At 34.1% G+C, this 144179-nt stretch overlaps 7 protein-coding genes, 1 long non-coding RNA gene and 1 pseudogene across 10 annotated transcripts; 2 read left to right on the top strand and 7 right to left on the bottom strand.

Annotated features, from left to right (window-relative positions):
* Positions 1–13515: 13515 nt before the first annotated feature.
* LOC120114916 lies at positions 13516–14323 on the top strand. Its single transcript, XR_005515440.1, has 3 exons — positions 13516–13631; positions 14128–14185; positions 14307–14323. It is a non-coding gene; the product is annotated as an uncharacterized LOC120114916 (long non-coding RNA).
* Positions 14324–58864: 44541 nt separating this feature from the next.
* LOC120114905 (nudix hydrolase 4-like) lies at positions 58865–59724 on the bottom strand. The gene is made up of 4 exons (XM_039135683.1): positions 59555–59724; positions 59291–59483; positions 59074–59202; positions 58865–59003 (listed from the first exon to the last, which is right to left on the bottom strand). Exons 1-4 carry the CDS (start codon positions 59695–59697, stop codon positions 58875–58877), a joined length of 594 nt encoding a protein of 197 aa, XP_038991614.1. The 5' UTR covers positions 59698–59724; the 3' UTR covers positions 58865–58874.
* Positions 59725–62747: 3023 nt separating this feature from the next.
* Positions 62748–65594, bottom strand: LOC120114912 (potassium transporter 10-like). The gene is made up of 9 exons (XM_039135686.1): positions 65576–65594; positions 65247–65489; positions 65100–65147; positions 64963–65013; positions 64608–64868; positions 64452–64504; positions 64228–64366; positions 63893–64147; positions 62748–63798 (listed from the first exon to the last, which is right to left on the bottom strand). Exons 1-9 carry the CDS (start codon positions 65592–65594, stop codon positions 62753–62755), a joined length of 2115 nt encoding a protein of 704 aa, XP_038991617.1. The 3' UTR covers positions 62748–62752.
* A 14936-nt stretch (positions 65595–80530) lies between these two features.
* On the bottom strand, positions 80531–81493 carry LOC120114880 (mitogen-activated protein kinase kinase 9-like). Its single transcript, XM_039135656.1, has one exon. It carries the CDS (start codon positions 81491–81493, stop codon positions 80531–80533), a length of 963 nt encoding a protein of 320 aa, XP_038991587.1.
* An 8890-nt stretch (positions 81494–90383) lies between these two features.
* Positions 90384–91797, bottom strand: LOC120114898 (annotated as a pseudogene).
* A 2234-nt stretch (positions 91798–94031) lies between these two features.
* LOC120114897 (extra-large guanine nucleotide-binding protein 3-like) lies at positions 94032–98871 on the bottom strand. Of its 3 annotated transcripts, XM_039135675.1 has the most exons (9): positions 97706–98869; positions 97496–97633; positions 96714–96818; positions 96431–96616; positions 95722–95899; positions 95338–95582; positions 95051–95220; positions 94314–94904; positions 94032–94266 (listed from the first exon to the last, which is right to left on the bottom strand). In XM_039135675.1, exons 1-8 carry the CDS (start codon positions 98693–98695, stop codon positions 94322–94324), a joined length of 2595 nt encoding a protein of 864 aa, XP_038991606.1. In that variant the 5' UTR covers positions 98696–98869; the 3' UTR covers positions 94032–94266; positions 94314–94321. The 3 variants fall into 3 exon arrangements, with proteins under 3 accessions (XP_038991606.1, XP_038991607.1, XP_038991605.1); XM_039135676.1 differs by having other exon boundaries at positions 94032–94904; positions 95338–95573; positions 97706–98871; XM_039135674.1 differs by having other exon boundaries at positions 94032–94904.
* Positions 98872–99482: 611 nt separating this feature from the next.
* Positions 99483–116178, top strand: LOC120114896 (UV-B-induced protein At3g17800, chloroplastic-like). Its single transcript, XM_039135673.1, has 7 exons — positions 99483–99728; positions 99969–100273; positions 100345–101172; positions 109616–109625; positions 112113–112124; positions 114571–114579; positions 116167–116178. The coding sequence occupies exons 1-3, from the start codon at positions 99615–99617 to the stop codon at positions 101168–101170; spliced, it is 1245 nt and encodes a 414-aa protein (XP_038991604.1). The 5' UTR covers positions 99483–99614; the 3' UTR covers positions 101171–101172; positions 109616–109625; positions 112113–112124; positions 114571–114579; positions 116167–116178.
* On the bottom strand, positions 103338–107928 carry LOC120114895 (T-complex protein 1 subunit zeta 1-like). Its single transcript, XM_039135672.1, has 14 exons — positions 107631–107928; positions 107258–107393; positions 106830–106981; positions 106688–106735; positions 106516–106608; positions 106152–106258; positions 105385–105499; positions 105198–105284; positions 104711–104915; positions 104499–104593; positions 104212–104280; positions 104023–104130; positions 103803–103921; positions 103338–103602 (listed from the first exon to the last, which is right to left on the bottom strand). Exons 1-14 carry the CDS (start codon positions 107826–107828, stop codon positions 103527–103529), a joined length of 1608 nt encoding a protein of 535 aa, XP_038991603.1. The 5' UTR covers positions 107829–107928; the 3' UTR covers positions 103338–103526.
* Positions 116179–120161: 3983 nt separating the features above from the next.
* Positions 120162–122974, bottom strand: LOC120114894 (organic cation/carnitine transporter 1-like). The gene is made up of 2 exons (XM_039135671.1): positions 122404–122974; positions 120162–121543 (listed from the first exon to the last, which is right to left on the bottom strand). Exons 1-2 carry the CDS (start codon positions 122852–122854, stop codon positions 120339–120341), a joined length of 1656 nt encoding a protein of 551 aa, XP_038991602.1. The 5' UTR covers positions 122855–122974; the 3' UTR covers positions 120162–120338.
* Positions 122975–144179: the final 21205 nt, after the last annotated feature.

Raw genomic sequence — 144179 nt, 5'->3', positions numbered from 1 at the left:
CACTTACCCATGCACACAATTAATTGACGTTCATCATTCTTCTTGTACATTCCATGATAGTTCGCAACAATGTGTCGGAGACAATACCTATGTTGAACAAAGGGTGGTTGCCACATTGGACCCAAAGACTCCATTGCTGCTTTGATCCCAGCTCCGCGATATGAAATGACACAGAGTTTTTCCCTCGTGATAACATGTGCACGTAAATTTCGGAGGAAAAAAGCCCAAGAATCTGTATCTTGTTGAAAACATTTTGATATTTCGATATAACAAATTAAGTTAAATGAATTTTAAGATTTTCCAAATGATTTTCTAAGTATATTCGATAGAATTATTCGAATATCAGAACATTACTCCAAATCTTTCAAAGATCATTTTTAATCCTTACTCAAAGTGTAAAATTAAGTTTTAATCTTAAAACAATTTCAAAATAATTTTACAAAGTTTTTCGAACCATTTCAAAGCAAAAAATTCTAGATTGCTCAGAGGGAACCGATTCCCCCTTAAGGGGGTACCGATTCCCCCTGAATGGTTTGGCTCCGAGAATTCCAGTATGCTCGTAGGGAACCGATTCCCTCCCAGGGGGTACCGATTCCCCCTTGTATAACGGTCGAAATATTTGAATTTTACACTTAGGGAACTGATTCCCCATAGGGGGTACCGATTCCCCCCATGCTCCAAGTTGTTTTATTAATTGTTTTCACACTAAAACGGCTATATGATCTTCACTAATCATCCCCAACGTTCAGAAGTGATTCAAGGTGTATTTAAACAAGTTCTGAAGCCCTTGATCAATAAGAAATTATAGAGAAACAAGAGAGAAAGCATCAAACACCAAGTTTGTGCAAATCAAGCCAATTTTCCTTTCAATATTCATTTTTCTTTCAAGAACATCATTTGTGCTCATTTGTAATTATCTTTGAGTGTTCTTTTCTTGTTCTAGAATTGTGCAAACATCTTACCTTGTGAGGTTTTCCTTGTAAGTTTTCAAATTTGTAATCTTCTCTTTGGGAAAGAGTGTTCTCAAGAATTGGGGTATATTCTTGAGGGTGTTGTAAGGTTATCTCTTTGGCCTCAAAAGAAAGAACAAATTAGTGAATTTGTTGGAAAATCCTTAGTGTGGATAGCTAAGGTAGTGGACGTAGACTTTGATTAAGAAAGTCGAACCACTCTAAATCGCTGTGCAATTACTTTCAATTTTCTGCAAAAGCTTCCACCAAATTTTTAATTGCCAATTCACCCCCTCTTGGCCAATTCCATCAATCGATTAACTCAACAATTGGCATCAGAGCCTAACTCATTTGAAGGTTTAATCGCCTCTTGAGTCGATTCGGGAAGAGTTATATCGATAATCAAAGTCATCAATGGCCTCCTCTTCAAACTTCGACTCCAGTCTCGACTCGATGCCCGTCAACAAGCCTCCTTTTTTCAATAGAGCTAACTATGCCTATTGGAAGAATAGAATGATGTACTTCATTCAAGCAAGTGACATGGGAGCATGGAATGTTGTAGAAGAAGGATACATCAAACCTCTCACTCATCCAAGGTTGTGGAGTGAAGGAGAGACAAGAATGTTCCAGCTCAACTCCAAAGCCATCCATATCATTTTTTGTGCTCTTGGACCAGATGAATACGGAAGAGTTTCATCGTGTACAACCGCCAAAGAAATATGGGACAAATTTCAAGTCACTCATGAAGGTACCGATGAGGTAAAGAAATCTAAAATTAGTATTCTAACACATAGCTATGAAAATTTCAGGATGAAACTAAATGAAGATATCAAAGCTATGACGGATAGATTTTCAACGATTGTCAATAGTCTCAAATCATATGGAGAGATCATTTCAAATGAAAAGCTTGTGAGGAAGTTAGTCTACTCCCTCCCAAAAGCGTGGCAATCAAAGAAGACGACAATCATCGAGTCTAAGGACTTAACGTCCTTAACTCTTGAAGAGCTGATTGGGTCACTCCTCACTCATGAAATGATACTCGAAGATGAGGTGGACCTCGACAAGATTGACGAGATGCCAAAGGATAAGGAGAAGAAGAAAAACATTGGAGTTGCTCTCAAATCCACAAAAGATGAGAGTGATTCGAATAACGATGACGATGACGAGGAAATGACATTGTTTGCCAAACGGTTCAGAAAAATGATGAGACCTTATCGAGGAAGAAAATTCAAATGAAATGAAGGCCTAAAAAATGAACCGAAAAAAAAAGGACCCAATCATTTGCTACGAATGCAAAAAACAGGGCATGTCAAATATGATTGCCCACAATTGAAGAAAAAGGGTCAATCAAAGAATAAGCACAAGGCTCATGTGGCTACATGGAGCGATGAAGAAAGTTCCGATGAAGAGGAACAAGAAGTAGCTAACTTGTGCTTGATGGCATTTGGGGAAGATTCTAAGGGAAATGAGCATTGCTACAAGGCACGGGAAACAAATTCAAATTCATGGTACCTTGATAGTGGATGCTCAAGACACATGACCGGAGACAAAAGCCGGTTCATTGAGCTTAACTCCAAAAATGGAGGAGAAGTGACTTTTGGAGACAATTCAAAAGGTCACATTGAAGGTATTGGTACAATAGGTAATACCTCTTCCATACAAATTTTATATGTGAATGGATTAAAGTATAATCTATTGAGTATTAGTCAACTATACGATAAAGAATTCAATGTCTTATTTGAAATTAATGGTTGTAAAGTCATTGACATTGCATCTAATCGGATTATGCTTGTTGTTCATAGAATAGGAAACATATACATGGTGCATTTAGATTCTTTTGATATGACTAATTTATGCCTAGTTGCTAAGGATGAACATGATAGTTGGTTATGGCATAAGAGACTAGGACATGCTAGTATGAGTGTTTTACAACGGTTAATTTAAGGAGACCTAGTAAGAGGGTTGCCTAAGCTTAAATTTGATAATGATAAAATCTGTGATGCTTGTGCTAAAGGAAAACAAAAGCGAGTTTCTTTTAAATCCATTAATGATGTATCAACTAGTAGAGTTTTATAATTGATCCATTTAGATCTTTTTGGGCCAACTAGAACTACTAGCTTGGGTGGAAAACAATATGCATTTATCTTGGTAGATGACTATTCTAGATATACTTGGGTTCTATTTTTAAATACTAAAGATGAAGCATTAGAACAATTCATCACGTTTTCAAAAGTAATCCAAAATGAAAAAGGTTACTCTATAACTAGTGTTAGGAGTGATCATGGAACTGAATTTGAAAATCTTGGATTTACTGAATTTTGTAACTCTAACGGTATTAGCCAGAATTTTTCAGCACCTAGAACCCCTTAACAAAATGGAGTTGTTGAGAGGAAAAATCAAACTTTAGAAGAAATGCTAGAACCATGCTTTGTGAAAATAATTTGCCAAAATATTTTGGGCGGAAGCCACAAATACCGCTTGTTATGTTGTAAATCGAGTAATGATTAGGCCAATTTTAAAGAAAACTTCATATGAAATTTTCAAAATTAAAAAGCCTAACATTAGTTATTTTCATCCTTTTGGATGTAAATATTTTGTTTTAAACAATGGTAAAGAAAACCTTGGCAAATTTGATGCTAAAAGTGATGAAGGAATTTTTCTGGGTTATTCCTTAAATTCTAAAGCCTATCGTGTATTTAATAAAAGAACTTTAGTTGTAGAAGAGTCTATACATGTTGTTTTCGATGATAATCCCCTTCCGAGGAAGGATTCTTGTGTGAATGATGATGTAGGTGTTATAAATACAAATGATGTTAGACATGACGTTGGAGAACCATCATCAAAAGAAGAAACGAAAAATGAGGAAACTCATGATCCTCTTGAGAATCCAACCATTGAAGAAAGGGAAGTATCTTATCCAAGAGAGTACAACTATGTCAAGGATGGTGAAATTATATGTGATCCATCAAAAGGGGTAATAACTCGATCTTCTCTTAGAAATATTTGTAATTATGTTGCATTTATCTCATGCATAGAGCCTAAGAATATTAAAGAAACATTAAGTGATGAACATTGGATTATGGCTATGCAAGAAGAGTTAAATCAATTTGAGAAAAGTAAAATATGGACATTAGTTGAAAGGCCTAGTAATAAATCTACTGTAGGTACTAGATGGGTATTTAGGAATAAGCTTGATGAGAGTGGTAATATAGTGAGAAACAAGGCTAGACTTGTTGCTCAAGGGTATACTCAAGAAGAGGGCATTGACTATGATGAAACATACGCTCCAATAGCTAGGATGGAAGCAATTAGAATGTTATTAGCATTTTCATGTTTCAATGAATTTAAATTATATCAAATAAATGTTAAAAGTGCATTTTTAAATGGTTTTATAAAAGAAGAAGTGTATGTGGAACAACCTCTAGGTTTTGAAGATTCAAATTTTCCGGATCATGTTTTAAAATTGACAAAAGCTCTTTATGGTTTAAAGCAAGCTCCTAGAGCTTGGTATGAAAGATTGTCAAATTTTTTAATTGAAAAAGGTTTTTCAAAAGGGAAGGTTGACACTACATTATTTTTGAAGCATAAAGGTAAAGATTTTTTAGTAGTTCAAATTTATGTTGATGATATAATATTTGGTTCTACTAATGATGTTCTTTGCCAAGAATTTTCTAAGCTAATGCAAAGTGAGTTTGAGATGAGCATGATGGGGGAGCTCTCATTTTTCTTGGGACTCCAAATCAAGCAAAGAAAAGATGGCATCTTCATCAATCATGCTAAATACGTCAAAGATATGCTCAAGAAGTTTGGACTGGAAAATGGGAAACCTCATGACACTCCAATGAGCTCTTCAACAAAGCTTGACTTAGATGAAGGAGGTAAATGTGTAGATGTTAAATTATATAGGTCAATGATTGGATCTCTACTTTATCTAACTGCAAGTAGACCAGACATTATGTTTAGTGTTTGCTTATGTGCTAGATTTCAATCATGCCCTAAGGAATCACATTTACTAGCTGTTAAGAGAATCTTTATATACCTTAAGGACACTCCTAGTTTAGGACTTTGGTATCCTAGAGACTCTAGCTTTAGCTTGCATGCTTTTTCTGATGCGGATTATGGAGGATGCAAATTAGATAGGAAAAGCACCTCCGGTACTTGTCAATTCCTTGGAAATATGCTAATTTCTTGGTTTTCAAAGAAACAAAATTGTGTTGCATTATCTACCACTGAAGCCGAATACATTTCAGCTGGTAGTTGATGTGCACAAGTTTTATGGATGAAAAAACAACTTTTTGATTATGGAATTGAAGTAGGTACCATTCCTATCAAGTGTGACAACACTAGTGCTATTTGTCTCACTAAAAATCCCATCCAACACTCTAGAACTAAGCACATTGAAATAAGACATCACTTCATTAGAGACCATGTCACTAAGGAAGATGTAGTTCTAGAATTTGTTGATACTTTGCACCAATTAGCGGATATCTCTACAAAACCTTTAGACAAGGAACGATTTTGGACACTTAGGAGAGAATTAGGGTTTGACCAATCTATCTTCACTGAGTGTTTAAAATAATGTTAGCACTTTTAATAATAAATGAAAAATGCTTATAATAGTAATTTTTGATTGCATTCATTGCTATTAGTTAGGAGGAGTTTATGATTCTTGACGAAAAATTAATTTTATGTTCAAATATCGTTTAAAGATTAATTGAATTGTTTGAACATGATTAATTTTCAATATATGAGTTGCCAATACCATTAGAGGAAATTAATTTAGCATTTTGGATGTTTAAAATCGGATTTTAGCATTTTGGTGCAGAGGAAATCGATCCCCCTTGAGGGAACCGATTCCCCCTATAGGGGAATCGATACCCCCCTAGGGTTCTGGTTTTAACACGGGCAGAACCCAATATTTGCTCAAACCTCTCTTATTTTCTTCCTTCCGCCGTTTCTCACCCTCTAAGCATTCAAATCTCCATTTTTTCCTCAAATCAACGTTTTTAATCAGAATTCACTTCAAATATCATCCTCTAAACCTGTTAGAATCATCAAAAACTTGCAAACTTCATCTAATCTCACTCAAATCCGAAATCATTCAAGGTATTTTTCCAAAACTTCTTTTTATCAATTTATGAACATAGAACTAGTTTTAATTAGTTCTAGGTTGAATTTTTGATTGGTCATTGATTATTTAGTGATTAGAAACTAGATATTACAACTAATTTCATCAAAAACACAAGATGTTTTCAAAATTTTCTAAATTTTCGAAATAAAAAAAATTAATTTTCAAATTATAGTGTTTTGATTAAATTATGTTGTTATGAAAACTATACATATATTGTTTCTCAAAACCATATTTTTCAAAAGTTTTTCAAAAACTTTGCCCATTAGGATTGATTTAGAGAACCTTGAAATATTGAGGACTCAATTGAGTTTTGGGATTGATTGAATTGCATACATGTGTTTTCTAAATTGTAGGTTATCAATTCTATTATGATTTCCTAAACCATGTCCAATCCTAAACGTGCTAGGTCTTCATCTAGTCGTTCACACCGTCAACCAAATCCACCTCCAAATCCTCCATCTATTCCAATTTCTAATCCTAATCCTATTGATCCTAATTTGACTATCCAAAATTCATGTTTCAATCATCCTGGTCCTAGAAATCATCGTTTTTAGTATTATCAATATTTCGACTCTTACAAAATCCGGGAAGAACGTATTCCTTCTCGTCAAGCTATGTTAGCTATCAATTTTAAATATCTTCCTCTTTTTACAATAGTGAAAATTTGATAAACTCTTTGACCTTGAACCCATCGTTTACCATCAACTTGTTCGTATTTTCTATTCTAATGCCGTTTGTGTTAAAAACCAAACTGAAACCGAAACCATAGGAATTCATTCCTACCTTCTAGGACAATTCTTATATATTGACTCGGCTTACATAACCAATACATTTGGATTAGATAATGATGGTATTTCAAATGAAAAACAGGTTTTAGGATCTCGTTATAAAAGAAGGGATAGTGCAAGTGTCCTAGACCTTCATGAACGTTTTCTTCATCTAATGATTTCTTGGTGGTTTCGACCATCCGGAGGTCGTTATTCTACTCTTAGAGCCTTAGATCTTTGGTGGTTACATTGTTTCAAAAACAATATTAAAATCAACCTACCTCAGATTATTTTTTCTGAAATTGTTGAAACCGTAAATCTTGTTCCTAACAAAAAACTCTGTTCATCTCTTGTTTACGGTTGCATTTTGAGTAATCTGTTTTCCAAAGCTGGGCTTAGAGTCGGTCTAGATGCCGTTTTTCCCCTTAAGAAACAAATTAACCTTCTTTCCTTAACGAGAGCAGGATGGATTAAGGATAAGGAAGCCTGTGAATGGGTTCGATCTTCTACAAATACTCCGGGAGCTAGTTCTTCACAAGCTCCATCCGAAGCTGACGAAGATCTCGAGCTTGAGCAATTAATGCGAGACATCGATGAAGCCGAAGATGAACCTGAGCAGCCAGAGGAGCAGCCCGAAGAGCAAGCACAACAAACGCATCCAATGCCTCCATATTTCCAATCCTTTATGGAGACATTCGATTTTCGATACGCTACTATGGATTCGCGCTTTACTTCTATAGAGTCCCATTTATCCACAATGGGAGCTCAACAATTAGAAATTCTTCGGGAAATGCGTGCAAATAATGAAGCAACCAACGCACGTATTAATGACCTTACTAACGAAATGACCGCTATGCGAGCTCGTTTTCCTCCTCCTGATCCGGATATGTGATTCAATGTTTTGCTTTGAACTCCAAACTTGTTGTTTTAACATTTTGAATATTTTGGAATGTTTGAATTTGTGGATTGATTGACTTTGAATTTGTTTGGATTCATGAATGGTTAGAAATTATCTATTTGGTGTGATTAAATTTATTCATTATTGCATCATTTACTTCATGATTAGATATATGACCAATTTTGCCATTTCACATTAATTATGAATATTGATTATGAAACTAATGGCTAACGTTTCTCTTGCTTGTGATCTTAGCAGCTTATATTATATATAATCAATTGGCTAAATGATTTCAAAACCTTGTTTAAATTCTTTAAATTGTCTTTTTGATTTAACAAAAAGGGGGAGAAGATAAATGGAAGAAGTGTTAAAGTAAGGGGGAGTAATTTCAAAACTTGATTTCAAAATCTTAAAATTACTAAAATGTTTTGTTATATCAAAAAGGGGGAGATTGTTGAAAACATTTTGATATTTCGATATAACAAATTAAGTTAAATGAATTTTAAGATTTTCCAAATGATTTTCTAAGTATATTCGATAGAATTATTCGAATATCAGAACATTACTCCAAATCTTTCAAAGATCATTTTTAATCCTTACTCAAAGTGTAAAATTAAGTTTTAATCTTAAAACAATTTCAAAATAATTTTACAAAGTTTTTCGAACCATTTCAAAGCCAAAAATTCCAGATTGTTCAGAGGGAACTGATTCCCCCCTAAGGGATACCGATTCCCCCCTGAATGGTTTGGCTCCGAGAATTCCAGTATGCTCGGAGAGAACCGATTCCCCCCCAGGGGGTACCGATTCCCCCTTGTATAACGATCGAAATATTTGAATTTTACACTTAGGGAACCGATTCCCCATAGGGGGTACCGATTCTCCCCATGCTCCAAGCTGTTTTATTAATTGTTTTCACACTAAAACGGCTATATGATCTTCACTAATCATCCCCAACGTTCAGAAGTGATTCAAGGTGTATTTAAACAAGTTCTGAAGCCCTTGATCAATAAGAAATTATAGAGAAACAAGAGCGAAAGCATCAAACACCAAGTTTGTGCAAATCAAGCCAATTTTTCTTTCAATATTCATTTTGCTTTCAAGAACACCATTTGTGCTCATTTGTAATTATCTTTGAGTGTTCTTTTCTTATTCTAGAATTGTGCAAACATCTTATCTTGTGAGGTTTTCCTTGTAAGTTTGTAAATTTGTAATCTTCTTTTGGGAAAGAGTGTTCTCAAGAATTAGGGTATATTCTTGAGGGTGTTGTAAGGTTATCTCTTTGGCCTCAAAAGAAAGAACAAATTAGTGAATTTGTTGGAAAATCCTTAGTGTGTATAGCTAAGGTAGTGGACGTAGACTTTGATTGAGAAAGTCGAACCACTTTAAATTGCTGTGCAATTACTTTCAATTTTCTGAAAAAGCTTCCACCAAATTTTTAATTACCAATTCACCCCCCTCTTGGCCAATTCCGTCAATCGATTAACTCAACATATCTTCTCATTCGACAAGAGCAAAAGTAACTGGAAGAATGTTGCGATTGCCATCTTGGACAACTGCCAATAATAAAACTTGCTTGTATTTTCCATACAAGAAAGTCCCGTCGATCTGGACCACAGGCTTGCGGTATTTGGCAGCATTAATGCACTGTGGGTAACTCTAAAAAACCCGGTAGAATTGGCATCGATCGCGAAGAACTCGATCATTATAGTATGCATAAGAGGTTTCAAAGTCCACAATTATCCCATGATTCAACGTCCGCACCAGCCTAAACCAACCTGGAAGTTTATTGTAAGATGCATCCCATTCGCCATGAAGTTTGACAATGGCATTTTGTTTTGCCAACCAAGCTTTTTTATAGGAGACAGTGTACCCATACTGCGATTGTATAGATGAAATCAACACTGCAACAACTATATGAGAGCTTGCTTTTACCATGGGCATGATGGCTTGACATATCACTTCAGAGTCCAAGTTGGGATGATCTTGGTTGACCCCTCCAGTACAACATGCGTGAGGACCGTTGTATACTATTAGTTCCCATATGTTGTTTTTCCTCTTCATTTTCTATACGCGAACCATCCAATTGCATCCGTTTTTGCGTCGGGCACAATAGCATACATATTTTTCGGTCGTCGATCGGTTGACTCTGGACTGAACAGAATTACGGATATTGTAATTTTTGATAGCCATCATCGCTTCTTCTTTGCTTGAAAACTCCATGCCTAAAGATAACTCACCATTATTTATTGATGAGTAATATCCATAGTCACCGAGATGAGGCATATCTACAAATTCTGGCCCGTACATTACACCATAATCAGCTTCATACATGTGTGCAGGAGGGTCAATTTATGCCACATTTCATGGAACTTCATCATCATCGAAGTTGAATTGCGGTGATTTGGGTGAATGAATAGTCCAGTCTCAGCACCATCCGCACCAGGCTCACGAAGCGGTTCTTCTGGTGGAGATGATGGTTCCTCCATGCTCTCCACATTTAGGTCGAAGAACCTGCTACTACTTGCACGCCTTCCCCTTGAACTGGAAGGCATATCGACATTGAGATCGAAAAAGCTCGCAGTCGAATGCCTCCCCCTGGAGCTTGAAGCCATCGTGTCAAATGGAAACTGCACTGATGGTTGCATCGATGGCATCTCCATATGGTCAAAGAAATTTGCAGATGAATGCCTTCCCCTTGAACTGGACACGGTGTTGTCATGCGAATTGTTCGTGGACGCACCTCGGTACATATCGTAACGAGTTGCGGATGAATGTCTCCCCATTATGGCATTAAAATCATTACACATTACTGTAGTCCGACTGTCAACTTGATCAACTTGTTCAGCCAGCCCATAGTGTGAGCTTAAAGATTGACCCCGAACAGCACGCACTTGAACAAAATGTGCATACATCTCAATAGCGGCGTCTGAATAATTACTTTGAGCTTCAACCATCATTTGAACATCATCATTGTTCGAAAGTTCAAACGATGTATAAGTTAATGGCAACAATGATGTTGGAAATCTGTACTGCAATGACGACATTTTTCTGTTACTTCCAACATGAATCTTCCTTGAAATCTTCGTTATCAGCTCCTCAAGAGTTATGTTTCTTTTTAATGATATTTTAACATGCTCATTTGATACGAAAATAACTCCGGTTTCATCTTCTCGAATTTCACCATTATAATAAACAATAGCTGAAAGTTGCGCCATTCTTTGAGTTTAAAAGTGCGGCAATATTATATCTGCAAAAAAATAACTTAAACAAACTTGATTAAGTAAATTATATATGAACGAAAATACAACACAATTTTTTTACACATCAACGTAAATAATTTAAATAATATAATTTTATATTATTACCTGCACTGCAAAACTATTTCGACGTATGCTCCCGCTTTTCAATTTTACAAACATAAAAATTAATTAAAAATAATTAGTATAATATTTTTTCAAATAATGATAATAAATAATAAGTATAATTTAAAAATTATAACAAAATTACCTTATAATGAAAAATCGCAAGAACTTATAAATCAAATATAAGAAGATTGCCAGAATTATTACTCGTTGACGGAATTGTTGTATTAATTTATAAGAGAGGAGAGATGCGAGGAGATGTGAGGAGAGATACGAGAACCGATTTATAAACATATATGGCGCGGTACCTGCACCGCGTTATATGTAATTATTATATAGCGCGGATCAGGGACCGCGTTAAATATAATTTTGGTACGGCGTATAGCGCGGCCCCTGATTCGCTCTATACCCCTACGTGGTGTATAGCGCGGAGCAGGGGGCGCGCTATACCCCACGTGTAACCCAGTCAGTGTATAGCGCGGTACAGGGGGCACGCTATACTCCACGTGGCGCCAAATCAGTATATAGCGCGGTTCAGGGGGCGCGCTTTACTGCTACGGGTGTTAGATCGGTAAATATAATTTGACCGGTGTTAGATCGGTATATATACCGATCACCGGTGATTTTTGGGGAAAATCGTCATATATATATATAATATAAACTATATAGTTTATATATAAAGTATATGTATTATATATATAAACTATATAGTTTATTTATATATTATGTATAAAGTATAAACTATATATACCATGTATAAACTATAATACTATATAGTTTATATATAAACTATTGAACTATATAGAAACTACATAGTTTATATATAAATTATATATGAATTATATATAAACTATACAATTTATATTTATATATTATGTATAATTATAAATAATATATATTGTATAAATTATATAATTTATTAATATAAACTATATAGTTTATATATATATTATATGGTTTAGGGTTTATGTTTTAGGGTTAGGGTTAGGGTTTATATTTATATTTATATAAACTACATACTATAATTTATATTTTATACCATATTTTATACTATTTATATAAACTATAGTTTATATTTATATACTATATATGTGAACTATAGTTTACATATGAACTATATATATAAATATGTATATACTAAGGTTGATATTTTTCAATATGAACTATAGTTTACATATAAACTATATAGTTTATATACTAACTATAGTTTACATATAAACTATATAGTTTATATACAAACTATAGTTAATATTTACATATGAACTATAGTTTACATATGAACTATATATATAAACTATAGTTCATATGTAAATATTAACTATAGTTTGTATATAAACTATATAGTTTATATACTAACTATAGTTTACATATAAACTATATAGTTTATATACAAACTATAGTTAATATTTACATATGAACTATAGTTTACATATGAACTATATATATAAACTATATAGTTTACATATGAACTATATATATAAACTATATAGTTTACATATGACCTATATATATATATACTATAGTTGATATTTATATACTATATAGTTTGCATATGACCTATATATATATACTATAGTTTTATTCATATACTATATATTATATATATAAACTATATATTATATATATAAATTATATATACTATATAGTATAATTTACATATGAAATATATATAAAAATCCTAAACCCTAAACCCTAAACTATACATTATATAGTTTATTAGTATATATAAACTATATAACATATATAGACTATATCGTATATATAAACTATACATTTATATAGTTCATTATATATAAACTATATATTATAGTTCATTAGTATATATAAACTATATATTATATAGTTCATTAGTATATATAACCTATATAGTATATGATATATACAAACTATATATTATATAGTTCATTAGTGTATATAAACTATATAGTATAAATAAACTATATATTAATTTATTAATATAAACATATATATTAATTGAAAGAATTGGAAAATATATAAGGATCAAATTGAACAAATTTTAAATATGAAGCTTAAATTAATAAAAAGTAACATTAAATTTGATAGACTATATTTTATATTAATTATAAATTATAAACTAGATTATATTAATATAAGTTAATATTAATATTAATTATATTAATATTAATTATAATATATAATTATTTTAATATTAATTATAATATATAATTATTTTAATATTAATTATAAATAGTTTATTAATATAAATTTTATAGGAATGAAATTGAAAACATGCCCCAAAATTAACATTTTCTCCCGCCTCTTCCCGGCCAAACCCTCCCTCCTTATTTTTTGTCTCTCTTCTTCCCGTTCAACATCTAAAATCTCCCTCTTTTCTCTCGTTTTCCCTCTTTCATTGTTGTTTCCTGTTTTCCCTGCCTAAGGTTTAGTTTTCAGAAAATCTGGAGACGAAAGGTTTGCTAGCATTTCTTCTTCAAGTAATCAACAAACTTCTTCGGTTGGAGTCAACCCTTATCCAACTATGCCACCGCTTTCCTCTCAAATGTAATTCAATTCATCGTTTTCCTTGTATTATCTTTGGTTTCTAATTTCTGCTTTTGAAAATGGGATAAAATGAGCTAACTTTTCAGGGGAAAAAACATTGCTTCAGCTCAGGATTAGAAAGTAGTAGTCTATATTAGAATTAATGTTGCATTTTAGTCATTTATCCATTTTTAATCCTTTTTCTTAGTAACTTTGTAATGAGCAAAAACCGATTATCAAACAGAGACATAATTTTCACGTATAATGGAATACTGTATTATTTTTCTTGTATATGAAATAGTTGTATGTGAATTGATATCAAACTTTAATAATCTACACATTTTTAGTGAAATAATTATAGTTTTTAATTGTTTAATTTTAGTTTTTAGCAGTTTTGGGTTAGTGAAGAGAAAATATTGATTAGACGGACATTAAAAATATATATAGTTTCTGGTGTGCGTATATTTTATTAACATTTATTTCTTTGCTTAGTTGTTTATGTGTTTATATTTTGCAGAGGGTTGCCACTTTTCTGGATTAGAGTAGGTGTTGGGCTCTCAGCACGTTTTACATGGGTGAGCACAAAGCTTCTATTTTTCTTTTTGGTCTTTTTTGAGTGATATTTAGTGTTATTCTATTAATTGGAATTTGTTTATTTTTTGGTATATATCTTGATGAAGTTGATTGAAATGACAGGTAGCTTCAAGCTTAAATGTGAGGGTTCTTTCCTATGAGGTATGGTTATATTGTTTTGCCTGTAAGTTGTATGATTGAATGTTATGTTATAGTTTTGGAAGTAGAATTGGGTACTTCAGCGAAGCAATGAAAATTGGTAATGGATAGAAATCTATTTAGTTTGCATGGTTTGGTTGCTTTCTACAAATTAAAAGTGTTCATTACGCTTCTTATGGCATCTGAAGACAGAAATTGGCATTTGAGTGGGGAAACTTTAGATCAAATCGGCTATTGTACTGACTGTTATTTCACCAAATTATTATAAGTGGAAGTTTATTTCTTTCCATTACTTTTTAAAGTTTCTCTGTCAAGGAGCCTTCTTTTATTTGTTAAAGTTTCTTTTTGGAGGGATACGCAGCAGTACTAATTTGAACAAATTATTTGGTTATGTAATTGATTCTATTCACTATACATTCTTTGAATCCAATAATCAAGGCTATAATAGATTGTGATAGCTCAAAAATAGATGGGAGAATACAGGTTTTGCTTACAGGGCCTTAAATTATACTGCAAAATTGTATTTTGATATTTGTAAAACCCACTTCATCCATCCCAAGTGCTTTAGTTTTCCAATTGCGTTCTTCACACCTAGTATAAACTGGTTTGGATGTTGACAGAGGTTGCCAGCATCTCCTGTGTGTACAATGTTGTTTTACATTTTGTATGTTCGGTATTTCAAAATTGATTCTCTAGCATAAAGCCTTTGGACCAGTTAGCTTATTTTGCTAAATTGCGGTATATTAAGGATTTATAGTAGCAACGGAACTGAAAGATGTGTTGTTCATAGAGATATCAAGCCCTCTAATATTCTTCTTTCTTCCAAGAAAACACCCAAGGTAAGGATCTTGGTCCTTAATTCTTGAGTTGAAAACGGATAGAAGTCATTGTTTTGCAATTTGATTATGTGATATCTGCAATTGTAATGGTTGTAGTTGTGTGATTTTGGATTAGCAACTTGGACATCCACACCTTCAATTCCATTCCTTTGCAAAACCGTTAAAGGAGCACTTGGGTATGCTGTCAACAACATTGTCCTATAGAAAGATAAATGATACTTTTTCGTTTTATTTTGCTTCATGAAATACTCGGTAAAGATTTGTCTTTTTTTCTCTCATATTTTAGGTATGTAGCTACTTGGCACCCGAGTATTTCCAACATGGAAAAGTGTATGATAAAACTGATGTTTATGCTTTTGGGGTTATCTTGTTGGAGCTGATAACCAGACTGAAACCAATCGAGGCAAGACAGCCTCCAGGAGAAAAGAAATTGGACTTATGGGTAGGTTATTGTTTAATTTCTACTTAGCACCAAGTTTGTGAAAGTTGAAAGAATGGTTCACCGTAACAGCTTCCCCGGAGGCAAAAGAGGGGTCCGATCTTTACATTCGAACTTAGAGTGGTGAAAATACTTTACTTGTTATGGATGATGACCATTTGATAATGAAATTTCTTCTGAAAGTGGTCCATAGAACCTAAATGACTAGTTGCTCTATAACCATTACATCTTAAGTTTAAACAAGTACTACCTAAATGACTAGTTGCTCTATAACCATTACATCTTAAGTTTAAACAAGTACTCTTGGTGAGACAGCTCCATCAAGGAACTTGTTCTTGTCCACTTTGGAATTTGTGGAAATTTTGTGCTTCAATGATTCAATGCTTTGGAACTAATCATGATACTCTGCGAGCTCCTTCGTAATTAGCTGACATGATTCGGTAACTGCAACACAACTTAACACAAATTAGATTTATGAATATTTTAACTCAATTTATATAATTTAATAAAATCATGTTCAATAAGATAAGATTTAAATTTAATTTAGTGATTATAAATAAAATTTATAATATAAGAATTATAAATAATATAAAGAATTGGAATTAATATAAAAATCAAATTTATAATATACAAATTATAATTAATATAAAAACTAAATTTCAAAAAAGTAACCATATTAATTTAATTATCATAAGTTTATTATAAATTTAAAATAATATAATTATATTAATTATAACATATTACTTATAAGTCAGGACAATATCTTATCACTTTAACATGTTAGATCATTTACAGGTTGAGTCAATTACAGGTCAGGTTCATAACAAGTCAGGTTGAAAACAGGTCGGGTAATACTAGTTATTTACCAGGTCAATCTCGGGTTCGGGTTCATATCAGTCGGATGCAATTCGGGTTCAGGTATCATATTTTCGGTTCAATTCGGGTTCAGGTCGTTCTCAGGTCGGGTGCAGGTCGGGTTCAGATCCACAATTTCCAGGTCCAACTCGGGTTCTGGTCAACACCAGTTCCGACTCGAGTCGGTTTCAGATCGCCACATCGTATGTCAAAAACAGTTTTAACTCAAGTCGGTTTCAGTCAGTTTTACAGGTCGGGTCAGCTTTTTACACCCTTAGTAAGCATAAATAATCTTAACATTCAGAAAGATCAATATAAAACATATACGATGACTCTACCATGCTCGACCAGTTCCATTGAGTACCATTAATGATGAGCATCACTAATTTAATTTATGAAAAATTAAAATTCTAAATCACTTAACGTATAATTATAAATTAGTTAAAAATATAAAGGCAAACTATTTAAAATAAAATATTTATTTATTTATTTTCCATAAATTTTTTTATTTTCCATAATTTTTGGGATAAATTATACCACTGACCATCTAATTATTACCCCTTTTCATTTTGACCACCATTTTTAAAATTTTGTCAATCAATTCATCTAACTATTTAAATGCATTCAATCAAGCCACTTGTCGTTAACATTTAACGAAAGTGCTGACGTGATAGTTAATAAAATTGGTATAATTACATATTTGATCCTCAATATTTATAAACTCTATCAATTTGGTCATAATTTTAATTTAATTTAATAAATTTAATCTCCAATTAGGTGGTGACACATGCCACTACCAGATTGATAATATTTTATTATTTTATTTTATTTTATTTTGTACCAATCAGGTGGTGACATGTCACCACCTGATTTAATAAGCAAAATGCATGTAATATAATCTACTTCTAAGGGGATCAAACCAAGGGTAAGAACTCACCCAAACATCTTATGAGACTCAAGTTCAGTTCTCTCGAGTCACTTATTTTCCTTTCAATTTGTTTTCTTTATATCAAATGGTCTTCAGTTGGAAACCAAATATATAAAATGTTGTAAATATTACTAAGGGAGGGGCGTAGCCCAGTGCTTCAAGTGTGCCTTGTGATGCTCTTAAACATTGGTTTGATTCTCCATAAGTGTAGATTATATTTTACTTTGTGTGAGTCACCACCTGATTGGATACAAAATAAAATAAAATAACTAATTAAAATTAATAAAATATCCTCTAATCTGGTAGTGACACGTGTTACCACCTAATTGGAGATTAAATTTATTAAATTGAATTAAAATTATGACCAAATTGATAGAATTTATAAATATTAAGGATCAAATATATAATTATACTAATTTTATTAACTGTCACGTCAGCATTTTCGTTAAATTTTAATGACAAGTGTCTTTATTAAATGTATTTAAATAGTTGGATGACGCATTAACCAATCAACCTCGGTGGTAAAGAAATTATTGTTATTCCTTGAGGTCTCGGGTTCAAGCACTAGGAATGCCAGAGGTGTGAGCGTTCAATGTCAAATGGTTGAGAGTTATCTTTGAACAAATACTATCTTGTACTTACACCAGATTAATAAAAACCAGTTGAATGACATGATTGACAAAATTTCAAAAATAATGGCTAAAATCAATGGTATAATTTACCTAAAAAGATTATGAAAAATAATGTAATTAATATTTTATTTTAAATAATTTACCTTTAGATTTTTAACTAATTTATAAATATGTAAATATATTTATCAGACTAAGGTTGGAGCGAGCTGAGAAAACCAAGCTTAGATTTGCCGCTCTATTCGCAAAGGAGAATGAAACGACTGGCCTATCTATGTTCAACAAGATCAAGGCAGAGATAAAGGAGCTATTACAATCCGAATGATATACAACAATACAATGATGATGATGAGCTATCTCGGATGTTCGTCGTTGAGGGACCCGCGGTGTTATTCGTCATACACTACAGCATCGAACGTGAGTTTGACAAACTAAAAACCGAAGCAGTTCGTCTGGTATTTGCACAAGTTGATCTGTTCATGCTGGAAAAACAGCTTCCTTGCGGAGTCTTCCAGATTTTGATCGACTCATCCAAGGAAACCAAAAATGGAAGGACTCGATCACAAAATTCATAGCAGATAACGTCATGACTAATATACAAAGTCGACAGCAAAGCCACGGTTCATAAGACGGGTAGCACAATCGCACTCATCTACTCGAGCGCTTGCGGAGAAAACACCTGACGATGTCGAGAGAAGCGAGTAGCAGCAATAGTAGCACCATCGGTTCGATGATTCTGTCGAACGGAGACAGTCGAAAACTATAATTGTAAAATATTGTTTGAAATGTTATTATACAATTGTAATACCCGTAATAATATTTATTATTATCATAATCGTAATAAATACAATATAAAAAATGTGACTGAATCGCATGATATATAGAATCATAGAAGAAGATAAAAATAGCTTGGTTCTATCAATAGATGTTGGTTCGAGTGATATGTAATTTGATATCGCTTAAGCAAGGTCTCGAGTTTGAGACTTCGTGTATGCAGAAAATCCTTACTGGAAAACTCACCCATCAAAATCATCGGAAGACTCACCCATCAAAATCAAATGTACGACGTGCGGGTCTTTTGATTTTATGTAATTAATGAAGAAGAAATACACAATGGAATGGAAAATTACAATTTTACACCACCATCGAAAACATCGAAAGACATTACGTAGCATTAAGTTGTTGAGCAAGATTCATGGGTGATTAATACACGAGGAATTCTTCACGTTTTGCCTTTCATTGGCTCATAGGTTCTCAGCTTTGTTTCAAATGTTGTTTCGTCATACCATGCACTGCTATAGCATGGTAAATTTGGAAATTGAATCCTAAATTAGGGATGTTAGGTTACTAGCACGAAATTTATGCTAGATCTGGCCTGCTAAAATAAATAATTGGCATTTCTCTACCTTTTGACATTTATTTGTATTATTTGTATATGACACTTTAGTTCCATCTGTATTATTTGTTGAAGGAAGTCCAGGTCAGATTTATTGGATATGGGGCTGAGGATGATGAATGGATAATGTAAAGAAGGCAGTACGAGAGAGATCCATCCCATTTGATATCAAACACCGCTATAGATATGACCTTTTGCGGTGTCTGATATAAAAAATGATGCCATAGATCTGTCCTTTTGTAGCGTTTGTTCCAAAACACCGCTATAGATAGATATGACCTTTTGTGGCATTTGTTCCAAAAACGCCGCTATAGATATCGACATTTTGCGGCGTTTTCTGTTCTCAAACGCCACTAACTTTAGCGATGCTGGTATGGCCGGCGCTTCTTGCGGCGTTTTCCTATCACTGTAAGTATTTTTAGCGGCGCTTAAAAACACCGCTATTGGACAAAAAAATGCCACTAATACTCTGTTTTGCTGTAGTGGCTGAAAGAATCTGGGATAAGGATTAAGCTTCGATTTTTTTATTGATATTTCAAATATAACTAATTTATAATATTATCTCTAATATTAATTGAACTCGGTATGGATTCGGGATGTCACAACTCGAATTTTAGATTATGTGAATCTTGCAAAATTTAGGAACCAAAATAAAGTTATAGAGGATTCTTGATTTTTTTCCTGAACTTAAAGAAGTTTAGGGACTTTAAAGGTTATTAATCCATTTTTCTTTAAAACCATAGACCTATCTATATGAATCATATGATAACAATAATTTTTTTATCATTTGCGTAACCACAAGCCTCTCTCAATTAGAATCTTGCAAAATTTAGGAACCAAAATAAAGTTATAGAGGATTCTTGATTTTTTTCCTGAACTTAAAGAAGTTTAGGGACTTTAAAGGTTATTAATCCATTTTTCTTTAAAACCATAGACCTATCTATATGAATCATATGATAACAATAATTTTTTTATCATTTGCGTAACCACAAGCCTCTCTCACTCTCTCTCTCTCTCTATTTTCTTTTTCCCTTTCACCAGAGAACCATCACCGTCGAGTAACCACTCCGATGTGGTCGTTACCGTTACCTCCATTATAGTCCCCTCCTCATCCTGAGCAATACCCCACCCTTATCCTTCCTTCGCCATCCACCATTAGTGAGAACCATAGAGAACAACCTTCGAAAACTTTGCTGAACACTAACCATCGCTCGCACAACCGACTTCTCTACTGATTTGGGTGTGGCTGGAAACCATCTCCTCTATTGTCCTTGTGTTACCTTTTAGTGTTGTTGCATCATCATCCCTCGTTGTGCAATCACTCGTTTTCGTCCGGTTCTTTTATTTTTGTTTTTTTATCGTATCTTATTTTATCTATTTTTATTTTAGTTTTTATCTTTATTTCGTTTATATTTTATTGCAGGCCCAAATTACAACAAATTCAAGGGATCAACTGGCCCAAAACCAATGCCCAAATACAAGTGACCCAACGGGCCCAAACCGACGTCCAACTACCAGGCCCAAACAAAAACCCAGACTTGGGCCCAAACAGATCCAAACTCTGGCCCATTTCAAAACCCTAAACCTAAATCTAACCTAGCCTATTCTTCAGTCGTCGCCTCCACTGCCAAGGGGAAGGAAGGATGCGCCGTAACCATCAGTCGAAGCCACCCCGTCGCCATCAGCTTTGTTCACCGCCACCACTATTGCCATATAATCAGAACAATAGAGCTAATCAAACCAAACCAAAAAATAATAATAAAAAGCAACCAAAACTAATCAAATCAAAGCCTAAACTTTAAAACTCGGATTTTCCTACCAACCGAACCCATCCCCACTATCAAGCCATAATCATTTTCTTTTCCAAGCTTCACCAAACACGTAAAGGATTCAAATATAAGAAGGAAACATAACGTGAAAAAAGGGATCAAAAAGATGAGCGTTTGGGGGGTTCGGGAAAAATAGAAAAAGAATAATTAGGGGTTTAATTTTTTTGGGAGAAAAAAGAGTTCGAATAAGGGGTTTTTGGGGTTTTAGGAATCGAAAAGAAAAAACAACAAGAGAGAAAAGAAAAAAGGGAAACTTTACCTTCACCTGTCGATCGAAGCAAATCGACGTCGACCTCGGAACCCAGACATGTCTAAAGCAAAGGTAAACCAGTCGTTCCTTAGCCTCGGTTGAGAGGTTATAGGGGCTTAAGGGAGTCAGTTTTTTGGGACCTAACGTCGGTTTAGGTAAAGGGGATTTAGTTTTTTTTGTATTTAGAGGCTAAATCGGCCTTCATCGGGGCCATCGAATAAGGTGGCTGGAGGAATAACTTCTTTCTTTCTCGATTGAGAGGAGAAAAAAAGAAATAAGAGAAAGGGGGAGAGGAAGAGGGGCTGAACGGCTGAAATACTGAAAAGGGTAAAGGTTCAGTCAAAAATCACATCCTGGTCCCTTGTACTTGTAATTTGTTTGGTTTGGTCATGAAATGAAAATGGGTTTATTACTGTAGGGGTCAAGTCAGTTTTCCTTCTAGTTCATTTTGGTCCACAGATCAAGTTGTTTCGACTCTTTTTAATTTTGTCTTTAAACTTTATGTGCCTTACATTTTGGTCACTATTTGTGCATGAATATCTTTAGGTAGAATTATTTTGTGTCCTTTCAAGTTTCTAATTTATTTTATTTTAGTCCTGAACAATGTTTATGATTTATTTTCATTTCAGTACTAGTTTTGTTTGGTATTTTCGGTTGTTGCCTTTATTGTCGTTGATGTTGTAGTTTAGTCTTTCAAGTTTTTGTTTTTTATGATTTAATCTTTATTTACCAAGAATAATTAATTTATTAAAATTGCATCTTAGTCTTTCATGTTTGTATGCTTGCATTTTAGTCTCTGGTTAGATTTAGTTTAGCTTATTTGCATGTTTAGACCTTGTTATCTTAATTTGGTTTATTTTAGACTACTTTTAAAGATTTTATATTATTATTATTACTATTTATTTGTTATGTTTTTTATATGTACGGATATTGGAATTTTTAAATACCTTCATTTTATTAATTATTAAGTCTATAGTATATTACTATATATGCATTAAGTTTTTGTTTGATGTCACAAAATATACATATATACATATAAGATATTTGTGTGATTTATTGCTTAAGTTTAGGTTGTTAGTTTTAAATAGTTTATATAACAACCTCATAAGCATAACTTGATTCGAATCAATAAATTGACTAAGGGTAATATTCGTTCATTTTAATATTATCGTAAAGTGACTGTCTTAATGTATAAGAAAGTTATTTTCAATAATTTTAAAATGAAAGTATATCCCGTTAAGTGACACGAATTAAATCAAATCCATTTTAAAAAATTTGGGGATTGAGAAAAAGATCGTGTTCTTTTAATTAAATTCACCAAGAAAAGACTGTTAGATTGAATCAAAGGTCTCGTCTCGATGTGTTTAAATAATTGAACATCCTTATTTTCATTAAATATTGGTAAAATAAATAATTAATTGTACTTGCTTGATGTATCCTTTTAACTTGTTTTATTTTTGCATGTGTTTTTATAGGGAATTTCAAATTAGTAACACTCGAATTAATATTGAAAATAGTAATATTTTTTCATAAATTAAATTAGACTCGAACTCATAAATTTCATTGCAAAGACAACAAATTAATCGACTAGGTACCAATTTAGGGCGTTGTGGGGGGTTAATCCTTCCCCACGCGGAACTGACTCCCGAACTCAAATTTTGGTAACGCAAATAGTAAATTGTTGTTTTAATTAAAATTAGTATTTTTATTAAAATTAAAAATATATTTTTGGGTGCCTAATCACACCCTAATCAAAGATTTGGTGGTGATTCCTCGAACCATATTATTCTTAATCGATCATCAAAGTATTCAAAACGAGGCCTCCTCTTTCCCCTTTTCAAGAAAAAATCATATCGACAGCTTGGCGATTCCTCTGAGGGACATTTTTTAGAGAGTCAGACCATTAACCGACTAATTAATTGTCTTTGCAAATGAAAATTACAAGTTCATACTAATTTGATTTTTGATCCCTTGTGTGGTTTGAATAAATTTTTCATTTGTAATTTAATTAACCACTAAATAATTGTACTGATCTATTTGCTAATGTTTTCAGAGTAAATAATTATTCAGGGTTTTGAGTTTTTTGTTTAGTGTTGTTTGCTTTATTTTCGCTTTTCCTCACACACTGCACAGTTGCATTTGCATAACATGAGCTAAAACCCCATCTGTCCTATTTAAGTAGGAGTGAGAAGCTACTCCCTCATGTGGTTTTCACCTCTGTACATGATAGTGAATCGCTCATGTGGCTCAGACCTTATGGTTCTCGTGATAGTTTTCACCTCTGTATGGATATAAGGAGGTGTATCCCCTCGAATTGAAATCGATTCGAAAGCCTATGATTGGCCAGGATTGAGGGTTTGACATCCCAAGGGGGTACTGGAAAGGACAATTCGAGAACCTCTTACTTTAGAACCAAACCCATTATGTAGTAAATTTAGAACCCAGATAGAGCCTTGCCCCGATAATAAGAATCCCATGAGGAGAGTACACAAGGAAAACCATGTTTGAGCCTTTTAGTTTTTGTAGTGTAATTTTGATTCCCGAATAAATGTATGTTAACTAGAGATCATGTGGTTAGGTTTAATTTTTCAAACAAGCATGCAAACTAGATAACATGAGGTTAGGATTTATATGTTGAACAGAATATGGGGGTAGAAAACATGTCTCGATAGAACTATTATAAAAGTATGACAAGGTAGATACCATGTTGGGTAGTTCTTTTCGTGAATATTTTTCTGCTATTTTTGGTTAAATGATACTAATAATTTCTTTTGTTTTATATTATTTTGTCTGTCATATGTTTGCATTTCTATTTTCACATCATAACCAAATAAGGTGTTGATTCGTAAGTGATTGACTAACTAAGAAGATTGTTCATAATCAAACAAGAAATTATTAGCCATGTAGTCAAAACCAGGAGATCCAAGGATATTAAAAAAATCCATGAAGAAAGACATCCAGTGAATGAAGGAATTTGAAGCCAGTCGAAGACTTCCTTTAAAAGCGCCAAAGCCAAGATGTTTCCTTAAGAGATAGATGCAGTTAGACCAAGGATGAGAAAACCCTTCACGAAGGCAAGAAGACAACTTCACAAAATGGAGATCTCACGATTCAACCATAAATAATTTAAGGACCTTAGGCATTGTCAAATACCCCGACAACTTTGGGTGCAATACTAGATTCCATAAAGAGTACATCTCAAGAAAATAAAGAAATGAAGGATCATAATTTTTTTACTACATGGTGTAATGAAATCTTGTTGTCTAAATTAAGGTTGTTCTATGGTGGTTGTTTTTGGGAATTAAAACATTGTATATTTGCATTTGCATTTCGTTTTGCATTAGCTTATCAATTTATTTATTTTTCTATTTGCTTCTATAATAATTATTTTCATTTTGTTATCTTGTTTGTACTAACTTGTTTATATGTTGCTTTTCTTTTTGCTTGTATCGTATGTTAATGACATAATCAAGGTGTTAATTTTTGAGTGATCATCAAAGTAAAAGGTTTTCATGATGGAAAAAGGGTTACATAATCAAGTAAACTATAACACCGCCAAGATGATGGATAAAATAGTTGTTTTAGCCAAAGGAAAAGAGACTTCCACAAAAGAAAGGAAAAAGTTAGATGAGAACGATCCTACAATGTCAAGTACACAGAGGGCTACTTTAGAACAAGCTAATCCTAGCCAATCTGAGAAATCACGCATAATCACCATTTGTATCAACAAGTTGTATGGAGACCCCAAGGAAATTATGATAACTGTAGAATTTCAAAAAGATGAAAAGAAGCCCTATAATCAAAACCCGTGGGCATTTAAGAGAATACTTACAATGTCAGGAGAAATAAACCTAAAGACTCCATTTCAATCCAATCCGAGAGGTGGCTCTCATTTTGATTCTATCACTATATCTTATAAGGAGTTGTAGATAAGCTTTTAGAAGCCCGGGAGGTGGCCCCGTATTATGTGAAACCTTGGGAAACTATGTATCCAAATTGGTATGACGTCAGTGTTCGTTGTGAGTATCACGCTGGAGCTTAGGGACATTCCACTGAGAATTGCACCGCCTTCAATCATCGAGTCCAACATCTTTTGGATCATGGAAACTTGAAGTTCGAGATAAAAGTTTGACCTAGTTTGGTAAATAATTTTACTGTTAGGTTGAAACCAAAAGTGTTCAAAGTGTTCAAAGGTTGGAGCCAAAAATGCTGGTATAGGAAATACCCCCAAAGAGTGGACAAAAGGGGTCACTAAACTGAAAAAGAACGCTGAGCACTAGAGAAAGAATTGCAAGATACATGAAGGTCGAGCCAAAAAGTTCTCTTATAATTTACATATTACAGAAAAAATGCGATACATCTGTTAATGATTTGGCAAGATATCAAGCCAAAAATTAGATGTTGAATTTGTCCATAACCAACATGGAAGCTTTATATCAGTGCCACAAGCATGGGATTGATGCTAAGCTAGAAGCCACTAGAGCCAAGAATAAGAGATTGATGAGGATTATAGATAATTTTGAAAATATTGCCCAAGGATTTCATAACAACGAAGACTTTCTTGCGAGGAAAAATGAACAACTTTGTTTACAGATATGAGAATTGACACATAAGATGGAGAAAAAAGATGACAACATGAAAGATAATGTCTATGATTTCCACTAGGGGGTATATGGGCATTCTACGGGGAATTGTAGGCCACTGTTAAAGGAGATAGAAATTCTTGTTGAAAATGGGATGTTGACACAAGAATTGGTGGAACAGTGGATGACAAACTCGAGTGGGGTATCAAAGCAAAATATGTAGCATCCGATTGAGTCAAATGCCACTGCATTAGATGAATAATGGGGTATTGATCACTTGGAAATTTATATGTTAAGGCAAGATATTATGTGCAAGTATACACAGTCGAATCAAGTAATAAATGGTAAGTGAGTTATCGTCTCCTCGGGGATTGGTCGGTTCTTTTAAGCTTCACCACAACTATAACTAGTTCTCACAAGCTAATTCCTGAAGTCTTGTCAAACTAGAAAACTATTACTAACAAAATAAAGCAGAAAATATTATAAAGTATGGGTGTAGACAAGTTTGGTCGATGCAAAATAAATATGCAAACTATCGAATTAAAATAAACAAGGTAAACACAAATGTTGATTCAAATATATTCAAAACAACCTCACATATTCAGACTTTTCATAGAGCACTCATGCTAATTTGTTGTTATGACAAGCAATTATTCTAAGTCTAGAATGATTTTCTATGATATACTTAAGCTGCCCGACATGATTACTTAGTATTTATAGATGGTTGTTATGGAAATACTACCCACCGTTAACTATGAGCCTTGGTTTGTCAGACTGTTGTTGTAGCAATGCCTCTAAGCGTGAAATATAATCATTGTCTATCCTACTCTAGCGTCTATCCCTTTTAGTCGATTGAAACCTTCTCCTTATCTATAAGGTAGGCATGTTAGAACATCACCATCCCGGATCTATTCCATTGTTCACGTAGATCTATCTTAATTATCTCAAATCTAAGGATCAATATCTAGACAAACAACAATCTCTCGAAGCTCTTACATTGTCAAGACGTATTTCACCTAGACCCCAGGTAATCTCTCGAAGCTCTTACAGTGTCAAGACAAAATATTTAAATAATGAACAAAACAGACATGAGCAACAACATAATTCATCATTCATAAAACAGAAAATAATTGTTCAGCAAAACAAAGACTAACACCAAGTAAAGCATTTCATGGTGTTGTCAATAAGTCAACCAAAGTATCAACGTTTTAATACAACCCCAAGCAAAGTAAAGAAATTAAGAACAAAAGAATAATGACTCACAAAACCGGGGGCTCTGTCGTGACATCTCTGATCAACACTGTGCTTGCCCTGGCGGCCAGCCTCTCTCGAGGCTTGATCGCCAGTCTGCTATAGCCTGGCTATGGAGGACACCAAGAACGGTCGAGTTTGAAAACGGTGGGAAAGCACTGCAGTTGCTGATTCATGCTTTAGTTAAAGCTCTTTTTACTTTTTTGCCTTTTTTTTGCGGCTGTAGTTGGGTATTTATAGAGGGAAATCTCCTAGGGTTTCGCGCAAGTGAAGATTCCCTAAATACCCGTTATTTTCTTATATAGGCTAACAAACAAATAAATTTTGCCTAAGCAAAACTTATCCACCACATGCAATTATAACCTAAATGCAACTAATATGTGAATACTTTGTTTATACGAGCAATAAATTAAGTAAAAAGACTAGAAATAAAGTCTTTTTATAGAGTTATCACAACCTCAAACTTAAGCAATTGCTTGTCCTCAACCAATAGACAATAGCTAAAAAAAATTAAGATTGTCATGGTAAACCAATATTAAGAAAATCATGTGGTTTGAGATTTCAACCCTCAGCAAAAGTTTGGCCTCAACATGCTTGATTGTCATATCAGTCAAGTACCTTCCCTAGTTAGGATTCCTTGCTAGCATGTGTGCATGATTGTAATCAGTCTATACATTAATTTAATTAGAAAACTTCAAGTAAGTGATTCTGTTTTGTCAATTCGTCAAATTATTTGTCAGGCGCAGTTTTGCACTCCTATTTGTTTATCAACTTTTTTTGGAGTTATCTCATTACACCTATCTTTATACACTCTAGGTGAAAGGGATGATACCCCCCACCCCAAGCTAGTCGGGTAGAGTCATCCTGTGACTACTTTAATTCACTCATATGCCTCGGCAACCCTTAATTTTTATGGAGTTTTCTGGTTATTCCATTACATAGAAGAGTGTCCCTTTTATTATTCAAGTTTTAAACACTAGGGAGTTCGACCTTAACCTTAAAATTCTTCGATGTCTTTGCAAACATAAAGTTCTTTCCTAAAAATTTACTAATCACCTTAAGCAGAGACAACCTACAGTCATGTTTATAATTTTTCAAAGAATCAATTCTAAGGTTGATTCTCTTCTTTCGACAGTCTTAAAGATAATTTTGGCCTAGGCAATTAGATTGTGCTTTCATCATCGGGCATCCCAAATCCATTCCAAACAATAAACTTAACATACTTATATCAGGACAACCAAAATTTTTAACCAATTATTTTAAATTACTTTTTAACAAAGTGTGATGCAATACCTCCCCCAAACTTGAGGGATGCATTATCCTTAATGCATGAAAAAAATGAAACTACATGTGACTATATGCAAATGCAAATGCAATATATATTTATATATATAAAAATACGAACTCACTGTGGTGGGGTAGCTTGACTGGACGCACGCATTCTACGTCGTTTTAGAGTAAGGGGACTCTCGAATCTCGTATCTTCTGCTACAATCTGCGGTGGAGATGGCTGAAGGACATGATCTGCTATTTGTTTAGTGCTCGAGGCTCATGCCGATGTTTGTTGTTCTTCAGCTTGAGTGGGTTGCGCATGAACTATTGGAGTCTGGCTTTGATCTAGTTCATGAATTGGCGTTACGTGACGGATGGGGGATTGTTCTGGTACTTGCTCGAGTATCGGTTGAGCAGGGACTGGAGTGAAATCTTCATCAGTAAAGAATTCTGGTGGAGTCTCTTGAGTGCTTTTGGAAGTAGAGAATGAGGAACTGAGGAATTCATCTGTGTCGTGGCCTTCTTCGGGTATGGGCGAGATATGAGTGACCAGTGGGGGAATGTCTATGGGTACTTATGGGGGAGCATTATGTAACGAGGCATTGAATGTACTGCCGCCAGCAGTGTGTTTCAGTATAACATCATGGAAATGTGGCAATTCTTCATTGGTAACTGGGAACAGCTCCTTAAAAAAAGTTGAGTCGACATCCCTTTCCTTGACATTGCCAAAGAAGATCTCCATATGATTTTCTAGATGATCGATCTTCTCATGGGTTTTTGACATATGTGTGATCACTGCTATCATTCTGGCTGTGACAACATATTTGGCTCTTCTTTTCAGACCCTCATACGGGGCATTATCATCGAAGCTCATGAGCTCTAGCACTTTCTTCTGAGTTATTCCCTCCTTTGACTTGATGAAGTCCTCGAATGGTTCTTTTGGGACTTTCTTCTTCCTGCACAGATCAGTTATCAGGTTAGGAAATAAAAGATTACCTCAGTTTCTTTTTACGCAGTTGTGGATTTACTCGAAGATAATTTCTCCAACATTGATCGATCGCCCATAAATTATCGAATGTAACAATAACAATCTTTTCACTAGAACGGTTGTATTGTGGGAGGTTGGCATTTGCTTTCCCTTGAGGAAGTGATTCTACAATTTCACCACTGGTTTAAGGGCTCGGTGATCTACCCGCTTTCTTGTTGGTGTGTTTCCCTCGAATTTGGCCCACCCGAAGCATAGGTCTTCAAGTACTCCACTGTAAGTTTCTTGGTCCGCCTCAACCACGAACTTCTTGTGTTGATCATCCACTTTTCCCAACTTAAAATATCGATTGAGTGCTGATGGGGAAAACCGAATGAGTTCCCATCTCATAGACGGTATGTTGGGATGGGTCTTCAAGATGGGCATAAAATTCCCGAACCATTGCCAGCACTACAGCTTTAGGATGCCAAGCAAATTTTTCCCCTTTATGTTTTATAACCATGTCCATCACTTCTAATCCGAATGGTTCTTTAGTTTTTGATGAAAAAACGAAACCATCCTATAAGTATACTTGTCATTTTTTAAGGTTATTGAACCGTGCCTCAGCTTCAGCTATCTGAAAACGCTCAAATCCTGTTGATGGGGCTGGATTTTTCTTTGATCTTGCCATGATACTCGTTGTTACAGGGTTTTTCTTGGCTGCGAGGAAGGAGAAATATTAGAGGAAAATTATTTTAAAGAAAGAAACTGTGGGAATGATGGGGAATAAAAAGTGTCAGTTGATTTTTCTGGAAAGATAATGTGTGGTTTAATTAGGGCAAATTGGTCAAAATAAGAGGGAAAAAGATATGGCATTAATATCTCAATATTTTATTTGACATAAAGTGGGGGAAATATAACTTTCCCTCTTTATAATTACCATTAAAACCTTTTTTGCTTCAGGGTTTCTCTTCCTTTCATGCGTAAGTTGTCGCCCCATGCTGCCATGTGTACCTTGCATGCCAACAATAAACAAAAAGAACGAAAATAAAGTGAAACAGATAACTAGTGCATAAAATAACTTAATTTATTTATATACAAAATTCAGATTTTCGTTGTCGAGGCAACGAAAATTGTTCAGGTAAGTAAAGCAAACTCTTGGGCATCGTCTGTTGTTGATGTCAGTTTATCAGGAATGACTGGTGCTCATTTGTATTCCTTTAGTCTCTGACCATTCACCTTGAAAATGGATACATCATCTCGGTTCTTGATTTCTATTGCTCCATTACTATGGACTTGGTGTACGATGAACGATCCTGACCATCTTGATTTTAGCTTGCTTGGAAATAATTTGAGTCATGAATTATAAAGCAACACTTGTTGTCCATAATAAAATTGCCTTGGAAAAATTTTTCTATGATGCCATCGTTTGTTTTTATTTGTATAGGTGGGCATTTTCGTAGGCATGAGCTCTGAATTCATCCATTTTGTTCAGTTCCAAGAGTCTTCTTTCTCCAGCAAGATAAGCATCCATGTTCAATTTATTGATGCCCCAATAAGCTTTATGTTCAAGTTCCACAGGCAGGTGGCACTCCTTACCGTAGATGAGTTTGAATGGGGACATTCCTAGCGGTGTCTTAAATGTTGTGTGATAGGCCCATAGTGCTTCATCTAGCTTTGGCGACCAGTATTTTCGGCTTAGATTGGCTACTTTCTCAAGGATCTGTTTGATTTCCCGATTAGAAATTTCGGCCTGCCCATTGTTCTGGGGGTGATATGCCATTTCTATCCGATGTCATACTCCATATCTTTTCAGTACCATGGCAATTAATTTGTTGTCAAAGTGTGTGCCTTCATCACTGATGATAGCTCATAACGTTCCAAAACGTGTGAATATGTTCTTGTGCAAGAATTTCAGCACGGTCTTGGAATCATTCTTAAGTTTTGCGATGGCTTCCACCTATTTAGACACATAGTCTACTGCCAAGAGAATGTATAGATCACCAAAAGATGTGGGAAAGCGTCCCATGAAATCTATACCCCATACATCGAAAAGTTCAACCTTTAGAATGTTTTGCCATGGCATCTCATTTCTCTTTGATTTGTTCCTTGTTCGCTGGCACCTATAACATGACTTGTAGAATTCGTGTGTATCTTTGAACAAGGCTGGCCAATAGAAACTGGATTGAAGAATCTTCGCTGCTTTTCTCATTCCATTAAAATGTCCTCCATACGGTGATGAGTGTCAATGAAGTAGAATTTATTTATGTTTTTCTGGGACACATTTTCGGATTATTTGGTCACCACATTGATTGAATAGGAACGGTTCATCCCAGTAATAGTGTCGCACATCATGTCTGAACTTTTTTCGGCCTTTACTAGATAAATCTGGAGGTACAATACCACTAACAAGAAAGTTGACTATATCAGTATACCACGGCATAACCGAGACAAATAAATTTTCTCACCAGGAAAATCCTTCTAGATGTCTTTGATGTCATGACAACTAATTTTGTTTTTTAGTCTAGACAAGTGATTTGCTACTTGGTTTTTCGCACCCTTTCTATCTTTTACCTTTAGATCAAACTCTTGTAGTAATAATATCTATATGATTAGCCTAAGCTTTGCATCTTTCTTAGTGATCAAATATTTAATGGCAGAATAATCTGTATACACAATTACTTTAGTTCCTATGAGATATGGCCTAAACTTATCGAATGCAAAAACTACGGTAAAAAGTTCTTTTTTCAATTGTTGTATAGTTTACTTGTGCATCATTAAGAGTACGGCTATCATAGTAGATAACATGAAAGAGTTTACTTTTTCGTTACACTAGCATTGCCCCAACTACATAATCACTAGCATCGCACATGAGCTCGAAAGGTTCATTCCAGTATGGTGGGACAACGATTGGTGCCGATGAAAGTTTTTTCTTCAAATCTGTAAAAGCATTTAAACAATCATCGTTAAATACAAATGGTTGATTTTTGTTGAAGAAAAAAACATAAAGGTTTTGAGATTTAAGAAAACAATTTTATGAACTGCATGTAGAAGTCTGCATGTCCAAGGACATTGCATATGCCTTTCACATTGGTGGTTGGAGGTAAGTTTTCAATTACTTCCATGTTGGCTCTATCGACTTCAATGCCTTGACAATAAATTTTGTGTCCCAACACTATTCCCTCGGTTACCATAAAATGACATTTTTCCCAATTTAGTACTAGGTTGGTTTCTTCACATCATTTCAGTACTTTAGATAAGTTGCTGAGGCATCTGTTGAAATCGTTTCCTGAGACGGAAAAGTCATCCATAAATATTTCCATGCAATCTTCCACAATATCAAAAATATGGTCATCATACATCTCTGAAAGGTTGCTGGAGCGTTACATGTCCCAAACGACCTTCGTCTAAATGCATAGGTACTATATGGACATGTGAAAATAGTATTCTCTTGATCTTCTGGTGCTATGGCTATTGGATTGTATCCCGGATATCCATCAAGGAAGCAGTAAAATGCTTTTCCTGTTAACCTATCAAGCATTTTGTTAATAAAAAGGAAGGGGAAATTGGTCTTTCTTTGTGGCTTTATTTAGTATCCTATAGTCCATACATATTTTCCACCTTGTGACTGTTCTGGTAGTTAAAAGCTCATCATTTTCGTTTTTTACCACATTCACACAACCTTTATTTGGCACGCACTGCACCAGACTGACCCATGAGCTATCGAATATTGGATAAATTACTCATGCATCCAGCTATTTTATGATTTCCTTTATGACTACCTTCTTCATGATCAGGTTGAGTTTTCTTTGTGGTTCCACTAAATTACCATGACCATCTTCTAAGTTGATCTTGTATATGCATATGGTAGGGTTGATTCCCTTCAAATCTACCATGGTCCACCTGAGAGCTTTTTTGTGATGTGACAAAATATCTAACAAATTCTCCTGTTCGGAGGATAGACTAGCAAAAATTATCAAGGTAAAGTCTCATTACTACCTAGGTAGGCAAATGAGATGGCAAAGTTTTAAGTTTTAATGTGGGTGCATGTTGTAATGATGATTTTGGGGGACTAACTTCATTAAAACGAAGGGTTCAAATTTCATACATGGTCTATCATGAAGGAAACTAGATTGTTTCTCTGATTCACATTCACAATCTACTTTGGTGTCATCGGCAAGGAATCCGTTTAGTTTTTTATTCAAATAATTGTTGCCAAGGCAATGATTATCAAAATCCTCTTCTGAAAATTTTTATGGGTCATGATTGTTGTATTCATGCATCATAGACATCAAGTTGTGGCTCAAAGTATTGTATTCATCGATTTTTACAAATTTATCTTGGCCTAGATTTGGCGTCTCTTCTTCCTCTATTGATTCCATGTCTCTAATGCATTGGCATTCTTCTGATCGTCCACATATCTCATGGAGTTAAAGACATTGATTGTGACGCTTTGCTCTCCTACTCGCATCATGAACTCTCCCTTCTCACAATCTATTAAGATTCGTCCAGTGGCCATAAAGGGTCGTCCAAGGATGATAGGTGCATTTTCACCGGCTTCACAGTCAAATATTAGGAAATTAACTAGAAATACAAATTTTTCCACTTTTACAATGATATCTTCTATTATGCCCTCATGACGCACATAAGACTGATCAGCTAACAGTAGGATAATTGTAGTTGGGCAGGCGTTATACCTTTCTAATTTTAAAAATATGGACTTTGATATTAAAACGCTCGACCCTAGGTCAACAAGAGCTCGTCCTACAAAGTTGTTACCAATTGAGCATGGTATCACAAAACTGCCAGATTCTTTTTACTTTGGTGGAAGTTTGCTTACTGCAGAGCAGATTTTTATTGCTGTAACAACATTTTATACATTCCTCTTTTTTGTGAAAATGTTTTTCAAAAACTTAGCATATGAAGACATCTGCTCAATGGCTTCAAGTAAAGGTACATTGATATACAACTGATCTAAAACATCAACAAATTTCTTGAACTGGATGTCGTCATTCTGTTTCTTCAATCATTGCGGAAAAGGTGGTGGAGGTCTCACGTTATTTGTTGTTGGTGATGAGGAAACTCTGGCCTTGGCTATAAATTTTCCATCTTCTGTTTGACCGTCTTCTGAACCTTTATCATTTTCCTTTTCTTCGGACAATCCTTCTCGTTCAACAATTTCAATTCGATCCTCTGGTTGCGTAATGCCTTGGCTAGAATCTTCCAGTTATTTTCCCTTAAACTTGTTATTTTGGCTAATTTGTGCCTCATTCCTTAGTGTAAGTACACAACACTGCTCCTTTCCATGATGTTTAGTGATTTCAGTATCACTAGGGAGACTTCCTTGTGGGCAAGAATATAATGTTGTGGCGACTTGACCCACTTGATTCTCTAATGCTCTCAGGAATGAACTATGGCTTAACAAAAGAGCAACTTGACTTTGCAACAAATTTCCTTAGCTTTTATTGTTGATGAGTGCTCGTGCATCAAAGTCTTTGTTGAAGACATGAAATCTTTTGTCGAGGCCATGAATTCCTGCAGTGAAGCTTCCAATGAGTTAGAATTAGAGGTCGTAGTAGAGGAAGAAGTTGTACCTTTAGTGTTTTTCCAGGGGATATGATGATGTTGATTCTGAAAATGTTGATGTTCCGAGTTACTTTGCTGTGGCCTATTATAATTTGTTGTTTGATTGTTGTTGTTAGTTCATTGATTACCCCATGAAAAATTCAGATGTTGTCGCCATCCAGGATTGTATGTATTCGAGTAGAGGTTATTGTTTCTTCGGTTATAGTTTCCCACAAAATTGATGGACTCTTGGTTTTCTGGACATTCACTCTCATGATGGTTGCCGTGAGAAAATATGCATGCATTATTGGTTGCTTTAACTTCTCTCACCTCATTAGGACGCTGCAAATTTTTCAACATATTAGTTATGACAGAAATTTGAGTAGTTACTGAATCCTTACCCTCGATTTCATATGCTCTAGGTACTTTTCTACCAGTTCCCAGCCTTGTAGTCAGGAATTGATAGTCATTATTTGCTATCCTATCGAGAATATCGAAGGCTTCCTCGGGTGATTTGTCAAGTAAAGTACCATTTGTTGAGGCATCCAACATCATTCTAGTAGGTGCATTAACTCCATTGTAAAACATCATGACTTGAGTCCAGTCATGAAATCCGTGGTTTATACACTTGCGAAGTAAACTTTTATATCTATCCCAATACTCGTAAATTGACTTATCATCACCTTGGCGAAAACTTGCAATGTCATTGCGTAGCTGTGTGTTCATATTGGGTGGATTGTATCGAAGTAGGAAACTCTTGCATAAATCCGCCTAAGATTCCATTGAGCCTAAAAGAACTCCATTAAGCCAAGCTCTCGCTCTATCGCGTAAGAAATAAGGGAAAAGTTTAAGCTTAAGTACATCCTCATGCACTCTTTGTTGTCGAAATGAATTGCCCACTTCAAGGAAGGCACGTATATGCTGTCTAGCATCCTCATTAGGCGAGACACCAAATTGATCGATGGAGTTTAACATGTTGAACATCACCGGTTTAAGCTCAAAATGGGTTGCTTGTATTTCAGGTGCCACGATGTCTGGATTGAGATCGCCAATAATTAGGTTCAAGTGATCTCGTATTACTTGTGGTCTTGCAACTTCCCTCTAAAAATTATCTGCTGCTACATCAGGATCTGCTTGATCTCCCATATTATTGTTTCCTTGAAATTGTAGTTGGTTCATATACTCTCTAGCTCGTTGGTTATATCGACTTTGTCTAAATGACTATTCAATTTCAGGATCGAATGGCTCTAATGGTTTACCAGCAGATCTCATGGTCATGGAATGATACAATTTTCAAAAGAAAATAAATAATAATTAAATGAGTTAAACTAACTAAGTAAAATGTGACAAGAAAATTTTCTTAAGGCGAAAAATAAAAAATTTCGTCAGTTGCCAATCCCCGACAACGGCGCAATAAACTTGATCGCTTGGAGATGTATATGCTAAGGCAAGCAATTATGTGCAAGTATACGCAGTCGAATCAAGTAATAAAGGGTAAGTGAGTTATCGTCTCCTTAGGGATTGGTCGGTTCTTTTAAGCTTCACCACAACTAGAACTAGTTGTCACAAGCTAATTCCTGAAGTCTTGTCAAACTAGAAAAGTATTAGTAACAAAATAAAGCATAAAATATTATAAAGTATGTGTATAGACAAGTTTGGTCGAGGTAAAATAAATATGCAAACTATCGAATTAAAATAAACAAGGTAAATACAAACGTTGATTCAAATATATTCAAAACAACCTCACATATTCAGACGTTTCACAGAGCACTCATGCTAATCTGTTGTTATGACAAGCAATTATTCTAAGTCTAGAATTATTTGTTATGATATGCTTAAGCTGCCTGCCCGACAGGATTACTGAGTATTCTTAGACGATTGTTATGGCAATACTACCTAGCGTTAACTACAACCCTTGGTTTGTCAGACTGTTATTGTAGAAATACCTCTCAGTGTGAACTATAATCGTTGTCTATCGTACTCTAGCGTTTATCCCTTTTAGTCGATTGAAACCCTTATCTTATCTCTAAGGTATGCAGGTTAGAACATCACCATCCCGGATTCATTCCATTGTTCACGTAGATCTATCTTAATTCTCTTGAATCTAAGGATCAATATCTAGACAAACGGCAATCTCTCGAATCTCTTACATTGTCAAGACATGTTTCACCTAGACCCCAGGCAATCTCTCGAAGCTCTTATAGTGTCAAGGAAAAATATTTAAACAATGAACAAAACATACATCAGCATTATCATAATTCATCATTCATAAAACAGAAAATAATTGTTCGGCAAAACAAAGACTAACACCAAATAAAGCAGTTCATGTTGTAAAAAATTCAACCAAAGTATCATCGTTTTAATACAATTCCAAGCAAAGTAAAGAAATTAAGAACAAAGGAAAAACAAATTCCAAAATCGGGGGCTCTGTCATGACATCTCTGATCAACACCGCACCTGCCCTGGCAGCCATCCTCTCTCGAGGCCTGAACACCGCTCTGCTATAGCCTAGCTATGGAAGACACCAAGAACGGTCGGGTTGGAAAACGATGGGGAAGCACTATAGTTTCTCACTCAGGCTTCAGTTAAAGCTCTTCTTACTTCTTTGTCTCCTTTTTTTAGTTGTTGTGGCTGGGTATTTATAGAGGGAAATCTCCTAGGATTTTGCACAAGTGAAGATTCCCTAAATACCTGTTATTTTCTTGTCTAGGCTAAACAAGGAAAGGCGGTTGGGCTGTTGTCAGAATCTTGAGGGCTTACTTGCACGTGAGGGTAGTCGTACATCTGGCATGTGACATAGGCAATTCGTCATATCCACTTCAGACTTGTAAGATAAACCTTGTCTTGGTGAGATAAATATACTCCTCACTGTCTTTATATTTTATATTCAATTGGCCCTAGCGAAATCCTTTGTCGCGACTGAAATGTCCTTCCTTAGTCAAATTTCTACACATACACAATCCACACAAGCCCTTTCTCCTCGGCGGCATCAGTCAAACCAAATAAATTTTGCCTAAGCAAAACTTATCCACCACATGCAATTATAACCTAAATGCAACTAATATGCTGTTAATACTTTGTTTAGATGAGCAATAACTTAAGTAAAAAATACTAGAAATAGAGTCTTTTTATGGAGTTATCATGCATCCTAATTAGGAAGATATTATTTCATTCATGATGGAGCTTTATTCCATTTATATTATCTTGTTTGAATTTGGTCTTTGTCCTTTTTCAACTTTTTTATAAGGATATTTTAAATGAACTTGTGCTACTTTACAAATAGTGAGTATTGAATCAAATTTGAAATCTTGAAGTTCTTTGAATATCAACTAAATTAAAAACTCTTTAAATGATTAAAATTATGGATCTTTGACAAAGACACAAGATTGAAAACTAATAAAACAAGGACCTTGGACCTTACCCTAGAAGATACACTCGAAAAAAATACCCTTCTCTTGCAAGGACCAATATAGCCTTCTCCTCTCATAAGGAAATGAACAGAAGGCTTGGTATTCAGGTATGCATAGGAGCGAACAACATGGGGCATCTCTTGTGTATGACACTACAAAACTGACTAGACTACATTTATGTTGAGGACGTTCAGTGATGATCATAATCTTCACAATTGGAATGGTAGAGTGGATGAATTTATTATAGGTTATTTGTTTGGGAAATCAACTCTAAATATGGAATTGTCTGACCATCAAAGACAAATATACTATAACATATTCTTCTTGATGAGCTTAAGAAATTCTAAATTTGGATACTCAAACGGTTAATAAATTATTATTACAAATTATACAATAAAGTTGAGCTATTCCACTAAAGCAATTGGTTATAGAAGACAATCAATAACCCTGGCTTTATGAATAGATTGCATTCAAACCATGACATTGCTCGAATACTCGGCAATTTGGTGTTTGCTCCACTGCAATTGTCAAGTCGAAGACTTTATGAGGAGATAAACCCTTCAGCTAGCCCAATAAAGGCAATTACAATAAAGATGAATTTAGTTAGCCAAACAATGGAAAATTAAGTCAAATTTATCTAATAACGAGTTTTAGTAAAATGGACTAAGGGAGTTGAGGAACACCTGTTATATTCAACCTCACACAAGAACTCAGGAATTTTATATTTAGATTGATGTCTCTACACTACCTCTGCTAAAGAAGTCTATGAACCTTGAACAAATGGAATATTTTAGAGAACTGAAATAAAGTGTTCTAGAAAGTCTAGTAATTGAATATGCTAGTTGCATCATTTTGTCTGCATCCAGTTAAAATACCAAGCCAAGAAAGAAGGGCATGTTATAATGTTCACAATGACCGAGAAAGAAATGACAACTTTGATGGCTGAAACCTTAGAAAAGAGAAAGCTAACATAAAACCAACCCATCAATTTTGACACTTGTCAAAGAGCTATAATTTTGAAATTATTATAAAAGCTGCTGATTCTTTTGATATTCTATGAACTCATGTTCATGATTTGCTTCAATGGCGAGCCTGAATTAAGGAGTAATACTTTATAAAATTCTTTCATTCTTTGATGTCTAAAATAAAGAACGGGTAAAAATATTTTCAAACAGGACAATCTCAAATGCGAAAGGTCCTTGAAGGAGGTGAGGCCCATTATACCTCCATTGGAGAAAAAGAATAAGCGATGCCAAGTATTCCATAATCTTGAAAGCAAATGGTCCGAGAGATCAGAATGACTGGAGGATAGAACTTGTAGCACTTCCTCGTGACGTTGTCAGTAACCCATCGAGAAGCAGATGATCTCCTTGTTTGAAAGGGGCACATATCCCAACGCATAGAAAAATGCAAGAGTGCGACCAATCAAGGATGAATTTTGGCACCCAGATAGGGATGAGTCATGAAAGTACCCATATTAGAGCATAACCAAAAACCCAAACCATGTTGAGATAATAAGGTTCAGACCAAAAAAATATTAAGATTGAATCTCATAACTTGGAGTGTGAGCGAAAGACCATGAATTTGAGTACATCTTATCAGATAAAACAAACCATTGGGCATCAAATTAACTGTAGAGTTCCAAAAAATTAATTCTGAAAGCGTAATTGAGCCAATGACAGAAAGGGGAATCAAGATCATATTACTGATCGCAACAAGAATTCGAGAGAGAAAAGATTTCCTTGAAATGAAGACAGAAAACAAAGAACATAAGTTTATCAGGCTGATCTTCAAAAGAATGCAATCTTGAAATCATAAGTTACTACACTACTATTTGATTAAACCCCTAGAGAAGAATGGTTAAGAGGAAGAAGACATGGTTCCCCACTCTGGAGTCAAAAGGAAAATTGAATCAACATTTATGCATGCATGAGAACATCATTTGCATAAAAGAGAGTGCATTACATTGCATTCGAATTTCATACATAAATATATGATTTTTACAGATCTTTCAATGAAAAAAGAAGATTCATGGTATTAAAATCCCAACAAGTGAAAGCTAGAATTCAAACCTCAAATACAAAGAATCATGTTTAGAGGTAGAGCCTGAAGAACAGGGTGGGCCCAATCCACAGAGGAAGCATTACTTTGAACTGGGGCATGTTGCCCGACCATTAAGTCATTTTATAAGTTAAAAAACTAGAAAAGTTTCTCATTTAAATCTAAAAATTGAAATTTTTGAAAAGTAAGAAAAATTTCTTACCTAGTAAACTATTTCCAAAATCGGTAAGTCCTTCAGGCCATCAGTAAGTCTTTTGATCATGATGCTTAAATCATTTGGGTCATCTGTAAGTCTTTCGAGCAAGATGATAAGTTCTTCGGGCCAACCATAAAACCCTTGGGCATGATGTTTTCACATGTCTCTCGAAAAAATAAGAAAGGTTTCTCATTTAAATCTGAAAACTAAAGTTTTTGAAAAGTAAGAAAAGTTTCTTACCTAGTAAACTATTTCCAAAATTAGCAAGTCCTTCGAGCCATCAGTGAGTCTTTCAAGCATGATGTTTAATTCCTTCGGGCCATCTATAAGCCTTTCGAGCAAGATGATAAGTCCTTCAGGCAGGATGTTTTTGCATGATTTTCTGAAAAGTAAAAAAAATGATTTCCAAAGTTTCATTTTAATCTTTTTTTTATAAAAAAGTAACCAATTCAAAGTCCCAAAAAAGGAGAGGTTCAACTGACACTCAAGCCGAGCCAGATTCCCATATCTGATGGCTACGAGATAAGTGTCTACAACAAAAATTGGTTTTCAAAGATTATCTTGAAATCCCAAGAGTTTCAGGTATGATGTTTTCAAATTCTCAAACACATACTAACAAGAGTTAGGATTTAATTTTTCAGATTTGATATTCTTAAAGACAAGATAAGCGAATCGAACTCGATTCAATCTTCCTCGAATAACGGTTGAATGAATCAACATTTCTAGATCTGATTTTCCCTCAAGAAGAAGCGAAACAGATCCCTCTCTTTCAAAGACTTGATCTTCCCTAAGTAATAGTGGAACAGTCTACCTCAATTCAATCTTCCCTAAAGAACAGTGGAATGAATCAACTTTTCTCGATCTGATCCACCTGAGGAAACAGTGGAGCAAAGCCCTTTCCAGATTTCAAAAGCATAGATTCGACTGGACGAAAACTCATTGTCTTTTCGTTCCTTCGCCATCCACCATAGTGAGAACCATAGAGAACAATCTTCGAAACCTTTATTGAACACTAACCATCGCTTGCACAAACGTTGTCTCTACTGATTTGGGTGTGGCTGGAGACAATCTCCTCTCTTGTCCTTGCGTTACATTTTGGTGGTGTTGCATCATCATCCCTCGTTGTGCAACCAGTGTGTAAACACTCGTATTCGCCCGGTTCTTTTATTTTTATTTTTATATCATATCTTATTTTATCAATTTAATTTTTATTTTTGGTTTTATTTTATTTTAGTTTTTATCTTTATTTTGTTTATATTTTATTGCAGGCCCAAATTACAAAAAATTCAAGGGACCAGCTGGCCCAAAACCAATACCCAATTACAAGTGACCCAACGGTCCCAGACCGAAGCCCAGCTCTCAGGCTTAAACAGAAACCTATACCCGGGCCCAAACAGATCCAAACTTGAGCCTATTTTAAAACCCTAAACCTAAATATAACCTAGCCTAGTCTTTTGTTGCCACCTTCACTGCCAAGGGGAAGGAAGGATGCGCCGCCACCATCAGCAGAAGCCATTTCTGCCACTATCATCTCCTTTCACCGCCACCATTGTTGTCATTTAATCAGAATAGTAGAGATAATCAAACCAAAACAAAAAAAAATAAAAAAATCAACCAAAACCAATCAAATAAAAGCCTAAACTTTAAAACCCGAATTTTCCTACCAATCGATCCACCCCTACTGTCAATCTATCATCATTTTCTCTGTCAAACTTCACCAAACATGCAGAGGATTCAAAAATAAGAAGAAAACATAAAGAGAAAAAAGGGATAAAAAAATATGAGCGTTCAGGGGGTTCGAGAAAATAGAAAAAAAATAAACAAGAATTAAGTTTTTTGGGAGAAAAAAGAGTTTGAACAAGGGGTTTTCAGGGTTTTGGGAACCGAAAAGAAAAAACAACATGAGAGAAGAAAAAAAGGGAAACTTTACCTTTACCTTTCGGAGCATATCGACACCGACCTCGAAATCCAAACACGTCCAAAGCAAAGGTAAATCAGTCTATAGCCTCAGTTGAGAGTTTATAGGGCCTTGAGGGAGTCGATTTTTTGGGTTTTGGTAAGGACCTAATGTCGGTTTAGGTGGAGGGGGTTTAGTTTTTTGTATTTAGATGCTAAATCGACCTTCATCGAGGCCATCAGATAAGGTGGAAGGAGGAATAACTTCATTCTCTCTCGGTTGAGATGAGTAAAAACGAAATAAGAGAAAGGGAAAGAGGTGCCGAATTGCTGAAAAATTGAAATGGGTTTAGCCGAAAATCACATAAGAATGGTGCTTAAACCCCTCAAAATGACGCCATTTTGGCCTAGGGCACCTGTGTTTTATGAGCCTTTAGGGGTTAATCACATCTTAGGTCCCTTGTAATTCTAATATGTTTGTTTTAGTCATGAAATAAAAATGGGTTTATTACTTTAGGGGTCACATCAGTTTCCTCTCTAGTTCATTTTGGTCTTTTGGTCAAGCTGTTTCGACTCTATTTAATTTTGGTCTCAGATCAAGTTGTTTCGGCTCTTTTTAATTTTATCTTTATACTTTACATGCCTTACATTTTCGTCACTGTTTGTACATGAATATCTTTAGGTAGAATTATCATGTGTCCTTTCAAGTTTCTAATTTATTTTATTTTAGTCTTGAACAATGTTTATGGTTTATTTTCATTTCATACTGGTATTGTTTGGTATTTTTGGTTGTTGCCATTATTGTCGTTGATGTTGTAGTTTTGTCTTTTAAGTTTTTGTTTTTATGATTTAATCTTTATTTACCAAGCATAATTAATTTATTTAAATTGCATCTTAGTCTTTCACGTTTGTATACTTGCATTTTAGTCCATGCTTTGATTTAGTTTAGCTTATTTGCATGTTTAGACCCTGTTATCTTAATTTGGTTTATTTTAGACTACTTTTAAAGATTGAATATTTATTATTATTATTATTATTATTTATTTGTTATGTTTTTTATATGTACGAATATTGGAATTTTTAAAATTAATACCTTCATTTTATTAACTATTAAGACTATAGTATATTATTATATATGCATTAAGTTTTTTTTTATGTCCCAAAATATAGATATATACATATAATATATTTGTGTGATTTATTGCATAATTTTTTGTTGTTAGTTTTAAATAATTTATATAACAGTCTCATAAGCATAACTTGACTCAAATCAATAAATTGACTAAGGTAATATTCGTTCATTTTAATATTGTCGTAAAGTGACTGTCTTAACGTATAAGAAAGTTACTTTCGATAATTTTAAAATGAAAGTCTATCCCTTTAAGTGACACGAATTAAATCAAATCCATTTTAAAATTTGGTGACTAGGAAAAAGATCATGTTCTTTTAATTAAATTCACTGAGAAAAGACTATTAGATCGAATCTAAGGTCTCGTATCGATGTGTTTAAATAATTGAACATCATTATTCTCATTAAATATTGGTAAAATAATTAATTAATTGTACTTGCTTGATGTATGCTTTTAACTTTTTTTATTTTTGCATGTTTTTTTCAACGAGATTTCAAAATAGTAACACTCGAATTAATATTGAAAATAGTAATATCTTTTCATTTCGGTTGAAGTAATAAATGATTGCTTTAAGGCATGAGAGGTCATTTATTCTCGATTGTAAATAATTATATATTATCGTTTTCTCTCGAATCAATATTGATTTTTAAGATAAAATAGTGATATCTCTTCATTTTGATTGGAGCAATAAATGACTACTTTAAGGCATAAGAGGTCATTTATTCTTGATCGAAAATAATTAGATATTATCGTTTCCTCTCTTAGAATTATTTTGTGTTGTTATTTTGAATCAATAATGAACTTTAGGATGTAATTATAATATTTTCTTTTTTCGATTAGAGTAAGAATCGACTGCACTAAGGTGTAGAAGGTCGATTTTTCTCGATAGGAAATAATTAAATATTATTGTGTTTTGTCCTAAAATTCAAAGAATATTATTTGTATGGTATCTTAAATTAAATTAGTCTCTAACTAATAAATTTCATTGTAAAGACAACTAATTAATCGACTATGTACCAATTTAGGGCTTCGTTGGGTACTAATCCTTCCCCACGCGTAACCGACTCCCGAACTCAAATTTTGGTAACTCAGATCGTAAATTGTTGTTGTAATTAAAATTAATATTTTTATTAAAATTACAAATATATTTTTTGGATTCCTAATCATACCCTAGTCAAAGATTGATGGCTACTCCTCTAAGTACGTTTTATTCTTAATCGGTCATCAAATCATTCAAAACGAGGCTCCCTCTTTACCCTTTTCAAGAAAAAACCTGTTTCGATACAGTGCGCTTTTCTTAGTAACCAAAGAGCAAGTAAATTAGGTGACTCCTTTGCCCGAGCAATCAATAGTAGACCAGGTACTGTTTTACCCTAGTGTTACCGAGCGTATCGTTTAGCCTGAGTTTAAGCTTACTAAAGGTGTGTTCCTCGACTGTTGCTACAGACGTGTGTGAATATTTTATATATGTTATATGTTGGGTATCAATGATATGTAATGTATGTATGTATGTTTATATGTTGTATGTGAACATGAGTAATGAGAACAGATGTATATGCTTACCATTTATTTGATACTGTAATTGTAATGTGTATATGAATGATTTACCGTTGCATATAGATATGACTCTTATCACGTATGTTGCATTAGGTTGGTTTGTGAAGAGGAAGAATAACCAAATAACCAAAATACAGGCTGATGCATCCTTACTAGATGATAAATCCAATTATTGATTTACAGGATGGTGCATCCTTAGCGGATTATAATCCCAATTACTGTATTACAGGTTGGTGCATCCTTACAGGATGGTAATGTCCAATCATCGGGTAGTCGTATGATGATGTAGATGGGTCTGAGATTTGCATTTCATGCATATTGTACTTGATGTTGTGTGAACATGTTTAAAGTATTGTTTATCATGAATTGATTGTATGATAAGTTTGTGTTGTTTGATCTACACTTAAAGGACACACTGAGCACTATAGCTCACCCTTTAGTTTTCTTACTTTCAGATTTACTTGACCGTTAAGACCATTCTAATACTTGGTGGATTGTCTAGCAATATTTTCATTCGACACGATATGGTTATTATTTGTCGTAATCGTCCTTCAGGTGGGCCCAGAATCGGGTTTCGAATTAAATTTAATGTGTTAGAGTTATCACCGATCATATAAAATTAGGTTGACCAGATACCTTAACTTACCATTTACCTTATCTGAGTTTTACCATTAATTAATCGGGTTCGGGAGTCGATTACAGTCAAGGAAAGATTAACACCCTTGTACTGTCCTTTCGATACCAATTTAATTTCCCAATTGTCTTAATTACGAAAATTAAAAGTTAAATTAAAATTTAAAAGCTGGATTTGAATTACTTACCTTTGACGAATTTTAAAATTGCCCTAAAAAAATAAAATCAGATTAATGTCAAACAATAAAATAAGATAAAATTAAATTAAATTTTTAAAAAATATATATACATATATTAAATAAATAAAAAAAATAAAAAAAAAATTCAAAATTAAAAGGGTTAAATTGTAAAAAATTAAAAATCAAGGATCAAATTGATAATAATTGAAGGTTGTAAGAAAAAAAATAAAAAGTTACGGGGTCAATGTACAAAGTATAAGAAATTTAAACAGGGGTTAAATTGAATTAATTCAAAAATTAAGGACAAATTTACAACAGGTGACCAAAATGAATTAAGTATCAAAATAACAGGGACTGTAAAAATAATTTAACTTTCTCATAATTACATTGAGGTACTCCCTATAAATACCCATAAATCCCCTAAAAATTTGATTTTATCCCTCAACTTCAAAAAAAACAACTCTCCCCTCTTCCAAAATCCTCTCAACCAAAACCCCTAACAGGCCTATGGTCGGCCACATTCTCACCGCCCAAACTGCCACCGACCACAGCCTCTGGTGGCCGAAAAAACATAAACTACACCAAAATGCTCCCCTCAACACCCTAAACTCAAATCCGAAGCCCAAATCTTCTAAAAAAATTCCCAAATGGCGTAGATCTAGAATGAAAGTTGTGATTTTTTACCTATTCTCTCGAAAAAGCTTCTCGTTTTTCGGCCACTTTCCTTCCGACACCGCTCATTCACATTCTTTGTACTCTTTGATGATATAAAGTTTTTTCTTTTCTGATTTTTTTGATAATATTCGAATGGATTGTTTGGTTTGACTTTTGTTGTTGTCTCGTATATTGTTTGGTTTTTGTTTTTCGGTCATTTTTTGTGATTTGATGGCTTTTTGTTGTGTTTTTTGTTGTATTTTGCTTGGGTTTTCTGGGATTTTTTTTGTTGTCCTGATTACTGACTTGGTGGGTATTTATATACCCTCCCGTCGATTATGGACGATTTTTTTGGCGTTTGTTGCTGAAAAATCGGGGGAAATATTTCCCCATTTCGTTTTTCTTTGAACTGGTCTGTTTGCTCCGAGAATCCCGATCGGTTACAGGATCATGGCCTCCACGTGCGCTACTTGGTCTCCCCGTGCGGCGCCCTTGCTAAGATGTGTAACCCTAGCCTCTGTTGGGTCAGGCAAATGGGCTTCAGTTATTGGGATGGATCAGGCCTGCTTCGGTTGGGCCTTGTCGGGTTCGCTAGTTCAGGCTACCCGGTTGGGTTCCATTTCTAGACTTAGACCTGGATCATTCCTTTGTTTTTGGACCTTAATAATTAATTAAATAAAAAATAATATAATAAATAATAAGTATAAAGTATAATAATATATTAATAATATTAATAATATATACTCTAATATAAAAAATATAATATATAAATGTATACTATGATATATATAATATACATAATATAAATATAATATAATACTATATAATAATATATATATATACTATATAATATAAATATACTATATAATACTATATAATAATAATATATATATATATATAATATAATATATATATATATTATATAGTATAGTACTATAATACATATATATATTATATAATATAATAATATATATACTATATAATATAATCTACAATATATAACATGTATATAATATAATACTAAATATTATAATATATATACTATACATTATATATACTATACATTATATATACTATACATTATATATACTATATAATATATAAAAAATAAAAAAAAAGTCGGACGAAAATGAGTGTCAACAGTTGCCTCTCTTTGCCCATTGTCGTGTAACGGAAATAGGGCAAAGATTAAAATACACTGTTTTCGTCTATCATAAATGGGTCTCCAAGTCTAACATCCTCTATTATGAGGGTCGATTCCAATCTTATCAAATATCCTCCATCTCAGAGTTGAAATTTGATCTGAAAACCCAAGTTGTGATTGTTTGTTGTAATCAATTTGAACTGAATTACGAATGACTCCCTCGTCGAGAAGTTGAGTCGATCTTGAGATGACTTTTTGCACGATATCCTTCTTCATGAAGTTGAAACCATGGTTGACCCCTTCTTTGTGAAGTTGTGTCAATCTTGAGATGTTTCGAGCATGATATCCTTCGTTGTGAAGTTAAAATCTAGTTCGAAATCTGAATTGGAAAGTGGTTTCTTATTACCAAATCGTAGTCAATCTTGGTTTTCTTCTTGGCTTAAAGACCTCGGTTTAAAATTCAACCGAAAAGTAGTTCCTCACTGCTACCATGGGGTTGATACGCCCTCGAGATGAATGGAATCGAACTCAAAAGTTTTCGTTGACAAACAAATTTTCTCGACTTAAGCTATGTTGTAAATTAGGCTGGGAGATAGTTCATTGTTGCTAAATCGCATCCAACCTAGGTGGTCTTCCTAGCTTAAAGACCTCGATTTAAAATTCAATCGGAAATTAGTTCTATGTTGCTATCATGCGGTTGATATGCCTTCGAGCTGAATAGAATCGAACTCAAAAGTTTTCATTGACAGATAACCCTTCTCGCTTTAAGCTATGCCGTGAACGGTTCCTCTAAGTGAAGAATGGTTTCTCTTCGTGGGTTTAAACCGATCATAATTCTTTAGATGACTCCCTTTCATGGGAAATTCAAGTGAGACGAATCCCCTTCACGATTTAAGTCGATCTTGATTCTTCGATTACTTCACTTCACGGGAAAACCAAGTGATATATTCTTCAGGTGGTTCCCCTTCGCGAGTCTGAACCAGGTGTGATGATCTTTGGATGACTCCCCTTAAAGGGAAATCCATGTGAGATTTTCTTCAAGTAACTCCTCTTTGCGAGAAAGCCAAGTGAGGTAGTCTGTCGGTCAAATATCATCCGTCATGGAGTTGGAAATCTGGCTTGAAAACTTTAAATGGAAACTAGCCACTTGTCGTTAAGTTAAGCTAAACTGAATCCATTCTTAATTGGCTCTCGAAGCTGACTAAATTGGCTCTCAAATCAGATTTGAAGTTGATTCTAAGATCTGTCAATCTTTCTATAGGTCAAGTTGGTTAAAGTGCAGCTCCTTGCCGTTGAGTTAAGCAACCACCATTGATTTTTTTAAGACGCTTTTTAATTGAGTATCCTTCGTCTTGAAGTTGAAACTTGATTTTAAAGCTGCAAAAATTATGTATGCAAAAAATGATAAATGTGATGCTCTTAAGTATGTCTAAGATGTATGCTAAATGCATTAGTTCTTGTTTTATTTCTTGGACAAAGTCTCATTCTTTGTCTGTTGGTCTTTTCATTAGAATCAATCATGCCCCAGCACTGACGGCTTCATGGAAAATAACTGACATTTTCTCATTTGTTGGTTCAATCTAGTGATCTTGCACTCTTGATTGTATAGATTAATTTTAATCCAGAGATTCTTAACCATTCTTTTAGCCTTTGTTTACTCAGGGAGTAAGACTCTTTTGCATTTCGCTTGATGATAAACTATTGAAATTGGTTGAATCAACATTGTGGTTGACATATCAATATTTAATTAAAGGACTGGTGAACAGGAAGACATGCTGCCTTGAAATTATATCAAACACTCTCAGTGCTTCTTGTGAGTTCTCAAATTCTTGTACTCGTAGAGTACTTTGATTTTTTTAAAGGAATCTTGGCAACAAAACTTATTTCTACTCTAAACGTCTTTAAGTTATAAGCATCTCACTTTCTTTCTTTCACGCTCATTTAGGTTATCATTAGTATCATGGCTTGCATTCATATTGTTTCTCTTTGATATGGAATCCTTTAGTACAACAGTGAACTCATGCTTGTTATTCGGAAAGGATCTGATAGTGACCAAACTTTTCTCGCCATCATAAGCGAAATTCTTTCCAACCAACTAATTATTGTAGGTCTCTTGTAACTTCTCAGGCTACTATCTTCATAGTAAAGAGATACATTTCTTCTTCGTAACACCAGACTCTGTTTTGATAGGAACCAATCAGGAGGCACATGTTGTGGAAGAAGAAGAGATTGAAAACCTGGAGATGCCCCACACCGTTTCGGGTCTTTCAACCGATTGTGTTTTTTTAGAAAATATGTCTTTTCTAAGATACATCTCTTTTTTTATAAGGTTTGGTATAAAAATGATATCAAAGCAATTTAAGCAAAGTATCAGTTCACTGAATATCAAATAAATGAATCACACAAGTTGTTTTAAAAAATTATAGCCCTTTGACAAGTGCCAAGATCCATGGGTGATATGGGAAGGCAATACGATTTGGTTTTGATTTTCATGATTTTCAAATAGGATGTGAACAAAATTGCGCAACTAATACATTCCACTGTAAGGCTCTTTAGAGAGCATTTCTATTTCAGTTCTCAAGAATCTTCCATTTGTTCAAGTTTCATAGACTCCTTAAGCAGAGATAGTGCAAAAATATCGATCTAAAAACAAAACCCCTTAGTGCTTTTGTGTAGTCAACTATAACAGATGTTTCCTACTCCCTTAATCCACCTTTCATCAAAATTTAATTTCAAATCCACGTTTATCACAGGCTTTACCTCCTTTCTTTAAACTATGATTTGTTAAACTTCATGTCCTCGCTTTAGATTTTGTTGGGGGATTCATCTCGACACATAGAGACTAGTGTCATGATCTGAATTTACTCGTATTCATAAAGTTAGGGAAATTAATATTGCCCATTACTTTAGTGGAATACCCTTAATTAAAGGATTCAATTGTTAGAAAGTTTTTGTCTTGATAAATTCAAACGAAACTCACTTCATAAAGTCCGGACATTACAGTCATAGTTGCTTCAGACATTACCTCCGAAGATTAACAGCCTACTACTTTCAGCAGAGTGCTCCCAACATTTTTAAAATTATCATTCATTAATATCACATTAATTTTTTAATTTCTAGATTTTCTAAGTTTGTCAGGAAGAATCTGTTATAGTTTGAGTGTCAGTGAAAATCAGAAAATTTCATCTTTAGAGCTCAATTCCTAAGCAACTGATCTAAGCCAAATTTGTCTATTCCACCATTCTATTTGTGAAAAATGTATATCGTCACTGAACATCCTTAACAGACATGCAAGCTAACTGGTCTTACAATGTTATGCATCGGAGATGCCTCATCTTGTCTACTTCCGTACTTATACGTGTGAGAAAACATTTTTCTTTTTCGGTAAAAAATATGGATCTTGTTTTTTAAAAGAAATTTGATCTCGACATATGTCAAAGGGCTATAACCTCATTTCTCAAAATGTGCATTTCATTATACTTGATATTCACCGAATTTCAAACAATTGTGTATTACTCAAAGAAATAACAGTTTTCTTAAAAAGGTTCAGGTATATAAAAGATAAATTTAAACAAGACATTATTTTATAGGCAACACAACTCTGTGGTAATAGTGATGATCTTCTCCTGTCTCGTCCCAAGATGCCCCATTCCTCGATTGCAGCATTCATTTTTCATATGCATCTCCAGTTGCTCAAACATCCTCTTCTGGAGTGTCCTTGCTTTCCTCGTAAAATTCAAGCTCTTTTTTGTCCATCATTAGTTGGATCAACGCTCTACATTCAATACATTCTTGCACATCATGTTCGTCCTTGTTGTGATAATAACAATGACTGCAACCTTTACAATCTAATGTGCTAGGATGTGGTGTAAGAAACCCCACATTTATCATTTGCCTCCATACATAAACCAGATGTGACTTCATTTCCAAAAATCTGGTTTTGATCTTCTTACCCTTCTCCTTGGTAATTGCATTTACCCTATTTTCTTGGTGATTAGGCAGAGGGTTTTGTGCAACGTTGGGCGATTCTAAATTGTTGAAATGAATACAGTTCCTGTTACACATTCTTTGGATAATCCTTTTAAAGGCGAGGCAATTTTCAATAGTATGCCCTGAGACACCGCCATGATATTCACAGTGTGCATTTTTATCATACCACCTGGGGTATGGGGGATTTAGAGGTTTTTTTGGATATGGTGACACCACATGTGTGTCAAAAAGCTGTTGATAAAGTTTCTTATATGTTATGGGAATAGGATTGAAATGCTCTTTTCCTCTTTCTCTCTTTGGTTCCCTCGAATCTTGTCTAGAAGTATCTGACAGTACAACTGTAGTTGGTTTTGATTTAGAGATCATAACATTTTTGTTGGTGTTGAGAGCATTGATGTTGTTGATCTCTCATTATCTCTTCTTCATGGGAGGTTTTCTACTTGACCTACAACTTTCTGTCTTTCCTTGCTTAATGGCAGTTTCCACCATCTCTCCGGCCATCACCAAATAAAAAAAATTCACTGATGTAATTACAACCAGATGCCCAAAGAAAGGAGCCGTTAGTGTATGTACGAAGAGCTTCCTTGTTTCTTTTTCATCCAAAAGTGGATGAACCTGCACAACTAACTCCCTCTATCGATGTGAATATTGTCTGAAATTTTCGTTATACTTTTCCCCATATTTAAAGCATAACATGATATGGCCTTATGTCATTTACATGTTTGTATTATTCCAAGAATGATTTGGTAAGATCTTTCCATGTTCTGATGTGAGAACGGTTCAGTTGATTGTACCACCAGATGGTTGAACCTGTCAGACTCTCCTAGAAGCAGTTAATCAGGAGCTGGTCATTCCCGACATATTTTATCATATTTCGACAGAACATGGTAATGTGAGCTGAGGGGTAACTATTCTCATCAAACTTCTCAAAATCTGGGACTTTAAACTTATGAGGGAGACTCAAATATGAGATCAAACTTAGCTCTAGAGCGTCAACTCCATAATAATTGTCATTTCCTCTAATTGTCTTCATTTGATCTTCCAACTGCTAGATCTTTTTCTCCCATTTCTTTACTTTGCCTTCCTCATCAAAATCCGAAATACGATAATCATTTGAATTATTTTGAGGGTTGGTTACAAAGGCTTGTGTTTTTACAGCAGATGAATCCTCTTAAAGTCGTGGTAAGATTCCAGGTGAAATAACCAACTGTGGAGTAGGTGGTACGGCCACCCTTTCAGATGACCCTGCCCTATGAGCGTTCATTTGATTCAGACCAGACAACCTTGCAACAACCTGGTCAACCAATGAATCTTGGTTCCTACTGATGGAATCCAAGTTATTTTGTTGACTCTGATTTATTTTCTCCTTAAGCTCATTTTGCAGTCTCAACATATTTTTCTCAAGTTGAGGAATCTTTGCTTCCATTTTATTTTTCTTTGTATGGGTATTGTGAGGATGAGGTGTGTCCAGTGCTTGATGAGGTGCGTCCAGTGTTTGTTCCTTTATTTGATGAGATATTTTCTTTTAGTTAATTTGAATGTAAAGAAATGAAAATGCAAAAAATATGCAAAAATGCATGATGCATGAAATTTTTGAGGCATTGATCCAAAATATGTTTGTTATTATAAATAGTCTTTATTAGGATAAAAGTGTTACTTCTAAGAGACCAAAAACAATTCAAAGGTACATTCTAACTAGATCTTCTAGACCCCGGACGGCTTCTAATGGGTTGACAAGTTTTCTTGTCACTGACTGAATACCTTGTCGAACCACCCCGGCTTCTTTGCAAACCATGCAAGTGACGTGTTACTTTCTGTACCCGCTCTAGGAAGTCCCGAATGACTGCATCTCTAGCTTATACCCTTTGCGGAGTCTGTTCCCAACGAAAACACCATTGGAGCCCTCCATCAAAAGGAACTATTTGGAGTTCATATTCCTACTTCTTGAATTTGTCCACGATGACCTCCAGTTCAGTTATAGTTTTGTTATCTTGCTCCTGTTGCCTTTGTGTTAAAAATACCCCTGCAACTTTTTCTAACTCATTCTTGAAAGGCTGACTCTTGATGTATTTGATGAAGACTCGGTCTATTTTGATTAATTCGTAATGTAATAGGGTAGTGTACTCTTTGTTAGGCCTGTAAATGAACTGAACGTTCGGCGAACCGTTCATGAACAGTGCAACGGAAGTTCGTTTATGTTCATTTATTTATTAAATGAACGAACATGAACAAGATTTTGCGTTCGTTTAATTAAATGAACGAACACGAACAAAGGGCTTGTTCGTTCATTTACGTTCGTGAACGTTTGATTATATGTTCGTTCATTTATGTTCATTTATGTTCATTTATGTCTGTTCATTTATGTTTATTTATGTTCGTTCATTTTTGCTCATTTATGTTCGAACAGAGGGCAAGTTAAATATGTTACGAAGATTATTGAAGTTGTTTGGATTTCAAGAAGATTGTTTAGTTGAACAAATTAAATTTAAGAATTTATTATGTTCATATAGCTTATTTATGATTTATTTATGTTTTTGTCGTATTCGAACAAATTAACTCTAAAGTTGCAGGTTATATTGATGAATTTTAAGTTGTTATTCTTGTTGTTTACTTTTTTTTACATCATTTGTTGTGTTCGAATAAGTTTGTTTTTTATGTTTGTGTTTGTGTTGTTAGTTTATGTTCGTTTATTGTGTTCGTTTATGTTCGTTTATTGTGTTCATTTATGTTCATTTATTATGTTCATTTGTGTTCGTTTACATTCGTTTATCATTTAAATGAATGAACATGAAAGAACATGAACAAGCTATATTCCTTAATGAACGAACAAGAACAAAAATTTTTGTTCATTTATGTTTGCGTTCGTTTATTTATTAAATGAATGAACATGAACATACCTCCGTTCGTGTGCGTTTGGTTCGTTTACAGACCTACTCTTTGTGGGCACCATGACTTATTGATTAAATGTAAAACAGTTGTATCTCAGATTCCAAAATTGCATCAGGGCTCGAATTAGGGGTTTAGTCTATCTTAACATAGAGAAACTGTGCAATATCACAGTACCGCTGGTAAAACTTATATTTTCTGTCAGTTTTCCAATTTTCCCAAATGTTTCGCAACTCTTAGGTATTATTCTGTTTGAGGTTGATAGAAACATAGCAAGCCAAATCTGATACATAGTTGTCTTGCAGACCATCTGAGTCCTTTCTGACCATAGTCGTACTTATGTGTTCTTGACCTCTTGCATTATAGCCCCTATATCCATTAATATCAACTATTCAGGTTTAAACAAACACTTTTTTAGATCAACGCCTCTTTAAATGATGCAAATGATAAAGATGGAAATAAAACAAAAATGAAAGGAAATAAGTTAGTAAAATAAAAATCAAAATAGTAATGAAAATAAAAATTTCTACCCCACGTGATATTTAACCCACTTGTTTTTATTCCTACCTGGACATGATCTCTATCCCGCATGTTATTTTCTTGAACAAATCCTAACCACATATATTTCTAATTCACATGTTTTGGACAGAAAATAAAGCAGTAAATAAATCAAGACATCCTAGGCTTTGAAATAGAGTTTTAGGGTGGGCTCTAATTTCTTGCAGCAACACAGTTTGGTTCTAAAAAAGGTACATGAGTTCTCCTTGTTGATGCTCCCTTGGGCCTGCGAGACCCTCAATCCTAAGAACATTACAAGCTCACGTGGAGCAAGTTAAACTTGAGAGGATACATTCTCTTATGTCTGTACTGAGAATAAATTCACTCGAAGACATAAGATATATAAATCACGAAGGTTACTTGCTAGGAATATACGGAGAATAAATCCCCACGAAGGCGTCATTTCCACCTCCACTTAAAAAAAGACTTGCGAGCTCAGGAATAGAGCCTGAGATTGAATTTTGAAAAAACTGAAATCATTGAAAAAAACATCAGTATAACTATTTATTCGAAAAATGATAATCAAAGGTAAATAACAAGGGTTGAAAGGATAAATTATAATTTATACTTACAATTTTCAATTAAGAAGACAACTGGAAATCAATTTTGGCCTCACTCACTTACTTGTCTCCAGTGGAGTCGCCAAACTATCGTAACCTCATTTGGGTGGGCCCAGAATCAGGTTTCGATATAAATTTAATGTGTTTGAGCTGCCACCGATCATTTAAAATTAGGTTGATCGGATACCTTAACTTACCATTTACATAATTTGCGTTTTACCATAAATTAATCAGGTTCGCAGTCGATTACAATCAAGAATTATAAGCACCCTTGTACTACCCTTTCGGTACCAATTTAATTTCCCGATTGTCTTAATTGCAAAAATTAAAAGTTAAATTAAATTTTAAAAGTTCGATCCAAATTACTTACCTTTGACGAATTTTAAAATTGCCCTAAAAAATAAAATCAGATTAATGTCAAACAAAAAAATATGATAAAATTAATTTTTTAAATATATACATATATTAAATAAATAAAAGAAATAAAAAATTCAAATTAAAAGGGTTAAATTGAAAAAAAAATCAAGGATGAAATTGATACTAATTGAAGGCTGCAAGAAAAAAATAAAAAGTTAAGGGGTCGATCTGCAAATTATAAGAAATTTAAACAGAGATTAAATTGAATTAATTCAAAATTTAAGGGCAAATTTACAACAGGTGACCAAAATGAATTACATATCAAAATAACATGGATTGCAGAAATTATTTAACTTTCTCATAATTACATTGAGGCCCTCCCAATAAATACCCATAAATCCCCAAAAAAATCATTTTATCCCTCACTTTAAAAAAACTCTCCCCTCTTCCAAAATCCTCTCAACCCAAACCCCCAACGGGCCTATGACCGGCCACATTCTCACTGCCCGGACCGCCACCGACCACCACTCCAGCCACCGCCTTCGGTGGTCAAAAAAACACAAACTACACCAAAATGTTCCCCTCAACACCCCAAACTCAAATCTGAAACCCAAATCTTCTAAAAAATTCCCAAACGGAGTAGATCTAGGATGAAAGTTGCAATTTTTTTAACTTTTCTCTCGAAAAAGCTTCTCTTTTTACGACACTTTCCTTCTGACGCCGCTCCTTCACGTTCTTTGTACCCTTCGATGAAATAAAGTTTTGGCTTTTCTGATTTTTCTGATAATATTCGAATGGTTTTTTTTGTTTGACTTTTGTTGTTGTCTCGTATATTGCTTGGCTTGCTCGGTCTTTTTTCATGATTTGATGGCTTTTTGTTGTGTTGTTTCGTTGTATTTTCCTCGAGTTTTCTGAGATTTTTGTTGTTGCCCCGATTAGTGACTTAGTGGGGTATTTATATACCCTTCTGCTGGTGGTTGTTGTTGAATATCCCGGGATAGTGTAATCCGTTCGATGTTTTGATTATGGCCGATTTTCCAACGCTTGTTGCTAAAAAATCGAGGGAAATATTCCCCCTTCCATTTTGCTTCGAATTGGTCTGTTTGCTACGAGAATCTCGGTCGATTATTGGCATTTGGCCTCCCCATACGGCGCCCTTGCTAAGATGTGTAACCCTAGCCCCTGCTGGGTCAGGCATATGGGCTTGGGTTATTGGGCTGGATCAGGCCTGCTTCGGCTGGGCCCTTCTTTTGTTTTTGGACCTGAATAATTAAATAAATAAATAATATTAATAATATATACTCTAATATAAAAAATATAATATATAAATGTATACTATGATATATATAATATACATAATATAATCTATAATATAATACTATATATTATAATATATATATATATATATATATAATATACTATATACACTATATATACTATATAATATATATATATATATATATAAAAAAATAAAAAGGTAGGACGAAAATAAGTGTATAAAACGAACTTATAGTATTTTTTTAACGTTTAGCTGATATTTTTATTGAAACATAAAATAACAAACAAAGTGAAATATGGGGAATCGAGCAGTCTTAAGAAATAAAAAAGAACACCCAAATGAAACAAAACTAAAATAATAAATAACTATCAGCTAAACAAAACCCACCCGGAAACTTCTCTGGAAGACTGAGCATCAATGACAGAACCGAAAAAGGTGGGTAACCTGTTAGCACCAGAGAAAGAGGAGAAGTTACTCCGATTGGCATGGTAGATCATGAATAATCAGTCTGGTGGATCAATCCACCATCTCTCTTGAAGGGCTGCTGATTCAACTGTCGGTGACACCTCCTCAATCCAAACCATCTGTGTGGTAAAAGATTTCCCTATCTCGGCGAAAACGTGCGCTGTTTTATTCATCCGCCTGGATACATGCATGAAGGTAATATGCTCGAATACCCTTATAGTATATTTAAAACTATTATTGGTTTATGAAATATTTTGTATATAGACTCTTGGGATACTATGTTAGGACTTTTCACGTTATGATTTCGCATCCATTATTTTATTAGATTTGGATATTTGTTATTATCTATTTATATGTATTTCAATTAATGTTTACTTTATAAACTATTTTTATAATATTGATGTTTTCTTAAATAAATGTTTTATGAATCATCGTTAATGTGATATCCGATATTCGGTCATAATGTTTAAGTCGGGTCGAGCGGATATCTTCGTATTTGTATCAAACTCGAAGAATAAATACAATTTGTACATACAGAAAATAATAAAAAAAAAGGAAGAGATGTTTGTCCATATGAGACTTTCAATCTCTTCTCTTTCTTGGAATTATTTCTTCTGCTTGTGACACCATCAGAACGAATCTAAAAATGGTGGAACAAGCACTTGGGATTTATCCTAAAATGAAAGCAGCTTTTAATCTGCAGCAATCACGATGTTGATGCTAGGTTGAATTATATAAAGTCACAAATTCAATGAAACAAACCCCACCCCATTCTGACTAATTGCAAGTTGTTCGATCGACTTCCTCCTGTGTCCGAGGCTGCATCTGCTGACGGGAAACCAACTCTTCTAAAGCTTCCCTCATCCACAAATGGGGGCATTCTTCTCTAGCTCTAGATATTGTTACCTAAGTATGCAATTAGATAAAAACATGTTAGACCATCACGAACAATCACAACCTAGCATTTCTTACATACCCATTTCCTTGTCCGGGTGTTCTTCTCAGGCCAAAGGTCCAGTTCTTGCTTGACAAGCATAGAGAACATGTGGCCTTCATGGACAGTACTTTTCCTCTTGCTCTCATACGACCATTTCCCTAGTTTGCACTTTTAAATCCAGATGGTTTGGAGTTAAAATTGAGAAATAATAAAAGATGTAAATGAAGAATTGATATATATATATATACACACTAACTTCAATGTTGCCGACAACACCGGCTTCTTCCATCGTCTCTCGAACGGCTGCCTCTTCCATAGATTCATCATTTTCCCAGCCACCTTTAGGGAATAACACACCTTTTCCATTTTGTGCATTGATCACAAGCACTTCGATCATTTCATCTTTCGAATTCATCTCGTCTGGTTTTTTATACCGATATGGAATACATCTATTCAAAGAAAATTAAAAAGTTGTAATCAATCAAGGCATTCCGTTATCGAATTATGGGAAATAAATTACCCAACAACTAAACGAGAGCCTCTTTTATCATAGCGTTGCGAGTGCCTGCCACTGCGAGGAGGGCGATAAGAAACAAGAGGAACCATATCCTCGACAGGAACCGACAGCTTCACAGGGATCTTCTCAATGAGAGACGCCAACATGCTGGCCAAGGGGGAAAATTTGTAAGAAATCCAGACACCCCTCCAATGTTGTCATAGAAATTTAGGAAGAGAAAAGAGAGAGAAACACAAGGTTTATGGGATGGTGCTGGTTTTATATTTCCTACTGTTCATCACCCTTCAAACCAAATTTAGAGTTTCCATCGTTTAGCAGTCCTCAATTTTTAGAGGAGATTTTATCATTAATATCCGTATGTGGATAAGATGTAAGAGCCAAATCCGGTGTCTCCAATGTTTTCTTTTCTTTTTTCTCTACTCCTTTATTAATAGAAAATGATAGATGGGAAGGAAATAGGAAATAAATCGATACGTTTTCATTAATATAATGATTAATTATAGTCATATTATATATTTTTGCCAACTAGTGTTGATATAAAGGAGTGATATTTAAGAATTTGAGTTTGTATGGATAAATTTGAATCTTACGACTGTCATTCTTAATAAGCTATCTATAAATTTTTATATAAATTTCAATCGGATGTTACGTATTCTCTGATCCTAGACAGAATGAGCTATCCCTGACCTAATTTTTTTATAATATATATATTGGAATATAATCATAATTATATTATATATACAGTATACTTAAAATTTAGAATATAATGATTTGTGCGTTTTGCATGCGTAGGGGACGTGTTGTTTAAAGAGCGTGTATGAGCAACACGTGTTTATCATTTTTCTGAAATCATATATTATATCATATTAAAATGGAATAAAAGACGAATATGTATGTGAAAGATAAACTTTTAACACTTAAATAAATGATTATAAAATTTGAATTTTAATAAAATTTTAAAGTGAATACAGTTAACAAAATAAATAATTAATTAAAGAAAATTTTAATTTTAAGATAATTACTCCTCCACTTTAAACAATACATGGATCCTCTACAGATTATAGGTGGAATTATGTAAATTCATATGTCTAATGTTTGAGACTTATATATAAAGAATAAAAAAGAAAATTGTTCGAAATTAAACTTAACATTTAATGTTAATTAAAATTAAAGTGATATATTTTATTATTACATCACAAGTTTATTTGATTTTAGATTAACTTATAGACTTAATGCTTTTTAATTTTATTTAATTATATATATTTAACTTATTAAATGATTAATCCAGATACAAAAAACATTATGAAGTGTGACAATCTTTTCAGTTTAATTTTTTATTCCAACATAAAGATTTAAACTCTAATCTTATTTAAAATATTTAATGTATAATTTTATTAAACTAATTAATAATTGATCATTTTCAATTTTTTATTCGAAAATATATAAAAATAAGAAAACAAAAGTATATTTATGCTAATATTTATTAATATATTTTAAAATAAAAATATTTTGATGTTTTTAAATTAAGCTGATATTAAATTTACTCATAATATTAAATTTTATTATACAATCAATAATATCATAAACAATTAAAATGTGAACAAAAAGGAAGATAACCAAAATGTAAAAACGAATCAAAATCAACATAAAACCAATGAAATAAGACAAGAGGTATGATGCAGCGTGGGTTACGATTATGGTTATTTGAAATCGATTTGATTAAAGTTTGATTAATTTTTGAATTAGATAGATTTGATTTGAGTTTGAATTCAACTCGATTTTTTAACTAGTTGAAGCGAGATATTTGATATCTAACACGAAAAGCTCGTAAGCAACTCAAAAAAAACAATATATTGATTTTTTAGATTTTTTAAATTAAATTGTTATCAATACTAGTATTTATATATTTTTTTAAATACAATATAAGGTTTTCATATACTTCAGATTTAGGTTTGAGCTCCAATCGAGTTAAGTCCAAGAATATTTTGAGTTCAAGTTTTTTCTAGTTTGAGTCGAGCTTCAAATTTTTATTTCGATTTGAGCTTGAAAATTTTAAACTTGCGAACTTTCGAGCCGAGTCAAACTTAATTTTATATTTTCGTCAATTGTGACAAGGGATGGGCCGACTTAGAAGTCTAACCACCTAAAACCTACAATGTAAAGTGTAAACGCTGGCTTCATTGGAATCCCTATTTTTCATTTGGTACGCAGCAGCCATTTTGACGGTTGAATTCAACGTCAACAGAATTTGACACTATTAATTGCCCAATTCACTGTATAGTAAAGAAACTTGTAAGTGATTTAATAATTCCATTCAAAAATAATTATTAAAAATTTGATATCGATACATTTTTAATATTTTCAAACTCAAAATCTTAAAATATAATAATAATTTCTTTATTACGAAAGTATTATTTATATATAAATCTCAAAAGAAGAAAACATTTGAAGATGGTCAAATGGTATTTGAATTGATCCGCGTAAAAAGATATTTATTCCCCACCAAACTTCTTCCGTCTTTGCCTGCCCTGCCTTCATACGTCTCCTCCCCATCTCTATCCTTAGCCTTCCCTCTCTCTCTCTCTGTATATATATACATCTCATTATTTGTCGTCATCAACACTGCATAGAGATTTAATTTTTTTTTTAAAAAAAACAGAGATTTGGGTGTGAAATTTTGTGTCAAGTATCGTTGTCGAGGTTGAAGCAGGCAGCAGAGATTGATGGGTAATGTTGCAATTCACAGTCAAGTTCGGAAAATAAAACAGGAATCGGACCAAATCATCGATGGTTCGCCTGGACAGCCTGAGATGAGACATGCTCTTAGAGAGATTCCTCGACACCAGAGTTATCGAAGGGTTGAGTGGCGGCAGCCCGATCTATGTCGGTCACTAGAGGGCAGGGGCGGCTTCTGGGATCGGTTTTTGAACAAGAAGCTATAATAAACTCTATTTAAACAATATGGTCTATGGACTTAATCCCCTCTTTTAACATAATCTTTGTATATACGAATATGATGGAATTCTAATAAATTTATTTAAAATCTCTCTGAAACCCGATCAAATTCCCTGAATTTTGAGTGAAGCAACTCTTTTTCTCTTATTTTTCACCTGTTATGTGCTACATACAATTAATAGCAAATTGCGACTGCAGTCGCCTGCTATGAAGTACATACACTGGACATACGTATGTGCTTTACAATTATATCGTATACACCATACCAACCTCCACCAGAGCTGCATGAGGGATGTTCAATGCTACATGGGGTTCTCTGCCATTTTTATCCAGGAAAACATAGACCATGACGAGGAATCGCTTGATGAAGTTGGAACCATTGCGTACCACCAGATGTGATTGACCCAAGAAATATGCAGTCCCGCTCTCCCTGGCCTCGATCAGTTCGTTTAGCTCCTCCCTCACCGAAACACGCATTCGCGGGCTGTCAACCGGCAGCATGAACCGTACCTTTTTCTGCTTTCCTTTGGAATCTCCGGACGAGCTTCCGTTGGTTTGAGTTGCTGCATTGGCTGAGCTTGTGCCTTGGTTATCATGTAAAGGTATCAAACCATCTCCTTCTGGTTGTTTTGCAACAACAATCATTGTTCCTTCGGGTGCCACCAAGGACTCGGCATCACGTACTTCCATGGAAATAAAATCCCCGATGGAGCGAATGATCTGTTCCTCAAAGTCCCCTGTGTCCCTGACATGATCACGGTATCCGTATCTTACGATGCATCGGTAGATTCTACTAGCTCGAGGCCCAACTCTGCCTATAAGATAACGTCTACTCGGGGGAACGAAAGGCTCTGGCAGTGACTTGAATGACACGAAAATCAGCACTTGATGAAAGGCGGGTACGTTTGTGATAAAATGGGAGAAGAAAGCTGGGATGCCGGTTACTATGTCGGTGTAGACAAAGCCTATTCCGGGTACCCTGGAAACTCCGAGGCCCGAGCTGAGATCCATAAGCCATTCCGTCGATACCATGTTTTCCAAGTCAAATTGATATTTCTTCAAAGTTCCATAATGCCATGAAACCATGATTGTCAAGGTTAGCACCAAAAGAACAGCCAGATACCAGGTTCCCTTGTGAAAATTTAATATGTTACATGATAAATACAAAGCCTCTATGGACCCGAAAAACAGTAGGAAGCAAGCAGACACTAGCAAGCTCTTTTCCCAGTACAGGGAAATCACAAGTGACATTAGAACAGTTGTTACCAGCATGGTAGAGACCACAGCCGTGCCTGTACACAATTTACTTTTGGTTTCATTCGACAAATTTGACGGAAAATACGGTTTATAAACGTTTACCGTACTCTTAAATGTGCAACAATTTACCTAGTGCACTTCCAATTCGCGGGGCATCATGGAAGCCTATTGTAACACCAAGGCTAAGAACCATTACTATCCAGTTAAGATCTGGTATATAAACCTGGCCATGTATCGTATCTGATGTATGAATCACTTTCACTCTGGGGAAGCAACCAAGTGCTAGGCACTGGTTTACAATTGAAAAACATGCTGTTATTGTCGCTTGGCTTCCGATCACCGAAGCAAATAGAGCCAAAACCGTGTAGACATGCTGAAAATGATCTGCAATTGACAATCAATCGTCAGCTGGTAATAAAAATGACAATCTAAAGCATAAAGTATAAAGTAGCTGAACAACTTACCAGGTACGGATCGAAAAAGGTGATTATATTCGTCAGGAAGACCGTTTGAGTTCTTTGCGGAGAGTGTATGGGAAAGGAATGCAGCTTGACCCGCATAACATAAAATTAAAACGGGGTAAATCATGCAGAAAAATGTCAACTGCAGTAGGGAACCGAGCAAAGTTCTGTCAATCTATAATCGAATTATCAGTGCAGTTTGCTGAGACATGAACTCGATCAAGTACCTTGATCGATTTCACTGAGAAATGACCTAGATCCGCATACATTGCTTCCGATCCTGTGAAAAAAAAAACAGGCTGCATATGTAGTTTGAAAACTAATAATACAAGAAGCTATCTTGTAATGCTCAATGGTAAACCAGATTACGAGCCTACGCTGACCTGCCACACACAGAGTGAGACTGCCCAATGACCTCCAGCTACTGATGTTAATACTTTTGAAATACCTGTAAATGTATTTTGGGGAGATTGCATATATGATATGTGGATCATACTGTAAAATATTGTATACACCCATTCCGCTAATAAACAAGAGCCATACTATGACTATCGGAGCAAATATGAACCCGATTCTACGACTTCCGTAGCGTTGCACTGTGAAAAGGCAGACCAATATGGCACATGCAACAGGCACATGTACATCTGAAATAAATAGGATAACAGAGACATCAAGCATCCTTCAAACATTGTTTTTTGAAATATTGAATCCGAAGATATCGAGTTTCATAAAACTTACATCTCTTGAAATCTCTCGTTATTGACTCATCTCTTTCATTGGAAGATGAATCTGCAAAATCAACATAGGAAGGTTATTAGCTAAAGGTTGATGGATGGTTCAAAGATATGGTTCCTCTTCTTCCTGCTGGTCCTTACATTTATTATCTGTTAATGATCGTTGAAGACTGGATGAAGCCGCTAAAACTGGAGAAGGAAAATAGAAAAAAGGGAAAATAAGCACAACGAACAATTCGATGAGAAAAACTATCACAAAACAAGAGAACTTGAACAGGTTTATCAAACCAGAAATAGCCGGTGTAAGAACTGCGTCGGCTATTATCATGCAAGAGCCGAGCAGCGCCAAGAACAGCATCAAGTAATGACTGCTCTTATGTTTCGTGATAGCCCTTCGAGCTCTTGATTCGACCTTGTTTGCGGAATGACTTTCATCATCATATTGCATAACGTTGTTATCGCTATTATTATTAGGGAGCAAACCAACTTTTCCATTCCTGCACAATAGTGAGTACAAAGCAAAAGTACCACCTGCAAGATATCATCCAGGGTAAAATTCATTTCTCGATCTTATCGACACAATTGTTTTATTTTAAAAGGTCACTGAAGATCATTACATACCCTCTCCATCGTCATCGGCTCTCAGCACTATAATGGCATACTTCAATAACGAAATGATCGTCAAAGTCCAAAAGGAAAACGAGAGGTACTCGTATGCACTCTCATCGGATTTGAATTCCTGTGTAGGGATTGAACTAAAGACATATAAAGGAGCAGTACTCAGGCGACCGTAAACTATTCCAAGGCTTTGGAATGACAAAAGGAGTGTATGCTTCCAGGTCTCCTTCTGAAACAACATCACGAACATCAAAATAACACATAATCAAAGGCTTAATACTAAGGCACTGCACATGCTGTTATCTACTGCAAAAGTCTTAACACATGCTGTTATCCTAGGTCCGAATCTATGGAGACTCGATTTAAGGGTGACTAAACCTTGAGATGCTCACTGCTTCCAAAGAACACAATACTAATTTGTGTGCAGTGATCATATCAAGTATAAACCGCTATGCGACTGGTCTCATCTACAAGATCCCATCACTAATATACGATGATCAAATTTTGAATCAAATTAAGATTAATAAAATAGGTCATTAATCAACGCTAGGAAACTGCATCAGAGCCTGATGAAACCAAGCAAGAACTTAAGCAAAACATGCAGAAAACCTAGAGAAACAAAGTATTCTGCACTTTAACAACTGACCTTGAAGGGAATAGAGTAGGTTCCGGGGCTCAATGGAGGATCCATTAAGAGAAACAGAGACCAAGAGACAGATAACAGGAAAAGGTTTTCATTGGGAAAAATGTAAGAAAAATGACAAAAATGGGAATGAAGTAGCGGTCGAGTCTATGCCAGTTTGATTGACACAAAGAAAGTTACAGAGTCTTGAGAATGGTCGGCCGATTCCAAGACAGTTTGTTGTTTTTCTATGGCAATTTGAATGCTGGACTGACACTGAAGCCTGCAATTCTATATTTCAAATATTATATATGTATGTATGTATATATTCCAAGGCCTCATGGGATCACGTTCTCATATGACACCTTCACATGATATTGAGATCATAAATATATATATATGATATTGCATCATATTTTCCTAAAAGTCGAACCTGTACATTATCTTTAATAGCTCGAAGTTTCTCCATAGCATCATGTTGTTGTCCGCCAGTTCTTTGCTCGAAGTATCTATGAATCAATCGAATCCTGGTAATATCAAAATAAACCAATAGATCACACGTTGTTTATCAGTAATACTTGTGCAATTCATTGAGCTTGTTGATACATACATTTTGGTTAATGCAAATAATTATTCATTTCTTTACTTTTCCCACCATGTCCATAATCAGATCACCTGCTTTTGGATTTGCCTGTTTATTAGTTTCACTAAATCAAGATGAAAAGGAACAAATGAAGAATAAGTTTCTACATTGAATATTAAGGTGTCTTGACTCTTGATAGAAACAACAAAAATATAGTTAAACATACCTTACACGAAAAGTTGTTTACACCATGAATGATAAAGAAACAAAGAAAGATAACTTTTAAAAGGAAAACGTTTTTTAAAATTCTTGAAAGAAAAACAAAAAGTAAAAAGAGAGAGATGGTGAAAGATGATTTCTTTGGTTGAGCATAAAAAGGGTTGGTAAATAGTTATTGGTTTTAAACATGTTTAGTAGTGGGCATTTTTTTTATCACGTGCAAATCTCATTCCTGGAAAAAAGGTCAGCAACCACAGGTGGTCAAATGAAAGGGTAAAGGTCATAACTCTTAACTATTTAACATTGAACGCTCATATCCTTAACATTCTTGGTGGTCGATCACAAATCTTCGAATCTATACATGTCTATTTCAATGTCGTATGGTCTATTTAGAACGTAGGTTTTTGAATTTTAAAGGGTAAATTAAATGTTTAGTACCTAAACTATTACTTTTTTCATTTTGGTATTCAAACTTTATTTTGTTTCAAAATCATACCTAACATTTAGTTTAAGTTTCACTTTGATACCCCATCATTAAAAACTTAACGAGACTGTTGTATGTGGTATTTTTATGGGTAAAATACATCATTCATCACTCAACAATCTTCTCACTGCTATTTTGGTTACTAAAGTTTAAAAATTTCAATTTAATTACTTAAATTTCAAATTATTCATGTTTTAATCACCCTAATTTATTTTATTAATATTTTTGGCATGACATTTTTATTATTATTTTATTAATATATAATTAAAATAAAAAATAAATTTAAAATTATACCTAAACCTACCACATGCCCTAAATCACAAACCCCTCATATATTAATAAAATAATTTAGAGTGATTAAAATAAGAGTATTTTGAATTTAAGTGATTAAATTTAAACAATTTGAACTTCGTTGACCAAACTAGAAATGAGAAGATAATTGAGTGATGACATGTACACCAATTCATTTAAGTTTTTAAAACCGGGTATCAAAATGAAACCTAAACTAAACGTTAGGTATGATTTTGGAAAAAATTAAAGTTTAGGTACTAAAACAAAATAAATGTAATAGTTTAGGTACTAAAGGTGTGGTTTACCCTTAAAAATAAATGATGAATGGAACATTATCGATTATTCGTAACATCACCTGTTGATTTAGTAGATATGGAAATTTAAAAGGGAAAAAAACTCTTTTGGTACATTGAAGATGATCAAAAAAAAATTATAAGTTAACAATTTTTTTTTTGCTTAACATGAAAATAAGTGTCTAAATTATATTCACTTTCTCATTTAAGTTCTTAAATCATTTTCTTAGCTTAATGTTACAATGTTACCATTTAAGTGACTCGATCGTAATGACCATTAAAAAAATCATTAAATGACATGTGTCATATTCAATTTTTTTAATTTTATTTTTTGACAAACGTAGTTTTTTTGTAAATATCAATTCCTCATTCTTAATAATATATAAGAAAGAAATGCGTAGTGGTCGATCCACACCAACTTGAAAAATTTCCAAATTTCGATTTGATTTGCTACGACCAGGTAATATGTAGTAAATTAAATAAAAGAGGGTTTGATAAAAAAAGATTCAATAAAAATAAGTAATTAAAGATGAAAATTAAGAATATTGAAAATATAAAATTGAAAATACTTATGATAAAAAACAGCCTCAAGCCTCGCTTTAACTCAATTCGTTTCTGATCATTGAAAACATATTTTCACTTCGAGATTCACACCGGTTACAGTCTACAAGGCCCAACCATTGTAACTTGTTTTTCACTTTGGTAATTGATTTTCCCAAGACCAATATTTGGAAATCCAGCTTTTAATTGAATCAACTACGACAATCGTCGTTAGCACAAAACAATTTTAGTTTAGGAAAAGCCTAACTCGGATTATGTTGTCTCGCTGAGAATCGCACCCGATCTAAGTTTCTCTTAGCGGATCTCAACTAAGTGTGTTTATAGGAAGTCGGATATGCTACAAGTCAGTCTTTCCTCCCACCTTTAAATCAGAACAACATCCAGACCAACAAGCTCCTTTTTAAATGAAAATATTTTAATTTTAAAGGATAGGTCGATTACCTATCCAAGTTTTCAGAAAACTGAGAATGACATCCTAAAGATGTTAAGTGATTTTCAATTCTCACATATTGAATTGAGTCATCGCTTAGCCTTTTCAACTTATGAGAAAACTAGCTAACCATGACAGAAGTCATACTTAACATGTTTAAAAATAAAACTTGAAATAAAATAAAAATGAAAGAAAGCCTTTTATAAAACCAAATAACCGAAAACTCCTGAATCAAATCCAAAACAAGTGTGTTTTAAGCTTTACCCCATGGGGTATTTATAGCTTCTAAAAACCTAAAGATAATAATGGAAATTAAAAGATAAATAAATCCTAAAGATAATCCTAAATGTTTTCAAATTCAAACTTTAAATTTCAAAAACAAATCCTCTTAAGATAACTTTTCCCGTCCACTTTCCAGAAGGTACTAACTAGATCTTCTAGAAACTGTTGCTGACTGGACCTTCTAGAAACTGCCATGTCATGCCGCATCATACCCAGTGTCGTGTCCATGTCTCCAGCCGTGATCAACTAATAAAAGAAAATGTAGAATGTGCTATTCTTAATGATAATTCTGGAAAATAAGATCCTGCACGAAAATAAGCACAATACAACCAAATCAACAATAATAAATCCATAACACAGAAGAATTAACAAGTAAATATCATCAATATAAAACACTCATCAAATTCCTCCTCACTGGTCTCATGCTTGTCCTCAATTATGCTTTAATCAAACAAGTCAAAAACTCTATTTACCTTTCTTTACCAAGTCTCACATCCAAGAAAACAATGTAATTAGAGACCACAATACCCATCCAAGACAAGACACCAATCAATTGAACAACACTAATGAAACAAGGTAAATATAATTTTGACATTCATTCATTCATCAATCTCAATGCAACCTAACTCAATACCTTACCAGGATTCACTCAAATCACTCAATGCGTTTGGGGTATAGAAACACTCAACGTCAGAACCGACACGATATTACCATAGGTCTGCATGTAAATCAAATCTCCACTACTAATAAGAACAAGATGCATAAATCAAAGGGTCTTTTATTGGTTGTAACAGGACTTAGATAAAGGTGAGAAAATAAGCTAAAAATGTGGCTAAGATTCAAGATAATGAACTCACAAATAACTGGATCAAGTTCATAAACCGACTAAGTATAGCAAAATAATAAGACACAAAACATCAAACAACACATTTTCCTTTCGAACTTAATTTGACTTTTTCACACTTTTGTTGTTTTCTCCTTTTCTTTGTTTTTCTGTTTTTGTTCATTTCTATTTTTTCCTCTTTTTTTCTTGCTTCCTTTTTTTCTTTTTTTTTTCACATGATTTCCTCTTTATATGAAGCATGATCATACATCGGGTAAACTGTTTACTTGTCCTGAAAAGGGTAGAAAAGAGGGATAAAATAAAAGGTTCATGTTTGTAAATATGTTGAAACAAAGAATGAGAATAGGCTCAAGAGTGTCTAACTAGGGGAAAATGCATGGGTAGGCAATTTCGAGGGTAAAACAGAGTGGTTAATCCTAAGGTGTCCAAATCATTTTCAAGCATCATGTTCATGTGTAATCTCGAAAGTATTTAAAATGCAGGTTCTAGAATACCAATGTCAAATTTGACACACTCAATCAAACAAAAATGAGAGTGAAATGATATGCCCATAAAGGCTCAAATATCACCAAAGTGTGTTCATGCATTGAGCTAAGCACATTTCAACCAACAAAATCATGGAATATCACAAAAAATCTAACCTGGTTACAACTCATGTCATTCGCTATCGTGAATATCTTAACACAAACAATCATGTGTTCCCAAACAAGCATGGCATACCAAAAACATTCAACCAGACAAAGAATTTCAATGGACATTTTCGCAAATTCAACCAAGGCATACTAGCATCAAAGCATATGGGTAAGCAAAGGAAAATTCAACTTAGACTTTACTCCCCTTCATTTATGGTGTTTTGTCCCAAAACATAAAATTAAAGTACGATAAAAGGAATAGAGTATTCCTCGTGTTTACTGTCGAACAATCTTCATGCTCCAGGGGTCCGATTTTTGCACTGTTCCAACGAAAATTTCCACATCCTCATTCTTTTAAGTGGAAATAAATTACTAAACGAAAATGATAAAAATAAAAATAAATTAAAAATCAAAATTAAAAATTAAAAATGGACTGCCTCCCACAAAGAGCTTTTGTTTAATGTCGTTAGCTCGATGACTTGGTTCAGACTACAGGTTCTAAAAGAAATACTTCAACCACTTCATACGTTTTTTTACCAATTAAGAACTTCATTATGAGAAATTATACGGTCGTATAATTCTTTTATTTTCACCTTTTAGATTTTGGCATTCTCATAGGCTTTTCTTCAGATCTTTTTTAGCTTTGAAAGATTATCCAAAATAATAACTGGTGAAGTAACATTTTCTCCTAAAAAGACATTCTTTAAGTGTTCCGGAAACTGTTTCAGTTCTATCTCAGGTGCCTGCAAAATAGAAGGTAAAATTTTAGACTTAGAATGAATCAAACATAAATCAGAATGAATAGAAAATAATTTTTCCAGCTCACTGACTTCCTCATTATAGTCTTCTAAACCCCTGTATAAATCATCAACAAAGTTAGATTCCATATATTCATCAATTTTAGGTTTAATAATATCAACAAAATTAATACTAATAACTTTATATGGATGTCACATTGCTTTGTAGACATCAAACTTAACAACCACACCATCAAACTCCATGGTTAAAATACCACTTCTTACATCAATCTTTGTATGTGATGTGCTTAGAAAAGGGCAACCAAGGAGAATATCGGAACAAGTACTGATGTGATCATTCTCCATGTCAATTACATAAAAATCAGCGGGAAATATTAAGTCATTTACCTTCACCAACACATTTTCCAAGAGTCCTTCTAGGGAGATGATAGATCTGTCGGCAAGCTGAACTAATATTTTTGTATCTTTCAAAGGCTCATTAGTAATCATATTATAAAAAGAGAGAGGTAACACATTAATAGAGGCGCCAATATCACACATGGCTCGCTTTGTCCTAACTTTACCAATTTTACAAGTTATTGTAAACATACCTTGGTCTTTTAGTTTTGGCAGCAACTTTCATTGGAAAACAGCTGAGACATGTTCTCTTAGATTTACCTTCTCGTTCCCAGTAAGTTTTCTCTTTGTTGTGAAAAGGTCCTTAAAAAATTAGGCATATCTTGGAACATTTCGGATAACCTCAAGGAGAGGTGTACTAATTTCCACCTTCCGAAATGCATCTAATATTTCCTTTTCCTCAGCTTATTTATCCCTTTTTACTAACATTGATGGAAAAGGTGGTGGCGCAACATAGGGAGATGGTGCTAGATTTGCTTGTAATTCATCTTTATCCTTTTGGAATTCTAAGTTAATGACCTTGTTTTCTTTTGGATTGCTTCGTCTTGTGGGACTGGTTGTGCCACAACTGTACCACTTCAAAGAGTGATGGCCCTGATATTCTCCTTTGGGTTTACCTCGGTTTAAGATAGAAGCTTACCTTGTGATTCTAAGCATCCATGGTCTGAGCCAGTTGGCTTATTGCTTGTCTATCTCTTGGAAGTGGGCTTCAGTAGGAATCTATAACTTTTTTGGGAAAGAGCCAACCTCTAAATGATTAATTCTAATGATGACTTTTGTGTCTGATGGGGTGGTGGAGGTGGAATTAACTGATAGGCTTGATTAGGCATTGAGGTTTGAGCATAACCAAAATTTGGATAATTCCTCCATCCTAGGTTATAAGTATTGTCGTAGGGATTATAAGTCCTTTGGGGAGGTCTTGGAAAGTTCCTTACTGTATTAGCTTGAGAGATATGTCATCTTGAATCAGTGGACAACCGTCTATTGGATGATTAAATAATGCACATATTCCACATAATATGTCGATTCCAATCTTTCTTGCAACAAGAGAATTGAATACATCAGTTAATTTATGTATCTTTCTTTCTAAGGCAGGTGAATTTATCTTATGAACCCTTCGAGGAGGTTCATTAGTTGGGCAGAACTGTTGAAAATTTACGACCATCGTGGAAATTAAATTCCTAGCCTCCGTAGGAATCATGTTCACTAAAGCTCCTCTACTGACAACATCGATCATCTTCATTTCCAGGGGAGTTAATCATTCATAAAAATATTGAAGGAGGGTTTGCTCAGTTAACCCATGTTGTGGGCAACTAGCACATAACTTTTTAAATCTCTCCTAGTATTCATAGAGTGACTCTCCCTCTTTTTGTTTGATTCCAAGTATTCTTCTTTGTAACTCACTTGCTTTCGTTGCATTGAAAAACCTATCAAGAAAAAAACGAGTCATTTGAGCCCATGTGATAATAGAATTTGGGGTAAATAAAATAACCATTCGGCTAAGGAAAACTGAAAAGCTCTAAGTTTGATTTGGTCTTCAGATACTCCATGTGGTTTCATTCTGGAGCAGACCATGTGAAATTCTGTGAGATGTTTATATGGATTCTCGTTTGATAATCCGTGAAAGGTAAAGAGGAGATGAATGAGGCTAGTTTTTAACTGGTATAGAGTTTCTCCTTGGGGAAAATCGATGCATAAAGGTCCTTATTCAGCAAGAGCCATGGCTAACTCTCTGATAGTGGGATCAACCATCAGATTTAGTTTGGTATTAATGGATTCGCTTGAACTTGATTCTGAACTTGATTCTGGATCTGATTATTGTTGTCCCCTTCTTTATCAAAGCGTCCGTGCGTGAATTATTCGAGCTCAAGCTTTGATTTCCGGGTCAAAATCTACTAATTCACCCGGTTTTGTCCTGGTCATAAATCAAAAACAAACAAAAATTAGTAATTTTGGCCAAGTCCCCGACAAGGCACCAATTTGACAAGCGTTATTTTTCTGTCAAAATAAATTCCTCATTCTCAATAATATATATGAAATAAATATGTAGTAAAGAGAAATATGGTCGATCCACAAGGACTTGGAAAATTCTCAAATTTCGATTTAAATTACTACGACCAGGCAATATGTAGTAAATTAAATAAAATTGGGTTTGATAAGAAAGATTGAATAAGAATAAGTAATTAAAGATGAAAATTAAGAATATTGAAAATATAAAATTGAAAATATGTATGGTAAAAAGCAGTCTCAAACATCGTTTTGACTTAATTCATTTCTGATCATCGAAAATGAACTTTCACTTCGGGATTCACGTCGATTACAGTCTACAAGGCCCAACCCTTGTAACTTGCTTTTCACTTTGTTAACCGATTTTTCCAAGGCCAATCTTTGGAAATCCATCTTTTAATTGAATCAACTACGACAATCGTTGTTAGCACAAAACAATTTTAGTTTAGGAAAAATCTAACTCGGATTATGTTGTCTTGCTGATAATCGAACCCGATCTCAGTTTCCCTTAGTAGACCGCCACTAAGTGTGTTTATAGAAAGTTGGATATACTACAAGCCGATCTTTCATCCCAACTTTAAATCAAAACAACATCCAGACCAACTTTAAATCAAAACAACATCCAGACCAACAAGCTCTTTTTTAAATGAAAGTATTTTGATTTTAAAGGATAGGTCGATTACCTATCAAAGTTTCCAGAAAACTGAGAATGACATCATGAAGATGTTAAGTGCTTTTCAATTCTCACATATTGAATTGAGTCATCGCTTAGCCTTCCTGCTTCTGAGAAAATTAGCTAAACATGACAGAATTCATTCTTAGCATGTTTAAAAATAAAACTTGAAATAAAATAAAAATGAAAATGAAAGAAAGACTTTTATAAAACCAAACAATCAAAAGCTCCTATATCAAATTAAAAAACAAGTGCGTTTTAAGCATTACCCCATGGGGTATTTATAGCTTCTAAAAACCTAAAGATAATCATGGAAATTAAAAGATAAATAAATCCTAAAGATAATTCTAAATGTTTTTAAATTCAAACTTTAAATTTCAAAAACAAATCCTCCTAAGATAACTTTGCCTATCCACCTTTTAGAATGTGCTGACTAGATCTTCTAGAAATTGCTGCTAAGTGGACCTTTTAGAAACTGTCATGTCAGGCCGCGTCATGCCCATGTCTCCAGTCGTGACCAAATAATAAAAGAAAATGTAGAAGGCTCTCTTATTAATGCTAATTCTAAAAATAAGATCTTGCATGAAAATAAACATAATACAACCGAATCAGTAGTAATAAATTCATAACACGAAAGAATTAACAAGTAAATATCATCAATTTAGAACCCTCATCATTTTTAAAAAAAATAAAAATATTAAAAAACTCACGTCATCTGGTTTAGAGTTTAAGGATCAAGCATTGGAATTTTAGGGGATTTAAGTTTAGGGGTGGCGACGATGGTTGATCATGCAGTGGGCGACGACGAATTGGGTGGTTGTTCGTCTGTGGCAACGACAGCAATAGAGCTGGTTGGTGTTTGGGTTTGAAATTAAGATTTTTAAAGTGTTAGGGGCATTTTGAGATTTAAGAAAACAATTGGGAATTTTTTAAAATGTTATAATTTTAAGTTTTTTATTTTAAATAAAATTTTTAAAATTCTATAAATGGGACACTTGGGAAATTCTAAATATTTTTCTAACAATCGTTACGACCGAGACACTTAAAATGATAATGTTTGTAATGTTAGCCACTTGGATTTGCCGAAAAATAATTTAAACACCTGAGAAAAAATATAATTTAGATATTTATTTTTATATTAATTTATTTTTTTAAGTGAAGTTGACAACTTTCCGATTAACAACACATGGTTGGCAAGTGGAAGGGATAAAAGGAATAGATGGAGAGCTGTCCCCTTAATTTCTTAATGAAGAAAAAATTTCTTAAGTTGTAATTTCCAGATATATGTATATTTAGGGGTGGATCTGAATCTGGTGCATGTGAAAAGGATTCCAGATATGGGACACATTGAAGTAATAAAGAGGCCCATTTATGTATGCAATCTTCCAAAACCATGAAATGATTAAAGAGTAGTTGTATAAAACAGTGCTGGTTCTCTATACTTGTCCCCATCAAAAGCATTCCAGTTTACTAATCAATTAATTATATATATGTTGCAGTATCGAATTGTCAATGTCAAAAAGTGAGGGGGAAGGCCATGAACAGTTAAGAAACAATGTCTTTTCCGAGAGTGGGAACAAGGCCAGGGTGATGAAAGAGTAGCGTGATCAACAGTGACGAATTTGGAATTTTCTGCCATACATAAGTTGGGAGGAGAATGAGCAGTGCAAAGGTCAAATAAAGACGGGAAAACTCTACAAAAGAAGACTAGTACGAGCTTCAGCTTCCCCATTACTCCAGAAACCCACCCTTTGAAATGTTCCTTTCGTTGCTATAAAAAGACAATGAGAGTTAGTGCAGGTTGCAGAGAAAGGGAGAGAAAGCCACTTTCAATGAGTGTGTTTCTTCTGTTTATCTCTGTATCTTACAATGAAATTTGTTACCAGATACAGATAGTACCAAATAGTGCAATCTGAGATTATCCTTTAGCCCTTTATTTTTGTTTACAAATATGGCAAAACTAAGGAGTTGTTTGCAGGTAGGAACTGGGGATGGAGTCCAACAAGAGTGAAGATCTTCACCAGGAGGAAGAAGGTGGAGACAGTGACGACGTTGAGCTTCTCAAGACCAGAATTTCTAGTCATCCTTTGTATGGGAGGCTCGTTGAGAATCACCTCAACTGCTTAAAGGTTCTCTCTCTCCCACCCCCTTGGATTTAGGGTTAACAAGCATTGAACTTTCGCCGAATCCTATGATCTTGTTAAAGTACTCATTCTTAACTTTCTGATAAGCTTGGCATTTGGGTGCAAACTTTCTACAACATGCGATCTAGTTTCTGCAATTAGGGTTAATATTCTATGGTATTAACCTAGCTACCTAGTAATTTTTAGTTTGCTTAGATCCAAATTTGTATTTGCCATATCAACCATTTCACCAGCATAACATATTATATCTGCTAGTGATTACATAGGTTAGTGCTTTAATATACAGTTGTTTACTGTCCCCCCCACCACCTTTGGTCAGGTTGGTGGCATTGGCATTGGAGGCAGAAACAGCAAGGGAAATCAAAGGCAAGCTGAGCATTATGATAGTAGTAATAGTATGAAGAAGAATACATGTAGCAGCATGCAGCTAAACCAATCAGATTTAGACCTCTTCATGGTACACTCCTTTATTTGATTCCTTCTGATTATATACATAATAGTGGACTGAAGATGATAGGTTAGAGTGTACTTAAATGCAGGAAGGATACTGCTCCGCACTGAGCAAGCTAAAGGAAGCCATGGAGGAACCTCAGCTGGAATCAATAGCCTTCATCAACGGCATGCATTCTCAACTCAGGAACTTGGCCATAGCAAATCCCCGTTCACCTAATGTATTTCTGGTAATTATTATATCACACATGCACTAATTGCCTTTAATAATAGTTATGTGCCAGTGGCAACAGTGACAAGGAAGAGATATAGGAACTTAAATCCAAATCTCACCGTGTATGACTTTAATCCATATTTATTTTAAATTCGTTAGAGTAATTTTATTTGAAGCTTGTGCAGCAGGAAGCTGAAACGAAGAAATCAAAGTGAGGGACCAATAAGTAACGAGAGTTGTTGAATGGTGTAGATCATTAGATGCAGAAAGACTTTGGGACATTTGCGGCAGGCTGTTGCTATTAGTACCAGACAGACCCTTGTGCTTCAAGAATCTCTCTAACATCAATATCCAAAACATTGAAACCTATGCATATGATGTAATTTTCTGCTACTTCGGTTCTCTCTTTCGTGATGTACACACACACACACACATATATATATATATATATATATATATATATATATATATGAGTTTTTTCCTGATCAATATGTCCGTATTACCACGATTAGAATAACTATAGACAACGGCAGATCCAGAAATATTTTTTAAGGTGCGCACATATGTATTAATAATAAAAACATTTAGTATGTAATAAGCACAAATAAAATTTTAGGGTATGTATTTTCAGTAAAATTAACTACTAACATAAAAATATTCAAATTTCAAGTCGGACAACATACATCCGCCACCTATAGACTTCAACTTGAAAAATATAACTATGGAAAACGATACCTCTTTCGACAGTGAGTGCAGAAAATGAGACGTGGCATAAGAGGGCGGCGTCATTGATGAACAAATGAATGATGTGAAACTAAAGGGCCGTTTGTTTTGAAGAAAAAAATTATTATCAAAGTTAGTAATTTTTTTCGGAATTACATACTCGTATTTAGTTTAATAATATTGTCCCTTAAGAGGTAATGGAGCATTACCTACAATAATCTTTTTATTTGAATATATTTTAGATAAATAATGTGAAATTTAATGTTAATTAAGATCAAACAACTATAAAATATATTTACCTTTTATTTTACTCATTTTTTAATTTTATAAAAAATATATAAATTTGGTAAAAGAAAATATATATTTTAATAATCTTATATTCTCTCAATCAAACACTGTAATTTTACATTCATGTCAAATAAACTAAACAATGTAATACAAAATTTCAGTAATATGTCAAATAGTGTAACATTATGATAATATCATTCTAAAAATTAATCTTACATTCCATGAACTAAACGATCCTTAAAAAAAAAGTAATTGGGCAGTTGGTACACAATACACTACTACTTGACCCTATTAGCATTAGCTTTACCTTGGCTTGGCTTGTTCGGGTTCATGACGACGTATTTTTTTTAAAATGAGGCCCTCGATAATGTGACATAAGCACTCCTTATTAATTTTAATTTAATTGAAATTTTATAAATCGAAATTAAAATTGAGCTAAATGAAGCAAAATCAACTAAAGGATTGTACTACAAATATTAATGAGATGAGTTGGGTCAATATCATACTTTTTGTATAGTATATAATGTATAAAAAAATCAAACAAACAATACAATGCAATATTAAAATATAAAAATTAATATATATATATATATATATATAATATAAAATAGATATAATATAGAAATAAATCCTTCCACATTTTCCATCTTTATCAAATTACATGTGCTATGACTCATTCTTCCCCCTTGTCCCTTTCCGGATATCGAAACTATCGAGATTCAAGAACCATCCATTATTTCGTGGGTTAAATTCTACTATCAGTCCTTGTTATATATATATTACTTATTTGATCCTTTTAGTTTGATTATGTCTAATTCTTATATTTTAAAATTTGAAATTTTAATGTTGATTAAAATTTCAAATTTTAATATTGATTAAAATTAAAGATGATCTGTTCAATCAAGTTTTAATATTAGTGTCTTAATTTTCTTGTTCACATTAATCCTAGAACTTAGTAACCTTTTCGATTTTGATCTCGAACTTAGATTATATTTTCAAGTGATGATTTAACACTATAAGATTATGTTAAGTCAATCACTTTAAATTAAAAATAAATGTAAAATCTATCAGGAAGAGAAAAAGAAACTACAATTCTAACACAGAGAGAGAAGAGTACGTGCAAGGGGGAGAAAAGACAGACATTGCACGCTAGTGGGGGAGACAAAATCAATTTCATTTATTAATTTTTGTGTTATGTAAAATTTATGAATTGGGTGATCAGGGATGGTCACATGATCAAATCTAACGGGTTTTGATTTGACTCGATTTTATTGTATAAGATTTTTTGAATTTTTTTTTTAAATTTGAGTTTCGGTTAGGTCGAATCTTTTAGAAGGTAAGTTCGGGTCAAAGTTATAGTGAAAATATCCAACCCACTTAATTTGAAAAACGAAATAATTATACTTTATATAGTTAGGGATTATTGCATTAATACGTCATCTAAATATTATTTTTTTCAGTTAGATCATTATTTTATCAAATAAAATTAACATTTTTTTTATAAATATATTTATTTTGGGTTGATTCGGTTTCTAATTTTATCACGAAAGGCATATCGAATTTCGGATCGAGTGGAGTCACCCTAAACCTTAGTCAGGTCAAATTTTGAGTAGAGGATATATATATTTTGGATCAGATAGGATTGACCAAAAACACAACCCGACCCTACCATCCCCAATTGAGTTTATATATGTGCATTTAATTAATTCAAATTTATGATTGTTTAAGATTAAAAATAAAAAGAAATTTATAACTTATACATAATATAAAAATTAATATGTTTTTAAATTTTAAATTAGTTGTAGTTTTAAACTAATTAAAAATGTGAATAATTATAAACAAATTAAAATTATTCTAAAAAAAGATGCAAAAAGTCTGGAAAACTATGTGATTTAGGTTATTGATCATTTTTAATATAATGAATCTAACTGCTTCAGATAAAGAAAGAATATTAAAAAAAAGGATAAAGAAAAAGCCGATTGCATATTTAATTTTTGTCTATACAAAAGAACTTAACCACCTAATACCAAATCTCACAATCTGAATTCCGTCGGGTCGATTCAATTATCGGCGGCTGGATATTTGTTCAAAAACCGATGTTCCAAAAGCTCAGAGGCAGTCCACCTCTTACTAGACTCCTTCTGCAAGCAACATTCCATGAAGTTCCGGAACTCATCGGAAGCACCAAGTGGCAAAACAGGCGGTTCGCCGAAGCATATCGAGACCATCAAAGTAGCCCAGTCGGGTTTTTGACCCGCCGGGATATACGGAAAGTGACCCACGTAAAGCTCCATCAAAGTAAGCCCTAAACTCCAGATATCGCCGAGGAATCCATCGTAGTTACCTCCGTTAGCGTCCGGATCGAACCGTTCCGGACTCATGTAAGCGCAGGTTCCGACGTAGGAATTGCATGCTTCCAGCGTCCGTGACATTATCTTGCTGACTCCGAAATCGGCGATCTTAACTTCCATTTTCTTGTTCACCAACAGATTGGAAGGCTTGAGGTCTCGATGAATTATCTTATGGCTATGCAAGTAACTCAATCCTTTTAGAATCTGCCTCGTTATATGAGCAAGTTCGGGCTCTGAGAAAGTTCCCTTGTTACGAAGAACAGTATCTAAAGTTCCAGCGTCCATGTACTCCATCAAAATTGCAACATCCCCAGAAGGTTTCTCGTAGGTTTCGTAGCAACGAACCACGTAAGGCGAATCAGTCTTTCGTAGAATATCCATCTCTCTACAAACCCGTCGTCGTGCCGTCAGGTCGCAGTCACCATAAACAACTTTCAGTGCATAAATCTTGGAAGTCCGTTTGTGTTGGACTTTGTATACGGTGCCGCCGTTTCCGTGGCCGAGTACGCCGAGTCTCTCCAGCTCCGCTGCTGGGATTGTAACCGAAGAAGTGGCTACAGCGCTTGTGGTGGCAGATGGAGGAAGGTGGAGAGGGAAGCGGGGGCAAGAAACGTCCGGAATCGCAAGGCGAAGGCTGAGTTTAATCTGGCGTCGCTCGCGAACTATTGCCATGTGAAGGAAAAATATAGATTTTTTGGGACAAAAAGGAAAGAGTTGAGTTATATAACTGATGAAAGTCAACGAGGAAGGTGAGAGGATAGAGAGGAGAAGTGGGCCCCAATATTTTAAAATTATATTTGTTTATTATTTAGAAAGTAATATTTTATGTATTCGTGGGGAAGAAGTATTTAAATTGTGAGCATATTGTCATATGACTTGTTAGTCAAGCATACCGACTTTGTACTCTAAAACTTACACAGTTACACGACTTTTCTTTTTACTTTTTATCCTATTTCCACACAAATAAGCTATCCTACTAATTAAGACCGATTAAAAGAATTATTATTATTCTTAGAGATTATAAGTTTGAGCACCGGCGACTTAAAGGGTGATTAGACGTTCATTATCAAATGGTTGAGACTATTTAAAACATATATTACTTTATAATCATTTTAGTTTAATTAAAAAAACTCTATATTTAACTTTGTTTATTTAAGCACGATTTAAATTAGGGTTTACTTAGAGAAAAGGTGAAAAATTTCAAGATATTTTTAATCTTCTAACTTTTCTATTTCTTTTTAAAAAAATGTTAAAGATAAAATTTTAAGAAAATAAAATATTATTATAATAATATAAATTACCTTTTATTTAATATAATTTTTATCACATTATTATAATTTAATCGGGCATTTTACATATAATATGATATAAATCATAAAAATCAAATAATATATTGATGGGCTCCTAAACCTAGTGCAACCGGCATGCATTTTTTTTATTTTAATACCTAAAATTTAAAAAATCCAAGATAATATACGGTATTGATGTGGTATTTCAACCGCTATCCAAGTTGTGACACGTGTTAATGATATTAATATTTTAATCATTAAATAACCTATCAATGACCTAATTGCTTGTTCATATCGAAACTATGTATTAATTTGAGAATATTTTTATAAATTTTAGTAGTATAATTGTTAAAATAAAGTCTATGTATCGAGTTAAGAAAGTGACAACTCATCAACTATCAATTGATTTAGTAGAACGAAATATTAGATCTATTAACCAATGTTTGTAATTAAAGTTTTGATACGGAATAAATAAAATAGGTCGAAAGAGTCATATTTATAATAAAATATTATATTATTTGATTTAAATTAAGATGATTATAAAAAAAAAATAACCTATCAAACCAAACCTAAAATATATAAGAATGGTTTGCAGAAGGATAAGTCAATGGCTTATATTCATTCAGCATTTATAAATATAAATTATGAAAATCTACATTCCAACTTAAATATATTATAGATTAATAATAAATAAATAAAATCGTATCAATGGAAGAATAATTTATTTTATAAATTTCCAAAAAAATAAAAGAGTGATAAAAGATGTTATAAATTTTAAATGAAACAAATATTATTTTATTATGTGTATTATTAACGGATCAAGTTTTTTTAGATAATAGTAGTGTAGTGCATTAGTTGATACGGAGGAATATGGTGGGGTACAGCCATACAATTCATAGAGTTGCGGATCCGCATTAATTTTAATTAATAATTAATTATCTAATTAAAGTGCTCAACAGGGAAGATTTACGGGTGTACTTGGTTCGATTCGATTTTCATTAAAATATATAAACTGAGATCCGTTAGTTATATCTCTTTTGAATCTCACATTTTTTATAGTATGATTTTTGTGAGTATTTGTTGATTTTTTGGGTGATTTGTGCAGCTTCACAAGGTTGAGCTTCATATCTCACTCTCTCTAATTATTATTAAAAATTGCATATTATTTTTCCTAGTTGATTTGCCTTTTGTGGTTTATTCTAATTTTTTTTCAATCTAGGTTTAATTTCTCTTGAACACCCCTTTTTCCGGTTGTTTGTTCGGTGTTGAATTGAAACTTGATTAATAGCCTGAGAATTGTTTCATAGGGTTCTCTTCAATTTTTCCAGATCTTATTATAGCTGCATTTTTCTTTAGTGAATCATTAGTTTTTTTTTGAAATATAGGTCTGATTCTTCTTTGACACTCTGTCATATCCTTCCTTTGACACTCTTTAAAAGTTGTTCTTGTTCTTTTTCATCAGATCTTCTATCTTTCCCATTTTCCTATACTTCTCGTTTCAAAATTAAGATCTGGGTGTGTTTCATTTTGTGATTTACGGATCAATTTTTCTTTGCTTTTGCCGTGGGTATTGTTCTTCCTTTTTCCCGTTCCCCTTATATTTAAATTTGTTGAAGGAACAAAACTGCAGTTGAGTGTTTTTTTCCTACGTTTAATTTTACTGTTTAATCTTGAAAATACTACTTGTTTATGTTGATATTTTGTTTTTAGCCTAGTTTCAGTACAAGAAAACAGGAATTTACTTCTTCTGTTTCTGATTTGAGCTCTCGATTTGATTCTTTGGTGGCAATAAGCCATTTCTAATTTTTACCTGGACTGTTTAAGCTTGAAAATATCTACTTGTTTATGTAGAGCTTTTTCCGTCCCTTTTAACAATAGACTTTTAGCAATAATAATAACAATAGTATTTTATAAATTAAAATCCTATTAAGTAACAAACTAGGCTTCTTAGTACCCATCAATTATTTAGCGTTTTATTGGTGCATCTTCTATCTTCTTTAGATCCCTTTTTCATAGTTCCTCATAGCTTCGGCTAAAGATGATTACTTGAGGTCATGTCCTTCTTTTAGATCCCATAGAGCGTATAGGGGGCGGGCTCAACATAGTGATGTCAACGAGACTAGACTTAGAGTTTGTACGTTGAATCTAGGCACATTAAATGCTAGGCTACTGGAGCTGACCGACATACTAAGTAATAGGAAAATAGATTTTGTATGTATTCAAGAGACTAGGTGGAAAGGGGCTCGCTCCAGAGAGTGTAACGGGTACAAGTTGTGGTATTCAGGCGTAAATAACGCTAGAATTGGGGTGGGTATCTTGGTATCCTCTAAACTCAAGGAAAATGTAGTTGAAGTTTGTAGATACCGTGATAGGATCATAATGATTAAGGTTATTATAGAAGATGAAGTGGTGAATATCCTTTCAGTGTACGCCCCACACGTTGGCCTAGGGGAGGGTGAGAAACGTTGCTTCTGGGATTCGTTAGATGATGTACTTAGGAGCATCCCTGAGGACCAAAGAGTTTTCATATGGGGAGAATTCAATGGCCATATAGGTAATGAAATCGATGGGTATGCCGGTGTTCGTGGGGGTTTCAGTTTTGGTAGTAGGAACGATAAGGGGCGTACGTTGCTTGATTTTGTAACTGCACACGATATGGTGGTCACTAACTCATTATTTAACAAGAGAGATGTGAACTTGATTATGTTCCATAGCGGGGGACATTGTACCCAAATCGACTACATCCTGGTTCGAAGTCGGGATCGATGGGCTTGCATTGACTGTAAAGTGTTCCCTGAATAGGCATGTGCATCACAACACAGGTTGTTGGTTTTGGTGTTCCGCGTACGCCATGGGCGGAGCACTCATAGGAGGGCTACACTAAGTAAACCTAGGATCATTTGGAAAAACTTACATGGAGCGACAGCTGATGACTTTAGGATTAAGGTTTTGTCTCATACAGGTTTTGAAACTACAAACTCAAATAATACAGATATGTTATGGAAAAATATGGAAATTCCATCGGAGAGGTGGGCAAAAACACCCTTGGGTTGTCGACAGGGAAGACCAAGGAATATAAAGAATCGTGGTGGTGGAACGACGAAGTCCAAACTAAGGTGAAGACAAAGCAAACTTGCTTCAAGGAATTGCTACAATGCAATGACGACGAAGAAAGATCGAGAGCTAAACAAAGATACAAGGAGGTAAAGCGGGAAGCCAAGAAAACAGTGGCTAAAGCAAATGATAAGGCATACGAGAAAATGTACAAGAGATTAGACACCAAAGAATGAAAAAACGACATCTTCAGGCTTGCAAAATCCAGGGAGAATAGGAAAAAGGATCTAGGTAGCATTAGGTTTCTCAAGGACAATAATGGTGTTCTTTTAGTGAAAGATATGATATTAAGAGGGTTTGGGGTAGTTACTTCTTTGGCTTATTTAATAACGGCGCCTCTCCCTGCAGAGATAGTAACGTAGAAGGGTTAACCGACCATCATACTACGGCCAATGACTGCACTACAAGTAGGATTGGGATTGAGGAAGTCAAAATGGCCCTTAGAAAGATGGGGAGGGACAAAGTTGTCGGTCCAGATCAAATTCCTATCACTTTGTGGTTGACCCTAGGAGAAGAAGAAGTTAAGTGGTTGACTAACATCTTTAATATTATTTTAGAGAATGCCAAGATGTCAGAGGAGTGGAGAGAGTCTACAGTGATACCAATCTATAAGAATAAAGGAGATCCCCAACATTGAGGTAACTACAGAGGTATTAAACTACTCAGTCATACCATGAAACTATGGGAAAGAGTGATAGAGGCTAGGTTGAGACAGGTTACTAAGGTTTCGGAAAACCAATTTGGCTTTATGCCAAGCAGGTCTACTACGGAGGTGATTCATCTACTTCGACGGTTTATGGAGAAATATAGGAAAAAAATAGAGATCTTCACATGGCATTCATTGACCTTGAGAAGACGTATGATAGCGTACCGTGCGATACGATCTGGAAGACCTTGGAAACGAGACGGATCCCAACTGCTCATATCCGGGCGATTCGTGATATGTACTTTAGATCTACTACATACGTCAAGACTACAGTTGGCGACACCGAGGCATTCCCGGTAAAAATAGGACTCCACCAAGGGCCGGCTCTTTCCCTTACATCTTTGCCTTGATTATGGATGACATCTATTGTGCGACTCCATAAGGTGTTCCATGGTGTATGCTTTTCGCTGACGACATTGTCCTAATTGCTGAACCAAAAAATGAGTTGAATAGAAGACTTGCTACCTGGAAGACTACTTTGCAAGAAAAAGGTCTAAGGATCAATATTGAAAAGACATAGTTTTATGTTCAAACTTCAGTGGGAACCAAAACGATGAAGATGTAGAAGTATGCATCGAAGGATACGTTCTCCCCTCAAAGAATTGTTTCAAGTACCTAGTGTCTAATACATAAAGATGGGGGTGTAGATGATGACGTTACACACTGTATAAAGGCGGGATAGCTAAAGTGGAGGGCTGCTACTGGGGTTTTGAGTGACAAGAAGGTGCCTCTAAAAATCAAGGGAAAATTGTATAGAATGGCAATAAGACTAGCGCTGCTGTATGGATCAGAATGTTGGGCAATCAAGAAGGATCACTTAAGGAGGATGGAGGCCGCAGAAATGAGAATGCTTCGATGGACATGTGGTAGGACTCTGTGGGACATGACACCAAACTCTGCTATTGGGATGTCCTTAGGAGTGGTACTTGTATCTGAAAAATTAAGGGAGGGAAGACTACGGTGGTTTGGGCATGTCCTTAGGCCTCAACTGTCGGATGCGGTCAGAAAGGTAGAGTCGATTTCAATCGACAGTGCCAGAAGGAGAGGACGACCAAGGAGGAAGTGGGTAGACTGCTTGAGATCCGATTTGAAGAATTTATCACTTACGAGGACATGACCTCTGATAGGAAAGTATGGATACTTAAGACTAGGGTAGCCGAGTAGTGCGGGTCAACAACCATAGGGTATATCATCTCTGTCTTCTTTTTAATTGTCTTTGTTGTAATTTCCATTGCCTTAGTTTAGATTTTAATTCATTTTGACTTTATTCCTTCTCGTAGCTTGCTAGCGCTGACATGCGTGTATCTTTCTCATCATGTTTCCTCTTTTTAAATTAATCCAGGACTTACGTTTTCTGTCTATATACAGAGATTTTTAGGCAGAGTTTATTTGCAGGGATTACTTCCCATTACAGACGCGCATATGAATGACTGCATATGAAGATTGTTCAACTATGTATTTATTTATTTATTTATAAATGCATTGTATTTAATTTGTATTTTTTTTAAATTTTCTGAATTGCCGGAGGTCTTCCACGGAAGCTGCTCTCAACCTGGTGTTGGGGGCAGCCTACTAACCTACCTCTCCCTTACCCCATTGCATATGGGAATAGGGTTTTGTTGTTGTTGTTGTTGAATCCTACTTTACAGATAATAACATAACTTAATTTAAATTAATTTTTCGATTTTCTTAATTTCGTTGCTCCGACTTAATAAAGATTCATGAAGGACTAACTTAAGAATACCAAAGGCATATTCTGAACCTTTTATATTTATGCTTCCATAATTTAAACAGAATGGTTGTACCTTCACTTTACTATGCTCTGTCCAAATAGAAATGGCTATCCCTTGTTCCCATATATAATGAGGTAAGGGGGAGGTAAGAAAGTAGGTTGCCCCCAACATTAGGTTGAGAGCAGCTTCCGTAGGAGATCTCCAAATTATGAAATGCCCTCCATGTGACTCGATCCCACGACCTCAAGGTTAAGAACCTTGTGTTCTACCAACTGAGCTGGATGGTCATTTTGCTCTGTCCAAATAGACATACCACCAAACTTTTTATTTATTTTGAATAAAAAACATCAAAGATCAATAAATTATTTTAAATTATTATATTAATTGATAAAATTTCAAAAATTATAAACATGAATGGATCGAAGGGGACAGATAGAGACAGTCGCCCCTTGAAAATTTCAAATTATCATATATTTTAGATTTTTTTCTTTGTAATTTCTATTGATAATATGTTTTCGTCCTCTAAAGTTTTAAAAGTTCGTCTCCTCTTAAAATTTTAAAATTTTGTCTTACTAATATAAAATTTTGCATCCGTCTCTAGTTATAAATAATTTCGGTATAGTATAAAAATAATTAAAAGGAAAACAATATTTTTGCAATCGATATAAAAACTTTCTTCTTAAGCCTCTACAATGAAATAAAGCCCAAAACCCCAAATCCAATACGAAAATATTCCAACCCATTGATTCATCCTTCTCTCCAGATCGGCAAAATCCAACAACATTGACCCAACTCCTTAATAAATCTCACCGACTCACAAAACTAAATCAAATTTTACTTTTAAGAGGATTGCTATGGTTTTCTAGGGTCAACTATAAAATGATCAATTGATTATATGATATTGTTTTGTTGAGTCATTTGATATTAAAAGTTATAAAATGATCATCGAGTATTTATTATGTTTCAAACTCATTCTTTTCGTTAAAAAAATTAATTGTCATCTAAGCTAGACATTAACATGCTGACCGAGATATGATAGTCATTTGAGATTATGAGATTCGATTTTATTATATCTTAATTAGATTATTAACATTCAACTCAGATCGCCGTTAATTTTTTTAACAGAAAAGGACGTGTTTGAAGCATAATGAATATTTGAATAACTATTTTATAACTTTTAATAATCGATGGACTCAACAAAATAACTTTCTATAATCGAAAAACTATTTTATAATTTTTAATAGTAAACTTGTGGCCTATAATCAATAGACCGTTGTGTACTCTGTTTTTTTTTTGTAAGTGACCAGAACTTAAGAGTATACTTTTTTAGCTTCCACATCTTAAAGAATATGTTTAAATCTTATTTGTTTTAAAATTATTACTTTTATATTCTAATTAGTATAATTAAAATATATAGGGGTTGGAAGAAAATCTATAAAACAACTTAAAATCTTAAATCACAATCTTATGAATTGTATTTTATTTGTAGAGATTACTTCCCAGTACAGACGCGCATATGAAGACACATATGAAGACTGTTCAACTATGTATTTATTTATTTATTTATTTATGAATTATATTTTATCTTTATTTTTAATTTTCTTACTGCCGGAGGTCTTCCACAGAAGTTTCTCTCAACCTGACGTTGGGACAGCCTACTACCCTTTTGTATATGGGAATAGGGTTTTGTTGTTGTTGTTGGTGTAATCTTGTGAATATAATAAAAAATTGTATTTATTAAAGATTATTATAATTATATGTAATTAGATTTTGAGGTCTTCTAATTCAACGCTTTCTCATATGATTTGAACACAAAATTCAAATTACGCGCAGCTTAGCTTTGCTTGCTTCAGACTTGAGGCCTCGTCTTCGGTTCAGGGCATGCATCTAGATTATCAACCGGTTTGAATGCGTCAATTTGACGGTCCAAATCAAATTACGCTCTTCTTATTTTTTACTTGAAAAAAACAAAATTAATCAATCGATGAGGTTGTGCATTCACACTTTTAACGTTAGCGTCAACCCGTGCTTTTGTCACATCTAAATGTTGGCAAATCAAATCATTTTCATGCAAACTCAATGTTTGTTTTAATATTTAATAAACTCCTTTCTTTATGTCCGCTTTTGCTATGCTTTTGTGGTTGACCCGGAGTAGGTGTGGGTGATTAATAAGTTTAGCGGTTCGTTAGTTATTTAAATTTGATTAGGTTAAGATTCGATTAATGCTTGATTTAGATTGACTCGATTCGAAATTCGAACTCTATTCGAGATCTTAACGAGAGTCGATCAAGGATTAATCGATTCGATAAGTTCACGAGCAGTTTATTAATTTTTTTAAATAATTTTTCAATAATTATCTTTAAAAAAATTATTGTATTAAAAAAGTCCAAATAATAATTACTATTTTACTAATAGATAAAAAAAAGTTACATTATTAATTAATAATTATTACTAATTTACTGATATATTATTTTTTAATAAATAATAAATAATATTAAATTATTAATCCTAATCCGAACTTACTCGATAAATGTCCGTCAAGGATATTCTGCTAACAAATGTCCGGAACAGCTCTTGACAAGAATTTGATTTCCCAAATTTGCAGACAAGTCGATTTCGGTGTTGTTAAACGAAATGAACAAAAAACAACAAATTATTCTGTTAACAAATGTTATGTCTTAATTTTTTTTACAACAAATTGAAATCCCAAATGAATGAACCCAAGCATATATAGCTTGGATTTCCAAAGAATAAAGAATTTGTAACAATGAACGAGAAGAAAAATTCAAAAAGATCTCTTGATGTTCTTGAAATCCAGAGAATCAATACACTCCAATCCAGGTCTGTAAGGATTCAACAACTTCAAAAGCTCAGTTGCTTTCTCCTTGGTTTCACCGCTGCACCCAACTTGTATGAGCAACAAAAGCTTTTGAAATGCACCAACTTGAAGAGCTTCCATCAATACTTTTTCTTCACATTTGCTTAGCTTCCATATGGCCGAAACAGAGTACTCGGTTGCCAGTTCCGAAACACGCAATATCTTTTTGACAAGAACCGGCATTGCCAGAGAGTTATCGTAAGCAAATTCCCTCCCTCGTTTGGTTTCGCAGAGTTTGTCTATAACACCTAAAGCCCTCTCGCAGTAGCTCTTTTCGGATTCGATTATGGATTCTAATAGTAAAGAGACGAGACCCATTTCGACAAATTCAGCCTTGGTTTTCTCGTTTGGTGATGAAACCATGTGGTAAATCACCATGAGAGAAGCTTTCGTGATCGAAGGAGAAATTGGGTCTTTAATGAACTTGAATAGGATGCCATTGACTCCATCAATGGCGGCCAAGTGTTCTCCGTATAGCTGGTAGCAAGAAATAAGCTCTTTCATGATGTTAATGGAGTTTTGCTTCACTGAAACGTCGTTTGATTTCAAAAACCAAACCATGCAACGCAAAGAAGGTTTTGATCCAAGGAACAATTGAGCTTCTCGAGCAAGTGGGAACATCCAGTTCATTACATACAATATTTCCTCCAACACATTGGCATTCTTCTCCAACGAGTGGCTTGCGAATGCGTCGAACGCAGCGGCGAGGACTCCGGCGGCATCGTTCGCGACAATGCATCGCCTGTTTCGCTCGCTTTCGAGACCCCATTTTTTGATTTTATGAACGGAAACCAGACAGTCACATCGGTCCAATCGTCTCTTCGAATCGGTAACCGAAAATAGAACCTCGGAGACCTCGGCTGAGCTGACGGGGATTCTCGGCGTCGGGATCCTTTTCAATGCCATGGCTCCGATTCTCCACACACCAATCTTGGATCATTTTCCTGAGAGAATGATTGGGTATCTGATCGAAACTTGTAAGGACTTGATTCGTAACAGGGCAGGTGAAATTCCCATCTTCGAGCCATTTCTCGATGCTTTCTCGATCGTAAGTCGTCCCAGAAGATATAGTCACCGGATCCTTCATAAGATCAAGAGCTATTGGGCAAATGAAATGCCTGGGGATCTCAAGCTCCATATGATGCACTTTTTTATCTCCATTTCCGGGTTTTCTTTTTCTCCAACTGAAAACCATTGCCACAGGTAAAGCGAATGAATTCAAAGGCAAAGGGATTAATTTGTTCTTGATTTTGTGAAGGATAAAGGGAGCTTCTTGAGGTTTATATATTGAGCTGAATCTGGGATCTTTTACACGGTGTTCAAAGTCCAGACTTGAACACGAAAGGATGGTTGAAGATTGAGAAGCGTTCAAATTGGATTATTGGTAATAAAACCCTAATGCTACGAAATTAATTTAAGGTTTTAGGGGATGCGAGTGTTGAATTTTGACCATTGAAAAAGACAAAAAAAAACATTTTTTTTGTAGGAGTTGGACTGGAAATGGTAAAACATAAAAACACTGCCCTTTTCCCTTAGCTTGTTTGAACATGTTTTGAGGTTGCGGGTTTGACGGGTCGACTTGGATTGTCTCGGTCTTATATCTGAATTATTCGTCTCTTATGGACCGACCCTGAAAACCTACCCCTTCGAGATTGATTTATTTGGTATATAATTAATTTTTTTTATTAATCACTAATATATGATATATTGAACGACTAATTCAGATCGACTATTGCAGAGACAAAGATGACCGTTCTAACCCAGTTTATTCTATTTACAAATGTCAATATTCGAACTCCTAATATTACTTAAAAAATCTAGTGTCTTATCTCATTACATCAACTAGTTGTTGGTACATTATATATAATTAAATTTGAATATAATAGAACGGGACTGGCTACTTCCCTTAGGGTGTGTTTGGGGGAATGTGTCACATTCCCCCGTTTGGTTGGCCGGGAATATCATTCCTAGTAATCTTACATTACCAATAGTAGATTTTTTGGGGTATATTACCAGTAATGTCATTACCTCCCTTTCCTTGGGTATTATTGGATTATCGGCGTTTTGGACTAAAATGCTCTTAAAAAAAATTCTTTAAAAAATATCCTTATTCTGTCATTGAATAATAAAAATTCTACGAAGGTTAAATTATAAATTTATCCTTAAACTATTTTAGATTTACAAAAAAAAGTCTATAATTAAAATTTTATATAAAGTTCAAGAGTTAAAATAAAATTTTACCCTTTCATTAAACCTTTTTATATTTTCAATTTTGTAAAAAAAAATTACATAAATTATATAAATTTAATTTTTTTAAAGGAAATATATAAATAGTTTTCAATTTGTTAAAAAAACAAATATATAATAAGGATAATTTGATCAAATATACATTCCAATAATCTTTTATTCCTTTAACCAAACACGATAATCTTGCATTCCTGCTAAAGCAACCAAACACAAAATACAACATTCTCAGTAATCCTATTCCCTGATAATCTTTTATTCCCACTGTTAATCTTACATTCCGTGAACCAAACACACCCCTTAGTTTCCAGTCCTGACCATCTAAACCATGTCTGGATAGCTAACACGCTGCTTGGCCTACCTGTTTCAAGCTAATGTCATTGTTGACTTGTAATATGGGCTGATCCAACCAACATCCTTATTCAAACTCTATCAAACAAAGTTTTTATATGTGGGTAAACTATGTCAAAGGTCACTTACCTTAAGGGTTTGTATCAGTTTATCTTTGAACTTTAAATCGATTCAGTTTTAGCATTAAATTTTAGTTTCAGGTTCAATTTAAGTATGAGGCTGTTAAACCATTAATAATCGGATGACGTGACAGTCTGATACTAATGAGAGATGACGTTGAAGCTAAAGAAATGATTTTTTATTCCACATCATCATCTCCTTCATCAAAATTAGGGTTTTTTCCCTCATCTATTTTTACCTATCACTAGAAATCGTCATATTTTGATGCCTTCTGAGACACCTTAAACAACGATAAAATTATCTCATCATTATTTATCACTGCAAAATACAAATGTTTTGATATTGATCTTGTCGTAAATGATGACCAGTGATTGATCGACAATGATGACTGAAGGAGTTGATGATTTTATATAAGGACCAAATTGATACACAAACTAAGTTTAATATCTACAATTGAAGTATTTTAAAGTTTAGTAACAAATCAATACGAGAACTAAAGTTTACAGGAATCATCACACTGTTAACAGTTTAACCCAATGTCCTAATTGAACTCGAAACTAAAGTTCAATGTGAAAATTGAAGTAATTTTAAGTTGAGTGATATTCAATGTATTTGCTACATTTAGTTAAAATTGTGGCGATAATTGATCATATACTTGGCCTAAATATGCAAGAATTGTTTAATCAATCGTCCTTAAGCCTAATAAGATATAATAAATAGGCGAGCATGGACAGAGAGCAGGAAACTATGCAACATTATTGTTATAAAAATATAGTTTATCTACAAAGGAATAGGATTGCATCCCAATGGTTCCATGTCCAACAAATGAACTATACAGATATACACATTATTATACCTAAAATTAAATGACTGAAATAAGAATGTGCATGTCCCAGAAGAATATGTTAAAAGAAATGGGTAAGCAACCGTCACCAAAGATGTTTGTTCCATCTGCTGCAGAATCTCTGATGAATCCATCACACATCAGACATTACCAGCCTTGCCAAGTTAATCTTTAGTAGTAGAGGATCAATTTGCAACATGTTGGCTTTGTGATTACTGGGATTATTCCTTCCTTATAAACGGAGACGAACTGTATTCCGTACTGTAAAACGAATCTTCGCCGTTGACGTCATACATATTATCATTCTTTTCTTCATCCCATTTCAGTACCTCCCTTATATATTTAAATGCCTCGTCAATCGATCTGCGATCTCTGCCTCTAGTCTGCCAAACGAACAGCTTTCTGCCGCATATCGAATAATACAGCTCCTTGAATTTCACCGCCACGTAATAGTACGCTTGTTGTGCCAGGGCCTGTTGATTGTGATGAGGCTTCAAGGGGCTAAAATCCCTGAACCACTCGCAAGTGGACAATGGGATCCGGTTTATCTTCTCCTCCAAGGCATCATATTTGGTCAGCAAAAGCACGAAAGTGATGTCCCTAAAAGACGGGTGGTTCACCAGACTCTCGAACATATCTCTGCTTGCCAACATTTTGTTATAGACGGGGCCTGTACCATGGGACCACATCTCGTTGTAATCACTCAAACCAACACAGAAAATCACCGCACGTACGTCTTCAAACATTTCCAGCCATTTGCAACCATCGTGCAGACCCTTGGAATTGATTCGAATCAGTTGGTACCTAAGGCAACAGAGATTGCCAACAAAAAATACATGGAACAGTTACTTTCAGTACAAGAGGAGGAAAAATCATATATTATGTATCACTATATATATTTCATTGGTAAAAATGGTATTATGCTGCCATCAGAGGGGAAAAGGTTCTACTTGGTCAAGGAAGGAGGGCATTCAAAGTTTTCGTTGTATACTTCGGACATGGGGCTCCTATCATCAAATGAGAATTCAATGGAGGCAAGACCATTACTCTGAGTAACTCCCTCCGCATACAATATATCCTTTTCTGAAGGTTCATACTCATTACTCGATATTTCAACAGCCTGCAGGGAAACAACGAAGAATAACGGCTGGCTAAAGAGAGGAAAACAATGAAGAAAAATAAACCTAGTTAACTGATAAATGTTCATAAACCACAACCATGAAATGATGTTTCATACCTTTTCCAAAAAGTATTTGGCAACATCTGGAAGATGAGGCAGCTCCTCACTTCTCTTGTACGTTTCCTGAATGGCAGGATCCTTCCAGATCTCATCTACAATAGGTGCATACTCACGGGTTGCAGCGGGAAAGAATGCTTCCAAGTCTCCCATAGCCGTAATATCCAATAACCAATCAGAAAAATGCTTCAACCTTGGGTTAATTGAAAAGATACACTGATCAGTTCCATCGACTCCTGTTTCATCTGAATTCAATACTAAGTTATAATACTAAACTTATCTATTAAGGAAGAACGGTTAAATTGACAGAAAAGAGCAGCGGTTAAATTGATATAATAAAATCAGGATAAAAACATGGGAAATGAGATGCAGTAATATTGAGACCTGAAGCAGAATTTTCAGCATCAGAATTATTAGTTCTTAACTCCAGTAAAGCTTCTTCTTCAAATCTCTCTCGTCCTTCAAGTAATACACTTAGATACTTGTACATGTTACTTTGAATCATATGCTTAATGCTCTGCATCTCGTCTGGAGAGAACCCATTTCCATATAAAAACTTTGCCTGTTCAATGGATTGAAAGAAAATGTGTTACAAAAAAGAAAAGAAAAGAACATTCATTCTGGCATAAGAAAGGTTGACGATGGTAAGGATCCTATACATGGCCAAATCACTCAATACAGCCCCTCTAGTTTTATTTCAAGACATTTAATCCCCCCTTCTCTCTACACACACACACGCTGGCTAGTAAAACTATAAACACCAATACCATGTAGCATAACCATGAACACCAAGTTATATTAACAAAAAACATCCTTAAAACCCCACAGCAGGATGATTTGCAGCAGAACAAGGGTTGCATTTTAAGTTAAAACCACATTTTCCAAGAGTAAGAACAAGACCAGAACAAATATATAAAGGAAGGATCAGACAGATGCTGGAAGGCAACAAACGACAATAAGTATTTTACCAAATCATGAGAAGAAAGCTTGGTTAATAATAATGGAACTTATATAAACGAATGAACAGTCATAGAAGCAGGAGAAATGAAAGTAACATGGATGCAGTAAAAACAGTTCAAAACGAAAACCATGCCTGCTTGAAGATGGTACTGGTACCAGATCCTTCCAACCCAAACAATAGCAACTTCTGTACCCTTCCCTGCTCCAGAGACTCAGGCACTGTCCTCCCTGAAAAGGTAGTTGGATCTTCTTGTGGCCCATGAGGATTTGCAGGTGGTACAGGCAGTGAAAACAATGAACAACAGAAACGAGTAAAAGCCTGCCTACCAAAAATCAAACTATACTGAATAAAAAAATCAATTCAACCACTGCCTGAATTCTAGAACTTATATTTGACGTAAAGTTTACAAGAGAACCTTTTCCCATATCTTTCCCCTGATGTTATTTTGACCTTCTTCCTCATAAGATCCATCTTCGTATACCCAGAAATGAGTATCCCTGGGGCATTGTACCTTTGCCAGCTGAAATAAAATTAAAGTAAAAATCGAACCAAAATATTTATACAAAGTAGTGTGTCTGCTGAAAAGAGAAGCAACCAACTGCACCCATCAGAATGAGGAGTTATCCTTTAGAGACTAGAGAAATAATACACTGAGAAATGCAATGCTATCCTTCACCCTATATAAGACTATAATCACAGGCATGCCGAGTTCAGATTCAGTCCTTTAGTTAAGTTACAAGTTTCCATAAAGAGGTAGAAAGAGGAAGCAAAAGCATGTTGCAGTTTATGACAGTCAATCTGTTGCTTGACGACCTTAGGGTTTTGCACTTAATAGCAAAACTGCCTTAATTATTTCTAACGACTAACAAAGGGATGCGTAGACACATCTTTCTCAAGACTAACAAAAATTGTAAAACACTACATAGTAACTAATTAGTCAGAGAACATCCATTACATCTGAGAGCTAAGGTGTGAACAACAATACTCACTCTGCCCAAACTTGCATGTCACTAAGTATATGCGTCATTATATGCCGAACACATGCAATTGAATATGGTTAGTAAAAATCTCATCTTTAAAGGGAATGTATTAGTTATTAATAAGGACATAAGTGTTAAAAAAACTTACAGAAGATATGAAATAGTGAAATCATTGTATGTAACAGATGGCATGTAATACAAAGAAAAAGTTAAGTACCTTCAACACTCTAAGCTCGATCTTAGTGATTTCCCGGCCATTGATGTAAACCCTTGTATTCCCATTGCTAGCATCCTTTTTCAGCTTATTACCAATATTCAACTTAGAACTAATTATCCTGTCAGGCTTTTCCCCTTCCTGAAATTCAATTCAAAGTTCAAACACATGAAATAAAAGCAACAACAATATCTTTTGAATCCAAAAATTTACCTTTCCCCACAATCCAGAATCCTTATCATACCAGTACCTTCCAGGCTTCAACTTTTGAGGTGGTAGTGCACACCCTAAAAGCTCAGCCAATTCTTCATGATTCAATTGTCTCCCATTAACAACCAACTGCTCAGGCCTCAATTGATTGGCAGCACACTCCTTCTCAGCCTTCATTATTTGCTTAACCTCCAAAACACTACAAAGTTTCCTCAAAAGCCTGGAACTTTTCCCAAGTCTAGGCCTCTTGGATTCATCAATAGGCTTCCCGATGCAACTTACGCACTTCCTTCCTTCAGGCATAGACCCCATGGCCTTGAGCAAGCAATTGCTACAATACCTCGCATCACAAACCAAACACGCCTCTCTTTCCTTCAATCTACTCCGTTTCTCACACCTGATGCAAACTCCTCTCTTCTTCTCCTTCCTAACCCGACCCGTTTCCACATTCTCCACAGAAGCAGCAGCATCCGCTACGCTGGAAGAAGAAGAATACCCGTCGTCTTCGTCATCATCTTCTTCGTCATCATTTTCCGATTCTTTCGGCGTGTTAAACGTCACTACAGCATTCTTCTTATCAACTGGTAGCAGCGGAGGAGTCGGTGGCGGCGGAGACTTCTCAACCTCGATCTCGGAATCGTAATTGCCGTTACGAGAATCAATCTGGGATCTTGAAGCGGAGGACAGTCTCTGGCTTTCAAGGGGGCTTCCATTTCTGACAGCATACCGATTCTTTTTAAAGCTGGAGAATTTGGGTTTACTGGGGATCGAAGCGGCGACGGGAATCGAGGAGGTATCATAAACGGAGAGCGAACCGAGATCGAGTGGATCAACTCGAGGGACATCATAAGGAATCGGAGGGCCTTCGTATTCAATAGCGATGGAATAATCGAGATGATCTTCGTCGGGTAACGGAGCTCCCACAGGTAACATTCTTCTGATCACATCTTCCCAAGCTTTGTTATCTTCCTCTGCTTCTTTAGATGCTTCCATTGAACGGTGAGTCCGAGTCCGAGCTTCCTTGTACAGCTCAGGAAGATGAAGATGAAGATGAAGGAGGTGCCAGCTGAGGCAGCCGTTATGGAGTTGGCGAAAAGTAAACGGGGGAAGGTTTAACGCTGAAGATTCAGTCCGTTATATTTGACGCCTTCAGAGTAGGACTCTGTTTGATCCGAGTTCGAGTTTGAAATCAGTAAATTTATTCTAAAAACATCCAACTGCAAAAATGAAATTTAGAGAAAACAAGTGGACGTGGGGACTACACACTACACATATATTAATATTTGGAAAATTACAAATAAGTGCAACTTACCTTAATATTTGGATTTTGTTACAACTTTATCTCAATCCTTAATTATGAATTATATAAGTTGAATTTATGAAATTTAAAAGGAATTTACTTGTATCAAGATCGTTTGAGAACTTTTTATTTGAGACTCTCTCGGTTTTCGACTTAATAAGAGAAAATTAAAGTCGAGTCTATACTTCTTATCACCGTTATTTTTTAAGTTTTTTTTTATCAAAATTAAAAAAAAAATGAATCGTCACCGATCAACATCTTCAAATCCTTCCCCTTTAACTCTTTGGTTAAATCAGAGTGTTTAGAGATTAGCATTCTAAAAACAAGAGATGTGATGAAATTAAAGGGGTTGAATTGTAATTATATTTAGAATAATCATGAAATTTTATCACAAATATTAAATTATAAATTTCATTATAATAAAGGGATTAAAATCAGCATTAGACCAAAATGTCAAAAACCATTTGATCAGACCAACAGACGACAATTGCAAAACAATCGACTCACAGTCCCAACACAAAAAACAAAACCACTAATCTCCTTCGATTCTCATCAACTCATCAAGATAAAGTTTTTCATTATATTCGTAAAAGATTTATCCTCTTCCCGAAAATGGAGGCAGCCGCCACCACTTTGTTCGGTTCTTCTTTATATCTACATCCACCTTCAAGCTCCGTTGCTAAATCGGCCGTTTTCGCCGCCGGAACCCTCCCCTCCTCGATTAAGGTTTCAAATTACTTACTAGTTTCTTTTATTTTTGTTGTTATATCAATATATCTTTACCCATTTTGGGTCTTTCATATATTTGCGTGAATTTTTATTTCTGTTTCGCATTATGTGAAATTAACGAGGGAAGGGAAGATTTTGATACTTGTGGATGGAAACCCACCAACCGTGGAACACATTTCTCTGCTGATTTTGAATTTGTTTTTGTTTTTTTTAATGCGTATCAATTCATTGCTGCAGCATTATTGTTCTCTAGCTTGTTCAAGATCATGGGATAAAAGAAGGGTTTTGGGGAGTAGGAGAGGAATGGCTGTAAGGGCATCATCATCATCTTCGTCTCCTGATTCGACTGACCCATCTGCTCCAATTGCACCCCATAGGATGGAGTCTCCAATTGGGCAGTTTTTGTCTCAAATCTTGATAAGCCATCCACATCTTATGCCTGCAGCGGTCGAGCAGCAGCTCGAACAGCTTCAAACCGAGTGGGATGTTGAGCGAAAGAAGGAAGTACCATATGCTTCAGGGACGGACTTGGTGTTGCATAGGTTGGTGATTCATCTTACTGTGTATTCATAACCGGACATATATATCTCATGGAAAAGGTTTGGCTTTACAGGAGAATCGCTGAGGTTAAGGCAAATGAGCGAAATAAAGCTTTGGAGGAAATCCTCTACGCATTGGTTGTACAGAAGTTTATGGATGCCAATGTTACTTTGGTGCCTGCAATAACTCCCTCCTCTATGGATTCTTCAGGTCGAGTGGATACGTGGCTGAGCCAAGAAGACAACCTTGTGCTACTTCACTCGCCAGAGGCCAATGAGATGATCCAAAACCATCTATCTCTCATTCTGGGAGATCGAGCGGATGATTTATCATCTGTTGCACAGACTAGTAAACGCTTGATTGGGCAGGTGTATGCTGCGTCGGCAATGTATGGGTACTTCCTGAAGCGGGTTGACCTGCGATTTCAGCTGGAGAAGACCGTAAAAATCCTTCCAAATACCCCAGATGCCGAGGGAAGTAGTATAGAGCTAGTTGTGAGAGAGGAGATGGGACCTGCAGGGGACCATCAAGCTGTTCCGTCGTGCCCTGAAGTCTCATCTTGGTCTGGTATCATCAGTCCTGAAGAGTACGCTAACTTGGTAAAGCCCTCTCGGTTACGGACTTACGTGATGTCCTTTGATGGGGAGACACTTCAGAGATTTGCTACGATTAGATCGAAAGAAGCTGTCAGCATTATTGAGAAGCACACAGAGGCCCTATTTGGAAGACCCGGCACTGTTATTACTCCTCGAGGGACTGCTGGTTCTTCCAAGAACGAGCGTATTAAGATTAGCTTTGGTGGTTTGAAGAGGCTTGTTTTGGAGGCTGTCACTTTTGGTTCTTTTCTATGGGATGTTGAAAGCTTCGTAGACTCAAGGTACCATTTTGTTATGAATTAGCTACTTCCAATAACATCCCTACTTTCAATACCATTTTGTTATGAATTATTCTGTATGTATTTATATTTTGCTGTTGGAATTTGCATCTTGTCACGTAATGCATCTAAACGAATCGTCTCATTAAACCCCGTTTAGAATGTAACAATCACAGGTACACACAAAAATAGTAAAGATTCGAACCATGATCTGGGATTGCATTGCAACTCATATAGGCTGAGATTATGTTCATTATTTTTCAATATATTAATCATAAACTTTCACATACAACAGTCGTATCTACAAATGATGATTAAGTTTATATTAAATAGTAGTAATGAACACAATTCAAATGTTCGTCGAGGTACATTTGATGTCAAAATTTTCTTAAACTGCATATTCTAATGTATAACAAGATGGAATCCTCAATTGATTGTTGTGTTGTATGGCTGAAGAAACGGTTTCCTTACACTCCAAGTATGCAAAATGGTGCGTAAACATCGTAGAAGGCAATGTGGGGTGGTGTCGAAAAAGATTATCTCAACCTGTTCTGAATAAATTTTAAAACCAATTAATATCATATATAATAGCTACTACTATTATTTAAAAAAATGGTGTTAAAAAAAAGGAGAAAAAAAAAATACCGACCAGCATTGGCGAGGAAGGATCTTAAACAAAACCATCTAGCGTCAATTTGTCTAAGGAAAGGACTCGGTTGAGCCTCTGCATCACCCCTATAGTCATGGTTGCCCAGAACTGTATGGAATTGCGTAATCAGTCATTAACGTAGATCAACATATAACATGGAATACAATGAAAATGCATGAATTATTAAGTCGGAGTTACCGCTGAACCATGGGGTTTGCAGGCTCCTGTATTTGTAAGCGTTGGTGAAAGACTGTCAAAATGTTGGGTCGTGTTGGCTGTTCAACCCATTGTCATAGAAATTATCTCCCGTTGACACTACAAAATCGATGTCCAGCTTTGCTCTGATCTTTCCCATCTATATGTAGTTTACGACCGGTCATTGAATTATATGATGATACGTCGATTCTCGAAATGATACCTGGAAGTGGAAGATGGTAAAGAACGAATTACTTGGCATGTGATTGGTTAAACACCCCTTTTCTGCCCCAATCTCCGACCACCAAAATGCTAAGGTAGTCGTCGTCGTCGACGCCTTTGCTGCTGCTGCAGCAGTTGCCGGGTCTGGATTGCACCGTCAAATTCAATCTCTCGAGCTCTGCTGATACGTATATTTGACTTGCAAAGCACAACATATAAATGATCCTCAACATAAACCACTGATGGCATTGGCATTGATCACCTATTTCTCGTTTTTTTTTTTAACTTGCTTAAAGAATTGATGCTTTTCAATGCCAACGCCTGGGGTTTGTATTAGTTAACATGCTTTTGCCATTGCAAATGACTCAAACCAAAGTAGTCTCCATTTCCCAGAGCAAAGGGCTGGCAATGGCTGGAAACCGAATATACGAAGGTGGAGATGAACATTACAGCGATGGACTCATGCAAACCCATGAATATTCCGCTGTCTTCTTGCAGCCGTTTGTTTCTGTTAATAGTTTCTTAACAATTTACCAATTCCTATATTTTAGCCTTGAATTTTCGTCTGTTTTTCTTTTGTTAATTGTTTCTTCTCTTTTACGAATTTAAGGTAAATTTCAGAAATATTCTAATTATTAATCCTTTTACTTGTAAAGATTTTAATAATAATTATGCAGATCAACTTTAATTGTAATAATGCATGTACGTTATTTGTAATTATATATCTTATAAATCAGCATTCTAGTACTATACTAAAATTTATTTGATAAAATTAATGACCTAATGATTTAGTTAAATAAGACAAAAACTCCTTTAAGATTTTATAAGAAGCTTTCATGTTATTTGCTTCTCTACATATAAATTACTTGAATATGATAAATATACATAGACATTACATTAATACAATAATTTATTTTCAAAACTTAAACTGATAAGCAGGAACCATTGTAAACAGTATCATATATACATTCCTTGAATATAACCTTACCAAGCACTAGTCTTGCATTATGTTCTGAAAATCTTATTTTAAAAAATAACCTTATATTACATGGAACCAAACGGACATGTTCAAATGACACTTAAAAATTCAAATTCAAACCATTAAGATTTAATTAAGAAAAAAGGTTTGGGGAAAAAGAACAACTTGTTCATACTAAAACACAAACAAAATGGAAATTTCCTCCAAAACAGATCATGAAGACATGATCCATTTTAGTGTAGGAATAGGATGCACTACAAAATCTTCCATTGAACATGATGGCAAAAGCTAGAATGTATTTAACACAAGCCACACGAATAGAGTAAAAGGACAGGCCTATGTTGGTTTTCGCATGTTCCTGCCGGCTCGAATCACTTCATCCACCAACAGCAACTGTGAAGCAATTACAGGCCTGTAAAACAAAGTACCTCCCTTGTTTCAGAGTACAGAACAAACTACTTCTTAAGCTTTATGTATTAAACACGCAATCACCAAATGGAGGAAATTGGTGAAAATGGAAATATACATGTCAACAACGGCAAAATACAAAAGAACCAAGGTGCGGCAAATGAGTGCATTTCTAAACTACAAGTAGAAAATGGTTTTACGTACCCTGAGTTTATAATTTGGCGTTTAACAGAGTAGTTATCAAATATACCCTCCATTTGGGGGTCCATAGGTTCTCCTGTTTGATGGTTTAGGCCCACAACGTTGCCTCTGTCATGCTCCCCCTGAATCAACAGTCAAAGACAATTGCTCCACTTAGCATTTTCTTCAGCTTCTAGTTACGAGATGGGTCAAAATGAACAACAGACAAAATAAGTAGTAGTACCGTAAGACCAATTATGACATCCTGAGTGTCAAGCCCAGCATTTTCAGCAAGAGTCTTTGGCACCACAAGAAGGGCATCTGCGAATGCTTCAACACCTAATTGGGCACGCTATTCCGAATTTATAAACATTAGAAATATTTCAGAAGTCATTTCACTAATTGTAAACAGGGAAATATGCCAGAGACATACCCCTTGAACAGTTTTCTTTACTTCATTAATTAGGTATTGTCTTGCAGCAACTTCAAAAGCTCCCGCACCCTGAAGCAAACGATATATTCATTTACCAGAAAATGTCATGAAAGGTTGCACTGTGTAAGATTCAAACCAAAATAATTCTGTCTCAACCTATGGCTTTATAGTTAAATTAAGTTCAAGGGGTGCCTGCAGCTTTCATTTCCTATCTTAGACTGAGGCTAATGTGAAGATGTGGAATATGAGCTACATTGCAAATAAAATTCTAAACAAGCAAAACTCACTAATACAACTGCTTCATCTTCAATGGTATTCTTAACGGCTCGAAGCCCATCACGAACAGCATCCTTAATTTGGGCAATTGTATGGTCATTAGGCCCTGTATTATTGACAAGAGCATGATTAGCATATAAACAGCTAGTTAAATGTTCCATAAGTGGTACCAATCATATAGTTATTAAATTTGTACACATTAATTAAAAACAGTTCCACGTACCTTTTATCAAAATTGTACATGAATGGGGATGTCTTACATTTTCCACAAATGTATACTTATCTTCCCCAAGGACATGCTCATAAACAAGTCCTGCCCAGCCAAGACAATCAGGGGTTAAATCATCAACAGAATTTACAGCTTCTCCTCCACAAGCCAAAACAAGCCTTTCCATATTTCTTCTCTTTGCTCTTCTGAGTGCAATGATCTGCAAAACCACAAATCAGCAAATTGAACTAAATAACAGGTGAGATAAACTTTAACAAAAACCAAAAAAAATAAAATTCATTAATATAGGCAACACTTCAGCAGAAGGAAAATTTTCATAATCGCATCAGTCTTATATCTGATGTTTCCTCATCTACACCGAAGAAAAATAGATAAACTGCAGCACTTGTAAGAAAGCTATACACATCTACCAAAGAGCAAGATATTATGAAGATTCTATAAGTGGGTATAGGGATTGAAAGAACAAAAGCCAATTGCTTACCCCTGCTTGTTGAAGAAGATGCAAAGAAGGGGGATCAATACCCTTTTGATTGATAACAACAAAGTTGTTTTCAGTTCCCGCACAAACCTACAGATGGCCAAGAGGAGTAGGAATATCGTACGAATTTATATATACCTGCTACAGCAATGCCACAATTACAATGGGTACGTGAGGCATAAAAGGCTACCTTATTTTTTAGCTCAATAATCTTTTTGACTCTTTCATCAACTGAGCGCCTTTCAGCTGCAATCATTGCCTCTCTCTGCTCAGCATTTGAATAGAAAAAGCCTGCATTTATTTCACTGAGGGCTAAAATATTAGTTACATGATGGCAATCACAACAACATATATCCACATTGAGGATAACCAAAGAAATGCAGTGGCAGACACCAAATGAGAAGTTTAGCACAAGGGAGATCATATTTCCATGAAGGAATATTTAATATCATCATTCACTACAGATACATAAAAGAATAACAAACCTAGTGTTCACAAACCAACCAGTGCCCCTCTCTATAACCAGAAATCACCATCCCAGTAGTGAATTTCATATTGGTATGCTTGTTGAGAATTCGTGAACACTACCGATCCAATTCAATAAAAATATTGATCCCAGTAATATATAGTTCACTATAAAATTATTGACCATTAGGCATTAATAAACTTCAAAGTTATTCATTTAGAATTATGTGTTTATAAAAACACAAATATTATATATAGAAGTTCTAGAAAACATTGTACATTCCAATATTGTATATTTGTATTTTGTTCCTACTAAATGAACCGAAGAACACTACCCCTGTTGAATTACATTTTATAGAAGTAGTGAATTGCATTCCAGTTTTCATTCCTTGTACTGAATGGATCTGCAAACCAGGTAACATTGTGCCCCCTCCCCTTGAACCCCTCACATCACGAAAAAAAATGGAGTTAAAGACATGCTCATATATGTACCTTTTCTCATATTCCAATGATACGTTACATGTCAAAATGTAACAATTTTCTGCTCTTCGCTTCATATCCGGATGCCTAGACCCATGGTCCAATACTAATCCCTCCACCTAGGGAACCAGAAAAAGTAAACATAAAAAGCTGCATATAGAAACAGACCAACACATGCACACACATACCAAAAACAAATTAGAAACAAAACAGAGGTATTCAAGCCCATGCCAAGCACAGCCAAAATATGAGAAACCGCTTCACATCATCCCAGGCGAAGCCATTTGAATGAGGCGATGATTTAAACAAGAGCACAAGCATTGAGGAAGGTGGGATACGTACAATGCAAGATCAAAGGAAGGAAATATAAACATACCAGCCGCGTGTCTATATCAAACTTATGTCGCATGTGCATTATTTCCACCATAAAGAGATCAATAGGCTCATCTGGTTTTCGGATACCGACCACCTGCAAAACCAAATAAAAGTTCATGTAATCGAAGTGTTAAAAGAAAAAAGGGGTAGAAACAAACAATTTTCCCACTTACAGCATTAACAACTATGTCTGTCAGTTGATCTGCCAATCTTTCATACAACTGTGTGAGAATACAAATGATCAATCATATAAACTAGATGTCACTGAAAACAGATAAGATAGTAAAAGTGAAAGGGTAGAAAACTGGAAAATACCTTAGTCCTAAGTGTGGTTCTGGCAACCATTTTCAGGATATCCTTATCTGGTTCAGAAGCCATCACAACAGGAGTCTTAAACTTCTCAAGGAACTGAAGGGTAGCTCTTTTGGCAATTTCAAAACCATCCACCAGAACACGTGGATGCATCCCTAAACGAGAAAAGGAAGTATATATGAATATGTATGTGTGTGTATATACATGCAGAAATGCTATGTCATGAGCTTGAACTAAAGAATCTTACTAAAGTCCTGTCCTCCTGATCTTAAATTCCTAACAAAGACAAGATTACAGCCAGTAACATGACTGAAAAAACTGCTCTGATTATCTCAACGCCATCCAACTAAAAATGATCCATAAATCTAATACAAAAGTGCAGAGTGAGCAGTTCTTTAACATGGACTCGAATCAGTCTTACGAGTCCTAACCTTCATCAATGTAACGCTCGGATTGCTTCATTAGCTCTCCAATGAAGAGTACAGTAGATGTAGTTCCATCACCGCTGGCGTCATCTTGTGCAACAGCTGTCCTTGCTATCATAATAGCAGTCGGGTTTTGAATTTGCTGAAACATTTTCCAATCAAACAAATTCAGTAAATAGTACTAAATCAACCATTTCATTTCTCAAACATGAAAAATCTTAATCCCCCTAACTAATTAATTATTTAACATTCTTTCAGAAATAGCATAGACATTTAAATCTGGTGTAGAAAATGAAATCTTCTCGAATCATACAAAGAACAAGAAGAAGGGAAAAACAAGAAAAAGTAGCTAGAAAATTTTCATGAAAAGGGAACGAACCATTTCTTTCAAGAGAGTGTTTCCATCTTTGGTGAGCTTGATATCACCAGCACCACCAACAAGCATCTTGATGGTGCCTTTAGGTCCCAGATTTGTTTTGAGAACATCTTGCAACCCCTTGGCGGCGTTGATGTTCATGTGCAGCGCCGCCGATTTGTTGAGAACTTCGGCATTAGGGTTCAACACTCGAAGCGACATCGTATGCTAGCCTTTCTTTTCCAAAAAACGAAGTCGAGGCAAATTCTGAGAGAGAGTGAATTTTCTGCAAAGAAGAAATTGAAAGCTTGGAATGGTATTAGGGCTTCTAATATCTAATAAGCATCTAACTAAGAGGCCTACAAGTCAAACTCAAGCCCAAAGTATTTTGAGACCTACTAAATCCACAATTCAAAGTTTTACAAATGAATTTGGGTTAATTCCATAATATGTCCCCAACCTATTACTTGGATCTAACATTTGTCTCTGAACTTCAATACAACCTAATTGAATCCTTAAACCGCTAGTATTGTCTAGCGGAATTTTTTTCGTCACTCTAATCATCAATTTATATATTAAATATCAAATTGAATTTGGAACGAAGCATAGTAAAATTACATGGATCAAACTGTAGTAGATAAACCTGTATTTAAATTTGATCTATCTATTTCGAATATAATTCACATCAAATTTATTCTAGAATTTAATTAATATCCAAATTAATAGTTACGTCAGGGAATAATCTAATTGATGTCATATTTGATGCTTTCAAAAATATTGTGAGTTTGAGATAACATCGACTCTAATCATAATTTAAAAGTGTCTAGCGGAGTCAATCCATTAATTTTCGACAAATTTTAAATCTAATCATAAATTTACCTAGGAAAAAGAAGTACTCCCAATGGATATATAATCCACGGCCTAAAGAAAAATGAAAGAACAATATGAATAGTTGACCAACTGGCCAGATGTGCATGCTCTCGTCAATCCATCATTGAATTCATTTATTGTTGTTATTAGACATCTTCCATAATCAGAATTATCAACCAAATAAATTAAATAACTAATAACTCTTCATACAAATTTAAAAAAAATAAATCGTAATTACCTTTACAATCATCATCTCTCTTGTTGTTCATCAGCGAGTCTAGTTTTAATCTCCACACATACATAAATCTTATATAAAATTACTCTAATACAATTTATGTTCATTTTATAGTCAATAATAATTAATTTTGTTTGTGGTGATTTATATATGATATTTGTAATTGTCGGTTCTTATATATATATATATATATAGCACCGAATTTTGTGTATGGAATGAAGATATGCTGATAGAGTGGGGGGAAAGGAAATATACAGTGATCTATTTTGAGTGTATTGACTATTGAGAAAACGAGAGATCAGCTGTGGGTGAAAGAGGCTTCGTTGAACTGTCATTTTCCTCTCTATGTATGTGTATACTAATTATCTTCTTTTGTCATTCACTTCTCTTTATATGTATGTATGTATATACTAATTATCATATTATTATTGCAATACCACTCTTCTCTATATATGCACTATGTCTCCAAATTTCATTTTCTTTGACCATGAATCTGTGTCTGTTCCTCCTCTTATTAGGTTCTCTGAAAACCGTTTTCTCTCGAGAAATAAAAGAACATGTCTTGTGAAAGGGATTTCAGTGACCAGTCTTTGAATCCGACTCTTGATCTATCACTCCACATTAGCCCTTCCAACAGTGTTTCTTCCTCGATTTTCACCGCCACAAATGAGCCTGGTTATTCTTTCGAACAATCACTCACCCGTCGCCGAACCTTAACTGTCGACCATCCCTCTTATCGTTGTCTCAATCCCCCTAAATCCATAAATTCAAACTTAATTCCCTACACCTAATATCCTAATCTCTAACCCTAGCATGAACCAAACAACCTCAATAGTAAAAGAATTATTGTTATTCCTTGAGGTTTCAGGTTCGAGCATCAAGAATGCAGATGTATGAGGGTTCAATGTTAAATGGTTGAGTTGTACTTATCCTAGATTAATAATAATAAAAAATATCTAACCCTAATCCCAAATTTATCATTCTCACCTTAAGTTAAATTTAGATATTATGGGACGATAGAGGGTTCTAAACGCAACTGAGGATGATAGAAATTTTGTACGCATGTGAGGGAGTTACGTAGGCAAGAGTGGGGAAGATTTTTTTTCTTAAAAAAATATTTTAATTTTTTTAATAAATAAAATTTTAATATATATATATATATGATACATATCAAATAACGGTCAAATTTAACGACCGTTACTGTATAGGTACCTAAAAGTGTAACGTCAGTAACATTAGGCACCTAAAATTAACTTAGGGTATAATTTGAGCACTTATTTTTGCATTAAGCCAAAATATAAACATGATACGTGTTACTTAACGATTTTTTTAACGGTTTTTATTGCGTAGACACTTAAAAGTATAACAAAGAAAACATTAGACACTTATTTTTAACGAAAAATCCTTTAAACATATATAATTAACTTAGGGTATAGTTTGAAAACTTATTTTTGTTTAAGCTTAAAATTATTCTTATGACGTTATAAATAATAATAAGTTTTGATAAATTTAAAGATAATTATTTAAAAATTTTAATAACCATTTTATAAACATTTAAAAGTTTTATTGGTAAGAAATATATTTTTATCATAATTTATAGATATTTATGAACTCTACCTTCAATTTTATAGTTTACAATCTTCCTCGGCAATCATAACTCATAACATCACAATAATTATATATTATTTGAAAAAATAAACAATATTTAATGGGTCAATTATCCATTTCATACATGAACTATACTCAATTCTCAGTTTCATTTATAATGTTTAAAAATTTTCGATTATATACATGGTGTTTTCTGCCATTAACGAGTGCACTCATTTCCGTCACGGAAGATGATGTGGAACTCCATGACCGTTAACGAGCTAACACGTGGCCAATTAGAAAAAAATTGACTTTTTTACCTATTTTCCATGTGGATTAAACGGTCTGATTTTTTCCCTATTTGCAACGGGATTTTAAATTGCATTTTTTCCACGTAGATTAAACGGGTCTCCTTTCTTCTAACCTTTGTTCATTGGAGAGAAGTTCCATGATTTGAGTTCAGTTGAATAGGAGAGAAGTTCAGATCACCCACTTGGATTTCTTTCAAATTGAGTTTTTAAATAATTAGGGATAGGGTTTTTACGCAAGAGTGAGGTTTCGTTGTAGGTGGGGAAATTTCTAAATTCTAAAAAAGGGTTTAAAATGAGTGAGGTTATTCATCTTCACATTTAATTTGAGGTAAATACCCTCTATCTAAATTTTGATAATGCATTCAATTTTTTTAGTGTTTTTTTTTTTGTTATTTGATTTTGAAGAGTGGTTTGAGGTTCTTTGTTATTCGAATGGGTATTAGTATATTAGATTTTTCAACGGCTTTAAATTGTTTTAATTTTGGTAATATTTTTTAATATTCTTTGTCGTTTTGATTGATTGCAGAGAGTGACTAGTCTTGCTTTTAGAGATTCAATTTAATGGAGATTTGGGGAAAGAAACTGAATTGCAGAGAATATTTTGAAAGTGTAAGTATTGATTTATTTTATTCTTCATATTTTCAATAGAAATGTTTAAAAATTGTATATTGAGTTAAATTTGTCTCTTATCATGTATATTTCTTTGTTAAGAACCCAAATTTAGAATATGTTGGTGGAGATGAGGTTCAGTGGGCTATTGACAAAGATTTATTAAGTTATTTTCAATTAATTGACTTGGCATATAAGACTGGTTATAAAGCAGTAATGTGGTTTAACTATTTGGTACCAGGAGATACTTTAAAGGATGGGCCTATAGTTTGTTATGATAATGCATCTTTCAAGACTATGATTTCATATAATAAGAAAGGGGTACTGCATGTGTATGTTGAACATAAAGTGGATATCCCAAAATATGTAGATGAAGACTAATTAAGTCTAGAAAATAAGATGTTGTCTAAGTCACATGTTGGTGGTACATGTGATAATGCTAGTGGACCTAACAACTGTGTAAGTGAGACAACAAAAGTTGGTGGGTTTCATATGTTGAATTAAAAAAGTATTTAATTGATGCAAAAGTTAGTGGCTTTAGTAAAGTTGGTGGGTTGAGACAATGGGCTTGACAGACATTGAAGTAGGGATAGAGAAAAGTTTGAGGCAAAATCTCAGACTGAGCTTGAGGTTGAGAAGTCTAAAACTGAGAGTGTTGAAGATAAGGCTGAGAAGTTTAAAGCTGAGGTGAGGGTGCTATGGGTGAGGCTGAAAGTGAGACTAATAACTCTGCTGACAATAACGGTTTAAGTTTTATTTTGTCACAGAGACATGGTTATAGATCTGATGATGATGAAATTAGGGGAATAGGGGAAGTTTGTTTTAAGTTCTATGAGAAGTAAAATAGGAAGAAGCTGTCAAGTGATGATGTATATAGGGAGCCCATTTTTTAAGATGTTGCAACTGGTCAAGCCTCAAATGTGAAAATAATGATAGGGTTGATAAGGAATATAGGGTTGTTAACAATGGAGAAGACACAAATTATATTAATTCATCAGATGTTGGATGTTATGAAAGTAGGAAGATGCATAAGTTGTTTATAAGAAAAGTAACAAGGTATTTTATAACCCTTGTGATCCAATCCCTAGTTTAACTCTTGGTTTGATTTTTTCTAGCACATGGTAATTCAAAGATACCTTAGTTAACTATGTCGTGTCAAAAAGGTTTGATTATAAGCTTGTGAGAAATGAGCGTGACAAGGTTAGTGCAAAATGCAAGGTGAATAGTTAAATTGGGAGATCTATACCTCTATTAACAACAATGATGGGTTCTTTAAGGTTAAAAAGCTTATTAGTCAGCATGATTGTTCAATAACCTTAAAAAACTCAAAGGCAAACTACAATTTTATAGTTAAACACTTTTTTAAAAAATGAGGATCATATCAAAGTTAACTTTGCAAGAGTTGTAACGTTTGGCTAAGGATGAGTTAAATGTGGATGTTCCTATCAATTTATATAGTAAAGAAAGGATGTGGGCAAATAATGAGATTAATGGAAGGGTTGTATATGAGTTTGACAAGTGGTTTGACTATGTTGCAGCTTTAAGGTAAGATGACCCAAATTGCAATGTAGATCTAATGGTTGTGAGACCCAGTCTCAATCACCCTAAGATCTTTAGAAGGTTTTATATCTGTTTGGATGCAGCCAAAGAGGGCTTCAGAAACTATTGTAGGCCAATTATCAACAAGATGATTGCTTTTTGAAATGTCATTTTAATGGAGAATTACCGAGGGCTGTTAAAAGAGATACAAATGACCAAAATTATCCAATAGCTTGGGTTGTTGTAGAAGTTGAGTCATAAGAATCATGAGATGATTTTTGGAGAACTTGAAGTTTGGTTTCTATTTAGATGATGGTTCAGGGTTTACTATAATAAGTGATATGAAAAAGGTAAATGATCAAACTTTATATTATGTAAATCATTAACATTTTCTAAAGTATCTAACCTTTTACTATAATTTTATTTTCTGAATACAAGGTTTAACTGAAGAAACCAAAATAGTTTTGCCAGCTGTTGAGCATCATTTATGTGCAATACACTTTTATGCTTATTAGAAAAAAACTACAAGGGCAGTGATTTACAGAAACTGTTTGGATTTTTTTTAAGAGCACCAATGAAGGTGATTTCTATCATCATGCATCTAGATTGGGTGAGTTGTAGGGTAAAGCTTTAGAGGAATTTTTATTAAAAGCTCTAATATACTGGTATAGTGTTTTTTTAATAGTTTCTCATAGTGATGTAGTTGATAATAATTATGATGAAGCATTTAATGTTGTTATTTTGCAATCAAGGTTCATGTTCATAATATCCATGTTTTAGTACATTAGGCACTATATAATGAATATGATTAAGGAAAACAATAAAAAAACTATGTCTTGAAAATCAATGTTTGAACCTAAAATCATGGGAAAATTTCAAGTCAATAAGAAGTTGAGTTCTTACTATCATGTTACTTGGATTGGTTCTGATGGATATGAAGTAGTGTGGGGGTAAGATACTTATGTTGTTGACATGAAAATAAGAAATGTTCTTGTAAGGCATGAGATTTAACTGGTATACCATGTCCTCATGTTATATGTGTCATTTTATTTAGAAATGAGTTAATTGAGGATTATGAGTTTCATTTGTACAAGAAAGAAGTTAATAAGCATCTTTATAGTTGTGTCCTTCTTGCATTACCTGGTGATAAGTTCTGGACGAGGACAAATTTGGGTCCTCTAAAGCCACCCATTGAGAATAAAATGTATGGGAGATCGAAAAAGAAGAAAATGCATGAACCATGTGAAAGCAGTTATGGGTCAAGATTATCTAAAAGAAGATTAAGACAAAAGTGTCAACTATGTTTCGAACAAGGACATAACTCAAGTAAATGTCCTACTAAACAACAACCTCAACAAGCAATATCAACACAACAGGCAATAACACCAACACCACAACAGACAACAACATTAAATATATGTAAAATAAGCCTTCCACCTATTTTTTACATGCTGCCAGTAATTCTCTCTATTAAATGTGTATTGATATTTTGTTTTTACATGTTTTTTTTTTTAAATTTCAATAGGTTGAAAATGAGACCTCTCTATTTAATGTGCACTAATATTTTGTTTTTACATGTTTTTTAAATTTCAATTTAGGTTGAAAATGAGATCTTTCCACATAGTCCTAGTCATTCTCCAATTCACCAACATGTTCCACCATCAAATACTACTGGCAATGATAAGGGTAAAAACAAAGCAGCTGAAGAACAACCTAGAACTCAACCTACAAGGCCAAAGTGGTAATGTCAATATGCAACATTAACACAACAGGCATCATCAACAACAACACAACCTAGAGCTAAACCTACAAGGCCAAAGAGGTTACAGAAGAGGAAACAACCATGGAAGTGGATGCATTGTCCCTTTGAATATTGTGTTAAACTCTGTTTAAGGAGCTAGTAAATGAACTGTCCTTTATCATATTTTTTAAAACTTTACTTTGGGAGACAATTATAACTTTATATATTTTGGTCAACTTTATGTATTTTATAAAATCTTGAATGGAAATATGGTCACCTTTATATAATTTGTTCAATCTTAAACGAAAATTTTGGTCAACTCTGTTGAAGGTTAACAATGCAATATAAAGAAGAACATTTCATAAACAACTAAAATAATATAATGAAGGTTAACATATTTAGTATTGTAAATTTGCAATAGATGTATAATAAAGAATATTTCATAAACATCAAATTGTTTAAGTACACCAACCTTTTACAACTAAAACTAGCTTCAGGTTAACAAGTACATAAAAGTACACCATGAAAAACAACTAAAACAACCTTGTTGATAAGTGCTTTATTTGGTTAATATTTTGCTTTTAAATTGCTCCTTAATCATTGGTTTTTGTGGCTTATTTGTTTGTTAAATCAGATCAAAATAATTGGAGTTTAAAATTAACTGATGCACTTTGGCATATCGAACCGCTTATAAAGGTCCCATTGGGATGTCACCATACCGGCTTGTTTTCTGTAAATCATGCCATTTACCGGTTAAGTTAGAACATCAGGCTTATTGGGCTGTTAAACAATATAACATGGACATGGATGCGGTTGGTGAAGCTCGAAAATTACATATTCAAGAACTTGAAGAAATCCTAAAAAATGCCTATGACAGTGCTCGAATATTTAAAGAAAAAACAAAAAGAATTTCATGATGATCGAATTTCTTTTAAAACATTTTCTGTAGGTCAAAAAGTATTGTTATTTAACTCGAAATTTAAACTTTTTGTAGGAAAACTCAAGTGAAAATGGCTTGGACCATTTACAGTGACTCAAGTATTTCCTTACGGCGATGTTGAAGTTGAATATAACTCAGTAGTTTGATTTGAAGTTAATGGTCAAATATTGAAGCCGTAATATTAAAAATCTCTGGTTGGTCTAATCGAAGAAATCAATTTAAAGAAACCCGCAGTTTGAAAAATTAGGTCGTCGAGCTAATGATGTTAAACAAAGGCGCTTGATGGGAGGCAACCCATTTCGTTTTATTTTCTTTTTAAATTCGTTTTATTTTATTTTTAAATTCATTTTATTTTTAGCAAACTTTATTTCATTCTATTTATTTTATTTTATTTTATCAGATGCTTAATTTTATTTTATTTTTCAATATAATGAAGGTTAACATATTTAGTACTGTAAATTTGTAATAGATGTATAATAAAGAATATTTCATAAACATCAAATTGTTCAAGTACACCAACCTTGTACAACTAAAACTAGTTTCATGTTAACAAGTACATAAAAGTACACCATGTAAAACAACTAAAACAACCTTGTTGATAAGTGCTTTATTTGATTAATATTTTTTTTAAATTGTTCTTTAATCATTGGTTTTTGTGGCTTATTTGTTTGTTTTGATTCATTTTCTGTGTAGGACACTAGATTCTGGAGATTGCACTAAAATTATAGAATTTTGTAGTTTTTTTAATTTTTGGAATCAAAGCTGGATTAGTGGGTATGACTTTGGGCATGAAACATCTGACGTGGCGACGACGTCAGCACCTTCTAGAAGATCCAGTCAGCACTTCTAGAAGAAAGAATAGATCAGTCGCAAGTTTCTACAATTCAGATTTGAATTAAACTCATATTTTAGGATATTATTTTAAATAGTATATTTTATCTTATCTTTGTTTTATGTATTTTAGTTTAAATAGTTTTAAGTATTTTAATTAGGATTTTCTTCTTTAATTTAGGATTTATCTTTACATTGTTTTTAGGATTTTGAAGGCTATAAATACCCTTTCAGGGTAAGCCTAGAAACATATCTCTCAACAATTGAGAATTTACTCTTCTTCTTCTTCTCTCTAGCTTTATAAAATTCTCTCTTTTATTTCCTTTCAAGTTTTCGATTTTTTATTTTTATTTTAAAGTTTTTTTTTCAAATATGCTAAGTATGACTGTGGTAATGCTTACCTAATTTTCTTTTACGCCGAAGGCTAAAGCGAAGGCTCAATTCCAAACGTGAGAATTGTAAGCCAGATAAATCGCTTTAGATTTCTCTCTCTGTTTTTTGGGCTTATTTTCAAATCAAAACAATTTTTCAAAACAAAAAGTCGACATTGGTCTAGATGTTGTTATGGTTAACGTGGGAGGAATGATTGGCTTATTGAAGCACATTTGGCTTCCTAGGAACACACTTAGCAAAGTTTTTTGCTAAGAGAAAACTGTGATCGTAATCAGTTATTGTTGAAACAACATAATCCAAGTCGCCATCTTTTCGAGCCTTAACGTTTTTATATCTACAACATTGTTGTTGATTAGATCAATTCACAAACCGATATTGAAGATTGCACTTGGGTAATCGATATACAAAGCATAATCACAAGGATTTGTCCTTGTAGACAAGTAACCGGCTTGAATTCTAAAGTAAATATCTATTTCGATGATCCGAGGAAACTGAGTCAAAGCTAAAAGCGTGAGGTTACTTTTCACAATAAGTTTTCTTTTCAAACTCAAATTACTATTTTATTTTATTTATTATTTTATTATTTGTCTTTATCTTATTTTCAAACAGTCTTTCAAAATCTCCTTATTTTATCTTAGTCTTATTTCACCTTTTTTTTATTTTTTTATTTACTTTTAATCTTGAACTTCATCTCTATTCAAACTCTACCGTTCAAAAAAAAGATAATTAAATTAGAAGATGCATAATTTCTATGGGATCGACCCTTACTTTCCACTTGCTATATTTTCTTTATATTTCTTTTGGGATTATGGAATTATTTTGACGCGAAAACGACTCGTGTCACTTGTACACTACACCTTCGACACTTTCTAAGGTGAGCAATTATAATCTATCAATTACTCATGGAAAATAGTACACCAAAAACCGTAAACAACAATATCAAAAACTTGTACATACAAGCTTTACACTTGGCCTTCCTCAACTTCTCCTCCACCTCCAACAATTTTGAACCATTACTTACACAACAATCTCTTTTGTATTTCAGAAATACTTGAGCAACCTTCAACTCTCGATTCTCTCTTAACAACATGTTATTTTCTGTCATAACTTCGAGAAGAATGCCTTTTTGTATTTATCTCAAACATCTTCATCAACTCAATGAAAGAAGATACATTCATCCTTCTGCATCACATTTCATAAAGTCCAATTAAAACAAAAGAATTAATCTTAAACCAATATGGACAACCAAAGAATAAATCATTATCACAAATTTCAAAACAATATAACATGAAGAAGAACTAACCTAGAACCAATTTCGACAATCAAAGAATCGTTGGCATTTGCTTAATTCTTTTATGGAAGTATGAATTACAACTTTCTTCCCACAATCATAGAAAATTTCTCAACATTTTCTTCCCTTTGAGTTTGAGGAATATGATGGCATCCTTTAAAACAATATAATGAAAAACAAGTTCAAAACAAATGAACAAAAACCTAAATACAAATCGAAAAGAACCCTAGAAACAAATTTTTGAAAATACCCAAATGAAGAACCCTAGAAATAAATTCATCAAAATACCCAAATGAAATCGAAAAGAACACTTGTTACATGAAATTTCAAAACACAAGCCTTGAATTGATTCTAAACAGGGAAAGAGTCCCAAATGCTATCATTGATTTCTCTTAAGAAAGCTCGTTGCAAATAGGGGGAAAGGAGACAATTTAATCCACGTGGAAAATAGGAGGGAAATAGGTTAAAAAAAATATTTTTAATTGACCACGTGTCAGTTTGTTAGTGGTCACTGGGTTCCACGTCATATTCTGTGACGGAAATGGGTGCACCTTTTAACGACAGAAAACACCATGTATATAATCGAGAATTTTTAAATATTATTTATGAAACTCAGAATTAGGTATAGTTCATGTATGAATTGAGTAATTAACCCATATTTAATCAATGTCTTCCCAAAATGTATGTTGATAACTTTATTTAATTCATTTAAATAAATAAAAATAGCGTGTGAATCGGCCTTCGATTATTTTTTATCTTTTAAGCATTTTTGTACATTAATGATTAAAATTATGTCCTTGTATATTTTATTTAAATTTTTTTTTATAGAATCTTCTAATTGTATTAAAAATAAAAAATAACATTTAATAAAGATATTTTCCGAAATACAATAAAACTAGTCACTTAAGAATTAAGATCACACAAAGATCATATAAGGAAAAAGTTAACAAACCTAATCAAATAAACTCGAACACAAGGTAGATACGAAAAGATGACAAATAAACCACAAAAGGAGATAAAACTATTGAAAGACCACGAACAAACAACAAATTGAAATCGAGCGATGTGAAAAATACTATCCACGAACTTAAATGGCGAATCTAAATCCAATTCAAGGGTCCAAATTAGAGCAGATCACCAAGATAACAAATAAACGCCATCTTGATCAGTCGTGAAAATGTAAAATCCAACCATAAAAAAAATAAACGAAAACAACGGTCAAACAACTAAAACGTGCCATAAATGCAGAAGAAGATGTGTCTTAAAGACAAAATTATTAGCAAAAATACAAATATACACTATATTAAAATAAAGGAAAAACAATGAATATCAGCAGTCGGTAACTAGCACCAAAACTAGTGCTGCCGTCGATTACAAAGATGAAGAAGACGGGGAGGGTTAATTAGAGATATATGAAAATAGGTATATATACACTATGTATGTATGTATGGGGTTAATTATTAATTTGATAGTTTATTCAAAATAGGTATATATGTATACATGACAGATGGATCAGGAGAAAGAAGACGAAGAGTGTTTTGGTGCAGTCATAAATTAAAACAGTTCAGTGAAGCAGAGATCAATGGTGGAAAATGTTAATGGCTGATGCTACTCTTCTAATCGTTGGAGTAACTCTTCTACGTATGTCTCTCTATCTCTCTCCCCTAGTAAAGGACGAATTAAATATTAAAATAATAATAATAATACATTAATTAATAATCTAAAAGATCCTAATTGAAGACACAAATGAATAAAACCTAAAAAGTTTATATATGTCAATAAAGTCTCATTAACCTAATTAGCTAACCTCTTTTTCTGTTTTAAAAACGAATAAAAAATCTCCAGTTTTGATCATCAAACTTTCATGCATGCACATACATTCTAACATATGTTCTTGTTTTGATCTAAGTGTTACTCAGGCTATTTAAGGTGTTGCACTATAGATTCGATTGGTAGGGAAAAATCAATGTTGATAATGCATTTTTTATCATTTTTAATTATTATCAACAGGAATAAAAAAATTCAATTATTGTACATTAATATATTTATAGTTTTTCAAGAAAGCAAAGATCCATTTCCATTGTCACTTCAGGCTATTAGTGGTATGAAAACTTGACTTTAAGATCGCTTTATGTTGTTTGTTCGTCTATGCTGTGAAAGTGAAAATTTAAAAAAAAAAAATAAGAAAATTAAAAAGGTATGGACATCAGAATATTGAATTTGGTTGTTTGGTTTCTGGAGCTTTGTAATGGTCTCTGACTCTGCTCCACAACATAAATGAAGACACATGGTAGCTTAAAGTTTGCATTGATTCATTCTTTTATACGGATTTAAATGCATAATGTTTAAGAGACACCATGGTTGTCTTATTTCAAAGCTCTAAAATTAGGTTACAGTGAGCCACGAATCGGGTGGTAGTCGACGAAGTTTCTCTTCATCTTCTTGTTGCTTTAACGTTTCATAAAGAGGAGCATTCCTAGTCTCAGGAAGCCATGTACTTAACGCTCCGCTCACGATTGAAAGAGCCCCAAATATAGCAAACGAGAGAGATGGACTCAGACGACCAACGACCACCAACAAAGGTGATAACGAAGCGCCTAGCATCAACGATTGCTGCAATAGCGACACTGCGAAATTCCTTACATTGGTGGGGAAAAGCTCCACACAATAAACATACAAGACATTAAACGCAATAGAAGAGGCCATAAAACCAATAGATTCGATTATCAGTTGAGGCCAACTGCTTGTACTTTTGGACCCATCATCAACCTTTGCTTTGCCTTTCGATGCGGTGGAGAATATGATGCAAAGAAGACACGAAATGCCGGCTAAAACCGCGGACAACAATAAAAGGAGACGTCGGTTCATGAAGCCCAATAACACGCCACCGATTAGAACAGCAGGAATATCCATCAGGGCATTAATTATAACAGTGACATAGAAATTGAAGTTGAGGTTTTGGGCGTTTAGTTGGATACCATAGTACACAAATCCAACCCCCAAAGCACATGCCATTATAGTAATCATCCTCCTAGCGGCCCATTTCGTGGTCCATATGCTTTCATTTATATCACCTTCAACGCCTATGCTTGTTGTTGCTGAAGATGCAAGTATAAGCTCTATATTGTTGGGTAATTCTTTTCCTCGCGCTAACTTTCGTAATACGTTGAGTGCTTCTTTGTTTCTCCCTCGTACAAGGAGCCAACGAGGTGACTCTGATACCAACAAGACTAAGAAAAATGTATAGACAAGAGGGGGAAGGGATATAATCCTATACATATACCTCCAATGGGCTCTTGTAGGATAGGCAATGAATGGGAGAGATAGGAAGCCAGCAGTGAAGAAAAAGAAACCGTATTGGCCTACTTGGCCTCGCCATTTACGGCCGACGACTTCTGTCGAAAGGACAAGACAACATATACCGGCTCCAGAACGGGAAAACCCGTTTGTGAATCGGAGAAGTGCATATATCCAAATGTTTGGCGAAAAAGAGGTCATGAAAGTTGTGGTGGAGGTTAAGATGCATGCCACCAATAATGTTTTCTTTCTACCTAACCATCCGTCCGCCAGCCGACCGAAGAAAGCACATCCTATGAAAAGGGAAACAATAAATGATCAATAACTAGTTTCCTTTCATTGAGTTATAGTTTTAACTTTCAAGTAACAATATAATTTTTCATGCATAGAAAGAGTTATGATTATAAAAAATTGATACTTTGGGTGGTCGAGTTTAGGTTTATACTTGACACTTTTTAGCCTTGGCCCAACCATGGACACCCACACTCACATATTCAATGATTCAATTATATCATATATCCTCGAACTATGATTTAATTTTTAAATTCATCTTAAAATTTTAAAACATTTTAATTGAGTTATCGAAGTCTTATTAATTTATAAATCTAGCCATTAGTTTGGACGTTAAATGTCCATCCAAATTTAAGGTGAAGTTTATTTAAAATACCTGAATACGTATTGTGTGAATAAAAAGAATCTGACAAATAAAACTAATTCTTTTAGATTTTATCGACACTTTCTTTTAATAAGTTGGTTCGAAGCTATCATTCAGTAGGTACACATAAGAACAAAGTCATACTTTCATAGATCAAAATTGATTTTTAAAATTGTGTGTAGGGTGTGTGTTGGGGGTGGAGGGGGGAAGTATAATATTAATATAGGACTATATTATAATATCACCGTTGTTTAAGGCACCAAATAAAACATTTCTCATTTTTAGGCCCAAGGGCACTACTTGTCCCTCACGTTACCACTGCGTATACATATTTATAAGTTAATCCACATATTTTAAATATATTTAACATCAAAATTAAACTACTTTAAATGTTTAAATTGATAAAGGAGTATAGTTTATATTATGCTTATATTTTAAAGATTTAGTTAAAACATTTTTGAAGTTTAAACAGTACTATACAATTCGAATAGTCCATACCGAAAATTGTGCCAATGAAGAAGAGAGAAGCCGGAATAGCAGCAAGAAACTTGCGGTCGCAGATAAGATTCCACTCGGCAATAGTGGACGTGGTAGTCCCTCCAACCCACTCCCAAGTCCCGGCTGCCAATCCGCAAACATGACTCGGTCGGCCTTTGCCGCCACCGCTAGCGTTGTTGATGCAGCAAGACGAGGATACTGATGCATTAGTGTGGTGATGGTCAAGGCTCTTGCATCTCCAAGCAGTTGGCTGGGCATCAGTAAAGATGGTGACTAGGGTGTTTTGGGAATCAAATACCCATGCAAATGACACTAATAACACGTGCAGCAGCTGGGATAACCCCAGGGATCCCACGTATCTGTCTATCACATCATCCACACTGAGCTGCAACTTCACTTCAGCTGCTGCTGCTGCGTGTGAAAGCTCTTCTACTTCTCCACCTTTGTCCATGCCCCTCACCTGCAACAGGATTTTTATGCTGCACCCAAGTGTTTCTTCCTGCTCCCTTAATATATGAACAAAATCAATGCCGGTTTCTTAAAGAAGAAGGGATTGAAAATGAATCGAATTGTTTTAGTGTCCATCACCACTAACTAAAGGAAGAAACGTGTTATATATATTATATTTTAATGAACGGTGAGAATTGTGTAGAGTTTGAATTAACAATTAATTAAATGCTAACTTACTATTAACGATGATTCACGAATGAGAATTAGCATGATAAAAAACCGATCATTTTTTAAAATGTTAAATAATAAAATAGATATTAAAACTATCATGATTCTATATAAAAAAAAAAAAATCGACTCTTATATACGATTCCTTAGCGTAGGGCCCGAGACAAGATCAGTGGTGGTGGATCGTAGCACGCATAGCTTATTTACACAATGCGCGCCACTTAATTGATACGGATTATTAGTATCTAAATTAGGATAAAGTATATAAATGATTCTGTAATCTATTGTTTTGTTAATTAAAAGTTACAAAATGATCATTTGACTATATAACATTGTTTTGTTGTGTCTATCTACAATTAAAAGTTACAAAATGATCACCTGACTATTTATATATTCTAAACTTGTCCTTTTTCCGTTAAAAAAGTGATAACAGTCTGAGCTGGAAGTTAATATGTTGAGTGAGATATGATAGTCATTTGAGATTTTTGGATCATATTTTATTATATCACAGTCAGCAAGTTATTGTATATCTTAGACTGCCATCAAGTTTTTAACGAAAAAAGACGAATTTGGAAGATATAAATATTCGGATGACTATTTTATAATTTTTAATAGTCTGAGACTCGACAAATTAAGCAACGTCTTATAGTTGAGGAACCATTTGTGTACTTTATCTCTAAATTATTATTTATTAATAAATTATTGCCACTATAATGGAATTCGGTCATCAGAACATATTCGGCAGCTGAGGAATCGATACCAGCTACAAAAGAGGAAGATATGCCCTAAAAGACCATGCAAGAAGTAGATTAGACAATTATTGATGGCTAAAGCCGGCGTGCATATGGATGGTGTCTCTAATTGCTATTCGACGAGGCAATCCAAGTCCAATTTCAATCCTTCTTTTTTGTCACCAAATCATTAAAAAAGACTACCTAAATTCACATTTCTAGTCATTCAATTACTTGTTTTCTTGTCATCTAGTCATACCTAACTTATTTACACAATGTGCGCCACCAAATTGGTCTAACCAAAGATGAGTTTGGTAAATCAACGGGTTGGTTCAAGTCATTGTGTATCTATCGAAACGGTTTTTTTCCGGGTGAGATTTTGGAAACCACACCAATTTTTAATTCTTCAGATTAAATTTAAATTAAAAGTGAATGTGATTAAAAAAACCTCTCGTTTCGAAAATTTGGAAATTACTTTATGATAAAAATACGGTTCGAGGAGTCGCCACCAATCTTTAATTAAGGTGTGATTGGGCACCCAAAAACGTTTTGTCATTTTAAATAAAAATTAATTTTAATTAAAACAATAAATTTAGGTTTGCGTTACCAGAAAATGAGTTCGGGAGTCTGTTACACGTGGGGAAGGATTAGCACCCCCACAGTGCCCTAAATAGGTACCTAGTCGATTAATTAATTGTCTTTGCAATAAAATGTACAAGTTCAAAATTAATTTGATTTATGATCCCCTAAAATAATATTTTTCGAAATTTTGGATGAAAGAATAATAATATTTAATTATTTCTTATCGAGAAGAAATGATCTATCAGAAGCAATCGATTCTTACTCCAATCGAAATAAAAAATATTAAAATTTCATTCTAAATTTCAAAATAATAACACCCAAAATAATTTTTAGAGATAAAATAATAATATTTAATTATTTATGATCGAACATTATTATTTTGAAAACCTTTTAAAAACACATGCAAAAGTAAAAAAAACTATCAAGCAATTGATTAATTATTAATTTACCAATATTTAATGAGAATAAGGGTATTCAATTAATTAAATATCAAGAGACGAGACCATAGATTCGATCTAACTGTCTTTTCTCGATGAATTTAATTAAAAGAATACGATCTTTCCCTCAGTCCTTAAATTTTAAAAAATCAATATGTTTTGATTGGTGTCATTTATAGGATAGACTTTCATTTTAAAATTATCGAAAGTAACTTTCTTATACGTTAAGACAGTCACTTTACGACAATATTAAAATGCTCGAATATTACCCTTAGTCAATTTATTTCAATTCAAGTCAAGTAATGCTCATGAGGCTATCATGCAAATTATGCAAAAAAGATGTTATGTAAAAATATTTAAACACCACAAATTATATACCTTATAACTTATATATATATATATATATATATATTAATATATAATGTACGAAAGTGACTTAAAAAAACATATTAACTTCAAAATACAAATTTCACGAAATAACTATATTTAAGGATTAAACCATATTAAATAAAATATTACTATTTTTAAATACAAACAAAGTAAGAATTAAAGTATACATGCAGATATTAAATGGTCAAATGTATGAAGAAATAAATCAACCTTTAGGACCTAAAAAGAAACATGTAAAAACATAGAACTCTAATGTCTAAATGACAAAAACAAAATAATCAACATTTGTGACTAAAATTAAATAAACATGCAATACAAAGACCAAATCAAAACACAACAAATTAAATTTAAAGGATAGAACACCAATTAATCAAAATTACACGCCAAATGCATACACAAACAAAAATAACATAAATTAATGACTAAAATAAAATAACAGAAACTATAGTGTTAAAATCAAGAAAACATATATATTCATATGTTGGAATGAAAAACACACATAAAAGTTCAGGGATTAAGTATAAATTATACCAAAAATACATAACATGTGTCATAAATGATTCACCGGCCATCATGTTACTGCACTGCCGTGCCACCGTCCGATTGTCCTGAAATTTCAGTATGCTGTTCGTGTTGACATCACACAACTTTTGACCGTTCGGAATATTGATCGGGGGTTCCGATCACCGGCGAGAGGCCAAATATCGTCTGGATTTGTTTTCTCCGATTCACCACCGTCTACCGTCCGATCGTCATGAAATTTCAGTATGCTATTCGTGTTTACATTACACAACTTTTCACTGTTTGAACATTGATCGGAGATCCTGATCGCCGGCAAAAGGCTAAAAACCGTTCGAATTATTTTCTCCGATCTGCCGTCGTCCACCATCTGATCGTCCTGAATTTTCAGTATGTTGTTCGTGATGGTCTCGCGCAACTTTTGACCGTTCGGACCATTTGGAATGTTAATCGGAGATCCCGATCGCAGGCAAGAGGCCAAAAACCGTTCAACTTATTTTCTCCGATCCACCGCCGTCCATCGTCTGATCGTCCTGAATTTTCAGTATGTTGTTCGTGATGGTCTTGCGCAACTTTTGACCGTTCGGAATGGTGATCGGAGATTCCGATCAACGACGAGAATTCGACAGAATCACTGAAGCCTTTTTTCCTTTTCTCTCTCCCCTCTCTTTGGCTCCCCTGGTGATTCTCCGACCTCCCACGTTTTGCTCCCCTGATATAACATATTTTTTTGTTCCTCCATATTGGCTCTTCCACTAGTGCCCAAATAATGGTGTTTGAGTGGGATTTTAGTGGATTAAGTTTGGTAATGGTAGGATATAATATTTAGTGGTTTAAGTGGATTTTTGTGTGGGATTTGAAAATAAAAATGAATGGGATAGTGGTGGGGTTTGTGCTTCACGTGGGGTATGGGTTGTTGGGTGCAGCGATTTGGAAAGTGGAGCACAGGTTTTAAAAATATGGTGCTCACAATTGGGGTAGTGGGAAATGGTGGAAAAATGAGGTGTCTACAGTATCCAGAAAATTTTTATTGGGAGACTCACCTATTAAAGTTAGGTGTGCGACGTGAGTTGATCCGGATCAATAAAGACCAGAACCCTAAGAATTAAGAGGACAAAAAAAAGAGTTTGGTAAGATAAAACGAACAATAATATCATCACAAGCCAACTCAAATATGACTGGAAGCCATCCTTAATTATTTGGCCTCAAGCTTGCAAGTCCTATAATTCCTTTATTTATTTTACAAATACAAGATTAATGAATTCTTAATTTAAAATAGAAATAGAACTTAAAAAAAGGATGCTATATAATTTACAAAGATAAAGAAATATATTTAATTTCTCATTTTTATAACATTTTTTATATTTGTTATGTAAGTTTATGTTTGAGATTTGTAGCTTGATGTCCTTCGCTCTTTTGTTTTTGAGCTTTGTTTTCCATGTATAATAAGTTTGGCAAAACTACTAGTAACGCAGCTTTGCAATTAGACGGTTATTAGGATATAGGGTTTGTCATAACCATTTTTTGACGAACGAGTAAAGTTTTCAATAAAAACCTCGAATTTACGATTTATTTGGGAAAAATTGAATTGAGACTTATTTCTAAAAATTAATTATGACTTTATTTGAAAATTTGAGATTTTTAAATTGAGACTTTATTTGAGTCGCCAAACTGTAGTAACTTCTTTTTTGACGAATGAATAATTTTTCGATGAAAGTCCTAAATTATGACTTATTTGGGGAAAAATGAATTTTGGTGTTTATTTTGATTAAATTGATTTGGAGTTGTCATCGACCTTTGGTTAGGTAGGTCGAACACCTAAAACGTCTTTTAAACAATTTTAAGAAAAATCATTGTTAAGACAAAAAACTGGTCTGCGCTTATCAAATATTCATTTTAGGTTCAGGAGTCGATTACGCGTGGGGAAGGGTTAGCACCCCCACAATGCCCAAAAATTGGTACTTAGTCGCTTATATGTTGTCGTAATGGTGGAAATTATAAATTCGAATATAAAAATTAAATTATTATCCTTTTATTGAACATTGACTAATTTGTTTCAAATTATTTAATAAAGAACATTCCATATTTTGAGAAGAGACCACAAGGTTTGCACTCCAACTACTAGGAATGCTATACCATCGATTTCTTCTCTATAAAAGAATGCCCTCTCTTTATTCATGGTAACCATAATACATAAGCCGAATATTCGTGCGATTCAATGTCTGATAAAATAATGAAACATACATGTATATTCATGGGACTAAAATAGAATAAATAGGAAATAAAATACAATAATTAAAGTATAGAAAAATAAAGGAAATAAATGAAAGATCAAAAAATAAAACAAATAAAGGGTAAGGGCTAAAATGTAACAAAATAAGAAGTCATTAGTTAAAATGCAACAAAATAGAATAAATAGAATAAAGTGTTAGTAGAGTTCAAACCATAACAATACGGATCATACCCCGGATCGGGTCACAGCAAGGTTGAATCGAATATTTAACAATAAATAAATAAATAAATAATGGCTAAAATGTAACAAAATAAGAAGTCATTAGTTAAATTGAATAAAAATGCAAAAATCAGTGACAAAAATAAAACAAAATAAAATAACAGTAGCAGATTTCAAATAAATAATATGGCGAAAACGATAACTAAATTAAAATAAAATGAAAGAGTGAGACAAAATCAAAATAAATAAAAGAAGAAGATCATGTGACCAATTTGTAAATAAACGGAAAAGGTAGGAGGACTAATGGGTGATTTTGCCCTAAAATAGATGGCTAAAATGCTAAACAAACTAAAAAAACTAAGACCAAACAAACTATTAGGCCCTAATATAGTGACCATGACCTAAAAGGGTCTAAGTTTCGGGGACCTGGGGGTAATTAACCCATGATACACTGACTGAAACGCAAAAACAAGCTGAAGGTCTAGGGACCTTAGCGTGATTTGCCCAAAATTCCAAAATAAGTCTAATTTCCCCCTTTTTCTTCATTCTACCCATGAACTAACCCTAAAACAAAAATATTTCAACCCCTTCTTCCCCCTGACAATGCATGCGGCAACCGACCCTCCAAAGATCCAAGGCGTATGAAGTCCCGCACAACGTATATCAGTGGTTATTCGCTCCAACTGGCCACCCCAAACCAACCAGGGAACCAAGTCAACCAAATCACAATCGAAACCGAGACCCCAACTAGCTCTTTTTCATTCTATATCACTCCATTGAGAATTAACCACTCCAATATCGATCATTAAGACTATTGACGCCACCCTGACTCATCGGTGACCTAGGACTAGAGTAAACGACTCTCTAAAACTCCTTATCGATGACAACAACCCCAAACGCGATAGGTGAACAGGTTCATTCTCTCCTCTTTTTATTTCCTTATTTCCTTATTTTCATTTTTATATCTATATTAGAATACATGCATGCTAGGAAAACAAAGAGGAAGAAACAAGATACCTTCAAAAAGCTAATTTTTTTCTTTTTGATTCCAAAAAATTGTTCTTTTACACTGCTTTTTTGTTTCGGTCCCCCTTTGTTCGAATCATTCTATTCCCGATTTATAGTCCTCCCTTGATGAAAACATTGGGCTATTTTGCAGGGAAATCATTTCCCTACACTTGATATGGACAAAGTCCCAATTTTTCGGGATTTAATCTATTGTTTAAAGGGTTTTTAGATTTTTTTTTCTGACTGATTTGGTAATTTTATCAATATTTGGAGGATTTGATGACGATGGCATCTTCGGGACTCGGTGGCGGCAGCTCGCGTGGTTGAGGGGAATCGAGGGGTTGAGCGCGTGTTCCTCACGCGTTGGTCGTTGGTTAATTTTTCCTGCTGGGTGGTAGCCTCCGCCGGCTAATGGAATCACTAGGGTGTAAACTCTAATTTGTAATTTGTAATATGTAATCTGGACCTTGATCTCTATCTCGATCTAATGGTAGAGATTAAGTGGCTATGTTGGATCATGATGAAACCCTAATATGTTTGGGTTTTCCACGTGGGCCTGAATCTGTTGGGTAATTGTATCGAGCTTATATATTAGATCTACAAAAATATAAATTAAAATATTATTAATATAATAATAATAATAATAATAATAATAATAATAATAATAATCCCGATAAAAAACGAGTGTCTAAAGCTGCCCTCTTTGCCTATTCTTGTTAATACAAGAATAGGGCAAAAATGACAAGACAACGAGCTTTTGTTATATTCTTTCTTTCGCTTTGAAATTTGATTTTAAAGACGACGCTAATCATCCACATTTAAGATATCTAGACACTTTTGAAGATGACACTATTCCTTCTCGTTGAGGAAATCGATCAATTTGGAGATAATTTGTTGTTCAAGTGACACTGCTCATCCATGTTGAAAAGTTCTGGCCGCTTTTATATGATATTGTTCATTCTCGTTGAGGAAATCGGGTCAATCCAGAGATAATATGGTGTTGAAAATAACACTGCTCACCCATGTTGAAGTGTTCTTGGTCGTTTCATATGACATTTTTCCTTCTCATTGAGAAAGTCGAGTCAATATAGAGATAATATGGTGTTGAAAACGACACTACTCATCCATGTTGAAGAGTCTTGGTCGCTTTCATATGATGTTGTTCCTTCTCATTGAGGAAATCGGGTCAATATGGAGATGATATATTGTTTAAGATGTTCTAAAAGTATTTGGGTAATTTAGAGATAACATAGTTCCTTCGTGTTGAGGAAGTATGGTTATCTAAGGATGATAGTGCTCCTTCGCGTTGAGGAGATATGGTCAGTGGAAGACATTTTTCCTTCGTGTTGAGGACATCTAGCAGTATTTGGAGATAATTTGGAGATAACACGGTTCCTTCGTATTGAAGGAGATCTAGTTGGTTACATTTTTCCTTCGTGTTGAGGACATCTAGTCGTATTTGGAGATAATTTAGAGACAACACAGTTCCTTCGCATTTAGGAATTTTGATTGTCTGAGGATGACACTGATCCTTCGTGTTGAGGAGATCTGGTCAGTGGACGACATTGTTCCTTCGTGCTGAGGTCGTCTATCCGTATTTGGTGATAATTTGGAGACAACACGGTTCCTTCACGTTTAGGAAGTCTGATTGTCTGAGGATGACATTTCTTCTTCGCGTTGAGGAGATCTGATCAGTGGACGACATTGTTCCTTCGTGTTGCAGACGTATATCCATTTTTGGATAATTTGGATATAACACGGTTCATTCACGTTGAGGAAATCTGATTGTTTGAGGATGACACTGCTCCTTCGTGTTGAGGAGATATGGTCGGTGCACAACATTATTCCTTCTTGGTGAGGAAAACTATTCATTTTTGGATAATTTGGAGACAACACGGTTCCTTCGCATTGAGGAAGTCTGATTGTCTGAGGATTACACTTTGAAAACGACATTGCTCTTTCAAGATGAGAAGAGCTAATCGTTGCTCGGTGTGAAATCTAATGATGTCATTGCTCATTCTCGTTGAGGAGATCTAGTCATAGATGTCAATGACTGACTTGAAATGGAATTTTATTCTTCAACATGGAATTGTGAAATGAAGTATTTGCTAACTTTGAATTCCTATCAAATATTCAACATTTGAGTGAAATCAAATGAGTTGAAAGAAATTTGTTTCTAAAGAAGTTATCTCAGGTGAGATAAAATTTTGTTTCGAGTGAAATAATTTCAAAATTTGTGTTTCGAAGGAAAATTATCTCAAGCGAGATAAAATTTGGTTTTATGAAAACAATCTCAAGTGAGATCAATTTTGTTTCAAGTGAAACGATTTCAAAATTTGTGTTTTAAGGGAAAACTATCTCAAGCGAGACGATTTTTTTTAAAATATCAATCTCAAGTGAGATAAATTTTGTTTCAAGTGAAACAATTTCAAAATTTGTGTTTCGAGGGAAAATTGTCTAAAGTGAGATGAAATTTGTTTGGAGAGAAACAATCTCAAAGGTGACAGACTGTCTACTCCTGCATATTGAGGAATGTTTCTTTAGAAGATCTGATCGTTCACTTCAGGATGTCAAATCTTTGGATGACACTGTTCCTTCATGTTGAGGAAGTCTAGTCATGACTAAACTTTTATTTCCTAAAAGATCAATATAAAAAATAATGCATTTATAAATGATTATCTGGAATGTTTTTATGGATCTCAAGGTGAAGTTTAATTCATGTATTTGATTTGATATTATTTTGATAAGAATTACCTTTTGAATTTGTCCTTATGATAGGAGAAAATGATCTTGAGAAAAGAAAATTAGATGATGTCCTCGTGAGAGGAGAAAAATGTCTTTTAAGAAAAATGAAATAAGGATTTCAGGAAAAAACAGTTTTAAGAAAGACTAGATCGATGCTCTTAGATGAACAATCTTGAGAAATATGAAATTAGTTTCTCAAAATCAATTATAAAGGCTTCTTTATGTGAAGGGAAAACCTTTTTTATTCAATACGATGATGAATGTATGACTTAAATGTGCACATTCATGTGATGTGTATGTTTATGTTGATGCATGTTTTCTTGATCTATAATGTGAATGGTTCCATGAGTAGTCTCTATTATATCCCTGATTCGGTTGTATGCATTTTCTACCAGAGTGTACTTTTATAAACTTGACTCGTGTCAATTTCTTCTTGCCCCAGCAAATTTTTACCCCTGATAAACTTGGCTTCCCATGTATAAACTTATGTAGAAATCCAATAGAGCTTTATTCTTGCTTTGAAAAGAGTGTCCATCATTTCAAGCTTTGGAGACTATGTACGTGCTTCTATCATATGACGAAGAATCAATAGCCACTATCTAGAGCTAGCCATCGCAGTAATCCATGGGACATCAGACTGTCCAGGAGAGCCATGAGACATATACATGCCAAGAATAATGGTTCGAGCCTTATAGGCAATCGAAATCGAAACTGAAGGTGTTTGTTCAATTGCTAACATTGAATTCAATTCCCCATGCCACTATACCGAACTCTGTAGGATTTTTAACTCTTCCATTGATTAAAAAATCAAAACTTTGTCAGGCAAATGACAAAAAATGAACTATGAAGCTCCAAGAAGTTCAGGTTGGGTTTCTTTAATCATTTTTTCAAATTCTTTCAACATGATAGTAGTGTTTGCTCTAATTGGGCTCTTGGCTCACCTTGAATAGATGGTCTATCTGAATTGAATCCTGAATGGGGCTATTTGTATTACATTGTGTTGAGAAGTTAACGATAATTCATTGTTTAATTGGTTCCACTAATTTCTTGCTGTTAAAATTCCATTGCCCATTTTGTGGCAAGAGAACTTTTTTTCTTTTAACTTTGGCACATGCAGAACACGACCTTCCACTTGAGTGAAATTGTAATTTAGAAACCCCATATGATCGAATCATTGGTCCAGTACCATAATTACTGGTACGTGACACATTCATCTTTTCTCATGGCTTCTATCATCATTGATGCGCGTTAAATTTCCAGAATAATGCAATTGTATGTTGTGATGATGGACAAAACAATCATATATAGTAAGATCCATTGTCTCTGCTTCACCATTTTTAGTGTTTACATCTTTCTGCCTCATTGAAAATAAATGTTTGCTCAATTCAATGATCTTGTATTCCTATATGGTCTTTATTTATCATTTATTGCTCCAATATTGATTCTAAGCTTGAGCTTTGTGTTTGGAGATACGTGTCAACTACCAAGATCTACTATAGAGAGATTGTCTTGTTTGAAAATGTTTTTTTCTTCTTCTTTTTTCAAAATTGGAAAAAAATATCAATTAAAAGAATTTTGAAAAAATGTTTAATAAAAAATTTTGAAAAAATTATCCTTTTTTAGGTTTAACAATTGAGACAATTCATAAAACATTAATCCATTAGATATCAAATAATTAATTACTCTCTTAATCCTTCAAACTTATAGCTCTTTGACAAGTGTTAGGATTAGGGATTGGTTTCAGGATGGCTTCCTATTTTCTATGGTTTCAGCCGTCAAGTCCTTATTCTTGTCCCTGCTCTTTGGAACGTTATACATGCACCTCATTTCTGGATTGACATTTAATTGGGTGCAAACAAAATGTCGCAACTAGCATAATCAATTGTTGCACCTTTTAGAATACTTCTATTTCAGTTCTCTGAAATATTCCATTTGTTCAAGCTTCGTAGACTCCTCTAACAAAGGCAGTACAAAAAATATCGATCTAAAAAATGAAATTTCTGAGTTCTCGTGTTAAATTGACTATTACAGGTGTTTCTCAACTCCCTTAGTCCATCTTCATCGAAACTCCTTATTTAGTAAATTCGATTTAATTTTCCATTGTTTGACTAGCCGAATTCAGCTTTATTGTTCATATATATTTTATAATTGCCTTTATTTGGCTAGCTGAATTTATCCATAAAGTTGGGGTGTTTAACCAATTTCTCTAGAGGGATAGCTCAAGCTTTATTGTATACATATATAATTACATTATGGGTATACAAATTCAATTTCTTAAGCTTGTCAAGAAGAACCTGTTATAGTCCAAGTGTTGTTGAAAGTCGGAAAATCTCATCCTTAGAGTTCAATTTCCAAGCAACTGACCTAAACTAGATTCACCTACTTAACTATTCCATTTGTGAAGACCATGATCATCATTGAACGACATCAACAGAAGTAGAAACTAGTCAGCTTTGCAATCTCATGTGCAAGATGCCCCATTTTGTTCACATCCTTACATACTTGAATGTCAAGCCCTTAACTATCTCTTCATACGAAGAGAAAGCTAACTTAGTCCCTACAAGAGAAGAGTATGTATTCTGGTATATCTTTTAGAGTAAGATTAGGGTTCTTATTTACAAATGTTCAATCTTAGAAGGTATCATAAGTTCAATTATTAAAAGATTTTAAAAAACATTTAGGCAAATATTAAAGAAAGAACAAAAACGAGTTCAAACAAAAAAATGCTCTTAATGCAGGTGCAAGAAAGCTTCATGGTAGATGCAACGACTTCTCGATCAAATGCCTCATCATTCTTCAAATGTCCATGCATCTAAATTAATCAAATTCTGGACCTTTCGCTTCAATGCCCCGCAATTTTCAGTGGAATGCCCTGAACTTCTTACGTGGATTAGCATGTGCCATCACACACTTAGAGGTTTCCGTGGATGAAAAAGCATGCTCTTTACCTTTTTCCTGAATGATCCCATCTAATTTCTTAATAATCTGATCACCATTATGGATTGAGTTTGCAAGATATGGTCTATGGTAGCTTTTTGTAATTGCTCTAATTTAGCTTCCCAATCTCGTTGCATTCTCAGTAAATTCTCTTGCAGTTATTCCTTCAATTTTTTGAATTTTACTTCCATATTGCCCCATAATTAGGACCACAAATTAATTCCATGTTTTCATGAATGATGCATGTGAAAAAGCTTAAATAAATGTAGTGCAAAATGTAAATATGAAAATGCATATGCAAAAAGTGTTGATCCCAACGATGAATACCATAGAATAATATTCATCAGAGATAAAAAGTCTTCACATCACAAGATAGTCCATTTTACAGACATGTTTTTGCTTAGACGATGGGTTTGAAATGGGTCAATGCTTCATCTCAGAGCTTCATCCTTGAAAATTATGCCCCTCAAGCGCTCTATAACCTATCTTGGTTAATGCCCCTATAGTGCTGAAATCACGCGTCACTCCTCAGTGATTAGCACTGGAATGATCGTAGATAAGATTCTACTACTGGATTACTTCTTGGATCAATGGATCATCTTTCCAGTCTCGAATGTTGCATGATCTTCAAGCAATTTTCCTTCATGTACTCTCTGAACTTCTTTTAGCCCTCGGTGCATGTCTGTGTACATGACAGCTTGATTGAAAACTTTTATCTCTCCTTGTGAAAATTTTCGCTTAAATATTCCCTTGCTGATCAACATTTTTGCATTATGTTATGTTGATGAAATGTATTGCAAAAAGGATGAAAAATGACACACACAAAAAGAAATGAGTTTGTACATGTACGATAATCGATATAGATAAAAATGTTATTCAAAGATGAATATAACACCTACCCCATCATGGTATCTACCCGAGCATGCTTTTATTTCAAGAAATTTATCATAACCACATGGTATCTCTAGTTCACATGCTTTTACTCGAAAATAATAAATATATTATACGAACTTAAAGCAAAAGGTAAAGGTTTAGAGTCGTTACTCCTTCGTGTACACCTATTTTGACACCTTATTACGGACAGAGGTTCGATGTGGCTATACCTAGGGTGATCTTTCTAAGGTTCACTACATGCATGGTTTCGGCTCTAACAGGAGAATGTACTCAAATTGTCCTTGTTGTTGGTGCCCCTTGAGCTATCAAGCCCTCAATCCTCACCCATTATAGGCTTAAACGAATCGAGTTCAATTCGAGGGGGTTCACTTCCTTATACCCATATGAGGAATAAATTCCTACGAAGGTATAAGGTATGTGTACCCCAGGGGTAATTTGTTATAACTCATACAAAGAATAAATGCTTACGAGAGTAAAGCGTTCACCCCTACTTACATGGGACGAAGCTCGGGATAGAGCTTATGTCATGTGAATGCTTGTGATGTGTGTGAGGAGAAACATAAAAACCATTGACTCAAAAGGAAAATGAAAAAACTTGACCAAAACCTTGACAAAGCTGAAAACATAAATTAAAACGTTAGTACGATAATTCAAAGAAATAAAGAAATACGAAAAGCTTTAATAAATGGTATAAATTATCTAAAGACTCAAACTCATGATTTCCACCACAACGACAATATATAAGCGATTGACAACCTGACTCTCTAAAGTCCCTAGAGGAGCCGCCAAGCTGTCATAACCATTTTTTGACGAACGAGTAAAGTTTTCGATAAAATTTTGAATTTATGACTTATTTAGGAAAATTGAATTAGGACTTATTTCTAAAAATTAATTATGATTTTATTTGAAAAATTGGGATTTTTTAATTAGGACTTTATTTGAGTTTCCAAGTTGTTGTAACGTCTTTTTTGACGAACGAATAATTTTTCATTGAAAATTCTAAATTACGACTTATTTGGGAAAATTGAATTTTGGAGTTTATTTTGATCAAATTGATTTGGAGTCGCCATCGACCTTTGGGTTAGGTAGGTCGAACACTTAAAACATCTTTTAAACAATTTTTAGAAAAATCATTTTTAAGACAAAAAACTGGTTTGCACTTATCAAAGATTCATTTTAGTTTTGGGAGTCGATTGCATGTGGGGAAGGGTTAAAACCCCCCACAACGCCTATAAATTAGTACTTAGTCACTTATACGTTGTGATAATGGTGGAAATTATAAATTCGAATATAAAAATTAAGTTATGATTCATTTATTGAACATTGATTAATTTGTTTCAAATTATTTAATAAATAACATTCCATATATTGAGAATAGACCACGGGAATTGCACTCCAACTACTAGGAATGCTATACTATCGATTTCTTCTCTATAAAAGAATGCCTTCTCTTTTTTCTTGGTAACCATAATACATAAGTCGAATATTTTTGCGATACAATGCCAGATAAAATAATGAAACATACATGTATATTCATGGGACTAAAATAGAATAAATAGGAAATAAAATGAAATAAATAAAGGACTAAAATTAAAGTGTTGAAAAATAAAGGACAAAATTGAAAGATCAAAAAATTAAAGCAAATAATGGGTAAGGACTAAAATTAAATAAAGAAAAATAAAAGACGTAAATTTAAAGGTGCATAAAATTAAATAACATAAATAAAAAGTGCAATATAAATAAAAGTTAATATTAATTTTAATTTTTAACCCAGACCGTAAATAATATGAGTCGTACCCCGGGGCAGGTCATCGCAAGGTCGTACGATATTTCGAACATAAAATATATAAATAAATAAGTAAATAAATAAATAAAAATTAGCGATTAGTTTTAGAAGGTAGTGGTTATGTGTTAGTAATTAGCGGTTAGTGTTAGAAGTGTTAGCAAAGTCCGGACCATAATAATGCAGATCATATCCCGAATCGGGTCACCACAAGGTCGAATCGAATATTTAGCAATAAATAAATAAATAAATAATGGCTAAAATGTAACAAAATAAGAAGTCATTAGTTAAATCGAAATATAAAAATGCATAAATCAATGACCAAAATAAAACAAAATAAAACAACAGTATCAAATTTCAAATAAATAATAGGGTAAAGTATAGAAATGGTCACTGAACTTTTCTGAAGCTTGCATTTAGGTCCCTTAACTTTTAAAACTTGCAATACATTCCTCTTACATTTAGTCCGTTTGCAATATGATCCCCGACGTAACCGGCCGTTTGACGCTGTTTGCAATATGGTCACTGAACTTTTCAGGCGCTTGTATTTAGGTCCCCCAACTTTTAAAACTTACAACACAATCCTCAATTTCATTCTAAATCCCAAATTCCTTTTCGATTTCGAATTTTCTTTTTCGTTTCTCTCTTCTCATTTCCAGCGTAACTTTTCAGCCGGGGATGCATGGGAAATTCTAATATAACTTTGAATTCTGTGGAGGTGTTGACATGAATAAGGGTCCATTGAGAGAAGACCCGACCAAGGAACTATCGGGACCATCAATGATTCAAGGTGTAATGTTATATACAGGTCATCTCAGGTGAAGCATAGATGTTCGATGAAATGCTTGTGAGAACAAAATGGGGTTAGAAATGCATAGTTGACAAATACTACTAAGATGAACTAAGTATCATTGTTGAAAGTTACCAACAAAGCTAGAATTATTTTGTATAAATGGCATATAATAATTTCTTCGTTTAATCCTTGTGGTTAAAGATTTTCCAACTGATGATCAAATATAATGAAATCCCAAATAACGCCTTCACCTCTCAGTCTCTTTCGCTCACATGCACTCTCGTTTGGTTTTTGTTTTTCAGTTTTCCGCTATGTAAAATTGTAAACCCAAGTAGTGCTCTATCTTTCAGCTTTTTATTTACAAAGAAAAAATGGAGGAAGAATTGCTGGAACGCAACACCGATTGCATTTATTTCTTAGCCTCTCCCCTCACTTGCAAGAAGGTATTTATTTTATCTTTTGGGCTATCCAGAAGTAAGCTTTTCCTCTTTCGCACCTTCCCATTTTCAGCTCGCATTGTGCGTTTTTTTGTTGAAATTTTTATGTTTCTGGAACTGCATGTCAAGGATCTGGATATTCAGTGTTAAGAGGGTCCTAGGCTAAATTTTTTTTATCTTCTTGTTTGATTTTTCTTTAAACCAGGGAATTGGTTGTGAGTATCAACATAGTGAAATCGCCATGCTCAATCCGAGAGACTGCTGGTACTAGTTTACTGGGAATTGTATTGATCTGACATGTGATTTTTGGCATCCTGTGAGCTCGTATTCTTTTTAATAAGTTTTAAAAGTTGATTATGAGATTGATATATCGTGAACGAATTGAATTTTTTTACATGTTTTGGAAATTTTACAGTTGAATCTTTATTGAATTATAGCTTTAGAAGACAATTCTACATGCACGCAACTCAAAAGTCATCATGACAGGGTAGTATATTTGGAGCAACTACTTGATATAAGAGGAAAAAACAAGATACCTTCAAAAATGAAATTTTTTTCTTTTTGATTCCAAAAATAACTGTTCTTTTACACTGTTTTTTTTCGTTCGGTCCCCCTTGTTTGAATCACTCTATGGCCGATTTATGACCCTCCCTTGATGATAAAAGTGGGCTATTTTGCAGGGAAATCATTTCCCTACACTTGATCTAGACAAAGTCCCGATTTTTTAGATTTAATCTATTGTTTAAAGGGTTTTTAGATTTTTTTTTATTTCTAACTGATTTGGTGATTTTATCACTGTTTGGAAGATTTGATGAAGATGGAAACTTCGACACTCGACGGCGGCGGCTCGCGTGGTTGAGAGAAACCGAGGGGTTGAGCACGTGTTCCTCATGCGTCGGTTGGTAGCCGATTTTTCCTGCTGGGTGGCGGCGACGACCGTCTATTGGGATCACTAGGGTGAAAACCCTAATTTATAATTTGTAATATGTAATATGGACCCTTGATCTCCATCTCGATCTGACGGTGGAGATTAAGTGGCTATGTTGGATCATGATAATACCCTAATGTGTTTGGGTTTTCCACGTGGGCCTGAATATGTTGGGTAATTATATCAGGCTTGTATATTGGATCTACAAAAATATAAATTAAAATATTATTGATATAATAATAATAATAATCCCGGACAAAAATGAGTCTCTACAAGGTTAGTATATGGAGCGATTGCTTCTTTCTTTGTAGCGTCTCAAAGATAGTTTCAAGATTGTATGATGTTGATATTTTTTAGGAGTGTCAGTGTATCCGTCATAGTCATATTATGGTTTGTCGGAGATGTAAGGGTTAATATATCTTTTGGTTGATAGTATGACAGCTTGCTAGGGATTGGGAGAGGATCGATTGTACCGGTTGCAATCTCATGGAAATTTCGGTGTATGTCGGGTTTATCTAGATGTCTTATCGTTTGAGTAGTCGTTGTGTTTTTTTTTACCGCCTTTTGTTAGTATTAATATTTGTCCAGGTTGCAATGCTTTTACAGTACTTGACTGGAAGTTGATTAGTAAAACGTTAACGGGGTAATAGATGATATAATAGTAAGGGGTTTTCTTTTTGGAGTTGTCTTTATTTTTTTTGGGTTGATTAATGCGTGGATCTTGTATGTATTTCTTTGGGATCATTTTAAATAATATAAAATATTTACCTTGCCAAAAAAATAATCTTTATCGAAGAAAAGGATTCATTAGGAAAGAGGAATGAAATTACAGCAAAAGCCAGCCTATGTCTGAAATAAAACAAGCTAACAAAAACAAAGCATACAAGGTTGGTTTATACTTCGAACTGGATTGAAAAATGACATCCCCATCACGAAAGCTAAACACCAAACAACAATTTAATAACAAAGCCATTTAGCACCTATAATACATCAGATTACAATTTAATTTAGGGTTACCCTAGCTGTTGGACGTACTCTTAGTTTCATTTGCATGTGTATTTGATTCCCAGAATACCCTACTAACCATATTTACTGATGCCTAGCCATGGGCTTGGAGATGCAAAAGCCTTGACCATCATCATACTAATGCATCAATATCCTAGTCTTGGTGCATGCAGTTGCAGCAAAGGCCAACAGAGTCATGTTTGTGGATCGGCAGCCGAGACTTGGGGTGGGTTGCAGGGAACACCACCTCCAATATTACAGAGTAGAATCTTATCTGCGACCGCAAGTGTCTTGCTGTTATTCCGGCTTCCATCTTCTTTATTGGCAGAAGAAACTTGTAATTGCAAATAAAGTTCCACTTGACAATAGTTGACGTTGTGTTCCCTCCAACTCCCGGCTGTCAATCAACAAATATGATTCGTTTGACCTTTTCTTCCACTGCTACTGGTGTTCATGCACGAAGACGATGATATTGTTGATGTGACGATGGTCTAAGGATTTTGCATCTCCAAGCAATGGTTGGGTATCTGGTGACTAGGGTGTTCTCGGAATCAAACAACCATGCGGATGAAACTAAGAGTACTTGCAGCAAAAAGGATAACCATAGGAATCCCACTATCGCATCATCCAAGCTGAGCTCGATCTTCACTTATTCTGCATTTGCAAGCTCTTCTGTTTCTCCTCCTCCAACTGCTGCATGTGCAAGCTGTTTCTCCATGGTCCCCCACCTATAACAGGACTTTAAAATGAAACCGATGCTCTTCTATTTACACAATGTGCGTGACTAAATTGGTCTAACTGCCGGATGAGTTTAGTTGAGGAACAATAATATCATGGCAAACATGACTTCAGCTCATCTCTAATTTCTTGCAACACCAACACCTTCATGAACTAACAAATGTGGTCCCGTAACTCCTTTATTCATATTATCAAGGCAGCATGCCGCCCCAAAAAATATGATCTTGTGTTGTTTAAAATGAGACTCCTAAAATATTTTATATTGAGACAAACTATAAAATATCAAAATTTATCATATTACGGTTGTTTCTTGTAAAATGACTGATTTCTTCGCTTGCTAATTAAAAACACGTCAATATACAAAATATAAACACAAATAAAAATAGAAGCTTAATTTATATACATGTATGAACTATGAAATGAACTTAGGGTTTTAGGATTTTCAAATCTAGTTGGGAATCAAAATTAAAATATGGTAAAATAATGGGTAAAACACAAACTTTCACAATCTCTAATTTATTCTAACATGCACTAGGAATTTTAAAAGAACATTAGAATTTCTCATTCTAACTTTTAAGGTTCTTCGATACAGAAATAAGGTTTGACACAAAATGATTATGGTTTGGGGTTTTCAATTCCTTTTGGGTAGAAAATTTAGTGCTTTTAAGTGTTTTTCATATAATAATGATACACATATTATATAAACTATATAATGCATTTATAATAGCATCTTTCAATTTCTTATCAATTTGGTCCACATTTGTTCACTTTATGCTTTCAATTTTCGATTAAAATTCGAAAATAGATAGTTAATAAATTTAATGAATCAGAATCAATCACATACAAATTCCAACATTCTAATTTAATAAAATAATTATCTTTTCAAAATTCAATCACCAATCTTAAAGAATTTTTCAATTTGAATTTCGATAATGTTAAAATTTATGACCCTATAAACTCATGACACAATCAATTATCATAACAAGATTGATTGTCGCAAGGAGTACAATCTAAAGACCAAAGGTTTATTAAGGTTAAGATCTAATATATTATTATTTTGTAAGACTGATTTACATATTATATAAATCATATTTATGATAAATGGTAATTAAATTTTCAATATAATAATAATAATAATAATAAACAAAAATATTTTAATATATATATATATATATATATATATATATATATATATATATATATATATTTAATTCCGATTAACCATAAGATGTAAAATGAAAATGTCAAAGGTCTTTTATTGTTAGATAATAGCATTAAGTCTAATCAACAATAAAATATATAAAATAAACAATTTATATATAAATTTACTGTATGTTTGTATTCCATTTTTCATTTGAAAAGGATAATCTCCCAACGGAGACTTTCTACATACATAAGGTCTCAAACTTGAAATATGCTTAAGCTATATCAAGTTATTTATCACTTAAAACCAACTTGTTGCTACTTTGTTCTTTTATATTGATTAATATACACAATGTAAACACCCGGTTTTGTCCGGGTCTTCTTTTTATTTATTTATTATTATTATTATTATTATTATTATTATTATTTATTTACAATTTACAATTTGTTTTTTTGCAGGCCAATCCCGAGGCCCAAACCTGAAACCCAACCAGTTTACAACAGGCCTACCCAGTCTAAACCAACCCATCAGATTAGGGTTTTAAACCCTAAACATATTAGGGGGTGTTTGGATTGGGGAATGTGGGATTCCCATGGGAATGGAATCCACATTCCCCCGTTTGGTTAGCCCGGGAATCCTATTCCCGGTAATGTAAGATTACCAATAGTGGATTTTTTGGGGTATATTACCGGGAATGTCATTACCTCCCTTTCCTTAGGTATTGTTGGATTACCGGCGTTTTGGACTAAAATGCCCTTAAATTTTTATTTTTTTTCAAAAATATATTTATTCTGTCATCGAATAATAAAAATTTTACGAATGTTAAATTACAAATTTATCCTTAAATTATTTTAGATTTACAAAAAAAAATCTATAATTAAAATTTTATATAAAGTTCAAGGGTTTAAATAAAATTTTACCCTTTCATTAAACTTTTTTTTATTTTTAATTTTGTAAAAAATATATAAATATTATGAATTTAATTTTTTTAAAGAAAATATATAAATATTTTCCAACTTGTAATATTACACAAATATATAATTAGGACAATTTGGTCAAATATACATTCCAATAATCTTTTATTCCTTTAACCAAACACGGTAATCTTACATTCATGCTAAGCCAACCAAACACAAAATACAACATTCCCAGTAATGCTATTCCTTGGTAATCTTACATTCCCACTGGTAATCTTATATTCCGTGAACCAAACGCACCCTTAGGGTTTTAAACCTTAAATAGATTAGGGTTTTAACCCTAATCCCCTAACAGCCAGCCGCAGCCGCCATTTAGCCTTTGACTTCCAGCCGAGCCTCACTCCCGACAGCCTCTGAAGTCGGTCGCCTGCACCTACAGTAACAACATACATCCAACAGTGACAAGAATCAACATCAAGTCAAAGAATGATTATCATAGAAATATAGGATATTATTATCCTATTTTTGAGGCCTCACATCCATCAACAAATCAACATGCAAAGCAAGATAAAAGAAAAGGAAACCAAGAGATCAAAAAATTAAAAAAAATTATAGAGAGATTCGGGGTTCAAAGGGGGCATTGGAACAAAAAAGAAAA

The sequence above is a fragment of the Hibiscus syriacus genome, unplaced genomic scaffold, assembly GCF_006381635.1.
Source record: "Hibiscus syriacus cultivar Baekdansim isolate YM2019G1 unplaced genomic scaffold, ASM638163v2 tig00110253_pilon, whole genome shotgun sequence".
Lineage (NCBI taxonomy): Eukaryota > Viridiplantae > Streptophyta > Magnoliopsida > Malvales > Malvaceae > Hibiscus > Hibiscus syriacus.
This window is presented reverse-complemented; position numbering and strand designations above follow the sequence as displayed.

Bases quoted from the DNA above. Each gene is read 5' to 3' on its own strand.
- LOC120114897 (XM_039135674.1), bottom strand. From the start codon at position 98,695: ATGGAAGCATCTAAAGAAGCAGAGGAAGATAACAAAGCTTGGGAAGAT. The intron at 96,617-96,713 runs GTTCTCTTGTAA...TTTGGTAGGCAG, and splicing joins GGGGAAAGATATGGGAAAAG to GCTTTTACTCGTTTCTGTTG. The intron at 95,583-95,721 runs GTCTCAATATTA...TATTGAATTCAG, and splicing joins TGCTGAAAATTCTGCTTCAG to ATGAAACAGGAGTCGATGGA.
- LOC120114896 (XM_039135673.1), top strand. From the start codon at position 99,615: ATGGAGGCAGCCGCCACCACTTTGTTCGGTTCTTCTTTATATCTACAT. The intron at 99,729-99,968 runs GTTTCAAATTAC...TCATTGCTGCAG, and splicing joins CCCTCCCCTCCTCGATTAAG to CATTATTGTTCTCTAGCTTG. The intron at 100,274-100,344 runs GTTGGTGATTCA...TTGGCTTTACAG, and splicing joins ACGGACTTGGTGTTGCATAG to GAGAATCGCTGAGGTTAAGG.
- LOC120114912 (XM_039135686.1), bottom strand. The intron at 65,014-65,099 runs GTAAGGACCAGC...TTGATTTTGCAG, and splicing joins ATCATTAACAGATAATAAAT to ATTCATCTTCCAATGAAAGA. The intron at 64,148-64,227 runs GTAAGTTGTTCA...TGTCAATTGCAG, and splicing joins CCTTTTTCGATCCGTACCTG to ATCATTTTCAGCATGTCTAC.
- LOC120114905 (XM_039135683.1), bottom strand. From the start codon at position 59,697: ATGTTGGCGTCTCTCATTGAGAAGATCCCTGTGAAGCTGTCGGTTCCT. The intron at 59,484-59,554 runs GTAATTTATTTC...TTCTTTGAATAG, and splicing joins GGCTCTCGTTTAGTTGTTGG to ATGTATTCCATATCGGTATA. The intron at 59,203-59,290 runs GTTAGTGTGTAT...TGGATTTAAAAG, and splicing joins GTGTTGTCGGCAACATTGAA to TGCAAACTAGGGAAATGGTC.
- LOC120114880 (XM_039135656.1), bottom strand. From the start codon at position 81,493: ATGGCAATAGTTCGCGAGCGACGCCAGATTAAACTCAGCCTTCGCCTT.
- LOC120114894 (XM_039135671.1), bottom strand. From the start codon at position 122,854: ATGGACAAAGGTGGAGAAGTAGAAGAGCTTTCACACGCAGCAGCAGCA. The intron at 121,544-122,403 runs GTATGGACTATT...CCCTTTTCATAG, and splicing joins CTTCATTGGCACAATTTTCG to GATGTGCTTTCTTCGGTCGG.
- LOC120114895 (XM_039135672.1), bottom strand. From the start codon at position 107,828: ATGTCGCTTCGAGTGTTGAACCCTAATGCCGAAGTTCTCAACAAATCG. The intron at 106,736-106,829 runs GTATTTTCCAGT...ATTCTCACACAG, and splicing joins GAACCACACTTAGGACTAAG to TTGTATGAAAGATTGGCAGA. The intron at 103,922-104,022 runs GTACTACTACTT...CTGTTGATTCAG, and splicing joins ATGTCATAATTGGTCTTACG to GGGGAGCATGACAGAGGCAA.